This window comes from Diabrotica undecimpunctata, chromosome 7 (assembly GCF_040954645.1).
Source record: "Diabrotica undecimpunctata isolate CICGRU chromosome 7, icDiaUnde3, whole genome shotgun sequence".
Lineage (NCBI taxonomy): Eukaryota > Metazoa > Arthropoda > Insecta > Coleoptera > Chrysomelidae > Diabrotica > Diabrotica undecimpunctata.
Window position 1 is genome coordinate 22386211 of NC_092809.1, and position 121896 is coordinate 22508106.

At 33.8% G+C, this 121896-nt stretch overlaps 1 protein-coding gene across 2 annotated transcripts; it reads left to right on the top strand.

Annotated features, from left to right (window-relative positions):
* Positions 1-48081: 48081 nt before the first annotated feature.
* Osbp (oxysterol binding protein) lies at positions 48082-121029 on the top strand. Of its 2 annotated transcripts, XM_072536851.1 has the most exons (12): positions 48082-48427; positions 62883-62945; positions 79833-80021; positions 90520-90781; positions 96884-97052; positions 102543-102730; positions 106965-107248; positions 110825-111092; positions 112211-112328; positions 114996-115275; positions 116986-117191; positions 120607-121029. In XM_072536851.1, exons 1-12 carry the CDS (start codon positions 48279-48281, stop codon positions 120747-120749), a joined length of 2319 nt encoding a protein of 772 aa, XP_072392952.1. In that variant the 5' UTR covers positions 48082-48278; the 3' UTR covers positions 120750-121029. The 2 variants fall into 2 exon arrangements, with proteins under 2 accessions (XP_072392952.1, XP_072392953.1); XM_072536852.1 differs by lacking the exon at positions 62883-62945 and having other exon boundaries at positions 48091-48427.
* Positions 121030-121896: the final 867 nt, after the last annotated feature.

Consider the following 121896-nt stretch of genomic DNA (forward strand, 5'->3'; position numbering starts at 1 on the left):
AACCCTATTCAAAATATACTTAGAGAAAGCTTTGACTACATGGAAAAGAAAATGTGAAGGCATGGGAGTACCGGTACGCAACGAATGCCTATATACGTTAAGCTTTGCAGACGATCAAGTAGTAATGATCAAGACCCTCAGCTACATGATGAAGAAACTACAAGAAGAATATACCAAGGCTGACCTAGATATTAACCTCGCGAAAACAGAGTACCTATCTACAAGTGAAGAAGACATAGAAGATCTACAGATTGATGACAACGTAACAATCAAAGGAAAGGATAAATTCAAATACTTGGGGTTTATAATCACGAAAAAGGCAACAACAGAGGAAGAAATTACACAAAGATTAGGACAAACAAGAACAACAATCCGACAACTTAACTCAGTACGGTGGGATAGACACCTAAATATAAAGACAAAAACACAGATTTATAAAAAACTAGTGCGAAGTATTATGACATATGGGGCTGAAAATTGGATCATAAAGAAGAAAAACAGCAGTAAGATAGTAGCAACAGAGATGGAATGCCTGCGAAGATGCTGTAGAGTAACAAGAATGGATAGGAGAAGTAATGACGAAATAAAGCAAAGAACATCAATAGAAACAGACATACTAACATACATAGAACAAAAAAGACTAAAGTGGTATGGACATGTAAGAAGAACTAGTGACAGCAGATGGATAAAGAGAATAACCGAATGGAGCCCCATAGGAAGATAGATGTTACAAGAAAATGTTACAAGATAGAGGTTATATTGTGCATTGTTTGTAATTTGTTCAATAGAAGTTATCTTCAAAATACTGCATATTTGTATGGCCACATATAGAGTTGTAACGGTATAAAGGTGACATGTTTGTTATTTTTGTTCAAATAATTATTTTATTTCAATTTCTTTTTATTTTATCCATTTAGTAACTTTCTTTCTTGTTTTACTATTTTTCTTCTAAAAATAGTTGGCGCTCAACTCTTTTATCAAACTAAATATCCTATCTAATCTTTATTTTTCAATTTTAATTTCACTTATTATATTATATTTCCCGTATTTAGATCCCATATCTACTCTATTCTATTTTATGCCATAGACATATTGACAGTTGGCTAGTCTGGAGTTCTGTTTTCGCTTGAATATAAGAGAAGGTTTTTATGCATATCGTTCATCTATAAAAAGACATGTTCAGCTTCAAAATTCATTTATATATTTAAATCTCTTCTTTGGGACAAGTTGATTTCTGTATATTTAATATTTCACAAATATCCAGCCTCTTTTTACATTATTTTTTTTATCTTAAATATACATTTTTTATTTAAATATGTCCTGGTTATTTGACTAAGTTCCATTTCAGTCCAGGGGAAGTCAAACTTGCTCATTTGTTGAATGCAAGAAAAAATGTCCTTCTTCTTCAGCTATAAATGTAGGAGGATAAGCTGGTTCCTTCATATGTTTTTTCTTTAATTTTTTTCTAATGGTTTTCTGTGGTATATTGTAAGATTTCAGTTTTAATATCTTCTATCTAAACCTGCTTCTAAAATTTTTTGAGTGTAGTCGCCATACCTCCAAGAGCCTTTGGCTTTCATTTACACTCTTGGCATCTTCTTAAAATAATAAAATAAAATACTTTGCTTACGAAGATACTTTTCACTACTTTCATGGATCATAATTTGCACCATTACCCTGGCGCAAACTCTCCCTATGTCAATATGAAATGTGCATGAACAAATAAAAATAATTTGTTTGCAATAATTTTACTCAAATTGGTTTGTTGCAATGTCTACAAAGTTAAAATAGTAGTGATACATGCGAATAAGATTGTACTTACATGGTTATTAAGTGGGGTCTCCATACCATCAAGATTTTTCAACCAAACAAATAACACAGATTTTTAAGATTGTTGTGAAGATTAAACCTGTCTGCGTTTGGTTGATGGCCTTATTATATTGTTGATTATATTACCCTTTATCGAATAAAAATTATAATTGCTAAAAACTTTTATAGTGATATAAGTGATTTTACTGAATTACTGATTGATGAACAAAAGTCTACCTTCGAACAGCTATACTTTGTTATAGTTTATTTTTATGAACGAGAGAGTAATTAGCATAATTTTAACTGGTAGCTCCGACCACTCCATGGGCGTGCTCAAGATTTATTGAAGTAATTGAAAAATTACTTTGAATAATTGTAAAAAATAAATGAATTATTTCAGTGTTATAAAGTGTTATGTGTATGTAAACAAAAGTGACCTCTTTTATCACACACTATATTAGAACTGACTGGCCTACATTAAAAAGGGTTTTAAAAAATTCACATTTTTTTAAATTTTTAAAAATTACAAAAGAGAAAAAGAGTTTTTAAAACCGTCTAAGGTATGTTAAATAGATGAATAAAAATATTAATATAAAACTTACAGCTACTTGTTACAAATCCAAATCAGATTCAGAAGATGAACTTTCAGAACCAAGATTTATAATAACTGGCTCGATCATTTTATCAGTAATATTGTCCAGCTTCCATATTTTTTCCTCTTCTTTAATAGTGTGATTTACTGCCTTTTCCCAGTTTTCAGGTTTTACATTATTTACGGCCTCCAAAAACAACTGTTTAACATTATGAATTTTAAAAGTGGTATTTTTTCTTGAAACTTCACTCTTTATCTGTGCCCATACCAGTTCAATCGGGTTTAATTCACAATGATATGGTGGGGATCTAAGTACTGTCATTCCACGATTTTTGGCAATTTCATCAATTTCGTATTTTTTAAATTTTTCTTTATGAAGGGCACACAACGAATAAAGTTCCTTTCTTATAGATCCGGGATGGTACGTAATATTTTTTGAACTCAGCCAATTCTGCAAGTCTTTTTTTAACCACTTGGTTGTGGGCAGTCCTTCTATAAGTCTGGAGTGATAACTTGCATTATCCATTACTATTACACAGTTCTTAGGAAGAAGATCTATCATTTGTTCGAACCATTCTTGAAAGACATCAGCGTTCATGTCTTCATGGTAGTCACCGGTACGAGTTGATTCAAAAGTTAATAAACCACCTTCAACAAAACCGTCTGAACTGCCAATGTGTACTATTATCAGCCTGCGTCCCTTTCCTGATGGTGGGTTTAAACCAGTAGATAAGTTATTTACAAAAGCGTGCCTTTGACTTGTAACAGTTTCATCCTGCCAAAATTTATTTGGTGTATTACCCTCGTTGATCCATGTTTCATCAAGATAAAATATTTTTCTTCTTTGGTTTCTCATTTCCTTTATGGTTCTTAGAAAATGTCTTCTCCATATGACAATATCGCTTCTTTCTAATAAAATAGACTTTCTGGGATTCTTTTTCCAGCGGAAGCCTATTTCTTTTAAAAGTTTCCATAACGTACTTCGACTCATTTCTGGGTAATCCTTATCATCTCGAACTGAGACAAGAACTTTATCCAATGTTGGAAATTCTTGTCTAAAGAAGAATTCATGCACTTTCCGTCGAAGTCCTTCTTTAAAATGATATTCTATTTGAAATTTTGTTTTCCTTGGAGCATTACGTGGCATTTGAAAACTACCACATTTCTCTTCTTTAATAACTCTGTAAATCGTAGATTTATCAACACCAAGTGTACTGCTAACTAACTCAACGGTCTCATCAACACTTTCACATAAACGTTTGTCTGTAAATGATTTAAAACAATTAAATATTAATGTTTTTTCATTAACTGTTAGAGGACCAATTTTTCGGCGTTTACACGGCACTTCCAAATTTTCCATAACACTAGTATACACAATAAACTGCACCTTACAACTGAAGTACCTACTTTTAGTGAACTGTTAAGAATTTTGAATACGCCACTTGGACCTTCCTATATACAAAATGGAAAAACCCACTACCACAAGTTTAGAAGGTAATTATCTAGTCAATTACTGTCGTAGATTCCTGGAATTAAAGAATTAAATGTTTGATTGTTGAAACCCTTACTTCGTGGAATGCACTCATTTCAGATAAAATAAAACGTTTTATTTTATCTAAAGAATTAAACTTTATTTTGCAAATAGATAAAATAAAACGTTTTATTTTATCTAAAGAATTAAACTTTATTTTGCAAATAGGTAGGTACTTATTAAACTTTTATTGGTTATATATAACCAATAAAATAAACATCTTACATTTCTTGCAAATTCATTAGTACCTGTTAACCTCCATCACTCCGACACTGGCAACCTTATTTAGGGATTAGTAAGCCTCACAACTATTGTATTCTATTCTGCTCCAACCTTTATACCTGGTGGTCATACTCAATTTAAAATTGTTTTCCTATATACTTCTGTAAACTTGTTGACAAATATCTGTTTTTCATTGAGTCACCCGTATCAACAGTTTAGGGATTTGCATACATAATTTATTGTTTTATTACTCTCTCATACATAAAAATACACTATAATATGAAGTTTACGGTAATAATAAAAATCGAATCTCTTTGTTTTATTATCTTCATTTTATATCCAAACAGTTTTCTCGATAAAATTCAAATTTTATTCGCGAAAAACCATTTAAAAACATTCTTACTGACGTGTAATATGTGAACTTTCAGTTACGAATAACTCCAAAAATATTGACTTTTCGAAAAAACTTTAAAGAACATGTCGCATATCACCATGATACTATAGCAAACATAATATCATGGGATGTCACTAGCGTTCGGTCTGTTTTCAATATGGCGATATGGCCTGCGCTAAATGATGCCCGTATTTTTTCCCGCCTGTCGAGTGACCATACTATTATTTTTTATACTATGTTGACATTGAGTAAATTTGATCTTTGAGCTATTTTCTATCTATTTTCAAAATTTAAGCAAATCGATGCATGTAAAAAAAATCAGAGGTCTTTTGTACACATCCAACACTTTGTAGTTAACTTAAAAAAATACAGATATTGTCAAATTTAAAGAAAAATAGTTTTTGTGGGAGAAAACTTAAAAGAAAGACATTCAACGGGACCAAATTTCAATTCCAGTATCTTTTAAAAGGCTTTAGGTTATTTTGAAATTGTTAAAAAGGGAAGAGATTACAAACAATCCATTACTCAATCAGAAATTTTTTCTTATAATAATTAAATAAAATCAGCTCCCATTCCCTTTCTTTTTCTTTTTTTTTTTTCATGGTCTGTGCTATTCTATCTATTCATCCAGAGTAGTCTTGACGCTCAAAGGTATGTCCACAACTTCCTGAATAAAGATACAGTATTGCTGCTTCTTTGTGTTTTTTACAGTTATAAATCTTTACTTTAGTCATCTCTCTAGCACGTTTCAGGCATGATCAATCGGTTTCAAGTTCTAGGAAGTTGCAGGCTAATTAATGGTTGGTATTTCAGCTTAGTTTAAAAATTCCGTTACACAACATTCTACGTGTGGCCGAGCATTTCTTTTATACAGAGAAACTTAAGTCTAAATGCATCATCAATTTGGTGTGCTTTTTAAACGTAGAGCGCTTACACAATAATTAAGCCGACCCCAATGATCCTCATTTCAGTTGTGGTGTCTTAGAGAAATGGTAGTTAGATATCAGATGTTGTCTATTAAGGTTTGAAACTTTTGTCATCTACTTTATTCTTTAAGTCTTCTTCTTTACTCCTACTGTTACTTATCCTAGTTTCCCCACTTCGAGTGTTTGCACACATAAATGTAACAACTATGTTGATGCTTTTTTGCATCTCCCTTCTTTTCTCTGCATATATTCTCTAGTTTCCTTCTAACTTATAAATAAAACATGTAACATTTTAACCCTTTGAGTGACAAAACTTTTTTTTCTTTGTGTGTTAATTACAGCTCCTAATGTATATTCAATGTGACCTTAGATTTACGGAAAAAATATTTAAAAAATTCCGCGAATGATTTTTTCCCAAATTTACCTAAAAAATGACTGGTAAGTATAGCTACCAGGGTGTCTTTAGGATCACAACAAAGTGCGGAAGGATCACTGGTAAATATAGATACCGTTATATTTTTCTTATGTTTTATTACAAAAATTGAAATATGCAAGTATATAAACTTATTTATTACCTAACAATTGTAGAAATCAAAATATTAATTTTTGTGGTATGGTTTAAAACAAGTTTTGCATAAAGCAACATTACATTTTTTACAAATTATATTTGACCTAGCGTGTTTTTTATTTTGGCTACACCCTGTACATCTTCGGCAGGTTCCCTTTACGACAAGGTGTCCTGTATTGTCAAATTGGTTCGAATTTCTCTGGATTCCTGTGCGTTTTCGACACGTAAATGTAAATATAAGCGAATTTTCCAGATCACTTCTGAACTACAAATGAGACATGGGCTTCTGATTATTTTAGTTATTTCTTATATCTTTTTTGTATAAAATGTAGCTATTCACAATTGCCCCATCAAGCAGGTAATAAAAATTTTTCATCCATCATCTCCTGGACTTCCAAGATATTATATACGTGGAATGTAATTCGTAATCCTGTACTGCACTGGACTATCAGGGATAGATTGAAGCCAACAGGGTGGATCAGTTCCATGGTATGGAGCAAGTCTCTTGATATGAACTACGTTGAGATTACTTCTAGCTGAAAACTGGATGCAGTAGATTAGATCGTTTATTTTCTACAGGACGGTGTACGGGCCTTCCCAGTTTAGTTGAAGTTTCGGACAAAGTCCTTTCTTACGTGTGGGATTGTATAGTTGTTCCAGTAGCATACATGTCAAGCCTGGTCTTGAGTTTAAAATTGAAGCTCAAAGTGATAAAACGATCACTTTGCAGCTTCCAACTTTTACGAGAAAATTCGTAGACTTTTTTCAAATTTTCAATAAACATTAGGAATGAATATTCTTCTTCGCACGGAGGTAATCTTCCGAAAATAAAATTTTGAGGAAGCTTCATTTCTCTTTCGGTGATCATCATCGATGGAGAATAACCAGTTGCTTCATGTTCGGAACTTCTATAGGCTAACAGGAATAGGGGAATGAAAGTATCTCAATCAACAAACATTAAAAGGTATTGACATGTATTTCTACCATTCCAAGATTTTCATTAATTTTTGCCATAGTTCTGATTCAAAATTTCGTCCTTGATCAGAATGTTACTCTAAAGGAGCTCCATGTCTTGATACGATGTGTGTTATAAATGCTTTTGCTACTGTAGTCACTTCTTGATTAGGAAAGGGTACAATTTCAGGCTATTTTGAAAAATAATCCATTGCGACCATTAATTACTTGTTCCCTATCTCTGTCATAGGAATTGGATGTAGAATATGCACTGCAAATCGTTCAAAGGATCTCCGGAAAGATACTGGGTCATTTTACCACGACTTATTGTTCTAGTGTCTTTTCTACTGTTACATAAATCGCATTTCTTACACCAATCTTCTACATCTCGGCGAAAATTGTTCCAGTGGAAGCTGTCTCGAACATTGGCCAATGTTCTTTTGATTCCAAAATATCCTCCAGAAAGTTTGCTATGAAGTTCTTGCAACACACTTTTAATATGTGATTTTGGAAGTACCATTTGTTAAACTATACGTACTCCATCCGAACTTTCCCACTTCCCCATCAAAATTCCGTCACTAACGGGTTCCTCGCTTTCCATAATGCAAATGTAGGCCTTCAGGTTTATGACCCAGTCTCGCCAGGACGATGTTTTCAGAATTTTGAGGAATTTCTGCATCCTCACACGTTATAACTCTTACTTGAGCTATCGATTCTTTTAAATTAAGGAAAACTTTTTAGAACAATAATTCATTTTTAATAAACAAAATTTTATTTTGAAGATCTATGATAAATTTGTTCTGCATAATACCCATCCCAAGAACCCATTCATCTTTAATATAGGCTATAAAAAATAGGTGTTTTATTAAGGTGTAACCAATCTGTATGATTGCCGTTATCTCTCCATAAATTCGGATAGTGTCACCTGAAGCTGTTTCATGAACTAAGTTTGTTTTAGTTGGCTGTAATTTTCTATTCAGAAATCCAAACAAAGGAAATGTTGAACCAGTATCCCAATAAAGGTGCGTTTTTCATTGTCAACGTAGCCCTTAAGTATTAAATTTCCGGGGTCCGGACTTATCCATTTCTGTATCAAAATCTGTAGATCTTGTAATTACCATTAACACCTGCTAAATATTTATTTGATCCCACCATTGTCACCATTGTTACACTTCTTTAAAATCAACTTTATTCGGCATACTAACAATATTACAATACTTTAACTGACTGACAACTCATCATCATCATCACTGGCTCGACAACCCTTTTTGGGTCTTGGCCTGTTCCAGGATTTTTCTATTTGTTCTAAGTATCTCAGTTTCGGTCTTCCTCTTGTTCTTTTTCCTACTGGCATCTGTTTGAATATTTTGTTTGGTATTTCGCCTTCTTCCATTCTTTCTACATGTCCTATCCAACGCAGACGTCCTGACTGACAACTATAAACATCAAAACTCAATTACAACTACTAAACTGTCAAAACATCTGTTTATATAAATATTTTCTGACGTTTCAAACTTCACTAGAGATTTCATGAATTTTCCATGTCATCTTGAATGTTCTCGAATTACTTCATCTTTTTCGTCATGGGACTTTTTCTATGTGAGATAAATCTTACAGAACTTTCGTAACAATATTTATTCTGGTTACTATGGTTTTGTGATTCATTTTATTCTTTCTAGTTTTAGATCTAGAACAATGCTCTGATTAGTCTATGGTCGTTGCCTGTTTGAAAATTATTTATTGAAGTTATCCTTCTATAAGCGCGCTCCACGTTGGAAATTTGTATGAGAGTGAATCTGTGAAATCATTACATATGTAAGATAATGAGTAAGAGAGAGACAGAAGATATATTTTCTCTCTCTTCATCTCTCGAATATAAAAATGTTCCTTTTGTATATATATTTAATATTATATATATATATATATATATATATATATATATATATATATATATATATATATATATATATATTATATATATACACATATAATATATATATATATATATATATATATATATATATAATAAAATATTTATTAATATTATTATTTATGTGATATGTTTTGTATTATTTATTAAATGTTCATAATTATATTAGTCTTTTGTATTTCAAAATAATAATCTCAATAAATCACTGTATGACCCAGAACTGTCAATTTGAAATACGTTCGTGTCATGTCCTCGGTAGTATAGTAGTCAGTATCATAGCCTGTCACGCGGGAGACCGGGGTTCGATTCCCAGTCGGGGAGGACTTTTTTATTAATATTATTACATTATAAATTAAACATATGCGTAAGTAGAAAAGTTATGTATATTATTGTCATTTTTAAATACTTATGAATATTGCATTTTAATTTGTATTGTATTATATTGAATTATGTTGCACTGTATTGTAGTGTATTTTTTTATGTATATAATTGTCATTTTAAAATACTTAAGAATATTGCATTTTAAAGTGTATTGTATTATTATATTGAATTATGTTGCAGTGTATTGTATTGTATTTTTATATTAATAACAAAATAAACAATGAATTTTACTGCAGAGTATGTGTAAAAAAATGTTTGCATTCAACTCATTTCATACATATATGAAAATAAAAATATACATTTTCATCAAAATATTGATTCAATCCTACATTTACTATACTCCTATTACAGGTCAAATGTTGTTTATTAATTGTTAGTAAGTTGTTATTAATTCTGTTTCTCTTTCTGCTATGTCTTACCTATAGCATTACATATGTAATGATTGTGCAGATTGACTCCCAAATAAATTTGTAACGGCGAATGCGTGTATAGAAGTGTAACTTCTACCGGCAGTCCCACTGGACTGCCACACCCGTTTTTTTTTATTAAACTGACATCTATTATTGTAGCAATCTTGCTAGTTAGAATAAAGTCAATTTCATTCTTAGTGGTTCTATACTTTCTGTTCCATTTTTTCTTAAAGAAAAGAATGTATCTGTAATAGGCATGTTTTGGTAGTATGCAAACTGAACCAGTCTTTCTGCCCTTTCATTTTTCTCACTGAATCCATACTTTCCCATTACTTGTTCCTTGTCGATTCTTTTTCCCACTTAGCATTAAAGTCACCAATTAAATACTTGAAGTGACTTTTATTATTAATTTAATACTTCAGTTATATTACCGTAGAGTTCCTCTATTTATTCGTCAGTGTGAGTAATCTTTAGGCGTATATTTGTATATTGTTTCCCTTTGATAGTTGTAAGGTCAAGCTAGCTACTCTATCCGAGATACTAGATATTGCTACTACTCTTCGTTTCTATTTCTTGTTGATTAGGAATCCAATACCGCTTGTTCTGCCCGTTGATGTTCCTTGGTAGTAGAATGTGTTTTCTGACGCTGATCCCAATAGCTCTTCATCTTTCCGTTATACTTCGCTCATTCCTATGACATTCCATTTTATATTTTTTGTTTCAGTATCTTTTCCCAGTTCTACAAGTCTGGATTGCTTTGATAACGAGCGGCAGTTGTGGCAGTGCAGTTGCGGCATGTCGCTATATAAAGTGTTCCTGATATTATATATATATATATATATATATATATATATATATATATATATATATATATATATATATATATACACTTCTCCAAGAAATTAACGCACCACTTTGAAATATTAAAATATTTTATTAGCGTTAATAAAAATTTCCATTGTAATGTTATATTTTACAAGCCCCTTGTATATGCTATTCGTACACTCTATATTTATTGACTGTGTTTTATCGCTATAGTTTTTTTTGCAACAAAACAAAAAGAAGCAATAAATGTACTAATTCTATAAATATACTAATTTCCAAGTGTTCACGAATTTCATTCGGTTACTGTTTAATTGTTGATTATTGTTAATTGTGTTTATTATGGAGCGTCAATAACGTAATTTAACCCGAGAAGAATGTGCCCAAGCAGTGATACTGTCGGAAGAAGGTTGGAGTTACCGAAGAATTGGTCGTTGGTTTAACGTTTCCCACACATCCGTCTCACGGGTGTTAGAAAGATTTCTCGATACAGGGGATCATACTCGCAGACCAGTGCAAGGACGAAACCGGGTAACTACCCCTATTCAAGATCGAATTTGAAGAATTTCTGCTCTTCGACAACGTTTTGTAACACATCGAAGTCTACAAATTCAGCTTCGAGACGTGCATGCTATGCAAATTAGTACTGAAGCTGTTCGCCAGCGACTTAGGGAATACAACTTAACACCTAGGATTGCCGCCCGAGGTCCTGTATTAACTGCAGAGCATCAAAGGGGGAGACTGCATTTTGCCAGAGAACACGTTAATTGGTTAGAGGCTGATTGGGAACGAGTGCTATTTACTGACGAATCCCGATTTTGTTTGTACAATAACGACAGACGGGTTCGTGTATTGCGACGACCCAACGAACTATATGGTCAGTGTAACTTCTCACACACCACATTTTTTGGTGGAGGATCCGTTATGGTGTGAGGTGGTATTTCTTTGACCGCACGTACGGACCTAGTGGCCATATAAAATGGAACTGTTACAGCTGAAAGGTACATATTGGAGATCCTGGAGCAACATGTAGTACCATTCGCTCCTTATATCGGTGAAAATTTCTTACTAATGCAAGGTAATGTCAGAGCTCACGCTGCACAGATCGTCGGAAATTATCTAGAAGAGGTAGAAATTAACACTATGGAATGGGCAGCACAAAGTCCGGATTTAAATCCGATTAAAAATCTTTGGGATATCCTTGGTAGGCGATTAAGTGCGACACCGATCCAATCAAACAACTTACAGGAAGTGGGATAGAAGCTTATCCAGATTTAGAAAGAACTAGACCAAAATGAAATACGGCAATTAATTTTAAGTATGGGCCAACGATGTGAGGCTGTTATACGTAGTAGAGGTGGAAACACTCGTTATTAAGACTTTTTTCATATTTTTTTCATATTTTAGTTTACTTTTCTTATCATTATTTTTTTAGTATTTGCCGTTTTATTTTTTTTTTCTCCTGTACTTCAACATTTTTTGATGATTAGACAAATTGTTATAATTACTAGTAAAATATAGAATAAATCTGGTCAAGTTTTATTTTTTATTCTTTGCCTGTTTAAAAATAAAATTGATTTATTGAAGTGGTGCGTTAATTTCTTGGAGAAGTGTGTATATATATATATATATATATATATATATATATATATATATATATATATATATATATATATATATATAATATGTATTCTAACTGCGGTATGAAATAATGTATTGGATATAATCAATAAACAAAACGCGGATGATTACACGTTCTAGGAAAACCAAAAATCAGAAAATAATTAAAAATCTATTAATAGATCGGCAATCTTACATCATTATCAAATTATTGGTAGCAAAATAAAAAGTACTATCTAATAAAACCCGAATACTTGCTCAACCTTGACATTGAATTAATTATTAAGGTATTTCCCAGAAATATACGATATACACTTACTTGGAATTAAAGCAAACAACAATGTAATTATCAATTTCCTCCGAATTCTGGGAACTTAAATGAATTTGTATTGTTTCATGCCGCTTTTAATGCGGATCTCTAATTGAGGGGTGGGGACAAAGCGCAGTGACATCGATACTAATATCAGTGGCGGAATAAGACGTACATTATATAAAATTATTCGTAGTAAAATAAAAAATCCGATCTGAAACATTGGTATTTCCAGAAATTATACTTTTAGGACTTTTTTCAAGAGAACAATTAAATTATAGTTAAATAAATTTAACTTGAATTGGCCATTATATTGTGAACATAGGCATAATAATTATATTGTTTTTATAAATTGTTTATTTATTTATTTATTACTAATGATATTAAAATAATTTGTTAAGATACTTCAAATGTATTCTTCGTTCACAAATTGTTGAGAGCACGAAATATGCCTCAAACTCATAAAACGGTCGTAAATCATATGCGTTCCTAAGGTGTTTATTCATTAAATAATAATATAATGTTTTAATACTGTTATATATAATATTGATCATATTTTAATACTAATATATTTAGCAAAAAAACAATTAAAACTTTCACGACTAATGTTGGTTTTTATATTATATTAATAAAAATAAGAATTTAACCTTTAACAATTTTGTAAATAAGAATACCTTATCTCTTTGGATATTTCAATACTAATCTTCACGTTTAATCACTTTACTAGAAAACCTGGAATTCATATCCGAAGGTACTATTCGTTGCAAGATAATTAAGATGGAATTCCCCAGATTTTTAATAATATAATTATATTCGAAACTTAACTTGAAAGGGTGAAGGTCTCGAATATTTCTTTTGCAATTATATGCAGTGCGTGAGTGATTTTTTATTCCATATACCTACGAACATATACGTACCTTTCGCTCGTGCTCGTTTTGTTGGATTGTTTGTGATGGCTTCATCATCAAGTTTTACACCGGTACTGTTGCGTACAGTCAGTAAGTCTGTCTATTCACCAAGAGAGAAGACTATTGTCCTGCAAGTTCACAATGCTCTGGTTTCTCAGAATCCCACAAACACTGTTCGCAACATAGTCGAAAGTTGTGCCAACATGACTGGCGTAGGAGAGTCAACTTTATATAGGTTCCTATCGAAAAGAAAAAAACACGGTGTAGCTAACCCAAACACAAACGAAAACTTAAAGAGAGGGGAAAAGAATATTGAAATTGATGAATTTGCCAAAAATGGTATTCGAAGGAAAATTCATGGATTTTTTTTTTTCAAAAAAGAAATACCAAACCTAAACAAAATTTTACAAGAAGTTAGAGACGACCCGGATTTGCCTCATATCGGACGAACTAAATTGTGGCAAGTTTTAGAAGAATTAAATTTCCGGTGGGAGAAATCAGACCGAAAATCACTTTTGATTGACCGGGAGGAGAAGATGATGTTGGAGAAGAAATTATCTAAGATTCATACGAAAATTCCGGGCTGAAGAAAGGCCCATCTTCTACCAGGATGAAACGTGGGTAAACTCAGGTCATACTCTAAAAAAAATTTGGTCAGATAAAAATATATTAAGCTCCAGGCAAGCCTTTATGGAAAGTTGGTCGACTGGTATCTCCCCACCTTCCGGTAAAGGCAGTAGATTAATAATTTCTCATATTGGCAGTGAAAAAGGATTTGTTAAGCATGGTTTGTTGGAATTTCATTCCAAAAGCACAAAAGACCATCACGAGGAGATGATAGCTGATGTTTTCGAAGAGTATTTTGAGCAAATGATTGAACACATACCACCAAATTCAATTATAGTATTAGATAATGTACCTTATCATTCACGACTAGTAGAAAGACTTCTAACGAATGCGTGAAAGAAACAGGATATTCTTGACTGGCTGCGGAATAAGTATCTGCCTTACGAAGATGGAATGGTAAAAGCAGAACTTTTAAAAATTGCCCGGCAACACAAACCTATGTTCAAGAAATACGTAGTTGACAAAATGGCGGAAAGGTGAAACATCACAGTCTTTAGACTTCCACCCTACCACTGCGAAATAAATCCAATTGAACTCATTTGGGCACAAATGAAAAGTTATGTGGCTAGAAAAAATACGTCATATAAAATACAAGCTGTACGTGAATTGTTATACGAGTCTTTATAACATATTACAAAACAAAACTGGAAAGATGCAGTAAGACATGTAATAGAAGAAGAACAAAAAATGTGGGATCTTGATAACATAATTGATGCGACCGTAGAGATTATTAAACTAATTATTAACCCTCAAGACGACTCGGATTCCGAAGTTGATCCTATTTATTTTGAATTTGAATAGTTTTCTAATCGTAATTATATAAGGTAAGTAATAGTAGTTGTAATCGTAAGGTATTAAAGGGGAAAGGCGCAAAATGTCGCCTGTCAAAATGTTCAATGTGTTTTAAATGTATCCATTTTTTTTTTTCAAATCCTGAGAAAACTAAAAAGCATTTTTGAAAAATTTAAAGGTAGAATGAAATATTTTTTAGAATAAATAAAAAGTTTCTTTTGTATGCAATATTTTCAATTAAAAATTATATTATATTTTCTCTTTTATTTTCACCCCTGTTACATAACATATTAAAATAAACATTGTAGAAGTTTTCAGGTACTTTCTGCCCTGAGTAATAATGTAATCTTTCATTCTGCGTTTAAATTTTTCAAAAATATTTATTAGTTTTCTCCGGATTCGAAAATAATGGATACATTTAAAACACATTGGAAATTTTGCCAGGCGACATTTGGCGCCTTTTTCCTTAATTAAATAAATGTATCTTTTACAAATGGCAAGAAGCTTTTTATTTTTGAATAAAATAAATAAGTTTTATTAAAAAATACAATTTACATAAGTACAATTTAAAAAATATATTTATTTAGTTCAAATAAATGTTTCAATCATATACTCTACGACACTGGTCGTTCATCTCTAACCATTCAAAATACCCCCGTAATAGGATTATAAGGTATTGTATTCCTTCAGATATAAGGTGGGTTAGTCGAAAACGTCTTAAACCGTCAGTTTTAGGTTGGTTTTTACTATTATATCGTATTACATATCCTCTCTGTATTTCAGTTTTCTAATTAGGGTTAAACTTGTAGTGAGCTATCAACAAATTGTGAACCGACTATAGCTGTAATTCTGCACCAATATTTTAAAACCAAAACCAACATTTTACATTCTCTTTATTTGATAATGTTAAATTTTAGGGGAGACCTGGGAGATTTCTTACAGATTTTAGATATACTATCAAAACAATGATTAGAAAATTAATTTAAGTGCATACTATATTTTACCAAATACGATACATATTAACTAACGTCTAGGCAGTTTTTCATTGTGTTAAAATGATTACAGTCCTTGTGGGAGAGTATAAAGTGATTCTGTCCATAGTCTCCTTACCCTCAAGGATACTATGGCCAACCATAAAGGAGATAATGGACAATGCATTTCTCCAAAACAACCTTTATTTTTAAGAAAAACTAAAATTGTATTGTGATAAATCTGTATTAAAATAAATCATTCCCTCATATCTTACTCTATTATCTTCTTTTGGCGGGGGTAGAACTACTATAATGTCAGTAACACTTACTGTAGCTGTAGGCTCAAAAGTGAAACTGAATCTATTTGATGGCATATTTTTCTTTAAGAATCTGACCCCACAATCTGTTTGATCCACATTATCAACTACTGTCATAAAATTTCGAACACGTTTTTACCCAAAAACTTTGGTAAAAATGTAATCCCCCTTAGAAATTTCTGTATCTAGCCTTTCTTCTTCTAATTCGAAACTCATCTGACGAATTATCGTTGTATTCCGATATTATCGTTGTAGAGTCCGATGAATCCTCCTGTAGGATTTGCGACTATATTTTTTCCCTTCAAAGTTTTCTCGAGTAGATTTTTCTTCTAATAAAATTATTTGTAAAATGCGGTAGGCTTTCAGGGCCATCGTCTAACTTGTTAAACTGTTTGTTCGGGCTGTTAGGCCGTTGTCTTCTGAGATTAGTTCTCGACGTTTCGCCAACACTAGGGGTTGGTATCTTCTGGAGATGTTACTGGGTTACTGCTTCGGTTGTACGCTGAAACTTACGCCGCGTTGTACTGCGGAGGCCATATTTATATTTTCTACTCGCCTCCCCTCCACTGGTTTTGGCGTGATGGGGCGTGTCGTCGTTTGTAGTAGCTTTTTCTTTCTTCTTGTTTTGCGGGAAGGGTTTTTGTGGATTTTAATATTGGTATCCATGTTTTGTTGATTTTTAGTCCTTCTTGTAGCCTAACTATAATTTAAATAAAATGCTGTTTACACTTCTTCTTAAGGTTCCTTCTTCATTACGGAAGGGTGGCTATCACTACAGCAAATTGCTCCCTATCTTGAGCTGTTGTTAGTATTGAATGTGTGTCCATGCCTGTCCAGTCTCTTACATTCTTCAGCCATGAACATTTTCTTCTTCCTGGACCTCTTTTTCCTTCTACTTTCCCTTCCATTATGAGTCATAGAAAGTTTTATTTTTCTCCTCTGTAAATATGTCCTAGATAACTCGTTTTTCTGTTGTTTACAATAATTGGGATCTCTCTCAGTCCTCATTCTTCTCAGCACCTCGTTGTTGGTCACATGGTTTGTCCACGAAATCTTCAGCATCCTTTGAAAAACACACATTTCAAAGGCTTCTATACGCCTCATACTTGTAATTTCGGGAGTCCATGTTTCCACTCCGTATAGCAATAAGGAATAAATAAATGTTTTTACAAATTGATATCGGGTATCCAACGATAAGATAGAGTTTATTAGGAATGTTTAATACATTCATTAATGTTTACACTTACATTGAGTTATTGCATTTAAATTACTTAACTTTGGTTTATACTTAGTTATCCTTGGTTTGTTCTTGTAGCCATAGGATAGGTGGAATTAAATTAAATTAATTGTCTTTAAAATACCTAGTTTAAATTGACAACCCTTGATTTGTTAGTATTTATATTTTAATAACTTTCCTCTAGTTTAATAGTTTCGTACACTAGATTTTACTGTCAAAGAGTATGTGGGTTTAATTTTTTTTGTTTAAGTTTAAAACCCCCTAATGTTGTACCCTTCTTTGCACCCGTAGGGTATTTGGGTTTTAATACCTTCTCATTGGTTTAATATATCGCTCAAAATAATTATTGAGAAAATGGTTCCCTTACATGAGGCACAAATCATATCAATCGTAAAGGTGCGAAAATCTAAATCCTATATCAAATTCACTCCCCATAACCCCTCCCCCGACAAAGATTTCTGGGGATCAGCCAGTGAAAGGCGCAAAAATCTAAATCCTATATTAAAATCAGCCTCAAAACCCATGACCCCCCCCCCAAAAAGTTTCTGAATCAGCCACTGACTCGGTACATACGAAACTTTATTAACAACGATTCTTTTAGCAGTTCAGTGAAGTCGCTGATCATATTTTCGCGGTAAATTTAAACGTGTCCATCCCCTCCTTGTGTCCAAAGTCTCCCAGGCCTCCCCTATAATAAAATCCGTGATCGAAGCAGTAGCCACTTTCTGTTACTTGCTTTTGCATGAAGTCAATGTTCGACTTATTTCTTATGCTTTAAATGATGACGCATAGATAAAGAACCATGGACTCAACTGCAGTTTATATAATAATTAAATTTACTATCAAATGATATGTATTTACATTTTATTATTAATTTAATATTTCGTCTGAATTTGACAGGTCTGTCAGAAGTAAACAACGTATGTTTTGTTAATACGTTCACAGGTGGCGCTAGGATCAAACATTGTAATGTATTGAATTATTTTAATATAATATAATTTGTATAAAATATAAATAATAAATAAATAATAAAATTAGTTTATTCAATCTTAACAATATTATATTAAAAATATTATATTATATTTAAATTTAAAAAATACAGAAAATTTAGTATGGAACTTCGCGCTAGTCTACTCTACCGCCTACTGTACCGTCTTTTTTAGGATATTCTGACAATAAACAATATATCGACTCGATTAAATAACCGTTATTACTTTACCTCAACACTTTCTAAATTCCAGTTAAACTGTTTCAATGCTGATATCATCTTATGTGGTATTTTGAATGAAACGACTATGAGTAAGAGAGTAAAAGTATTGTAACGGAGTCACTGAATCTTTTGCATACTGAAGGAAAACCATAATTCATACACATACCTACCGCAAAACGAGGTCAGTGTCTGTTTATTAAATTATAATAAGACATCACTTTTAAGTCGGTATATACAGTGAGGACGTTGACGTTGGAATAAATTCAATGTTTTTGTGTCTAACCATATTATAACAAAATAATTTTTTAATTCCAAATGTGCATCTTATGCTACAATTGAATGTAATAATGACGTCACCACTTTCGTGTAAATGACCTCATCGTTTTTTAAAATGATACAACATATTTTTCTCTTCGTTTTTACATTTGAAAACAATAGACGATTACAAAAATGTTTAATACTTATAGTCTAAAATAATTGGTTTGTGAATTACTGACAGAATGTTATATCAGAAATTTTAAATCTACAATTTTATTGAAAGTACTGGACTAATAAACGTTTGATATCGTTTTTTTGACATGTATTGGTTTATTTACAATGGACAGTGGAAGTGTGACGTCACAACTGTCAATTACTTTCCAAACAAAAGTTGAAATCCCAATCTCAAGACTTTTTAATTTCTATAAAGTTAATAGTTTGCTTCCTCTGCTGCTTTTTCTTTTAAGTATAGTGTTTTTTACGATAATACCATCATAATTCAGTGTTCTATTTTTATGAAATATAGTTTAAAAGTTTAAATTAAAGACATTCTAACCTTACTTTATTGATACATGCATTTTATTGTTATTTTTATAAAATAACATGCTTTATTATTTACACAACCTTGTAAAATTATTGTAGTAACTATTAGAATACTTAGATATTGCAAAAAGCGGAAAGATTCTGTAAAAAAAATGAAAAAATAACGAAAAATACAAATTATCCACACTAAACAAGGTTTGTTTGAAAAGTGAAACTGACAGATGTCAATAAAATCTACGTCATCACTTCCACGGTCCATTCTAGTGTCAAACAATAAATACAGTCCATGTAATTTACTTACCGTTGCACGTCATTATCATTGACAGAGATCGAAGTTGACATAGTTGCCAAAGTATAAAAAAATCCTGAATCCATTTTAAATCAAATAGGTCACATAATTATTGCAAAAGTGGATTATACAACAAAACAAATTAATATTTAATGTAAATAAATAGAAACAAAACAAGAGTTAAAAAATAATCTTGTTAAAAACAATTTGAGCCGCTTGTATGCGTCGTATAAAGATGTAAAATGGAATACTTAAACAAAAACAACACTTTTTTCGTTACTTACTTACTTTGAAATGTTTGTTACAACTCAATTTTCAAATGCTTTATTCTTTTTTCTTCAGATTTATTTAAATTTCGATTTTCTGATCGATAGTGTAGATAGAGATCGATTATTCGATTTCGTTTCCATCCATCGTTTCTATCCTTTACAACGACTATTTAAATTCTACGTGACATTTTTTAAATAAAACACACTAATTTTATTCTAAAAAGAACAGATTTTATTAAGTAGGTAAAAATATAAAACAAGAGGTATTCACTTTAAAATTCAAAATAATAAAGTACAACACCGCAACTGTCAAATAAGTGTTACCAATTTATACCAAAATATCACCTTCGTTCGATTACAGTTACAGTGTGTTCCGAACAAATGTTCTTCATAAAAACGCTTTATAATATATTTATACAAATTAAATGAAACATATTATTGTGTATTTCTTTAAGTTAACATTAATAGAAATCTTTAAATATTATTTCTACGTGTATAAAATAAAATATGTCTAATGGCTGTAATGCCAGTGTACTCGGCAAAGGGATTTTAAAAAAGAACACACCTACCGCCTAAATATTTCGTGTTGGTATCATGTGACCTCACGGGCTATGACGCGGATGACGTGCAAGTAAAGTACGTAAGGTAAGTAAATTAGATGAAGTATACCGTAGTTTTGAACGTTCATAAATAATGGTACGATTTAATGAAAAAGAAAGAATTAAAATTTTAATGATGGTGGGTATGGCAACAAACGTCGACCCCAACAAGAAGTTTGTGATTTATGGAATAATAAGTATCCAGATCGTCCTATTTGTCGATATATTGTATTGAAAATAGAAACAAAATTAGAGAATTCGGTCACTTGAGAGATGACTTCAACGGTCGTTTTGCAATTGGTGATAATGAAAAATTGAATTTGTTACGAATTGTGCAAAAAAATCCTCGTATATCCAGTAGACAAATACTAACGAAAAATTCACTGAGTAAATTTATGATTTTAAAATATTTGAAAAGCAATAAGTTTCACCCGTATAGTTAATCTACTTCAGGAGCTCAATGAGGATGATTTTGATCGAAGGATTGAATTTAACAAAGTGATAATGGAGCGATGTAATAATGACACACAATAGTATTTTCAGACACAGCATCATTATATTAAAATCGAACTGTTAACAGGCAAAACTGTAGGTACTGGTCAGATACCAATCCTCATTGGATGACGGAGGCCCGTACTCAGTATCCTGAAAAAGTTAATATTTGGGTAGGCATTCTTGGCAACAATATTGTGGGTCCATTTTTTATTGAAGGAACGTTGACAACTCAAAAATATTTAGATATGCTACAAAATGACATTTTTCCAGCTATTGCCGCGTTATAACCAGATAACCAAAATCTACAAGTGCATAGTAATTTAATATGGTTTCAACAACACAGCGCATCACCACATTACGCACGGGAAGTGCATATTGAAAAAACAATAAACGGAGAGTTAATTGAAAATACAGTCTTGTAAAAGGTTTTCAACTCGAAGAAATTTTCAACTTCACAGTCTTCAATCAGTGGCATAGTCATTTTTTTCGTCAAGCTAGCGCAAAAAGTCTTCTTTAGTTTGTTATCTTTGGTACCATTATAGTATTTTCGTAATAAACAATCTAAGTAGCAAGAGAGGAGATATTGCAGAAAAAAAGCAAGTGGCTATTTGCACGCGCACATTTGGTTAATTTTGGTTGTTAAAATTATCCGGACACTCAGATTTTTCCTAACAACTGGCATTTAAAAAAATTTAAGATATTCCCAATTGAGTATTTAATAATGAACAAAATTTAAAAGTCAAATTTATTACAACTCATGAATGTTACACAGAAAAAACAATAAACAATTCAAAAAATTTGAAAATCTACAAAAAAAAATTGCTTGAGGGATTTGCTCCCATTCGTCACGAACTGCTTGCTCCAAATCATTCATGGTTTCAAACTCACCATTGATACGTCGAATAAGTCGTCCCAGAATATCCCATGCATGCTCTATTGGATTTAAGTCTGCACTCCTTGGTGGTGTGTTAAGAGAGTTGAGACAGGCGAACGAGCATTATCTTGCACCAGACGAAAGTTTTCTCCAACAAATGGGGCAAATGGACTACATGATCTTCCAAGCATTGCTGAATATACCGTTGAGCGTTCAAATTGCCTCTTTGAATTGTAAGAAGACAAAAAAAAAGACTGAGACAAATAGAGCGCCAAAAAGAAACATGGACAATGGAAGAAAGATGGAATACATACAGTGAAGTATTAAAGACAACAGCAACTGAAGTGTGTGGAATCAAAAAATATAATAAACAGTTAAAAAGGACAAGGTGGTGGAATAAAGAAGTGAAGACAGAAATAAAAAAGAAGAAAATAGCATGGAAAAAATACCTCGAAACGGGATTAGAAGAAGATAAAGAAAAATACTATAGGCAGAGACGATTGGCAAAAAAGACAGTCACACAAGCAAAAACAAAAACATGGAAAGAATTTGGAGAAGAACTTCAGGAAGAATATATAACAAATAATAGAAACTTTTGGACGACAATACGACACATAAGGCAGGGAAAACGAAAGGAAATAAACGCAGTAAGAGATACTTCAAACCAAATACAAATAAGCCCAGAACAAATAGCTAGGGTATGGAAAGAATATTATGAGAAAAAATTTGATACCGAAGTGATAAAGGAAGACAATATAATCAATGAAGGCGAAGAAAACACAGAGCCAGAGCAAATAAGTAAAGAAGAAGTAATAGAAGGATTATCAAATATAAAAATAGGCAAGGCAGGTGGAGATGATGAAATTGAACCGGAAATGGTAAAATACATGGGAGAAGAAGGAATAAACTGGCTATGGAAAATATATAAAGAGGCGTGGGAAAAACAAACAATCCCTAAAGACTGGCAGAACAATATCATCGTGCCAATATACAAAAAAGGAGAACATGTAAACTGCGACAACTATAGGGCAATATGTCTGTCATCGGTGTGCTTTAAAATATATACGAAAATAATAGAGAAGAGACTGAGACAAGAAGTAGAAATGGTATTGGGAGAAGAACAAATGGCATTTAGACCGGGAAGACAGACAAATGACAACATATATATCATTAGAAACCTAATAGAAAGAAGCATAGATACGGGAAAAAAACTAGTATTAGCATTCATAGACCTAAGAGCAGCATTTGACACGATAGAAAGACATATTATAGGGAAATGCTTGAGGAAAATTAACGTACCTAATGCATTGATAAAAATTATAGAAAGTACTTACAAAGAGGTAAAAGGAAGGGTACAAATAACAGGGGAAAGATCGGAAGCATTTAATTGGAAGAGAGGTATTAAACAAGGAGATAGTCTCAGCCCTTTGCTATTCATAATAGTAATGAACGAATTGATAAGAAACACTAGAGTCAGAACTAATCAACTACAGACAATAATAGGTTACCGCAGATTACAACCGGTAACAATAGAGTCCTTAATGTATGCAGACGACATAGTACTAATAGCAGATTCCGAGAATAAAATGCAGAAACTAATGGATATATGGGTAGAACAAATAGAAGAACTTAAAATGGAGATAAACGAGGAAAAAAGTAAGATAATGATAATCAGCGGCAAAGGAGATAAAGAAGATAATCAAATAAAGATAAAATGTAAAAACTCAGAATTGGAAATAGTAACAACTTACGAATACCTGGGAAGTATAATAACTAATGACGGAAAACTAGACTGGGAAATAACAAATAGAGCAAAGAAATCAAACAAGTTATATTATGCGTTAGCCCCAATAATGGGAAAAAGAGAACTTGCACGAGAAACAAGAATAAAAATATATACACAATAGTGATACCGACTGTGCTCTATGCAAGTGAAAACTGGACAATTCTGGAAAAACATAAGAGCAGGATAAACGCAATGGAGATGAGACATCTAAGAAGGATAGTTGAAGACCAAGAAAAAAATGGATACAGCAAGTAGTAGAGGCGGGAAAACTTAAACAAAACTCACTCGAGGAATTGAAAATAATGGCAGGAAACAGAAAAGAATGGAAGAGGTGGGTAAATGGAAATTAAAATAGCTAGCCCAAATCCGACACCCTGTTAGGGTAAAAGGAAGGGGAGAAAGAAAGAAAGAAAGAATTGTAAGAAGTTTTTTATGAGCCTCTAGGGAAATGAATGTCCACACGATTATACCACCTCCACCAAATTGAACTGTCGGAGTAAAACATCATTGCTAATAACGTTCACCAGCTCTTCTCCATATCCTAGGCCGCCCATCTGATGAGTATTGGTTAAATCTTGATTCATCCGTGAAAAGCACAGCACTCCAATCGTCAACACCACAATTAAGATCACACTACATAAGAGTACACTTCGCGAGCGAAGTGTAAACGTTGTCTCCGATGATCTGCTGGTAATAGAGGTCCCTTGACAGGTATTCTGAACCTTAATCCATATTCATTTAAGCGTCTTTGAATGGTATAAATGGAAACTGTGTTTCTATGAACATCATTTAATCGTTGAATAAGTACTGATGCTGATAATTTACGATCACGTAACGCTTATAACCTAAGAAAACGATCTTCACCTTGACTTGTCCTTCGTCTACCTTGACCTGGCCTCCTGGTGTATTGTCCTGTTTCCCGAAATCTTTTTTTTGTATTGCATCAAACACCGTACTTCGAGAAGTTTTAAAAAGGAGACAATATAAAAACCTACTTCTTCTTCTTCTTCTTAAGGTGCCGTGATTTCTGCGTAGGCGTCCACCGTACATCGTCTTGTCAGGTGAGATGTTAAATAGTCAGGATTAAATAATTCTGTTTTTAGCAGCATTGCGAAGCATTTCATAACTGTGGATTCCTGTCCATTGTCGAATATTGCGCAGCCATGACATTTTTTTACGTCCCAGACCTCTCCTACCCTCTATCTTCCCTTCGAGTATCAATTGCTGAAAAGTATATCTTTCTCCTCGTAATATGTGTCCCAAGTATGCAGTCTTCTTACTTTTTACATAAATAAAAAGTTCCCTATTCTGTAAGCCCGCTCTTCTGTGTACTTCCTCATTTCTGACCCTGTCCGTCCATGATATTCTAAGCATTCGACGCAGGCACCACATTTCAAACACTTCAAGTTTGTTAATGGAACTGGCCTTTAACGTCCATGCTTCCATTCCGTACAAGAAAACAGGCCTAAAAACCTACAGCCGAACTTATAATCAGGTACAGTACCACAATAAACTTAAATTAATACTAAGCCACTATTTCACATTAGTAACAAAACGTAAGTGTCGTTGTTCGCACAAAACAAAACATCTAAACAGGTTCTAACAAGAAAACAACGTTATCGCTATTAAGGCATAAAATATAATTCAAACAAATTAAACAAGTTTTGATCTAAACACCAACAAAAAACAAAAAAATCTGAGTGTCTAGTTACTTTTGCACCCCAGTGTAATTACCATTACCATTAACCATAAACAAATGAATATACGAGATCTAATGTACTCGTACCTGGTTGGCCAATAATAGTGTAAGTTTATTTGGTTGGTAACACAATGGTTAAACTGGTGGCTGGTTTCTGTTCTTTTAGTGGTTTTTAATGCGAAGAAGTTTAAGTTGTGTTAAAATTTAAATATCGTACGATTATTGTAACTATTTTTTGATCCCCATTTTCACCGATTTCTAATAATAAAACCCTAATGATCCAATTACATAATGATCATATAATTCTTTCAACTTTTACACCCTTGGGCTTCTTAAAATAATGAATGTAGTCATTCCACGACACGACAAGAACTGTTTTTTATTTTGTTTCTTTGGGTGGTCAACGTGCCGCGCAAACCAAAGAACTCGTGTAGACATGGATGTTATCGGCAGATGACGTTGTGCTGGTCTGTCGAAGGCGGTCCATTAAAAAACCGCGTGGTCCTGCGACCAACATTCGGATAATAATCTAATGGTGTTCGTGACACATGTAGAAAACATTTGGGAAGGTAATTGATAAGCGACCGGTTAGCGGGTCGGGTTCTTGATGTTTCCGATCGTTAGTATCCGTCTTTATCTTTGTGGGAACAAATAATGGTGGCGCCTTTCGTATAGGATCGTTATTAATTTTACATCATGTTACGTTCCAAATTTAAAGTAGAAAGTCCCACCTCTATTTTATCAAAATTTAAATAATTCAGGACGTGTAAGAGCGGTTGCCTATAATATATTATAAGCAAGGTGGCGAAAATAAAATTAGTAATTTTCAAATAGGGGTAATGTCTGGCAAATTGTGCTGAAGTTAAGGGAACACGTCCTCTTTTTTGTGAAGAAACTAATTTAGATCGTTCTTTCTAGAGTTATCTTGGAAGAATTGGGATCATAAAATTGAAATTTTTGAATCTCGGTACTATTCGGTGACCTCCGTGTGTCAAGTTGTCAAGTGTTCGGAAAGACGACGGAAAGAAAGTGATTCCAGATTTGACGGTGTTACTGAAAGGTTGGGCTAGATTAAAAACGGCATTTTGTTTTTTTGCTTTTGCTGCTGTTCCATGTGGGATCTGGACTAGTCCGAACCGTGTGGATATTCAAGGGGATTTGCTGCCTTCGTGGAAGGGTTTTTTTTGGAATATCCACAATTTCGCTAAAAAAAGCGGATCTACAGTACACGTGAATACCGGGAGTCGTATTTAGATCAAGAAATTAGCCTTAATCACGAGTCCAAATAGCCGGCTACGCTTCGGTCCAATTTGGGATATTTCAAACCCCTAATCTGGCTAAGAAGGGGTTGGTTGGTTTGTTTGTTTTTTTCTGCTTCTTCTTCTTCGTATTTTTCCGTCTGGCTGTAATTTTTAACTTTTCAACATTGTCACACAAGTCTATGTACAGCGACAAGCGTATGGGATTTTGGATTGAAGACACGCTGAACTATAACTGGAATTCCACGCGGTGAAGTATATGAAAATTCGAGGTATGGATCGATAATTAATTTTCAACGGAAGATTTAAGCGCCGTCTAATTTGGTTTGCGGAATACAATAGTTTTTTTAAAGATTATTTGCTGTTAGTTTTTATTTTCATATTTACAAATACTTTACAGATTTTTTTAAAGATAATTTGCGGTTTATTTTATTAATTCAATATTTACACATACCTATTTTAATTTTGTAAACTGCGTCTAAGGGGGGGTTATATATTTGAGATTTATTTTTTTTATATTATTTTCTGCGCACGCACTTGAGCTCACGTGGTGTCCTATTTGCGTTAATTATTTTTTTTGGTTGGTATTGAACCGCACACCCCTTAGCGTCCGGTACTTTTGATACGTCTTACCTTTCATTTTGTTCTGTTAAATAGAAATAACTTATGAATTTTTGTTAGGCAAGTAGAAGCCGCATTTTTATATTATTTTTTTTATTAAGCCTATGGTAAAGTTAAATAATATTGTAATATGTATTTACTTTCAACTATCTTGGGAATCTATTTATTAAAATTGACTAAATTCTAATCTGACAATTTCATTTATTTTTCTTTATTTATTCAGGTTGTATACTGTTACTTAGTATTTTAGTAGTAAACCTATTGGTAAGTTGGTGGTTTATTGAATAATAACGTAGGGAAGGCTGTGGGCCAATTTACCTGGCGCCCCTGATATAACTTCGGATTTTTTTTGTTTTGTGGACCGCACGACCATCTCCACTGTTTTGTCTAGCCGCGAGCCATTCCCAGACTGTCACCGTATAGTACTTTTCTTTCCGGGTGTACGTCTGATTTATATTTGGTACATTTTGTAATTTTTTTATATAGATTCGGTTTTGTACGCCACATATTTTGGCGCCCAACGTGGGGCCCTTAATTAATTAACCTTTTTTTGTCAACCCCTTGTGTAGATTCCTTTTAATTAGTTAACCTAACGTGTTTGGGCTTTAATTGACTAACTTTGATTTATTTACTTTACCACTGGTTTTGCACTTAGTAGTAGTCTTAGAACTTCGTGTTTAGTGGAAGTGTATGCCAAGAAGTGCTTACTAGTTTTTTTTTGTGTGACGTGAAGTTGGAAGAAGCCAAAAATGGAACTTAAAAGAAGATACTTTGAAGTGGTGTTGTGGAACTTAGAAGAATTATGGATATATTAGGACTTTGAAATATTTCTATTTCAGTTGGAGTTCAAATTTATTTTTTTGAGAAGTTGGACTTCGAAATTCTACATTGTGGTTTAACTTACTTATGTTAGGGAATGTAAAATCTTTTTTTGAGATTATGTTGTGACTTGTAATTTGTTCTGAAACAATGAAATTTTGAAAATCTTTTGTGAAATTTTATAGATTGAATAAAGCGACTATTACTTTTATTTTGCTTTTGGTTTGCTCCCATTAATAAAGTAAACTGTACCTGTGTGTTAATATTTTTACTTATATCTTGATTTTGTTTGAATATTTGCTCCTTTCGGTTGATACATTTTTTTTAAATTTTGAACTTTGTCAAGATGGTGCGAAAACTTGTACCCAACTACTTAAGGAAAGAGGAACTGGAATATGAACTCAAAATTCGTGGAGTGTCTACTGGCACTGTTGAGTCTATGAGGTCTAGTCTGTCTGATGCACTTAGTCGTGAGGCAGCAAATGAAAGCTTTAGATATCCTGAGCACCCATTCACCTTTTCACAGGATAAAACTGCAATCGAGACTAAACTTGCGGAGCTGAATACGGCTGTTGGAAAGTTTGCCGGAACTCCTACTTGTGCTGAGTCCTTGAGATTGCGGACACAGATTAACCATGTCTTGGGGAGAATTGATCTTATGGTATTGCCAACAGGTGACGATGCAGACGCAGCCCAGGTTGTTAAGTCAGACTTTCTTGCTGAGATTTTGAAGTTGTCACAGGATTTCCATGATAAGCAGCATCCAATCGGATCTGGTTCGGTACCAGTAGCGCTCGATGTGATTTCGGTTTTAAATCAGTCTTTTCAGGCAGGGGTAGGACAAGTTCATGCTTCTTCTCCTGGAGCGATGTCACAAGCTGGTAATAATGTTTTTTCAGGGTCTGTCTCTAGTTTTTCTTCTGGGATGATACTTCCTCATAAATGGGGAATAGAAAAGTTTTCAGGTTCTGCTAGGGGTATGTCTATTTCTGCATTTTTTGAGATGGTGAATGAATTGAGTCTCGCTCGTCATGTACCAGATAGTATACTTTTGGAATCAGGTATAGATTTATTTTCGGATAAAGCCTATCAGTTTTATAAAGATGTTCGTCTACGTGTAGGGAGTTGGGCTGAATTAGTTGAAGAGTTTCGTAGGGAGTACCTGTCAGCTCACCATGGGGAAGCGCTTTTTGAAGAGCTTCGGAGGAGAACTCAGCATTCGTCTGAGACTATTGGAGTTTACTTGGCAATAATGAATAGTTACTTCAATCGCTTGCGTTGTCATGTTCCAGAGGAAGTTAAATTGTCTATAGTTATTAGGAATTTGCATCCGTTCTATCAAGATAGATTACGTGATCCTTTGCCAGCTACCTTGGAGGAACTTCGTGTTCTATGTCGCAGTATGGAGGAAAGACGTGATTGTATTAGGAACTATGTTGAACCGAATAGTAGGAAAATGAATACTTTGGAAAAGGACCTAGCTTATATCAGTGTGGATGCTGAAAGTTGTAGTAGTGTTAGTGAGGGTCCTGTTGCTTCATCCGAATCGGAGTCAGCTAGAGGAAAGTTTAGGACTTTAGTCTGTTATCGTTGTAATCAGTCAGGCCATAAGGCAGTAGGGTGTTTAATGAAGAAGGAGGCTGTTCACTGTTTTAAGTGTAAGGAAGAAGGGTTTACAGTCAGAACTTGTCCTTCGTGTAATTCGGGAAACGGAAGGAAGCGCACCTAACTGGTCGAAGAGGTGTTGCCGACGTTGACTCGACCAACCTACGTCCTATTTTAGACTTTATTTTACATCATTCCGAAGGAGATGAACGTCCATATTTGAAAGTTAAAGTCTTAGGAAAGGAAATTTTGGGATTATTGGATTCTGGTGCTTCAAAGACCATTGTAGGAAGAACTGGTTGGAAATTTTTACAAAACTTGGGTTTAGAGTTGGATACTTCGAAGAAGACCGTTTGTAGAGTGGCGAATGGTCAGATGTGTGAATCGTTGGGGGAATGTTTAGTACCTTTCATGGTTAGGGATCGCTTGCGTGTCTTGCCAGTATTAGTTATTTTGGACGTACCGCACATTCTGATTTTAGGATCTGATTTTTGGCGTGTTATGGGTATCGTTCCAGATTTGAGGCATAACGAATGGTATTTTTCGGACGCTCCAGCAATGGTAGGTTCAGTGGATCATCTCCGAGGTCAAACTATTTTGACCGATGCAGAGAAGTCGCAATTGGAGGAAGTTATTAATAGAAGTCGTGAACTAATGGGCACTTCTCTTGGTTGTACTGATGTCACTGAGCATGTGATTGTTTGTAAATCTGCACCCATAAAACAACGTTACTATCCTGTATCCCCAGTAATCCAAAGCCATATTGATAAAGAGCTAGAAGATATGTTGGCGAAAGGAGTAGTGGAGCGATCGAATAGTGCTTGGTCGTCCCCGATTCTCTTGGTGAAAAAAAAGGTTCCAGAAGGTGAAGAACCAAAATGGAGGTTCTGCGTAGACTATCGAAAGCTTAATGCCGTAACAGAGAGGGATGGCTACCCATTACCGTACATCTCTAATATTTTAAATAAATTAAAGAACGCGCATTATCTTTCCACCATAGACATTAAGTCGGCGTATTGGCAGGTACCTGTTGCTAAGGCTTCCAGGCCTTATACTGCTTTTACGGTTCCTGGTCGAGGTCTTTTTCAGTTTTGCAGAATGCCTTTTGGATTACATAATGCCCCGGCTACATGGCAAAGGTTGATAGATCGTGTCCTCGGTCCGGAGTTGGAACCCTATGTTTTTACTTACTTGGATGACGTGGTCATCGTGACAAAGTCTATTGAAGAACATGTAAGGATCTTAGAGGAAGTCTTTAGACGCTTGAGAGAAGCTAAGTTAACCGTTAGCTGGGATAAATGTCAATTTTGTAGACCGGAACTAAAGTATTTGGGTCATGTGGTTGATAGGAATGGACTACATGTTGATGGTGATAAGGTCAAGGCTATGCTACGTATCCCAACACCCACATCCGTCAAGGAAGTTCGTAGCATCATAGGCACATTTTCCTGGTATCGAAGATTTATTCCTTCCTTTGCGACACTACTAGCTCCAATTACAGCGATATTGAAGAAAGGAAGAAAATTCAATTGGACCCCGAGTTGTGAAGAATCTTTTCAGAAAATAAAAGAATGTCTAGTTTCTGCTCCGATACTTAATTGTCCTGACTACAATTTGCCTTTTGTTGTCCAATGTGATGCCTCAGGATATGGAGTGGGCGCCGTGTTATTGCAGCCAGGCCCGGATGGTGACGAAGTAATTAGTTTCCTGAGCAGATCACTAACGCGTCAAGAAAGGAATTTTTCCACGACGGAACGGGAATGTTTAGCTGTGTTATGGGCAGTCGAAAAACTGCGTCCTTATTTGGAGGGTGTTCCGTTTACGGTCGTGACTGATCACGCATCCCTCGTATGGCTTCAAAATTTGAAGGATCCTACTGGAAGATTAGCTCGATGGGCGGTAAGATTGCAACAATATGACTTTAAGATTGTGCATCGGAAAGGAAAAGAACATGTTGTCCCCGATTTGTTATCTCGGTCAGTTCCCGTGCTTGATATGGTTGAAGAGGTTGTACCGCTTCCTAGTGGTGATAGTTGGTATGATAAACTTTGTAGAAAAATCGAGTCTAATCCCTTGAAGTATCCTCAGTGGAGAATGTCTGGTGGCAAACTTTATAAATACATCCGTCCCAGTCATGGATTTTTGGTCGAGGAAGTGGACAATTGGAAGGAAGTCGTTCCTAAGGGTCAACGATTGGAAGTGCTGAAGTTGTGTCATGATAGTCCTTTAGCAGGTCATATGGGGATCCTGAAAACTTATAAGCGTATTAACGAGAAGTATTTTTGGCCGAAACTGCGGAGTGATGTGTCTCGTTACGTTGGACGTTGCTCACTGTGTGCCATGCATAAGGTGGAACAAGGTAAGCCCAAAGGCTTTATGACTCCTCAACCTAAAGCTACTCAACCATGGGAGATAGTAGCAACCGATCTTATGGGACCTTTCCCAAGATCAACTCAAGGCTATAAGTTTATCTTAGTGGTAATGGATGTGTTTAGTAAATTTTCTTTGGTATTTCCGTTGCGATCCTCAAAAGCCGTGCATGTCGTTAAGAAAATAGAAGAAGAAGTTTTTCTCGTATTTGGAGTTCCACGTCTGTTACTATGTGATAATGGTGTCCAGTATACTTCGGGTATTTTCAAGAAAATGATGGAAACCTATGGTGTCTCAGTTCGTTATAATGCGTTGTATCATCCACAGTGCAATCCATCTGAACGCTATAACCGAACCCTTAAAACAATGATGGCAACTTATATAGCTGACAACCATAGGAAGTGGGATGAAAATTTGGCCAAACTAGCATGTGCTACGCGCACTGCATACCACGAGTCGACTGGTCAAGATCCCTACTTCATAAATTTCGGTCGGAAGATGGTAGTGGATGGACGAGATTTTTCCCGAAAGGACAAACTCGGAGACCCGGAGGACGAAGTAGCTAAAATGGGATATAATCGATCGCGTGGACTCCAGGAATTATTTGTTGATGTTAGAAAACGTTTAGATAAAGCTTCGGCTAAGTGTGAGAAGACCTATAATCTACGGAGACGTCCAGAGGAATTTCAGCCCCATCAGTCAGTATGGCGGAGAAATTTTGTGTTGTCAGATGCCGCTAAATATTTCACGAAAAAGTTAGCTCCTAGATGGATAGGACCCTACTTCGTGAAGAAGAAAGTTTCCCCCTGGACATATAGTTTAGAGGATGAAAATGGCAAGGATCAAGGTATTTGGAATATTAAGGATTTAAGGATTAGTAACCCGACTGGTGATCCCGATAGGATTTAGGTCGGAGTAGAACGGACTAGCAAAGTTTTGTCTAGTCTAAGTAAATTTAGTTAGTCTTCTGAAATTGGTTGTATTTATTTTTTTTTGTTGTGTCCGTGAAGGATGACTGAGTGTTGGCTATGATCGGTTCTTAGGATGTATTTGGATGGTCAACCGATTCGTTTTTTTTTGTGTTAGGTAGCCAATACGAAGTCGTAGGGTTGCGGTAGCCTTAATTTCTTTTGATTTATGGAATTGAATGTCACTTAGGTTTGGTCAGAAATATGTTGTCTTCGATGATATGGCGTTGGGATTTGTTTTGATGTTAGTAAGCCATTCTATTTAATTGGGATTTTTTCGAAGCCACATAATTATGTTTTGGTGAATCTTGTTGGATAATAGCTTAGTTTTGGATGATTCACTAAATTTCGTTGTATACGGATTTAAATTCTGAAAGACCTATCTCATTTTTATTTTAATGAACAATTGGAATTACACTACTGTTTCGGTAGATGTTTCTCGCAGTATCAGTAAGAGTCGAGTGGTGGAGAGTTTCTTATGGACTCATGTTATGCGAGGTATAGTGAAGTACTAGCGATGCCCCAGAGCTGGGAGGTCGCGAATAAGGGCAACATCCAGTAACCGACCAAATCAGTGTTGTCAGATTGACGTTGGAATTTGAAACTATTCTACTTGATCTCATACGATGAGAGATGACTGTTGTGTGGAAGTGGAGTAAGTGTTGTAAGTAAGTTGTTGCTTTGTGCGTGTGGTTTGAGGTTGGTATGTCTTTCGTTGTCCAAGTACTTGCGCATGGTGAAGACGGTGTGGATGATGATTGTGTGGATTGTGTGGACTTCGCTCAGAGTTTAGGTAGTGTGTCGCTAGCGCGAGGGAAAATTTTCTTCGTCTAGTTTTTCCTCGTAAATTTTCCTCTGGGAAAGGGAGGTGTTGTTACGTTCCAAATTTAAAGTAGAAAGTCCCACCTCTATTTTATCAAAATTTAAATAATTCAGGACGTGTAAGAGCGGTTGCCTATAATATATTATAAGCAAGGTGGCGAAAATAAAATTAGTAATTTTCAAATAGGGGTAATGTCTGGCAAATTGTGCTGAAGTTAAGGGAACACGTCCTCTTTTTTGTGAAGAAACTAATTTAGATCGTTCTTTCTAGAGTTATCTTGGAAGAATTGGGATCATAAAATTGAAATTTTTGAATCTCGGTACTATTCGGTGACCTCCGTGTGTCAAGTTGTCAAGTGTTCGGAAAGACGACGGAAAGAAAGTGATTCCAGATTTGACGGTGTTACTGAAAGGTTGGGCTAGATTAAAAACGGCATTTTGTTTTTTTGCTTTTGCTGCTGTTCCATGTGGGATCTGGACTAGTCCGAACCGTGTGGATATTCAAGGGGATTTGCTGCCTTCGTGGAAGGGTTTTTTTTGGAATATCCACAATTTCGCTAAAAAAAGCGGATCTACAGTACACGTGAATACCGGGAGTCGTATTTAGATCAAGAAATTAGCCTTAATCACGAGTCCAAATAGCCGGCTACGCTTCGGTCCAATTTGGGATATTTCAAACCCCTAATCTGGCTAAGAAGGGGTTGGTTGGTTTGTTTGTTTTTTTCTGCTTCTTCTTCTTCGTATTTTTCCGTCTGGCTGTAATTTTTAACTTTTCAACATTGTCACACAAGTCTATGTACAGCGACAAGCGTATGGGATTTTGGATTGAAGACACGCTGAACTATAACTGGAATTCCACGCGGTGAAGTATATGAAAATTCGAGGTATGGATCGATAATTAATTTTCAACGGAAGATTTAAGCGCCGTCTAATTTGGTTTGCGGAATACAATAGTTTTTTTAAAGATTATTTGCTGTTAGTTTTTATTTTCATATTTACAAATACTTTACAGATTTTTTTAAAGATAATTTGCGGTTTATTTTATTAATTCAATATTTACACATACCTATTTTAATTTTGTAAACTGCGTCTAAGGGGGGGTTATATATTTGAGATTTATTTTTTTTATATTATTTTCTGCGCACGCACTTGAGCTCACGTGGTGTCCTATTTGCGTTAATTATTTTTTTTGGTTGGTATTGAACCGCACACCCCTTAGCGTCCGGTACTTTTGATACGTCTTACCTTTCATTTTGTTCTGTTAAATAGAAATAACTTATGAATTTTTGTTAGGCAAGTAGAAGCCGCATTTTTATATTATTTTTTTTATTAAGCCTATGGTAAAGTTAAATAATATTGTAATATGTATTTACTTTCAACTATCTTGGGAATCTATTTATTAAAATTGACTAAATTCTAATCTGACAATTTCATTTATTTTTCTTTATTTATTCAGGTTGTATACTGTTACTTAGTATTTTAGTAGTAAACCTATTGGTAAGTTGGTGGTTTATTGAATAATAACGTAGGGAAGGCTGTGGGCCAATTTACCTGGCGCCCCTGATATAACTTCGGATTTTTTTTGTTTTGTGGACCGCACGACCATCTCCACTGTTTTGTCTAGCCGCGAGCCATTCCCAGACTGTCACCGTATAGTACTTTTCTTTCCGGGTGTACGTCTGATTTATATTTGGTACATTTTGTAATTTTTTTATATAGATTCGGTTTTGTACGCCACAATCAACTGATAAGATTATGATAAATATTTATATCCAATTTTAAATTAATTGTAGAACATATTAATATAGTGGATAAAAAACGTAATAACTATATTTTATCGTTGATTGAACAACCCGAATTTGGGTTATTCAATCAACGATTTTATAATAAATGTAGAGTTAAGTCGATCCAAGGTATTTATCATTAAGACACCATTCGATTTTAAAGGATTTATAAAAAATACTTTTTTAAAAAAATTATTATTACAGATAGCATGGGAACATCAAAGAGACAGACTTTACAATTAAATGCACTTGTACCTATCTTTAGTCGTGTAAGTGAAAATTCTAATAACATTGTACATTACTTTACATTTGTACATCTTGTAGCTTTTTTCTTTTATTGTATTTTAGAAATTCTTGGAAAAGGAAATAAAAAAATAAAATAAAAATAAACCATAAATCTTCAAAAAGATTAAACTTATAAATAAACAGATTACAGTTCTTGTAATATCCCAAATATTAATAAATCAAAATAACTAAAATGTAAGCTATAAGCTCTTAAAAAGCTTGCCAAAGGTAATTAATTTCCAGGCGAAAGAAGTGTATTTTTGTTCAAAATATTTATTCTATTGAGAAAATGATAACACTTTAACTAAATTATAGGTCAAAACCAATAAAATTCTAAGAGTGATTATGCAAAATCGCTTTCAAGTGGACTAAATTAAGAGAGAACCGTGCAAGTTTGCATGGGAAATTTGAATACTCTTACCCCAAATATAATTTATTACGAAAAGGGAACTTTTAAATACACACTTGACGTATTAGAATCCATAAAAAAAATAATCTCTAGACAGAGTTAACTGAAAATACAGTCTCGTAGAAACTATATCTCGATAGTCACGATAGTTCGATAGGCAATAGTCAGAAATACGTATATACGGTTGCCTTCCATCGATATACCTATTTTGTTTTTTGTTGTCCTGTTTTGCGAGATATGCCATTACATTTTACTTTTATCTATATACACTCAGATGCAAAAAAAGCAACGGAGAAAATTTAGGTCAAATTCAAAGTATTTCAATTTTTTTATTTTTAGCCCCATTTTGATGATTTTTTAGCACACTGTATAAATTTATAAATTTTAATTTGGTATAGTTAGTTTTTTGATAAAATTTTATATTTGACTTTATTGTACGGGGTTAATTAAAACGTGGTTTTATTATTCTAACTTTGAAACCTCCTGTGATATAATTTCGTTAGCGAATTTTCGTAAAACCTTATTTTTCGGTTGCAACCATGTCTCCTAAGCATTGTGTTTTTTGTTTCATGTCAAAATATGCCTTGGTTCATTTTTTAGAGCCAAATTAATTTGCCACCCACAATTTACGACTTTTTTAATTATGATTATTTTGGAGTCATTTTGTAATACAACGAGGTAGCTTTGGCGACTGTTATCATTATGTCACTTACATTTTGTTTACCTATAATTGATCATGGTTCTTAGTGCCGAAGATTGTGCGAAAGCCGTTGCTCTGGTTGAAGATGGGCGAAATTATGAATATGAGACTAGAGTACTAAACACTCATCACTTTACCATCCAAAGGGTAGTGGAACGTTTTATACGAACTGGAACAAACAAGCGTAAATCGGGAAGTGGCAGGAAGCACAAAACTACCGCTTTAGATAATCGTTTTATACGAGTAACGCTTTGCCGGATCGTCATTTAACAGCGGTGTAAACAAGAAATCAGCTTCAAGAGGTTCGAGGCAATAATGTAAGTGTATTTAGAGTTCGTCGAAGATTACATGAATTTGGTTTGCAAAGTTGCAGACCAGCAGCTGGGCCCAAATTACTTCCACGGCACAGAGTGGCTAGACCACAATTTGGTCCAGACCAGAAGTGACCAATTTGATCAGAAGTTTGTATTACTAAAATAAACTGGCCAGCGTGTTCGCCAGATGAACCCAATAGAACACGTTTGGCTCAAGAATTGAAATTCGCTTGGCTCTAGAAGAGGAATGGCAAAACATCCAGCAAGATGATATTCGCAACCTCATAGACAGAATGAGCCGACGTGTACAGGCAGTTATAGAGGCTAGGGGAGGTAATACAAAGTATTAAGTTATTTTTTAGTAGTTTTTCTTTGTTATTTGAGTACTTATAATAAGTTACATTTAAGTTGTTTTTTGTGTTTTGTTATTGTTATCATTGTTTATTAAATCCAAGATTATGTCGTTGCTTTTAATCATTATTTAAATACAATACGGTCTTACGAAAATCCGCTAACGGAATTATTCCACAGGATGTTTCAAAGTTAGGATAAAAAACCACCTTTCGATTAACCCCGTATAATAAGTCAAATAGGCCACAACCAAAGCTGTTCATTGCCGTTCTTGAGTATGCATTTAAAAGACTAACATGGCAACAGAAAGGAATATCCATCGATGGAGAAAGATTAAACCATCTACGTTTTGCGGACGATATCGTGCTTCTGTCAGATAATCTGGGAGAGATCAAAGACATGCTCCAAGAACTGAATGACATACTACAAGAAAGTGGGCTGGAGATAAATTTCGAGAAAACCAAAATGATGACCAATATGGTTCCCAGCGAAGAGATACAGATCAATAACAACAAGGTAGAATTAATCGATAAATACACATACTTGGGTCATGAAATTAGAATAACCGGAGACAACCAAACCTGCGAGCTAAATAGACGAATCACGTTGGGATGGGCGGCATATGGAAGGATGAGAGACATTTTTAAAACAAATACCCCAATTCACCTGAAAAGGAAGGCATTTAACCAATGCGTCTTACCAGTCTTCACCTACGGAGCAGAGACCCTAACTTTAACGAAAGCTACTGCCGAAAAACTGAGGGTAACACAAAGGCGAATGGAGAGATCAATGCTGGGCCTGACCTTGAAAGATCGCGTGAGAAATGAGGAGATACGCCGACGAACTGGCGTAGACGATATTATATTCCGAATCAATAAACAAAAGTTGAGGTGGGCTGGACATGTTGCTAGAATGGAAGACGGAAGATGGACGAAGAGATTATTGGAGTAGAGACCAAGAGCCGACAAGCGAAGTCGAGGCAGACCACTCACCCGATGGACCGACGACCTAAGGAGAATAGAAACAAACTGGATTGCAGCAGCTAGAGATAGAAAGAACTGGAGACCTTTGGAGGATGCCTATATCCAATAATGGATGTGAAAATGGGGCTGGATGATGATGATGATAAGTCAAATATAAAATTTTATTAAAAAACTCACTATACTAAATTAAAATTTAATAGTTTTTACACAGTGTGCTAAAAAAATCATCAAAATAGAGCTAAAAATAAAAAAAATGAAATACTTTAAATTTGACCAAAATGTTCTCCGTTGCTTTTTTTTCATCTGAGTGTAGTTTAATGTAATTAGTCATACAAACATTAAAAGCTTTTTGCATTTAAAAAAAATCATTATATGTTTTTCCTTGTATCTAACATAAATGAGTATAATCAATTATCTTCATAATTAACGCTAAACCTTGTCTTTTTGGGAACCGATAAACACAAGGTGTTTAAAAAAGTTTGCTCACTCGAATAGTTTTTTAACGCATTATTCAATAAGCATATAATTAGCGATAGAAACGTGATATCGTCGTAGTTCACAACTTTACCTTTCAGCTTTTATGTACTTAATTAGAAAATATCTTTAATTGTTCTCGAGGTAACAGAGTTCTTGTAGACGGCCATAATCGCATATCTGAACGCACTCTTCTCTGGGAAAAAACTAATTCGTGTGTGGTGAGTACGTACTAAAAGTATTATTGGTACTGGTACTACCAAAAAGGCATCACGTATCGAACGTTGACAACGAAACAAACGAAAAACAAAACACAAGGATCGATCGAGAATGGCTGGTTTGTCCGCCGCCAGGATCACAAAAAAGTTGAGAAATAATCGACAAACCGCTGTGTGAACTTTCATCGAGACATCCGAAAAGATGGTCGAGGAAATACAATAAGAAAAATGAAAGGTGCAGTTCGTTTTGTATATTATAACACAGTAATTACCTCTAAACATCGGGTAACAAAACTAACTAACGACGTCGTAAAAGAGATTACAAGTTGAGGCCAGTAATTATTTTATAAATCTAAAAGTAATACTTATTACTTACTAATACTTACAATAATAACGATGTATTAAAATGTATTTATTTTAAAAGTATTAAGCAATTATATTACTAAAGTCAATTTGTTTGTAAATGGCAGCTCATTACGAATGCAAATCTTCAGATAGAGTTACCGTCAAGGCCATAAACCATTGCCGTGCGGATGTTGTTTAAACAAATAAGGTTTTTTTGTTGAAAAATTACGCGTTATGCAATAATTTGTTTAGTTACAAACACTTTAAAAAGACTCCATACAATAATTAAAAACTCTTAACACTAATAATAAGAAAAAGCACGAATGTTCTCTCTTTTAATAATTGTACTATTTTTGGTTTTATAACGCATAGGGGAAGGTGGGGGAATATCGACCGCAGGCTAATATCGATCACTCTCAAATTTCATCTAATGAACAGCTGGAGTGTGGCGTCACAGCTGTCATATTGTTATTGTTACTTTCCAAACAAAAGTTGAAATGCCCAATCCCAAGACTTTTTAATTTCTATAAAGTTAACATTTTGCTTCCTCTGCTGCTTTTTCTTTTAATCAACCACTTAAGGGCGTCATGGTCGGTTCGGATTAAAAACTTCCTTCCATAGAGGTATTGATAGAAGTGCTCTACTGATTTCACTACTGCTAGAAGTTCTCTTCTCGTGACGCAATAATTCCGCTCAGGTTTTGAGAGAACTTTACTAAAATATCCAAGGACTCTTTCCTGTCCTCCTTGAATCTGAGGTAGCACTCCTCCAATTCCCACATTACTTGCATCTGTATCTAAGATAAACTCTTCTTCTGGCAGTGGATACCCTAAAATTGGTGCTGTGATTAAATGCTTTTTCAAGGTCTCAAATCATTTTGGCAGTCTGTATCCCAGCGGTAATCTCTTGGTTCCTCTGTCAGTCGCGTTAATGGCTTAGCGATATCTGCAAACTTCTTAATAAACCTCCGGTAGTAAGTACATAGTCCAAGAAAACTTCTCACTTGATGTTTGTCAGTTCATTCTGGTCATTCCTTAATGGAATCGATTTTTCCCTTATCCACGGCCACTCCTTCTTTACTGACTATATGACCCAGATAATTGACTTTACCTTGAAATAACTGGCACTTCTTGGGATTTAACATCAATTGGGCAGCTTTCAGTCGATTAAAAACGTTTTCTAAATTCTTCAGATATTATTCAAATATCTCCCCCAAGACGATTATGACATCTAGATAAACGAGGCATTTTTTCAAGATACCCCTCTCAACACATTTTTCACCAGGACCACCAGAGTGGTAATCATCGAGCTGTTTGACGAATTAGCTTAGAATTACCAGTATCAATTTTATGCTTATCAATGGTAGTCCATCCCGTCTTTTCTCCTTTCGGTACGGATCGGAGAGCCTACTAGAAAATACTCGTTAGAATAATAAAATGTTTACAGGTTAAATATGAGTCATATTTATCGTAACAGTAGTGTTTAAGTACTTCCTAATTATTCGAGTGTTGTGAACTAAGCAGCCGTCTTGATGAAACCAAACATTCTCCAGATTTACATCAGGAAGTTTGAGAATAGCGGGAAGAACATGGTTCTGTAACAAATCGAGGTAAATCTACTATTCAAGCTGCCCTCAATAAAAAATGAACCTATTATGTGGTCTCCTAAAATGCCAGTCCAGACGTTAACTTTTTGAGGACGTTGAGTTCGGTAAACAACACTTCTGTGCTGGTTTTCTCGCTACCAATACCTCGTAATGGAAGGATTGTGCCTCCCTACTAACGAAACAGAAGATTCATCAGTGAATAAAAATTGGTTCATCATTAGCCTTCGTTATAAGAGTTTCACAAAACTTCATTCTTCGACAGTAGTCGTCTGGATAAAGCTGCTGCGTTTTCAAATATTTAAAATTCTTGTAACCGTGCTTTTTCCATACTTTTGTTACAGTAACATTGCTAACATCTAACTCGCTAGTAACGCTTCTACTTGAACGTGTTAAATCTACCTCTATTGTTGCACACAGTTGTGTATCCCAGTATTCTCTTTCCTCAAATTTTTCTGGACACTTCTTGAGCGTGACATTTTCTAAAATTTTTAAGGCAATAACAACTCTCAAAATTTTTAACAATATTATGAATTGACTGTATGCAGGAAATTGGTCTCTCCTCAAAAAACACAGAAAAAAAATCTACACACTGTCCAGAATTGCCACCATAAAACCATTTTATTATTTGAACCATTTCTGCGGGCGCTGTTATTGTTTTAAACAACCACTGTATAATGAAAAATAATTGGGGATCAACGGAGGCTCGTAGAAAGTCGACACGGGCAGTGTTGCCATTTATAGAGTGTAAATCTAACTTAAAACTTAACGTACTGTATCAGTTAATTTTTGTAGAAACCGTGACAATACTGTAATTTACTGTAAGTCACAAACGAATTCTGCATTGCTCCTCTGGTTTGCTCACTGCTCACGTCTATTAATATCCTGAGCATAAATAACTTTAAAGTAAATTTACCTCGTAATATATTTTCTATAGAAAAGGTCTTATCTAAATTATTTGTTGTTTCCATGTACCTAAAATTTATTTTTATACAATTGATAATGATTTATATATGCGAATATTTACAAAACTCTAGTTTTCTCTAATTATTTCGAATTAATGAAATCCTTTGTTTATGGCGCAATACTAAATTAATGAACATTTTGTAAAGCTTAAAAGGCTGAAAACGAAACGAGATTTTTGATCATATTTCAGGAAATTGTAATACCGATTGAAAATTTTATTTTTAAATTTTGTAAAATATCTATATTTGCATCCAAAAAGTTTCATATTTACAATATTTAAATATATATATTTTAACCTAGATTGCACTAGTAAGTGAAAGACTGAAAGGTTTTATATTAACAACCGATATACGGAGAAATATTCTTTATTCCGTCTTACCAGCAGTTCTACCTGAAGAGCTAAAAGTAGCAAAGCACGTGTCATACAATGGCAGGTTTAACGGGCTGTGAATATTCCTTTTCGTATATATCGATGGCTTGGTTCCAAATGTGGCTTCAATTTTTCCATTTTTAAGCTATTTACACAGTAAACCGCATAATTATTTTAAGTTTTGTTCCACATGTGGCGAATTGCATTAATTTAAAAATTGACGCCAGAATATATAGAACCATTAGTATCTATGTACACAATGAACGTAGTTCGCAATTCCATATGTAGCTAGTAACACATAGCCATCTTTGAATGGACATCTTTCGATGTAGGTGAAGTTAGCGCCATTTGTTTTATTATAACCCATGGTACAATGAACATACCATAGGTATATTTACAACCTTAAAAATAACGAAAACAAAAGAAATGGTGTACTTTCGGCAACCGAACTAATAGAAACTGAGCAGAGAATAGTATTTTAAAATTGAATCCATTTATAGACGCGTCTGATTTAATAAGAGTTGGTGGACGACTGCGCAACGCAAATATTTCGTATAATCATAAATTTCCACTTCTTCCTACAAAATGCCAGATAGTTAGATCGAAGAAAGAGAACACATTCGCCTATTGCACACAGACCCTCAAAATACATTGTCAAACATTAGACTCACTTACTGGACTCTTGATGGACTGGGAGAAATCAAGAGGATCATATACAAATGTACGAACTGTTACAGATTTAACGCAAGGGCAGCTCATCAAATAATGGCCGATCTACCCAAGGACGGTTTCAGGTCTCTCGACCATTCCCAAATTCGGCATCGACTACGGGGGCCCATTTCTAATAAAATCTTGAAGACTGCGCCGTGCACCCATTTGTAAAGCTTATATAGCAGTATTTGTATGACTCGTTACTAAGGCAGTCCATATAGAACTAGTGTCCAGTCTTAGCACTAAAGCATTGCGAAGAGCTTTGCGACTTTTTGGATGTCCTACCTACCATAAAAGAATTTGCAGCCTGAATATTAATTGAGTGGAAGTTCATTGCACCTCGATCTCCACATCAGGGTGGAATTTGGGAAGCAGCTATAAAAAGCTGCAAGTATCATTTGGTAAGCTTGATGGGAAATAATATTTTTACATTCGAGGAATTAACCACTATTTTCGCTCAAATAGAAGCTGTTTTAAATTCACGACCCCTCTGTCCATTGTCAGATAGTCCAAATGATTTTTCGTTTCTAACCCCCGCTCATTTTCTCATTGGAAGCCGCATGACTTCCTATGCAGAGAAAGATATCTCAACAAGATCCGAAAATAGTTTATCACTGTGTCAGAAATGCAGCAAAATTCAGCAGCATTTCTAGAAATATTGGTCTAGGGATTATTTGAATCGCCTTCAAAATAAGCCCAATTGGTTTCTGCTCCAAGAAAACATTAAAGTCAATGAAGTTGTACTCCTAATAGATGACAACGCTCCCCTCTAAAATGGCCACTGGCAAGAGTAATCGAAACATTGCCAGGTAAAGACGACAGGGTTCGAACTGTAAAACTTTTAATTAAAGACGGAACATTTATAAGATCTATTGTTAAAGTGTGTCCTTTACCTCATACTCATTTAGATGTAGGTCACATCAACAGGGGACTACGTTGCGTAACAACATTTAATATTTTTACTTAATTTTGTATCATATCATCATATCACACTGTATATTAGTTTTAAGGTTTAGATTTGTAAAATTCTTTTGTACCATATATTATTCTGTACGGGTGCAGATTAAAAGAATTTTTTAGACATAAGCTTCTAAAGTCTTCAAAGAATCATAACAATGAAACGATGATTAGTAATTTCCAAATTATCTGTTTGAGTCATTCGAAAAATCCCAACAGTAAGGAAGGTTAAAAAATACCCTTCTCGGGTAGTTTTACCAATGAAAGGAGAGTTTGACGGTAATTTAAATGTAAACATATCCTTTATATACGTCGAAGGCCAGGGGGGCGATTTCTCAATTTGAAGAAACCGTTACGATCGGAGTCTCATACAAATGGGAGAGTTGACATCAGTTCGAATCCAGCATTAGATGAGCGCTAGGCTCTTGTTCGCGCTAGCCGCACCTCAGAAGGTTTAACAAAGTCGGTATATTAAAAATTTTACTCAGCTCGTGTCAATATTGCATTACTGACAAGTTATCTAGTTTGTTGTGCACATAAATTCAAGAAGACTAAATTTCGTAAATCAGCTGTCGTAAGAAAATTATCGGCGTACAAAAGACGTAGTAATTGTTTAAATGGATTTGTTAAAACGTTCTTTGCGAAACTTTCATTTATCCCAGTGTTCTGGGTGGTCATTCAAAAAAGTATAGAAAAGTGTATCTATTTCCCCAAGGACAAAACTTGTTCCCCAAGGAAAAAACCAGCGACCTATGACTGGTGCGCGAAACAAAGGCATCAGGACAAGGTGTAAGGACAAGCATCTTCGCTCAAAACCTACAACAAAAAAATTCCTACCATTCAGTATTAATAGCTGAAATATACTTACTATTGCAGACTTCATTCATTGAAAAAAGAAGAATTATTCTAAATAGTGGAAGTGTATACTAGACCCATAAAATTTTTCCTGTATATTTAAAATATAATATTTAAATTGTTACAATTTAACATATTGTAGTAAATATTTGCAGAGCTTTAATATCCCCCAAAAATACATCCGACTGGTAAAAACAACAATGGATTCGTCAATAGCAACTGTCAGAGTCCAAAATGAGCTCACTGAAAACTTTACGGTAGACCAAGGATTAAAGCAAGGAGACGGGCTGGCACCGACACTATTCAACCTGGCCTTGGAATATGTGATAAGACAGCTGAATATAGGAAGAGGTAATCTCCTAACAAATAAATCAATACAGATTGCTGCCTATGCCGATGATATCAGCATCATGTCTCGCAGAACAGAAGAGGCGGCAGAAATATATTCACAATTAAAATCAAAGGCAAAAGAGACCGGACTAGAAATAAATATTCAAAAGACAAAAAAGTTAACACAGGCAAGAGCTAGGGGAAACAGACGCACAGTTGAATTAGAGGACGATATTGAAACGGTAGAAAGTTTCACATATTTAGGAGTTGCATTAAAGACTGATGAAACAGGAGAACCAGAAATCCAAAGAAGGATAGTAAAGGGAAACAAAGCTTATTTTTCACTCGATCATGTGTTTCGCTCCAAAAACACACACTGGAGATCGAAAATCAGGATCTACAAAACTATTATCAGACCAATAGTATGTTATGCATGCGAGACATGGGTGATGACAGAAGAGACAAAAAGAAAACTGGAAGTCTTCGAAAGAAAAGTCCTAAGAAAGATATTTGGACCTATTAACGAAAACGGAATATGGAGATCCAGGTATAACCATGAACTCTACAAACTGTTCAAAGACACACCGATCTCAGAATTCGTTAAACTTCAGAGACTTCGCTGGGCTGGTCATGTAGTAAGAATGGAGACAGAAAAATTGCCGAAAAGAGCCCTAGATAGTAAAATGCAAGGCGCAAGACCAAAAGGAAGGCCACGGAAAAGATGGGAGGATGAAGTGGCAGCGAACGCGCCAAATTTGCTAGACGTGAGAACCTGGAGAAGATCGGTGCGGGACCGGCAAGGTTGGAGGCATAGTTTGGAGGAGGCCAAGGCCCGATTTGGGCTGTAGCGCCATTGGAGAGAGAGAGAGAGTGTAAATATTTGTATTATTTGCGTTGTTTATTTTAGTTAATAGGTATAGTTTTATTGTTCAATTATTTTTGTTTAGTTCTTTGTAGTTCTGTTTAGTTAATTAGTTAGTTCTACTTTGAATTTTATTATTATGGATAGTCAACGTTTTCCACTTGCTCCATCAGCTACTTAATGCGTTGGTAAGTTTTTCTTAAATAAATATGATAAAATATTATATTTTAATCTACTTTTTATCTACTTTAAAAGTTAATATTTTTAGATGAGTAAGGATGCTGCTAAATTATAAGGTAATGAAACTGCAAAAAGGTTTATTCAAAATGCCTACCATTTTTTTTAATTATTTGCCGAATGAAAACCCTGTTGAGGTAAGTTGATCATTAAAATGTATTTATCGAATTATGTAAATGTTACAAATGTTCTTAATAACAAAAAGATTTTAGTTAACATCCAAATGCCCGAAAGGCTCAGAAAAAAGTGTGCGTACATATAAAGTTGGGCATAATACAACCCTCACTTTAAAGAAGAAAAGTCGCAAAAGGAAATTAACGACTGACTTAAGTGATAGCGTCAAATATCACATTTGCTTAGAAATGTATCTCACATATGAAGAACATAAGTTTCTATTATGTATATATAAAAAATATATTTTATAAAAAAGTTAGACTTAGTTTATATCGTTAAGTTGCGCCAAAAGTAGGCAACCCACTTAAATTTTTTGGTAGCATTTAGCTTGAGTTTCTTGAGAATAGTTTCAATAAACGAATAAATTTTAATATTATCGTTCTATAATCGTTATTTTATAGTTATATTAAAGTTTTATATTATTAAAAGTGATGATAATAACACTGAATAAGCAATATTTTGAATTATATATAATCACAAAACGTTGTGTTATACACACTCAATATTGTGTTATATAATCCACACAATAAAGTAAGTTAAATAAAAAAGGTAAAATTTCTGATAGGAATAATAGAATATTAGTAGAAGTTTGCAAAAAAGGTCGACGAAATACTCTAATGAAATATGCTATGAGCACGTGCGCTTGGTTGTATAGTAATTTCTAGCCATTTCTAGTCTGTCAAAAAGTAATTAATTTCGCAAAAAATAATTACTAAATTCACTAGACATTCCGGACTGGGATTAGCGAATCGACTATATAAAAAAATATTTTATAAAAAAGTTAGTTATTATATATCGTTGAGTTGCGCCAAATATAGGCAACCAACTTAAAGTTTGGTAAGGTTCAGCTTGAGTTTCTTCAGAATATTTTCAATAAACGTTTAATATTTTTCAGTTAATTTATTATTTTTTGTGATGGTAATAATGCTGAAGGATGAATAAGCAATATTTCAAATGATATATAATCACAAAACGTACTCAATATTGTGTTATATAATCTACATAATAAAGTACTTTTGATAAAAAAGGTAAAATCCAGTGTCGTACAAAACTAGTTTCTAATAGGAATACTAGAATATTAGTATAAGTTTGCAGAAAAAGTTCGACGAAAGACTCTAACCAAATACGCTATGAGCACGTGTGCTTGGTTGTATAGTAATTTCCAGCCATTTCTAGTCTGTCAAAAAGTAACTTAGCAAAAAAATAATTACTAAATTCACTAGACAGTTCGGACTGGGATTAGCGAACCGGCTATACTGACTATAAATATGAGTACAGCATAGACACAAATTGTTTGTTCCTTATGCTATGGGCTAAGAAACCATTTCTATTCCGTCTTCCTGATTCACAATTGTTGGCTGTTGCAAGAATAAAGCCTGTAGATGTCGCCGTTTGCTGCACTGCTGATTTTTTTGTCACTGACATTGACATGTGATGTTTAGAATATTACCAAATATTACGTCACGTTGTAAATATGGACGACGTGTAACTTAACTGGTGTTCGTTTACTATTAACAACAAATAAGTAGTCAACAATACTGCTATGAAAATGAGTGACAGTATGAATATCAAGTCAAATTCGTCTCAGAATGAGCCTGCTATGAAGGGATGGCTATTTAAATGGACAAATTATCTTAAAGGATATCAAAGAAGATGGTTTGTACTACAAAGTGGTCATTTATCCTATTACAGGTTTGTAATAAATACCATATTATAATTATTGCTTTTGGTTTTTTTGCATGACGTCTAGTAGTGTTTTGTACGAATTGTTATCGTTTTTCGGAATGTAATATAGTGTGTTCTACAATTTCTGATTATAGATTTTAGTATAAAATTTTAAAAGGAATTAATAAATATGAAAAGTCATCCATGTATATACAAAAATTAATATTAATTTTTGTTCATTTAAAATTAATTGTTTAAAAAGTTTTTTTATTGTTGTTAACGTTTCGGCAGGTACTCCTTGCCTTTTTCAAAACATATCTAAAAATACATTAATTACTTTTATTATGTTTACAAAATTTTTACCATTTTTCAAAACATATCTAAAAATACATTAATTACTTTTATTATGTTTACAAAATTTTTACCATAAAATGTAAATTAAATCCATATATTACATTTAACACACATACACTCTTCAAAGCAATAATTCCTCATTTTTAAAAATTGTAGTTCTTGTTGATTGTCTATTATTATTACTGATTTGAGTACAAATGGGATGCTGTAGAAAGAGATGGGAGGTTTGGATGGGAAGTTAGAGATTATATGGTTGATGTTTTTACAGTTTTATGGTGTATAGGGTGGGTTACAACATGTTAAAGTATATTTTATTTAATAAATCTTCTCTTTTGTCATTGACAGTGTTTGGGCACTGTTTTATATGTATTGCCTCGTATATTTCTCTTTTTTTTTGTTTTTTTTTCTACTTTCAGTATTTTGTTTGTTCAAAATTGAAGGTGTGTTTTGTTTTTCATGTTTGGTGAGGGCTGTGGTGTTCCTTTTATCATATATATGTGAGTTTAAATCTAGAATGTAGGTGCTGACTTGTTTGACCAATATACACTCCTTGACACTCTTTGCATTGAATTTGATATACTATGTGTTATTTTGTGAATACTTTAGCAAACTTAAGAATAAAACTCACCTTTCAAAAAAAAACTTGCCAAAATATTGATTGACTGGAAAACTAAACTAAACATATGAATATATGCCTCTATATTTGTTGCTAAAACTAAAATAAACTAGTTTTTTTAATGTAATTTATTAAAGTCAATGTTTTAAAAACATTAAAATACTTACTTACTTGTATGTTACAAAAACCAAATTAGAATTAAATCAATACTGAATAATTTATATTTCTATGAAAAGTAGGAATTTTTTTGGATCAAATTCAGTGATTTACATTATAAACAGTATTCCATGAACTGTTCTAGAAGATAGTTTTTGTTAATAAAGATAAACTGTTGTCATTTTTTTATTATATTTTTTTTCTTTTTATTTCCCAAGGATTTTTGATTTCATTTTAACCCTTTCAGTCACTGTGTCGTCAATTGACGACACAAGAATTTTAACTTCGTTTAAGTAAATATTACAGTTAGTCACAATTTTGTCAATTAACAACATCAAAAACGGGCCCTATTTTATTAAAAAAAATGCTAATATTCCTACCAAAAGACATTACCTTACAAAAGAGTACCATAACTGGGAATAATTTGGAATTATTAACAAAATATATTTCATTACACTAAAAAAAAGCGTGACCGAAAGGGTTAACAAATAGGTTTCATGATATTGTGTTTTGTTATTTCTAAGTTGATTATTTTTTATGTAACTAGGAACATGATCAGAATTTGTGCTTGCACTCTATATGATCTTGGATCCATTATCTTTTACATGTTGCTTTTAGTAAATTTCATAAGGTCAATTTCATTTTCATTATGTCCTGATGACAATCTCCAAGTCACTGTGTTTTGTTGGTTTTGAACTTTTGTTGTTAGATTCATAGCATATTTTTGTAAATCAAATAATAAATCTTTGCTGGTAAATTAAAAATTTTTTTAAAAAATACCCAGTAGCTTGCAGGTTCAGAAATATAATCTAACATATCAAGTATAGTATGAGTAAGGCATATCACAAAAGAATTAATCACAAATGAGCAGTGTGTGCAGATGAGAGTGTGTTCTCAAGTTGCTAGCCGAAGATGCGGTATGGCTTTCTCTTTGTCTCCAAAATACAGTAAACAGTGCATTAGTTTTTGCTATATTCACATGCCATTCAAACGCTGATATAAATAATGAACAATGTTGTAAAGCAAACTCTTTTATTCGTAATAGTTATGTTTCTTAATTGTCTCAGTAATAGTTATTGTGTAAATATTCTCTTATTATTAATCTAGTAATTTGCCCATCACATGCAACACTAGATCCAATGAATTGTCATCTACAGTCAGTCAATAATTTTTTAAAATAATAAATGTTGTGCACTTCTAACCTGCCATAATGTTTTTTTACTATACCCTATATACATTATATTATGTAGTATATGTTTCATGTCATTTGATTTGATGTGTCATAATATGCTAGTATTAGGCTAGTTGTTTATTTTGTAATCAGACTTTTTCAGGTCAATACAGCAAATTTACCTTATATTTACCATATGATTTATATATAAAGAAAATATGTCTATTATTACCCATAGTGTAGTGCCCTTTTGGTAGCCTCTTTGTTTGTTTTTTCTATCTAAATATATTCGCTATATCTTCCCCTTTTTTTGCTATGTTGCATGTTAGGATTCCATCAGTTGTTTATTTTGTACTCAGCCTGAGGCTTTCTGTAAGTCAATAAATCAAAATTTGTCTTATGGTAAATCTATTTTTATCGATAGTGCCCTATGATATCTCGTATGTTGCTGTATGTTCATTCATAATGAAGATACTGTGTAGTGTCCTTTTAGTAGTCGCCTTGTTTATTTTTTCTATCTGAATATATTCGTTATATCCTCCCCTTTCATTTGCTATGTCACATGTTAGGATTCGATCAGTTGTTTATTTTGTATTCAGCCAGAGGCTTTCTTTAAGTCAATAAATCAAAATTTGTCTTTTAGTTAAACTATTTTTATCCCTATAACATCTCGTATGTAACTATACGTTCATTAATAATGAAGACACTGTATAGTGCCCTTTTGGTATTTGCCTTGTTTTTTTTTTCTACCTTTATATGGTCGTGATATCCTATCTTCGTTGTTATTGGCTCAATTACTACGTATGAAGCGGTAAATGAAAGAGGATGGGCTAATGAATATGTTATCACAAAAAACAAACGCAAAGACATCGCCAAAACGACAACCACGCTATATTAATATACTTAAAACGTAGTTTCAATGCTTAAAATCAGCTAACAGATATCTAACGCGATCTAACATATAGCAGACGTATACCTGACGCTATCTAACGCATATGAGACGTATAGCAGACGCGTTCTAACTCATATCAGACGTATAACAGACGCATATCAGACGTATATCAGACGTACATCAGACGTATATCAGACGTACATCAGACGTATAGCAGACTTACAGCAGACGCAATCTAACTCATAGCAGAAGCAATCTAACTCATATATAGATAATTTCGTACTGTGTTTTCTTTAAAAACAGTAATTCCAGCACCCGTGTCAATTAGAAGTTTAAAAGAATTAGTAGCATCATTAATGTAATATAAATTTTTAGAAGTCATTGTATGAAAGGGGCTTACAGGAATGTCTATTCGGGAATATTGAGATTCGGGGGGGAAGTTGTCCAAGTTGAGTGTTTGGATTTGTTCTTGTATTTCCGTAATATGTGTTGAATTCGGAAGATGGTTTAGATTGCGATAGAAAGAAAATTCTGATAATTTGCTGTATTGGGTGTATTATTGGCATCGTTATTATAACAATCGGTCTGCAGATTCTTTTCTGTATCATAATTATCTGTGTAATAATTGTTTGTATAGTAATTGTCGTCTGTATAATAGTTTTCTGGTATTTCGTCAGGGTATTCGCTTAAAACATGTGCCCTTTGAAAATTTGGATTTTTTTGAATAACACATAGATGATTTTGATTTTGTGATGAAAAAATGCGGCCACAATTTCTACATTTTGTAAATTGGGACGAGGGCCTTCCCATTGGTTGAGAGGGTTTAGGGATGATTGGTTTAGTATTTTATTTCTGAGTTTCGAAATATGATAATTGAAGTTCGCGTCGGATACGATTCTTCTTCTTAAAGTGCCTATCCGTTCCGGATATTGGCGATCATCACGGCTATCTTTACTTTGTTTATTGCAGCGCGGAACAGTTCAGTGGTAGTCGTGTTATACCACTTTCGTAAATTTTGAAGCCAGGAAATGCGTCTTCTTCCCGGTCCTCTCCTACCATTTACTTTCCCTTGGAGAATCAGCTGGAGAAGGCCGTAACGTTCTTGATTTCTCATTACATGTCCTAGATATTCCAACTTTTTAGTTTTGACGGTCATGAGAATTTCACATTCTTTCCCCATTCTAAGCAGGACCTCCACATTAGTAACTCTGTCAACCCAGGATATACGTAAGATGCGCCTATAACATCACATTTCGAAAGCTTCGAGCCGATTCATAGATGCAACAGTCAGTGTCCATGCTTCCATTCCGTAGAGCAGAACTGTGAATATGTAGCAGTTCAATAGACGGCATTTTGTTTTTAATGATATGTCTCGACTGTTGAAAATGGTTCTCATTCTAACGAATGCTGCTTTTGCTTTTATTATTCGCTGTTTAATTTCTGTTGAGTGGTCCCATTGGCTATTTAAATTGGTGCCTAGATGTATGTATATTGCTCGACTCTTTCGATATTCTGTTGGTTGATTGTAAGTTGAGCGTTTAGTATTGGTTTTTTACTAATTGTCATAAATTTGGTTTTCTTTATGTTAAGAGCTAGTCCGTATCTGTTGCTGACTTCTGTTATGCGATTTGTTAATATCTGTAAGTCATTCAGATTATCGGCAAAAACTATAGTGTCATCTGCATATCTAATGTTATTCAACCATTCACCGTTTATTAGTATTCCTTTCGCACAACCGTCTAAAGCTTCCTTAAATACCCATTCAGAATAAATATTGAACAACAATGGAGACAAAATATAGCCCTGTCGTACTCCACGTTCTATTGCAATTTTATCAGTTAACTGGTCTTCTATTTTGATTTTGGCCGTTTGATTGTAGTAAATGTTTCTGATAATTCTAAGATATTTGTTGTCAATTCCAATTTCTTGCATTAAAGTCATTAATTTGTCATGTTTTACTCTGTCAAATGCCTTCTGGTAATCTATAAAGCATACGTATATGTCACAATTCACATCCCTGCATCTCTGAAATAGCACCTGTACAGCAAAAAGGGCCTCCCGTGTTCCCAGAGCATCACGAAATCCGAATTGTGTTCTTGTTAGTTGTTCCTCACATTTTGTATATATTCTTTTGTGGACGACCTTTAGAAATGTTTTAAGTAAATGGCTCATAAGACTTATAATTCTATAGTCTTCGCACTTTCTCGCATTGGGTTTTTTTGGAAGATTTATAAAAGTTGACACTAACCACTCTTGGGGAACCACGCCCGTATCATATATACTATTAAATATATTTGTCAACCATTTTATGCAATCATAGTCCATAAGTTTTAAGAATTCTGAGTGAAAATTATCAGGGTCTAATGCTTTACCATCTTTGGTGCTTTTGATGGCATATTTTACTTCTTCGACTGTAAATGGTGGTCCAGATTCGCAATTGGTGTTTGTTGTAATACCAGTGTTACTTCGTATATCTTCAAAAGTTTTTTCCACGTATTTAATCCAAATATCTCTTTTATGCTCTATTTCCAGTACTATGTTTCCCTGATTATCTGTCAGGAATCCAGTGTTCTTGTGTTTATATAAGCCTGCCGCTTCTTTAATCTTTTTATGGAGGTTAAATGAATCATGTTTTTGTTGTAATGACTCTATCTCTGTACACTTCGAGCTAAACCAATTTTCTTTTGCTATTTTAATAGCCCTTTTTATTTCGTTATTTATGTTGTTGTAGTAATTCTTATTATCTTTAGCGTTTCTTCTGTCTTCCATCATACATAGAATCTCCTCCGTCATCCATTCCTTTTTATTTGTTCTTTCAGGTTTTAAGTATTTCTCTGTTATTTCTTGACTTACTTTGTGCAAATTTTCTAGTTCTACATCTGTGTTATCTGTTTCTGTACGGGCCCATGGTTTTTCTGTACGAGCCCACGTTTTTTCTTTTAGGCGTTTTTGTACCTTTTCCTTTACTGTTTTATTTTTCAGTTGGTTAATATCGTACTTCATATATTGGATACGATTGCTGGCTTCAATTAGATCAGGGGGATTGTTAGCCCTAATAATTTGTCCTAAACGAGGTTCTAAACTGGTTAGAAGTATGTTTAAAGCCATGGTATCAATTAATTCAAATTGGGCGGATTTTGATCTTGCGATTAGATCAAACTTGATTTTTGGATCGAGGCATGCATTTTTGCATTCAAAACTGTAATCGGTTAAAGAAGGTTAGAGGTGATTCGTTAGATAATTGTTTTAGTCGTTGTAAGTCTTGTATTAAGGAGGTCAGGTCTCTACTGTCTCCGAAATGAAGGTTTAATAATTGTTTTATTTCTGGATAAGAATATGGTTTTCTAGAATTTATAAGTTGAGCTGCTTTACCTCTAAGTCTATTTTTTTATGTGAATCGTTAATAGAACGCGTTGATCGCCTGTGGTCGTCTTAATAGTACAGTCGCACGCATCTAAGAATGTAGAAAGAGAAATTGGATCTCCTTCAAATTTAGGGATAAGTGAGAATATTTCTGAAAGCTTATAAGCTTCGATATCTTGTTGAGTTTGTGAACGTGTCTCGGGCATTTTGAGAGGGATTTTCAAATACGAATGAGATGAAATAGAAATGTAGAGAAATATAAAAATGTATGGATGATAAATCAGTATATATCAAGATAAAAATGTTATACCAATAAAATATATCAAAATAAATATATCAGTAAGATGTATCGATAAAAAGAAATATATCAATAATAATTCTTTAAAATATTAGATAATCAACTTTTTATGTATGTGATGTATATTTTTTTATATTATTTTGTTTAATTGACTTTCTGTATAATCAAAATCATAAGTTGTATTGAATAAAATATTAAAACGAGATGATTCAAAATCAACTTACATAAATAAGAACATCAGGATGTCTTGTTCTCTCTGCTCAGCTACCAGAGGTGTCACCAGGTGTTCCTTCCGTAGAATACAGGAGTTAGGACGTTCGTAGATTCTTTTTTCCGTTAAGGGATGAGAATCTGCCGTTACCAGTTAGTATACACGTGTTCTAGCAACGTTAACGGGATCCTACTGACTGCGCCAAATGTTATATCTCTAATTATTTGTTTAACTTTTTAAAAAAGAACTTTATTTGTTATAATTAAAATAGTACAATATTAAATTAATTTAAAATGACTACGAAACTGTAACAGCTAAGAGTGGTCTTCGTCGTTTAGGACGCTAATTTATAACCTACCTATAAAGCGCAGAGTTGCTGTTCCCAGGGCTGTGGGCTAATGGTCGGTCCAAGAGTTTTCTGCTAGTGAGCGGTTTCTATGGGAACTGCATGATGAAGAGTAAATTCGGCGAACTTCAGCTAGTTCAAGGTTAATATGTTCTCATAACATAATAATATAATAATAACGGATTTATTACGGCTGTCGCCGCTTCTCCGCCCCCAATTTCCATCTTTTTCTGTCATATGCAGTTGCCTCTTCTAAGTCTCTTGCCGCCATTGCTTCATCAATATCGTTGCGCCAACTTCTCCGTGGTCGTCCTCTCTTTCTTCTTTCAGGAGGGATCTATTCCAGTACTCTCCTAGGCCATCTGTACTCTGGCATTCTTTTAACATGTCCGAACCAGATTAATTGTTTTCTTTCTATGTCATCATTGATATTTCTCTCCATTTTCATTTCGTTTCTTATTTGTTCGTTTCTAACTCTCTCCAGTTTCGATCTACCGCAGCTTCGTCTCAGATAATCCATTTCTGTCGTCATAAGTTTGTTTCTATTAGCTTTGGTGACGTCCCATACTTCCGAACCGTAAAGTGTAATACTTTGAACTATACTACCGTAAATGTGTTTTTTGGTTTCTCGTCGAATTGTTTTTTGCCAGAGAAGAGAGTTTAAGGCACGGGTCGCTGCTCTGCCCTTGTTTATTCTTTCCCTGATTTCATCTGCGCTATTTCCCTTCTTGTTGAAAATGACCCCCAAATATTTGCAGGATTTGCAGGATGTGACTAGGTCACATATTTCATCTGTTCCCACTGAGAGATATTCACATTTTGTCATATTCATGTTTAGACCTGCCACCTCATATTCTTCTTGCAGTTTTCTTACCATATAGCTAAGATCGTAGCTGTCTTCGGCAATTACTACCTGGTCATCCGCAAAGAAAAGTGTATATAGCTTGTTTTCTTCCACCGTTATTCCCATGTTTCTACATTTTTTTACCCATTTCACTAAGGATCTGTCCAAATAGATTTTAAATAAGGTGGGTGACAGACAGCAGCCTTGTCGTAGTCCTTTTGTTGTTTGAAAAGGAGAGGTGATTTCTTGTCCCATTTTAATTCTCGCAAAGTTTTGTTCGTAATATTTTTGAGTGGCGTTAATAAGAATTGGGTTTATTTTCAAGTTACCCATTTCTATCCATAGTTGGGAGATCGGTACACTGTCATATGCTTTTTCCAAATCTATTAAAGCTATATGAGTTTCTCTATTTCGTGTCTCATAACATACATATATATATATATATATATATATATATATATATATATATATATATATATATATATTAAACCTAGAGCTAAGATTAATAGTGTTATAAAAATTAATATTAAACTCACCAGTCTTCCGGGTTGAACCGCGTCGATATCCATTTTGCCGAGCTTTCGACATCCTCTCTGATGTCTTCTTCAGGGCTTCCGAGGTCTCAGTCTCCCGAGTCCCCAGACACTACTACACTCACTAGTCACTTCTAGTTTACTCACTAGTTCACTACTGTACTGTGTCCACTATAAAAGTGTTTCATATATGGTTGAACTCGTATTGAAGTGAGGATTCCGATAATTATACAATATACGGTTGTATTTAAAAAACTAAAGTGACTAATGATATCAGAAAAATGGTAAATCTGGCAACATTGCGAACATCAAATATGAAATCTCCATAATGCAGAATAGACATGTTTTCCCGGTTTTGTACTCTGTATATAACCATTATACAAAACCGTAGCAAAAGCAGTTTGGAGTAAAGGTAAGCAAAAAAAACAAGAATGATACGATCATATCGTGATAATTGTGAACAGAGACAATTGGGGCGATTTACTAGTAAAATTCTGATCTTAAGAACGAAAAAAGGAAAAACATGAACATTTTTGTGCTTTTTTTTAATTTATTAACTTTATCTTTAGATATGTAATATGTTCTCTTTACTACATTAGACAATGTATACTTTTAATAGTTTTTTGTAATGTGCGTGTTCTTTTTAAAATAACTCTTCAATATATTGTTACTTTATGTTCTTATCTTTTACCCTTTTTTACTTATTGTAGCTGGATGACTAAGTTTATATTCCGGCTGGTTTTGTGTAGATTTGCTAAAACTAGTTCTGTATTTAGTCTTTGTTTTTAACAATATTTTCTTGTTAAAGCTTCTAATATAATTTGTAATGACATTTTACAATTTAGTGTGGACCTTCGAGTCAGAATGCAACATTGTTATATTTTCCAGTACTACTATTTAGAGTTAAAGCGTAGACTCAAGTCAAGCCATACATAAATCCTTGGACGCAGTTGAGATATGGGTATACAACACAACCGATTTATATAATAAAAAGACCAAATAGGCCATGAAAATAAGCAAAAAAGTACCCTTTTTTGACACTGAACCGTCCAGGCAAACGACTGTTGTTTTGGGTAGTATCGACTTCTGTAACAAAAACCTGTATGTTTCCTCTAGTAATTTTTTTTTGATTTTCCAGCTACATTTTTTATTGAAACATTTTTTTCTACGATGAATTTCCTTATCTAATGAAGAAGAAGAAACAGGTTAAAAATAGGGGAGACAATTAAGGAGTATGCCAATTTTTGCAACATTGTATCGTCAAAATCATACCCTTCACCTTGATCGAGTATTTGTAAACAAGGAAAATAATGAATAACGAAACTTACAAAACCGACCTCATTTGGTAAAACAGAAAGCAATACTTCATCAAGATAATGCACCTGAAATGATTGATTTCAAATTTATGGTTGAAAAAAATGAGAGTGGTCTTATTACCCAAGGAATGTCAAATTCTGACTGTGCTGTGTGTTTTTTGTTTTATACAGTGTGTAAAAGCCAAATGGAATAAATTCATTATTTAGGTTACTGTACATATTTATAAAAAATCCCGAAACACGTCAAATTTCAATTATAACTTGACATTCTTTAACGTGAAAATGCAACCCCTACCTTCAACCCCCTTAGAATGACAGGTACAACCCCCAATTTTTAAAATAGGAAGTATAGGCTTGTGATATATCGTTTGAAAGGTCTTTTCATTCTCCATTCAAAAATGTTGTCTCTGTTGTTCATAAAAGTTTATTAAGATTAATAAGGATAAAATAAATTAAAATCATGTGGTTACCGAAATTCGCTAAAATACAATCAAAAACTAAAATGTAATGCAAAACGTAATAAAATGTAGAACACGAAAAAGAACTATGAATGTTAATGAAGTAGATGTTCAAAATGTTCACCGCGAACGTCTTGGCAACATCCTAATCTCAAATAAATTTGTTTTCTAACATTATTTAACATAACAGGCGTGATCGATCTAATCGCAAGCGTTATTCGTTCTTTTAAGTCATTTAAATCAGAAGGTTTAGTTTTGTACACATGGCTCTTCACATATCCCCATAAAAAGAAATCTAATAATGTAAGATCAGGTGATCGCGCTGGCCATTCAATCGATCCTCGCCTCCCTATCCACCGATTGGGAAATATTGTATCGAGGTACTGCCGGACATTAAGTTGGTAATTTGGTGGTGCTCTATCCTGCTGAAACCATATCGTATTCGCTGGAACTTGAGGGTTTCCTGGATCAGGATATAAATTTGCCAACGTTGGAATGACATCATTTTGAAGTAGTGCCAAATAATTGTTGCCATTCAAGTTGTCCTCAATGAAAAAGGGACCAATGATATTGTTTCCTACATTCCCTGCCCAAACATTAACCTTTTGAGGGTATTGAGTGTGTTCTTCTCTCATCCAGTGAGGATTTTCAGTGGCCCAGTAGCGGCAATTTTGCCGATTAGCATGACCGTTAAGTGAAAAAGTACACTCATCATAAAACATAACGTCGTCTAATTGGATAATATTGTTATCCAACATGTCCATCATTTGCTCACAAAAAAAAGTTCTCCTATCAAAATCGTCTTCCATGAGCTCCTGAGTAGGTATCATCTTATAGGGATGCACTTTATTTTCTTTTAATATGTTTACTATCGATGTATGGCTAGCATTGAATGTAGTGGATGCCTGTCTACTCGATTTATGTGGATTTTCCTGAAACTCAAGCAACACATCTAATTTGAGTTCATCACTCAGTGCATTGGCACCTGCTTTTTTTTATCTGCCTTACATGACCAAACTCGCGAAACTGCTTCTCTATTTTACTTATTCTTCCTTGGGATATAGGCGGTAAATTAGGAAATTTCTCATGCAATAGGCGAGTTACTTCCTGTCGTGTTCGGGTGTTATCTCCGTAACCAATCATTTGTAAAACTGTTATTTTATGCATTTCCGTTAATCTAACCATTTTTCAGAATTGAACGAACTTTTTACTTAAATCAAAATACTGACAACTTAAATAAAACAATTTACTAATGCGTGTTAAAATAACGTTGCCACGGAAATTCTTTAAAGTTTTTAAATGGTTACCATCTAAAAACCACATTGCTATGGTTTTTGTTCACTTTCTCATTATCAAGACCTAAACGGGAAATAAGTTTTGAGTATATTTTAGCGAATTTCGGTAACTACATGATTTTAATTTATTTTATCTTAATTAATCTTAATAAACTTGAAAGTGACAACATTTTTGAATAGAGAATGAAAAGATCTTTCAAACGATATATCACAAGCCTATACTTCCTATTTTAAAAATTGCGGGTTGTACCTGTCATTCTAAGGGGGTTGTAGGTAGGGGTTGCATTTTCACGTAAAATAATGTCAAGTTATAATTTAAATTTGACGTGTTTCGGGATTTTTTATAAATATGTACAGTAACCTAAATAATGAATTTATTCCATTTGGCTTTTACACATTGTATGTTTGCGTTATATGTTGTTTTATATGTTATACGTAAGTTGTGTAACGTAGGTTTGTATTACATAGTTAGAGTTGTGTCTAACATTGTTAGATTGTCGTGTATTGTGTGTTGCATCTGTGTTGTGTATAAAATTGTATGTGATATTTCTCCGACTTTCTTTTACTTCGGTATTGTTGGTTATTCTTGTTATATCAAAAGCCTGCTACCTTCTGCTGATGGGTTTGCTACTTATTTTTCTCCGTTAAGTAGAATGAGAGCTGCTTCTCTGACTTTTCTCTTTTTCATGACTGTTTCTTTCATGATTATTGATACATTTTTCCATTGTACTCTGTGCTCGTTGTCTCAGGCACGTTTGCATATCTGGGATTTGTCGAAGTCTCTGTTCTTGATGTATGTTTCATGCTCGTTTGTCCTGACACTTAGTGGTCTTACGGTTTCTCCTTCGTAAAATTTGTTGAATTCACAGGGTATTTTATAGATGCAGTTTTTTTATCGTTCTTATGTGTTGTTTGGTTTGATTTTGGAGAGGATAGATCTCAGTGTGTTGGTTGGTTGGAATGTTATGATGTCGTACTTGTTTCCTTCTCGATCCTTTTCAATTTTTCTGATAAGTCCTTTACATTGTAAAATTCCTTGTTTATAAATGACAATGGGTAGTCATTTTTAGTCAATACCTTTTTTAGCAGGTTTTTTTCTTCCTGAAATGCATTTTCATTACAGCAGGTGCTTCGGGCTCTAGATAATGATTTGATATTTCCTTTTTTGATGTTTACGTTGCGGTTGGAGTGGTAATTTAAATATCTGTTGGTGTGGGTTGGTTTTCTATAGATTTTAATTGCATATCCTGCATCTTCTTTTACGATTAGGACATCCCGAAAAGGAAGTGAATTATTGTTTTCTTGTTCCATGGTGCATTTGATTGATTCTTCTTAATTGTTGATATCCATCAGAAATTTATTCAGTGTTTCTTGTCCTTGAAGCCAAATGGAGACATCATCTACATATTTTCACCAAACTGTGGGTTGTTTGTCTTATTTGTTTACAATGTTATGTTCAAAATCCTCTATGAATCTACTAATAATGGAGATACGGATGAGCCCATGGCTAATCCGAAATTTTGCTTATAGAAATCATTATCTATTTGAAAATAAGTGTTATCTGTGTAAAGTGTTAGTAGCTCCATGATAACTGATACATTCAGTTTGGTTTTTGTTGTCGATGTATCATCCCTCTCTAATTTGACTTATTTTTACAGTTTTCTCCTATGGCACATTGATGAAAAGGCTGGTGATATTGAAACTGACTAGCATATTCATCCTTATCATCAATGGCGCTATAACTCTTCGTGAGTCTTTGCCGCGTTTATTATTGCCTTCCATGTTTGTCGGTCATGTGCCAGTAATTCCTATTGTCGCACTCCCATTTTCTCTAGACCTTCTTTGACTGCATCTTTCCACCTTTTCTAGGCCGCCCTACAGACCTTCTTCCCTCTGGCCTTTCCCAGAACACATTATTTATAAGGCGATTGTCGTTACTGCGTATCACATGCCCTGCCCATCTGAGTCTATTGGCCTTTATTGACTAGCATATTGTTGGAATTGTAATATATTTCTGCTAGTTTTTGCAAGAATTGTTGTGAGTTTTTAATAAATGTTGTTGTGTTGTGTACTAAAGGTTGTACATATTATGTCTAGGAGGAACTTTGACAGCCTGCTGCCAGGAGAACCCATGCTGCTGCAAATTGGTCTAAGGGGTACATTCCCTTTGTAAATTTTTGAAATTCCGTATAGGTGTGGTATTCTGCTGTAGTATGATGTTAATATAAATGGGTAGTATTAAAAAAAATGAAATGGGTAGTATTATTTGCTATTGTCGTGTTTGATTTTATAAAGATCGGACTAAGAATAATTGTAGTAGACAATATATGCGAAATCAAAATACAAAAAAAAAATAGCAAACTGTAAGCCAAAGATAACAAATTTAAATAGCGTAAGATCATCGTTTTGAGAGTTAATACCATTACCATTAGTACTATTAAAGCCATTATTATTAAAAAAAATACTTTAATGCTAAATGGTAGAGGTCATTTAAAAATAACAGAAACTACGTTTTTCTCTACGACCGAAATTGTTTGTCATTACAATTATTGTATCAGAACTTCAACGATGTATGGACTAAATAATTTTCTTAACCTAAAATCATTTAACGAATTGCTATGTTGTGCAGGGCCGAAAATAATGGCGGTGTTCCTACATTGACAATAAGGAGACGAAGGAGGTTTCGACAAGGGTAAGTCAGAGACAAAAATAAGACCCTGCACAACATTATCCCTTTTATCGTTTTAGTAGTTTAGGGGTGTTGGATTTTTGTTTTCATGCTTAATCCTCGAATCATACATTTGTGTTTTCATACTGTAATACTATTGATGGTAATCGACAATTATGTAGAAAATTTATAGCGGTATTGGTAGATTGAAATAATCATATAAACACTAATTTTCAGTCGTTAAGGCAAAACTGATATTATATATATATATATATATATATATATATATATATATATATATATATATATATATATATATATATATATATATATATATATATATATATATATATATATATATATATATATATATATATATATATATATATATATATATATATATATATATATATATATATATAATATAATCAAAACCAAAATTGCCAAACTCAAATGGAGCTTCGCAGGTCACACTGCTAGACAGAAAGGCCAACGTTGGAACGACACAATACAATATTGGAGACCTTATGAAGTAGTAAAATTGAGAAATTGAAAAAAGAGCTAACTCGGGTTCTATGGATCGTAGGACATGGTATTTTTACATTTCGAATAAAAAAATTATCTTCCTATGTGTTGATGCATCTTAGTTATTCTGAATGTTTATAAGCATAAAATCACACTAATTTTGAAAACCCATTTTACAATATTTAATATAAATTTTTTAATCGTTGAATGATTTAACTTGATCAAATAAACCTTTTTCTTCAATCTGGTGCTTTCAGAATTCATGTAGACCCAGTAGTTTACGAGGAATAACGTTGTCGATAAAATATTTTTGAGATAAATAATTTCAATTTTGCAATAACTTTTAAGCGACAATTCTCGAAATTTTTAGAGCTGATTATTTGTGATATTGTCCTTATTCTCACGCTCAAAATTTTTTGTGCATCTTTACAAAAAGGTATTTATAATTTTTCAAAAAATTGACTTTTTAAACTATTTTAAAGAAAAATACCAGCAGATCCACAAAATCATAAGAACGAAAATTCGAGAAGCCAAAGAAAAATGGTTTTCCAACGAATGCAGGGAAATAGAACAATACGAACGAAAATACGACAGTTACAATATGCACAAAAAAATAAAATCAATGACAAACAAGAGGAAATTCAATAAGTCACCCAACAGCATAAAAGATGGCGATGGAAATCTTATCTCGGAGCCATCAACGATCTTAGAAACATGGAAATCATACATAGAAAAATTATTTGCATCTGACAGGACTGATGATCACCTATATGGAGAAGGAGAAACAGGACCTTCAATCCTTAAATCGGAGATAGAAGATGCCATTGCAGCACTAAAAAACAATAAGTCAGCAGGTCCGGACAATGTACCCTGCGAAATATTAAAGATCCTATGTAAATCAGACAAACAGTTCCTTGATAATCTAGTTGAACTTTTTAACAACATATATAATAGCGGTAAAATCCCGGAGAACTGGCTGCAGTCAACATTTATTACAATCCCGAAGAAACCAAATGCCCAGATCTGTGATGACTACCGGCTTATAAGCTTGATTAATCATGTCACTAAAGCGTTCACTAAGATCATTCATAGAAGAATATATGATAAATGTGAGTCAAATATTGATAGATCCCAGTTTGGCTTTCGGAAAGCACTTGGAACTAGAGAAGCAATTTTCGCTCTCCAGGTGCTTATACAGCGGTGTAGAGACGTTGATAAGGACGTGTATTTGTGCTTTGTGGATTTTAGAAAAGCATTTGACAATGTCAATCATGAACAATTGATAGATATTCTGCGAAAGACAGGTATTGACGATAAGGACATTCGAATTGTGGCAAACCTATACTGGGGTCAAACAGCAAGAGCAAAAATTGGCAACGAACTCACTAAAAGTGTGCAGATCAAAAGAGGTGTCCGTCAGGGTTGTATATTATCCCCACTCCTATTCAATATTTATTCCGAAGAAATATTTAATAAATGTATGGAAAATGCAAATGAGGGCATAAAAATAAACGGCGAGTTAACGAACAATATAAGATATGCCGACGACACGGTGATCCTTGCCAGTACCATAGACGAATTACAGCAGGTAATGGAAAGAGTTTATTCAGTTAGTGAGGAATACGGCCTGAGCCTCAACTTCAAGAAGACAAAGTGGATGCTGATAAGCAGGAAGCAACAGCCTGCTCGACAGTTACGGATAAGTAACATACTAATTGACCATGTAGAATCTTATGTGTACCTTGGCACCAACGTAAATGCAAAATGGGCACAGGACACAGAAATTAAGGCGAGAATAGAACGAGCTAGAGCAGCATTTAGCAATATGAAAAAGCTCCTCATAAGCAGGGATTTGTCTCTTCCCATAAAACTACGTCTAGTTAAATGCTACATTTTTCCGATCTTACTGTATGGTGTGGAGGCTTGGACGCTGGCGGAGACGCTCACGAGAAAACTAGAAGCATTCGAAATGTGGGTGTACCGACGCATTCTTCGTATATCCTGGACCGAACATGTCACCAACACAGAGGTAATCCAAAGAATCGGAAAGGAGAAAGAAATCGTGAATACAATTAAACAAGGAAAGCTTGAATATCTAGGCCACATATTGAGACACGATAAGTACCGTCTACTGCAATTGATTGTCCAGGGAAAAATAGACAGTAAGCGACGGCCAGGCAGGAGAAGACACTCGTGGCTCCAAAATCTGAGGAAGTGTTTCGGGCTCACATCGGTCAAACTATTCAGAAGCGCCGCAAATAAGATCAGAATTGCCATGTTAATAGCCAACGTTCGCAACGGACAGGGCACTTGAAGAAGAAGAAGAAGCTATTTTTCCAATAATTAAGCAACAAATTAACAAAAATAACTTTACGGCCTCCCATTAGGATGTTATATGCTTTTTGAATAAAATTGTGCCACTTTTCCATATAATTTACCGGTCTTCAGCCTATGTATTTAAAATCAAATACCGATCTTACATTGTTTATAAATTGTCTGTAAGTAAAAAATGACGATTAACCTTTTGCGTATTTTGTTCATTACATATTTTCATAACCAAATTTATGAAAGCAGTTGTTAGCTACTTGAATACTTCGGCCACCTGATGAGAGGACAAAAGTACACATTTCTACAAAATATAATGCAAGGATAAATCCAAGGACGCAGAAATCCAGGCTGTAGAAGAATGTCCTTGATGAGGAATTTAAGGAGTGGTTTGGCTGTACCACTAACGAATTATTCAAAACAGCAGTAAATAAAATTAGAATCGCCCTAATGATATCCAATCTCCGATAGGAAAGACACTCAAAGAAGAAGAAGATCAACGAGTGTCATGAGAAAACCCTTAATTAATTGTCTATATGCTCTCCCGTTTTGGCATCAATTGGTGCCATCCCTAGTTTTCTCCTAATAGATTAATTTTTAATTGTATTATTTTTTGTCACTCCACTCATCCATCTAAACTATCTCATTTCTGTAAACTAATTTTCAAAACCAAATTCAGAAATAACATCTTTATCAACGTCTGTTTTGCCTTGCAATTCTTAGAAGGCACAGATTAAAGCAAAATTCTGAATTTGGTTTCGAAAATTAGTTTACGGATTTTAATATCAGATGTCGCTATTCCTAAGACAGAAAAGATTTATTTTCACGTTCAGAGCGACTGTGAAAGCCGTTCTGAAGAGGCTTATTAGGCCGAAATACGTATAAGCGGATGCACAGGCGCCCTGTACGTGAAATCAAATCTTAACTGTTTTTTTCTTTTTATCCCATTTCTGTAAACTAATTTTCGAAACCAAATTCAGATTTTTGCTTTAAGCTGTGCCTTCTAAGAATTACAAGGCAAAACAGACGTTGATAAAGATGTTAATAGAGACATGGGGAATCTAAAAACTGCATTCCACGACATGTCTCCTCAACTAAGCAAAAATCCTTAGCGAATTTGGTTTCTTACAGAGTATATCGGAATAAAACGAAAAGACAGTTAAGATTTGATTTCACGTACAGTGCGTCTGTACGTATTTCACCCTAATAGGGATCATCAGAGATGACTATTCACAGTCGCTCTGAAAGTGAAAATAAATCTTTTCTGTCTTAGGAAGCAACTCTAACATGGCTTCGTATAGACGCAAATAGCGACATCTGATATTAAAATCAGTAAACTAATTTTCGAAACCAAATTCAGATTTTTGCTTTAATCTGTGCCTTCTAAGAATTGCAAGGCAAAACAGACGTTGATAAAGATGTTAATTTTGACAATATTTTCTTATCCTTTAAATATTAATAATTAGAATTGATTTGTATAAGTCCACAATGAAATAGGAGTGTTAAACAAAATTATACTTTTATACGGACAAAATTACTTACAGTTAATCTTCCTTTCTATATTTTTAGACTTCTTCAGCAAACGTACACCAAACACTTTTACTCAACCCGTTTTTAATTTTTTCCAAGACATTATCTTTTTTTCGTTCTCCTATCTTTTTTTGGCATTTCTAATTGTCTCTCTCAAAACTACGTATCTCTTCTTCTTCTTCTAATGGCGCTACAACCCTTTGTGAGTCTTGGCCGGCTTAACAATGTTCTTCCATTTTGCCCTGTCGGATACTTTCCTTCGCCACTGCCTGATGTTCATGGTTTTAAGATCCCTCTCTACGTCGTCTATCCATCTTTTACGGGGCCTTCCTCTTGTTCTGTTTCCTTGGGGCTTCCATCTCTGGACTACTTTTACAGCTCGATTATCTGGCATTCTTTCTAAAACTACGTATCTACATATAGAATAAACATTTTGTTTTTTTTTTTTAATTAATATATCTAATGCACTGAAGCACTCAGACTATTTTTGAATCATGATAGCACCCCGCCATTTGATGAACTAACAATTTGCCTCACGCAACAAATTGTGTGAATCAAATATTCTATTTAATTTGCTCATTATCCTAGAGGTATAAATGACTTTATTTGCAACACAATTAAAACACCTTCAAAACTAATAACAAAAGAAGTCCCCGTCTATGATCATGTTTCTTTTTAATCTATCCAATTTATTCATAATATTTGTAGATGTCCTGGATATTAAAAATGCCCAGTGGCGCACCTAGAATTTGCCTCGGGGGGGGGTTTGGTTGGTCACCGAAATTTTTTTTATGATGTTACCTCTATTTTGAGTCCTTAAATGTGTGACTAACATTGTCGGAATAGGGTCCTGGGGGGGGGGTTTTAACCCCCAAAACCCCCCCTGGGTGCGCCACTGAAAATGCCACAAACCTTTCCTGTTTTGATTTGTTCCAACACATAACTGTTAACCCCATTTTCTGTTTAAACGGCCTTCGAAAACCGGAAAAAGTTTGGCACATAGGTTACTCGTGAGATTGGACATTCGTAAAGCTCTCACCATTACCTTTCCCCCGCCTGAAATTTCATTTGGTATTCGTTTTCAATTACCTTGGTATTCGTTTTCTATTTCTTTCCTGTCTCTGCCCCTTGCAGACATTATTTCTCTTATGATATAAATAGGAGTTTCTTTTGTGACCGTCTTTGGCATGTAATTTAAATAATTTTCAATTTCTGTCAGTTTTCTCTCCCATTGCTTGTGTTGTCCATCTGTTGCAATTCTAAGAAATTTTGTATCTTGGATAAACCTTTCAGAAGGATTAGTTTGAGGATGTCGAATGCTGACTTATTTCGTGTCAATTTCTCTTTCCCGCAGTTTTCCTTTAAAACGTTCATTCCTGAAATATGTGGCATTATCCAAAAGAATGTTCCTAGGTGTTCCCACTGTCATCAATTTTTCGCAAAATTTCCACGCCTTTCGTAGTCCTGCAACATTATAAACGCACGTATTTCGAGAAAATGTCGACCATAGCTAGAATGTGCTTATTACGTTGTGGCGTAACGATCAGATCGCTCAGCATATCTATCACTACAATATCCAGTTTTGCTCTAGAGACCACACTTTTTGTCAAATTGTGATTTTTAACGTTTTGACTTTGGTATCTCTGCATTTCTACACAGGGACTGCATTTTCTAGTCATATTTTTGGCTATTCGATAATCTCGTTTACAGATATAATTTTCTATAAAAACCAACCAGACTTTTCTGCTGCCAATATGTCCATTAATGTTATGTAAACTTTCCATCACCTTTTCTGCTAATGTCCCTGTAATCAAATATAACTACTTGCCTTCAATCCTTTTGAAATAGATCTCATTTTCTCTTTTCGCTCTTTCTAACCTTTCCTGATCTTGACGTATTTCATTCAAAGAAAATAAACCGTCCTCATCATGCAGTATATTCAATCCTATGTGTAATTTTAGAGCGTCTGTCTTTCCAAAATCCTCATCTCGGGTGAGAACATTATGTTGTCCTTTTAAATACTTGAATTCAAAATCGTATGACTCGATTTTTCATAATATACACTAAAGCTGAGTGATCTGTTTGTATTGTGATTTTAGCTCCAAGAAGATAAAATCGTAATTTGCTAACACAAAATAAAACACTCGCAAATTCTAATTCCGTTACACTTTTTTTTTCATGCGTTTTCGTGACCATTGATATGAAATAAACTTCTTGGTCATTTTGTATTTGCGATAGTACCCCAGCAAATTTCTGAAATGGTGCATATGTACGAAGTATAAAAGCACATGGTACATCGGATGGTATACTTTAACTCCCATGGAAAATTCTTACTTCAAATTTACCCTTCCTGTTCCTCTTTCCAATTCCATTTAGTTGCTTTCTTCAACAATTTAATTAATGGTATTTTTTTTGGCTAATGTCCGGAATCAATTTTTTGAAATAGTTGACCATGCCGAGAAAACCTGATAATGTTTTTAAATTTTCCGGTCGATGATTATTATTTATAACCCGAAACCTGTTCTCTGCAAGGCCGACTCCATTAGTATCGAGTTTAAATCCCAAATACTTTTACTTCGACATGCATCTACGATTCACCTTTGAAAAATACTATATATACTTTACTTTTTACTATACTTTTTCGGTCTTTACGTAGAGAAAGACGTTTAAATGAAATTTGCTATCAGAGAGAGGTCTCTGGACTTCTTGTTACTTCGTATAGATGTCGCTGCTAGCGTACCTGGTTGTTATTTTGGTTATAATGACCAAATACTAGACTGCATTTCATTTCAGTTGAACTTCCACAAATGTTCCTGATGATGAGTTGAATAACTCAAAACACGTGTAGAGCAATGGTGGAGTTCCGATTGAAATGAAATGCAATCTTTTACTTTCATATATATATATATATATATATATATATATATATATATATATATATATATATATATATATATACATATATATATATATATATATATACATATATATATATATATATATATATATATATATATATATATATATATATATATATATACGTATGAATATATGAAAATTACTAAGTTCTCGGGAAGAACTGCGTTGAGAATTTAATATGTACTCGACGTTTTGGAGCCATTATCAAGAGGGATATGGTTCTGTTCCGGTTCGGGGTCTCAATATGCCTACTCCTCGGTGTCGAGTTCTAAAATTTACATTCACAGCAGAATTTAGCTTGTTCGTATGAGGTTCAGTGACATTTTCGTCCCTTACGTCTGGAATATTACTGCAGATTGAAAAACTGGGCTATTCATAAATTGATCAACAATTTGGAAATCTTGATTTTACAGGTCTGAATCCTTCCAAAGCATACTATATAGTTTCTTGCTGCCACATTAGTTAAGGACTTTACTGCTGATATCATGATTTTTCAGTATCATAACTTATAAATATCGGGATTTTACTAATTGTAATTTTTGAAAGATTTTAGGTTATTGCAAGGTAATCGGATAAAGCAAGGTATGATAATTTTCCACATAATTTTCGTTACAGCTTTTAACTCCATATTTTTTTGATGGGTGTACAAACATCCTGCGCATTATATACTCTGCTATTTTCCAATTTATATCCGATTATATAGGTACCAAATAAATGTTTTATAAATGGAACTGTTATCGTGAATGATGCTTTTGCTGTTTATAGTGCATAGTTCTTTGCAACTACCATTTATTATGTTTTAATATGTCCTTCACCAATGCAATATCATCATTTAACATGACAAATCAATAAAATTAAATGAAATCACTGGTTTAATGGAAGTTCTATACAATATAAAATACAAAATACTGTTTCATAAGCTAAATTATTCGTTGTCCATTCAAATAATTATTGTTGTTTTTACTCAATTGTTTACAGAAATGTACTATTTATCTACTCTCCAAATGACTAATACTATTTTTGTGGCAGACTTATTTTTTAATGATAAAGATTTACATCAGTTTTGCAGTTAACATATATTTTGATTATTTGCCACTCATTGGTTACTATAGAGTTAATAGACTTAAAAATGATTTAAACTTTAATATTTATTTCTTTTATGAAAACAATAATTGTTAAAAATAGGAATCCAGTGTGTGCATTTTAATTTTTTAATAAAATTGAAGTACAATAATTATTAAAGTATTGAAATGTAGTAGAATCTGATGTCGATATTGAAAAAAAGCTAAAAGTTGGATTTACAAAATCTTTCCTAAATGGAAACAATGGAATGACTTGATTTCCACTTCGCATGTGCCGCTGGTAAATAATCAAACTCCGTGTGAAAAACTGACTTTATTTGAAGTAACAGAATACATGAATATATGAACGCTAATAAGTATTATGTCCGCTTGCTCTGAATTCTGTATTACCGATCTCGTCCCGTATTTGAGTGCTGTCGTCTTGAGATGTTTTTAGGGACTCTTCCTGGCTTCACATATGGCATAATATCTACATACGCTGCTATGTTGCGGGATCGGAAAAAATTCATGAAATAAACTTAAAATAGATAGTGGCGTGAACATACCAGCGGTAGATGCTAAGTGCAAATCAAGTCATTCCATGGTCCTTCGAGCCGGATCGGAACAAATTCATGAAATAAACTTAAAATAGATAGTGGCGTGAACAAACAATATCATGAGTTTTTTTCTTGCTTTTCTTCATTATTTTTCATCGGATATTAACTTGCTACCGTGTTGAATATTATGAAATGTGTGTTATTGGTGATGACCAATAACATAGTATCACTTGTCCGATAAAGATTATTGTGTTGAAGTTGATTTCATGTAATCAAATGTACCCAGCGCTGCATCCAAATTTTATTAATTTGGGCGAACAAACAATTCATAAACTTTTAAATCAAAAACTACCAAGAAAGCACTGAAATTAGTATTTCCACTACCAGAGAAAAAACCCAGTACCTTCTACTCGATTACATATACAGGCAAAATAACAACAAAAATAGCCAAACACATAAAAAAGAGAGGAATAACACCAGCTTTCAGAACAAATAACAACTTAGGCAAATTATATTAAAAACAAGAGCACAACAAGAGGCACTTACACAGTGGTGTACACAAACTTAAATGTGGCGACTGCCCAAAAACTTACATTGGTCAAACTGTTAGAACTTTGAACAAACGTATAGCAGAACATAAAAGGGCTTTTAATAATAGGAAAACAGATTCTACATACGCACTTCAACTAAATTATCTACTATTATCAACATTATCATATAATTATCAACTAGATCATTATTTTAATGACGAATTTCAAATTCTTCATATCCAAAATAAAGGCCTTAAGCTATCTTTATTAGAATCTATGAAAATTAACAAATTAAAAAATACAGACATAATTCTGAATGACCAACTTGAGACAAACAGTTCTCCTTTCCTCAACCTTGTAGCATTTGCAAATTCTTTGGTGTATATTGAAATCCCCTGTGTGTCGTTTGCACAGTATCGTTTATTTTGCTTGCCCTATCTCCACCCCAGTAACTTCTGTCCCAATTTTCAAACCCCTATAATTATACTCTACGTGGTAGGCAAAATATTTCGTTACAATTTGGCGCCCCACGTTGGGCGCCAAATTGTTACGTATATTTTGCCTATCACATAGGGTATTATTATGGGGGTTGAAAGTTGGGGACAGAAACTATTGGGCTGGAGATAGGGCAAGCAAAATAAACGAAACTGTGAGAACGGCACTCAGGGTTTATTTGGAGAGCTGGGTCGTGGATAAGTGAATGGCACAGGAGGTTGGATTGGGGCAACTACAAAAAATGAAACAAAGGGGTACTTACATAAGTCTCTTGGAACAAATGGACAGACAAAATGACAGGAAGGACCTCTAGCAATTTAAAATGGACGCCGCTTCGAGGTGCCAAATTATAACGATTACAATAACTAGTTGTAACTATTGAAATAATTATTAGAAATACAAAATATATCTTTTTAAATGAAACTCAAAAAAGATGTTATAAACTTTTTTTTAAATAAATAAAAAAATGGTTTAGAGAAATAAATCAAACATTTATTGTTGTGTTACCACCAACGGTTACAAAAATACAGATGGCACAAAAAATACTATATTAGTAGTTACAGAGATTTATACCAAAATAAATGAAGAATAGAATGTCATGGCTGCGCAACCTGAGAGATTGGTACGGATGTACATCAAATGAACTTTTCAGAGCAGCCGTCTCAAAAGTCCGAATAGCTATGATGATTGCCGACCTCCGCCGCGGAGATGGCACTTGAAGAAGAAGATACCAAACTAATAAAGAAGAAAAAACTTACATATGTCCTATTCATTTACAAACTCTGTTGCTACAAAACTTACAAATATTACTGGGCTATAAATTGTGGCAAATAAAAAATTATTGCAAATAAAAAAATTATCTTTTTAAATAATGAAAGAAAATAGAGAGTTTTTGTGCAAGCAAATACGTATACGTAACGTATCTTTTTGACATATAGGCATGCGCATTAATGGTTGAACTAACGTATCTAGATACGTATTACCTAACGTAACAGGCTGGTACGTTACGTTCATACGCATCCCTATCGAGTCAAATGTAACCGAATGCACAAGGGGATCTTACCCGATTACCAAAATTTCAACATCCACATTTCATAAGCACACGTGGTACGTGTTTTTCACATTTGTGGTTAGGTATATTTGTTTTGATTTTTATAAATAATGGAAAGTAGTAGAAAACGACTTCACTTCAGCAATGAAGATGATTTGTTCTTGTTGAAGGAAGTCGTAGGCAAGAACCCTTAAGACCATCCAGAAAGGTGGAATTTAATCCAAATGCAAAAAATATTTTTACATTTTATATCAGACATGGTATCAAAATTAAAGCGGCCGTATAGTCGTGCAAGATGTGGAGAAGAAGGGCATCTTCTATGTCTTCGTCTTCTTTATCATCAACAAATACACCTACATTAAATATCGCGTCCATCTCAAGAATTAAAAATTGTTCAAAAAAATATTTGTTATTTATTTTGAATATCAAAAATAGGGTTAAATGACAAGGACAAGACTGGCACTGACAATTTATTAGTTAATCACTAATTCGATGAGGGCAACACCATCGTTACGTTGCGTGCAGAACTTTAACTCTAACGTTCATCTTCTTCGATACGTTAGTTCTTTACGTATAGGGAGATACGTTAGGTAGTTACAAAAACTCGCTATTATTATTATTATAAAAAGGTCTGTATTTACTTTAAGATTTAATCACAGAAAAAGTTACCTAATTTCACCAAAATGCACTTTTACTTGTAAACCAGACCTCACTGGACCTTAGAATTTCTGGGAGAACTGGACTGCATCAATGGTCTGAAATGAGACCACAAACAAAGGTTGAAATGGCACTATGGCTTGGCTTCTTACAAAACAGGAATAGGTACAACTGGATACAATGGCAACATGTCAAAGCTCACTTTAACTGTAACTATTAATTGAACTGCTACTCATTTTCCCATAAAAAAAGGACGAAGGAATTACAAATTTTGAAGAAAAATTTGGACAAACGCTAAAGTCAACCGCTCATGACAACAACCTTAGCGAGAGTGATCTAATTATCTTTTCGGCAAAACCTTCTCAGCCTCTAAATGGATGTTTATTTCAAACGCAGTATCGAGCAGCTTTCGATTAAAGAAAAATATCAACGAATTACGCGTCCGTGGTATAAACAAACTCTAAAAATGTGTTTACATTAACTCGCGACGCAAAAAGGATTGAAAATACATTTTGGGTATTTTAACTGAAAAGTACGAAAGTAAAAAGAAATACACCGAAATTATTCTTCGATACTTTAGCAAATACGAGGGGATTTCAATATATATTTCAAAAAGTTTGCAAATGCTACAACCTAATTCGTTAAAAACTTGTAAAAACATTCAAAAATAGATCACTTCAAAATCACAAAAATAGATCTCACAGAGAAAGGCACTCTACCAAAACAGCTGTAGTGATAAAATATTATAATAAATTTTGTGGAAGTTTTAAAAACAAAGTTTTCAGTGTTTTATTGTTATAAAAAACAAAATGTCCTACCATCCTTAAAACCCGAGTTAACACTTTTTTTTTCAAAAAAGAACCATTTGAAAGATAGATAGAAAGAGTTCAAGTTTAGCCAAAAAAGAATTACAAAACTTTACAATTGAGCCGTCCACAATGCGGCAAAGATAAATGGTTTAAAAGCGAAGCGCTTTTACTATTTCAAAAACTGAATTCATAAATTCAAATTTATAAAAGTCGCAATATCTTCGGTTGTAATCAAAATTGTTAGTCAAAATTTTAAATTGTTTGAACAAATTACTTGGTTAAATAAATAGTTTAACAGACAAATTAACCAATTACATTTTTATAATCTATGATATATGCAAAGTGAGAACTCCAAATTAAAAAAAAAAACATAAATTTTCGTTTATTAGAAGAGGAGATCTTGCGACTATTTTAAATTTAGATTTACGAATTCAGTATTTTAAATAGTAAAATCGAGAAATAGAAAAGGGCTAACTCGGGTTCTAAGAATCGAAGAACATTGTATTTTGTTAAATTGTGCAAAAATGACAACATTTCCAATAAAAAAATTAACTTCCTATATATGTTGACGCGTTGTGAGTAATTTTACAATATTTAGTATAAATGTTTTAAACGTTAAATTATTTAATTTGATAAAATAAGCTTTTCTCTTCAATTTGATGCTTTTAGAATTCATTAGACCTAATTGATTACGCATAATAACGTTGTAGATAAAAGCTTTCTGGGATACTTACTTACTTACTTAGTCCTAAGCCTTTCTACCGTTAGGTGTAAGCCTGGTGGAGTTAAGTTTTGCACTGTTGTCTCCATGCTTTCCGGTCTTGTGTTAGATTTCGTGCACTTTCCCATGTCAATCCTTTCTTCTCAACTTCTTTTCTGATTTCGTCTACCCACCTAACTCTTGGTTTTCCTCGTTTGTTTTACCCTTGCACTCTCGTTTCAAACACTTGTTTTGTTAATCTTTCATTCGACATTCTACACACGTGCCCGAACCATCTTAGTTACCCCTCTACTATTTTTTCGTTTATTGGTTCTAGTTTTAGGTTTTGTCTGATTGTTTCGTTTCGTATTTTGTCTGTCCTCTTTCTGTTTGCTATTTTCCTCAAGAACCTCATTTCCATAGCATTGACTCGAGATTTTTGTCTCCCAGTCAATGTCCATGACTCGCTATTATACATGATTGTAGGTCCAAATACTGATTTAACGACTGTCGTTTTTACCTTCTCCGATATTTCTTTTTTCCCCAAAATGTTGTTTTCATAGTGTTAAAAAATAAGCTTCCTCTTGGTCCCATTCTCTCATTTATTTCCGTGTCTTGTTTACCGTTTGATTTAATTATTACTCCTAGGTATTTAAAATGTTCCACTTGTTCTAGTTGTTTTCCGTTTAATTGTGTTGCGTGTGTCTTTCTCTTATTTGAAATTATCATTGTTTTCTCTGTATTTATTTTCATATTTATGTTTGACAGTTCTTCTTCTAGGATTTCAAGCTTGTTCTGTAGGTCTTCTCTGTTTTCTGCTATCAAAACCATGCCTTCTGCAAATAGAAGCTCTGATAGTTGAGTCTGTTTAATTTGCCAGTATCCTAGTGTTAGTTTCTCATTCTTCTCTTGGCTTTCTTTATTGCTTCATCCAGTACCACTAAGAACAGCAGTGGGTTCAACACGCATCCCTGTTTGACGCCTTGAATTGTAGTAAATTCTTCGGATTCCTCGTTGTTGGTTCTCACCGTATTTGTATTATTATTGTACATATCCTTTATTACATCAATTGTTATCCTGTCAACTCCTCTTTCCTTTAATGTCCTCCATACGTCCTTTCTTTGTATTTTGTCAAACGCTTTTTTCAGGTCAATAAAGCATATATATATTTCTCTATTTTTATTTATTACTTTCTCACTTATTTGTCTTATTGTAAATATGTGGTGTTGCGTGCTTCTGTCCTTCCTGAATCCACATTGTGTATCTTCCATAGTTGGTTCTATTTGGGTTTTTATTCTTGTTTCTATTATTCTTGCGAATACCTTCCCAGGAATACTTGATATAGTAATACCTCGGTAATTATTACAGTTTCTCTTGTCGCCCTTTTTGTGTATTGGTAGTATAATGTCTTTCTTCCAGTCCTGTGGTATTTCTGCTCTCTTTATGATATCATTCATTAGTTCTTTCATGCTGTCCACTCCCCCTATTAACATTAATTTTATCATTTCCGGGGTGATATGATCCTTGCCTGGTGCTTTGCCTAATTTAACTCTTTCAATTGCCTTTTCTAGTTCCTCTGGTTTTATGGGTTCTACTTTTTGTTCTTCATTTATTTCTTGTATCTCCACTATGTTGTCTACGTCTGTATGAGTTAGCTCCATGAAATGTTCTCTCCATCTTTCCATTATGTGGTTTTCTTCTGTTATTACCTTTCCATTCTTGTCTTTTATATTTGGCATCATGTATTCTTTCTTTTGTCTGAGCTGTTTTAATGCGCCATAGAAGAGTTTTTGATTTTCTCTAGAATTATTTGTCATTTTTAGTCCAAACTTTTCCCATGACCTTTCTTTTTCTGCTTTCACAGCTATTTTAACCTCTTTTCTTTTTTCTTTATATGCCTCATAATCTTCAGGGCGCTTTGTACCTATATATCTCTTCCATTTTTCTTTTTTATTCTTTACTTTCCTTCGTATTTCGTCCGTCCACCATTCAGTTCTCCTCATGCTATTATTTGCTATTTTTGTCTTCCCACAAGTTTCCTCAGCAGCTATGATTAAGTTGGTCTTGAGATTTTCCCACTTTTCTTCTATACTTGCAGTTTTTGACATACCTTTCACAATATTGTCTAATTTTTCTTGGAATACCTTCTTATCTTTCTTCTTTTAATTTGTAGCTTTTTACTTTTTCATTTACTACCTTTCTCCTCTTTTCTCCCTTTTCTTTTGCTGTTCTCATTCTCATTATTACTAGATGATGATCACTGCCAATCTCTGAGCCTCTTTTCACTTTCGTGTCTTGTACTCTTTTCCATTTGTTGCTACTTACCAAAAAGTAATCTATGATTGATTTTTCATTTCTGCTTTCTTGTACTCTCGTGTATTTGTGTACTTTTTTATGTTTAAATTTTGTATTTGTTATAACAAGTTTATTCTCCATACATATTTCCATTATTCTTTCACCATTTTTGTTTAGTATTTCTTCTCCTTCTTTTCTCATGCATTCCTCAATTCCATTGTTATTATTTCCGACTCTACCGTTTAGATCTTCCATTACAATTATATTTTCTTCCCCATTGTCAATTTGCATTTGGAGCTCCTCGATAAATTTATCCTTCTCTTCCTTTTTTGCATCTTCATTTACTCCGTAGACTGTTATTATTTTCCATATTTCCTCGTCTATCAGTTTCATTTTCATCGATAATATTCTCTGGTTAACATATGTTTCTTCTATAACGTATTGTAGTCTATTCAGTGCAATTATTATCCCTACGCCTTCTTTTGCTCTCTCCTTTGCATCAGCTCCTACCCAAAATAACCAATATCCTTTGTGTATCTTCTTAAAACCCCTTCCTTTCATTTTCGTTTCCGTTATTCCTAATATTTCTATTTTTTGTCTGATCATTTCTTCTACAAGTTCTATCTCTTTTCCATTGATGCTTCTTACGTTCCATGTTTTCATTTTTATCTCTATATCTTTCATCTTCTTCCTATTTTCATCCTTGTTTACCTTTGCATCGTGTTTTTTCCTATCGTTATTCCTATTCATCGCCCTGGTCACATTGTCAGATCCTTTCCGTTGCTTTGGTCGTTATCAATATTCCTCTTTCTGGGATAAATAATTTTATATTTTGCAATAACTGTTAAGTGAAACTTCTTGAAATTTTTATAGCTGAATACATGTGATGTTATCCCTAGTATAACGCGGAATTAAAACTTTTTGTGCATTTTTAGAAAAGCTAATATTTTTCAAAAAATCTACTTTTGAAGATATTAATTAAAAAAAAATTAACAAAAAGAACTAAAGCTCTTATTTTAAAGGATTTTCTATGCCTTTTCAGTAAAATTGTGTCACTTTTCCATATAATTTACCGATCTTCACCTTATGTATATAAAATCAATACATTGTTTATATATTATTTATAAGTAAAAATAACGTTTAATCTTTTGCATATTTTGTTTATTGTTATCACCAAATTTATCAAAAGCAGTTATTAGATACCTGAATCAAAGAGTGTCACGAAAAAGGCTTTTTATTTGCTAATTTCTCTTATCTATAACAAATAGAGAGTTTGTTTTATAATTTTTATAATTTCAAAAAAAAACTACAAATGAGCTGAATTGGAATAATATACACAACATATATTAAACAATTACCAAAACAAAAAATCTTTTATTTGGGGTCAAACAATTCATATTAGACCAAACTTTTTTACAGTTTCAAAGGTTCATAGTATACCAAGATTACTTTTTCAGGAATCAAGCTGAAATGGCTCACACTTGTCGTGGTAGTATATCCCTTCATGGTGCCTTGATATACACAGTTGATGCTTGTACTTTTGTTATTTCAAACGGAGGAACTCAAACATTTCACATAAAGGCTGCTTCAGAGGTAGAAAGACAACAGTGGGTGACTGCATTGGAATTAGCTAAAGCCAAAGCTATGTAAGTAATGCTTTTATCTTGTTTTTATCTAATATTGTTAATAATGTTTTATATTGATGTAAATTTCTTGAGATAGGATTCCCAATTATAAAATTATTATAAATTTATCATTAGCCTCCTTTGCTGGGCAATTTCGCGTAAAAAAAAACGTTCCAAACCTACTTTTAATTGACTAAATTGTATATAGTTTCTTTATATGTAGTATTTATTTAATTATTTTCTAAAAGTAATATCACTTTTAAAACTCAATGGTTGCGACTGTTAGAATACAAGCCCATGGGAGATTTTTATTGTGTCATTTGACCGAGCATGAATCACATATTAAACAATACTACAATATGTACTAACATCTTTAGAAATTATGGCGATTCCTATCGGTACAGGTGAGTCACAGGTAAGATAAACTTACCACTCGAAGTTGGGGGGGGGGGGGACTTTTTGGCCAAACGTATTTTTACGGCATTTATAATTTAGGTAGATAATACAAAAATAATGTCCTGCGACCTAATGCAATTTGACACAGTACAGCATTCATACAGAAAGGGGCTAGGGCTGAAGTAGTATCGGAATGTCTTACAGATATAGAATGTTCGTAAATACGTTTATGGATTCGTCGGTTTGTCTGTCCTATGTATGTACGTGGGCAACTGGAACAAGGTATCTCGTAGACACCATAGTCTCCATTGGAGATTTGTTCTTTTACGGATCTGACGAGGTTGGGCAATTTTGTCTCCTCGGGGGAACAAATAAGGGTCTAACCACCTTCTGTTATCTCCGGGTGCTCTGTAGAGGGCGTCGAATATCCCAGTCGGGAGCTCCTCTACCCAAGTCCATTTACTGGGTATGGACTTGTAAATATTTATCTTCTGATGGCTTGTCTTGAAAAAGACAAGATATTTCTTCATCATCCAGCCCCGTTTTCACATCCATTGTTGGATATAGATATTTCTTACATGACAAAAATATAGGTCGAAATAAAACATCAGATTGTAGTTGAATAATATCTCAGCCACAGAGTATGGAAATTAAATGCAGGAAGCAAAGCCCCAAGAGCACTAAGCTCTCGGAGAGCCCGTGAGGGACTGACTTGGCTGACCGATTCATTGTAGCGTTGGTTTTTTGTGGATTGTGTGTATATCTTGTGTATTGGATGTATCAGCTGTCCTGTTTTAGGCTTGTGCCTCTTCAGGACGTGTCTCCTTTGTGATGGGTGTGGCACTGGGATTTTTGATGTGTCCACTGGTGTTGCGGTGTTTGTTGGTGGTTGTTGCTGCTCTAACTAGTCCTGGACAATCGGGGGCGAAAGGGATACAAGTGAACGGTTCCTTTCAGAATTTATTTGGTCTAAAACAAAATTAGTAAATATATGAAAATTATATGTTTATTAATTAACAAAATCTATTGAATTATTGAATGAATGTCGCGACGCGTGAGGGCAGCTGTACTGGTACCTCAAAAATCGACGGGGTATCATTGTGCAATGGGATCGGAAAACCACAGAAAACCGATTCCCCCCCCCCCCCCCCCCGTCGGTGTCAGTTCGAAGTGAACATTTAGTATTATAATAAGCGACGGTAATAGAGGGGAGTTGCCTCCTGGAATGTCAATGTATTCATCAGGGAGTTCGTTGCTAGCGAGTTCCAGCAGAATAGCGGGTAGGAATGGGAGTTTGGGTTTAGGTCGTCTTCTGAATACATGACTTGGCTGACCTGAAAATCGCCAATATTTATATGTGCCGTTCTAGCGATAAATAGGGATTTCCTGGTCAAGAGCCAATGGAAAAATTCGAGGCGGGGCGATGCGCATCGAAATGCGCACTAGTCCACAGACTATGACATTCGATGACAATTTGGAGTGAGTAGTGAGGATGGTCAGTGACACCTTTAATAAAAGGTAGAAATAATTTGGGATGATCCGGCGGCAAGGTTTCTTTTTTGGATGAACTGGGGGTAAAATTACATATTTAACTAAAAAAAAAATCGAAACACACTAGATCGCTCCCGATGTCAAAAAACCATTTTATATATTAGTTCGAAGACCGAAGACCGTATACTAGTTCGCTCCCATGGTTAAACGGATTAAGTATTTATCTACTAAGTTCTGGGAAAATTAATATCGGCATAATTGGTACTGTGACTTTTGTATTTTATATAGAAATTATATAAAATATTTGTTGTTACATATTTCAGTGGAATTAGATTATATTCACTTCATTTTTGTCCCTATTGTGAAAAATGTGATTGATTTAGAAATTTTATTAGCAATTTTGATACCGTTTAGGAATTTTTTAGCTATTGTGATATTAATTCTGTTTTTAAATTGTTAATTCGGAAATATATGAGACAAAGCAATACAAGGGTAAAAACATCCGGGATATCATCTACCTTTACAAAACTAAACAAATATAAATAAAAACAAGGCATTTATTTTTACATATGAAAAAATCAAATCTACTAATTTTATTTTGCTTTAATTACGATATTTTGTGATCAACAATTTTTTGACGCTCTTGAAGTACTTTTTAGTACACTTTTTTGGTTTCACAGAACTTCGTATTGTTATATAAATGTCAATTTGAATAACTTTTAAAACTTCTAAAAATTGAAATAAAAATAACGAATTAAATTTAAAATGGAAACTCTCACAGGCGTTGTTTGTACGTTCAAGTGTTGAACTGTTTTCCGCCCACATCTCAGGAGGGAAGTCTCCTTCTTTAGAAATATAGTTGTCCGCCAAGTAGTCAACAAATTGTTGTTCGGCTTGGTGTTGTGCTGGTAATATCTCACTAAAGTCTAAAGCAAAACACTCACCTACGTCTAATGGATCTAGGAAAGGTAGATCAAACATATATCTAAGGTATTGCCGAATGTTATTGTACTTTGAATAATCTGAGATGAAATCTACATCCTTTTATTTTCGCAGATGGAAACAGCTGCATGGTTATCACTACATTCAACTACTTACACTGTTATAAATATTTAGAGTTTTAACAAATGCTTTGCAACTTCTTTCTACACACTGCCAACGTTTGATATTATTAGCAAGCATTTTATGGAAGTTATACTTGTAATTGTCTATAACTAGCATAGACTTGCCCTTTTAACTTAATATTTCACTTATTTCAAAATTTTTCCATGATGGACTAAAGATATCCAAACTGGATGGACTAAAAATGTATCGAAGTACCTGCTTTATAAAGACAACATTTTCTAATTATGCTGACTCTGGCTATTCATTATTATTCAGTGTATACCTACTAAAGGTATTTTTAAACTATCTTTTCTAGGGTATATATGGCCGGAGCGGTTTTACCTGTGACCCTTTTCTGTAGAGTATTAAAATCTGACCTCCGGAGCGAACTAGTATATGAGCAAAAAAATTGAAACAGGCATAAAAAAGAGAAAAATCAAATAATGGGGAAACGACCAGAGAGAGAGAGAGAGAGAGAGAGAGAGAGAGACAGAGAGAGCATCTACATTACAGAACGAAGTATAACCGGAAGGCATGCCTATGAGTTAATAAATACGTGATTAAAGCAAACTTTCAGTTTATTAATCATTTATAATTAAGCCAATACTGTTTACATTTATCGCTATTTTATCAAGATTTATATTTGAAATAATACTGAAAAATAATAAAGTACTAATTAGTTAAATCGATGTCTTTATCTTAAACAGAATTATCAGTACTATTTTTAGAATATAAATAAATATTTCTCAATATTAACCATAACTATTAATCCAGTCGTCGGAGATTTGACGTAGTATGGTTCGATTTCATTCGATTCTGTTCGATCCGATTCCATTCGATTCAATTCGATTTTGATTCCAGTCAATTCCATTGAATTCGATTCGCTTAGTTTCCATTCCCGTGTCCGGTCTCAGCTTTCGTGGAGGAGGAGCTCTGAACTGAGTAGGGGGCTCTTGTGTACTTCTCGGAAGACAGACTGGGCGGGGGATGTCCTCAACCTCGACACGGCTCGTCCCATATGGCTGATAGGGAAAGTTCCTGCAGATATGCAGGACAGGTACGAATAAGGCATTGTCAAATAAGTACCCGCGGATGAACTGAGGATATGACATTAGGCAGCAGTAATGTCATTACTGGATTAAGGCTGTGGGAAGTAAAAATCCTGTCGGCTTAATTCCAGATACTCACAGGCGTCACTCACATTATGAGTTAAGCGGCTGTGATACTGCGATGGGGAAGGCAACGGGAAACCACCCCAATATGGTCCCTAGTAAAGTTATCATGGAATCAATGAGTGTAACGAATATTACTGATCATGGGCTGCGGAACTCAAGATCCGGCAGGGGAAGGAATACACAATGGACCACAGGGCTTCCCAGGTCGCTAGCCAGCGAAATCCCTGTGAGCAAAACATCACTAGACATACGATGAAAATGAAGAATCCATATAAAGTGGCCACATGGAATGTAACAACTTTATATGAAGCTGGTAAGCTGAGAAATCTACTCTCTGAAATGGACAGACTAAACATTACTATCATGGGAGCGAGTGAAACAAGATGGCCAAACAAAGGGAATTTCATTGCAAATGGTTACGCCGTTTATTTTTCTGGAAATCAAAACCATATGCATCGAAATGGAGTAGCAATAATTATCAAACAACATATTAATAAGTATGTCAATAACTTCATCCCAATATCAGACAGAGTAATTTTAGTACAGCTGAATGCTTAACCTGTAAATATAAATATCATCCAAGTTTATGCTCCCACTGCTGACGCAGATGAACAGAATATTGAAGAATTCTACCATCACATAGAAGAAGTGCTAAAAATAACAAAGAAACACGAAGCAATAATAATTATGGGTGACTTTAACGCTAAAGTTGGACAGAAGATTACGCAGGGCATCACCGGAAAGTTTGGCTTGGGAGAGAGAAATCAAAGAGGTGAACGTCTAATAGAATTCTGCCAAGAAAATGACTTCGCCATTACAAATACCTGGTTTCAACTTCCAGAAAGGCGTCTTTACACGTGGAAATCCCCTCAAGATGGACATCAAGGCAGAATAGTACGGAACCAAATAGACTACATCCCAATAAACCACCGATTTCGAAACAATATTAAAGATGTAAAAACTTACCCCGGCGCTGACATAACTCAAATCACAATTTACTCTGCTCCAAAATACAAATTAAATTAAAGAAATTAACAAAGCCAACTAAGCCTTGTAAGATATATCTCGACCCCCTGAAAAACCCTCAAACGCGCGAACACATATCACAGCAGATAAATAGTAAAGTACACAGAATATCAAATATACCAAACGAAAACAGAACCATTAACGAATGCTGGTATGATATTCAAAACTCGATTTTAGAGAACGCACAAGAGTCTTTGAAAACACCTACCATGTTGACAAAAAATGAGTGGATGACACAAGAAATTCTAGACCTGATGGAAGTTCGACGACAACACAAAAATAGAAATATTATCGAATACCGTGAAATCAATAAACGCATAAAAAGAAAAATTAAGCAAGCCAAAGAATCCTGGCTTGAGAATTTGTGTAAAGAAATAGAAGACCTCCAAAAAAAGCATGACAGTTTCAACCTCCACAAGAAACTTAAATATACTGCCGGAATTAGAAAACAGAAAAACCCTTGTTTGGGTTTCGGACACTTCCAATGAAGATGTTCTTCAAATGATCAATTCAGAACGTCTGCTCAGAAACACCATAAAGAGGAGAAAAACAGAATACTTCGGCCATATAATTAGAGGACCTAAATACCATCTACTTCGCCTTATAATACAAGGAAAAGTGGAAGGAAAGAGATGGGTTGGTCGAAAGAAACTTTCATGGCTGCGTAATATTAGACAATGGTGTGGTTCCTTCTTCTTAACATGCCATACACCAAAGTGCGTAGGCGACTATCTCATTACTAGAATTCTGTTCTTGGCGGCGTGACACACCTCGCCTGTATTGTGTATTCCTGCCCATTCTTTAATATTCCTTAACCAGGATAATTGTTTGCGGCCGGCTCCTCTCCTACCTTAGATCTTCCCTTGTAGGATTAACTGTGGTATTTCATATTTTGCTCCTCTCAATATGTGCCCAAGGTAACCAATCTTGCGTTTTTTAATTAATTCAAAGAGTTCTCTTTCCACGCCGGCTCTCTTAAGGACGTCATCGTTTCGAACTCTATCCACCCAAGGTATGCGCATCATTCTTCTCAATGACCACATTTCAAATGCTTCAAGTTTGTTGGTGTGGTTCCACAGTAGAAGAATTATTTCACGCAGCAGCCGACAGAGAAAGGTTTCAGGAAATTGTAAACACGATGACGGCCAACGTCTGAATACGGACACGGCACCCAAAGAAGAAGAAGAAGTTTCCATTCGATTCGATTATATTCCGTTCGATTCGATTCATTTTATTTTATTCTATTTTAATTTATTTTATTTTATTAAGAAATATGCATGAGACTGCGTTTACTTACTCCACGTAGTCTGTGGTGGCACGATCTATCGTTTCATTACTTCATCGCGTTTCTTTTGTTTTTACTTTTTGACACCTCTTCACGATCCATTTCACCGATCAATGCATTCCTTCCGTAGCCCGCGATAAGAAAGCTATGCTAATAAAAAAGTCCACCAAATTTCATTAAAATCGATTTAATAAATTTTGCCTAATAATTTTGCACTCTATTTTTTTTTTAATTGAAATTGTTTAAAATCTTGCACAATAAAATCTTAGACCTTATAAATGAAGTTTGCCTCATTTTTTTACATATAAAAAAGCACTCCACCTATCAATATACTTTATAGAATTGAAATCGGATTATTTGGACGGTCTCAGAAATGTTTTCAAATTATAAACAATCAGAAAACGGCGTTGGAAAAGACTCGGCAAGGCGCTTCTTTTGAAAGAAAAAAAGTAAAATTACCGGCAGTGGTTCCTGAGATACGGCCGGTCAAAGTTGACTGATAGGCTGCTAATCTTTGAAACATTACCTTTTTTCTTTCGGAGCTCTTTCCCGTTAAAAATTTTCATATCTTCAAGATATTCATAATATATATTAATAATAACAAAAACGATCGGTATTGCACGTGGAAAATATCAAAACAACTAGGTTAAAGAAAATTTAACTTCGAAGTTTAAAATCGGTATTCTTCATTTTTTTTTAATCCAACGTAACTTGAATAATTTAATAACTAATTAACTAAATAACGCATTCTAACTGCTCTGAGGGTTTCCCAAAATGAGTGGCCCGCTGAATTCTGAATTTGATCGCACCACCTGGTTTATGATAAATTAATTAATTTTTAATGTTATACTCCATTCGCTTAGCTCGGACATATTTTGACAGTTTCATTGTCGGAAACCTACAACACAACAATTAATATTTCAAGTATCCTACTATTGCAGACTTCCTTCTTTAAAAAAAGAAGAATTATTCTAAATAGTGGCAGTGTATACTAAATTCATCAAATTTTGGATAGTATATATTTAAAAGATAGAAAAAATGAAACTGAAATAATAGGAAAAATTGGAGAAGACCAAGCAGGGTTCACAGTAGGAAAATCATGCCTAGATCATACGTACACATTAGAACAACTGATAGAGAAGAAAATGGCAAAAGGTAGACCGGTCCATCTGGCCTTTGTTGATCTAAAGAAAGCATATGACTCAATACCTAGAGTCAAATTATGGGAAGCAATGAATGATCTCGGAATCCGACAAACACTAATAAAAGCAGTTAAAGCACTATACAAAGAAAACAAAGTAGCTATTAAATGTGGAAATAAAGCCTACAATCCATTTAAGACGACAAAAGGACTTCTACAAGGCTGTGCTACGTCCCCTACTCTGTTTAAAATATTCTTGGAAAAGACACTCAAACCATGGAGGAGAAAGTGCAAAGGAATGGGCATACCAGTAAGAGACGAATACCTATACACCTTAAGTTTTGCCGACGATCAAGTATTCATCGCACAAGATGAAGAAGATCTCAGCTTTATGCTCAGAAAACTAGAAGAAGAATATAAAAACAACGGAATGGAAATAAACTTAGAGAAAACCGAATACCTAACAACAGAAAACAAGGATATGAGAAACCTAGAGATAGACGAGGGAAGACAAATAAATGGAACAGATAAATTCAAGTATTTAGGAACCATAATATCGAACCAGGGAACAACAGAAGAAGATATAAACAACAGACTGAGACAAACAAGAAACTGTATAAGACAACTAAACTCAGTGTTGTGGGATAAGAACATTACGATAAAGACAAAAAAGAGAATATATAATACCCTGACAAGAAGTATCCTGACATATGGGTCCGAAAACTGGACAATAAACAAGAGAAATAGAGGTAGAATAAGAGCAGTAGAAATGGAGTTCCTGAGGAGAAGCTGTAGACTTACAAAAAGAGACAGAATTGAAAACGCAGAGATTAAGCGGAGAATGGGAGTGCAATCAGACATAATCGACTATATAGAGGAGAAGAGACTATCCTGGTACGGCCACGTCAGAAGAGCGGACAGAGGACGCTGGATAAACAAAATCACAGAATGGAGCCCGATTGGAAGAAGAAAGAGAGGAAGACCCCGAAGGTCATTCAGAGATGAAATCGACGAGGCTATGGAGAAAAGAACCCTGCGAGATGGAGACTGGAATGACAGGGAAAATTGGAGAAAACGGTTGAGTGAAGGAAGACAGTGAAAACTGTGGAAATCCTTAGTAGTAGTATATATTTAAAAGATATATTTTAGTTGTTATAATTTAACATAACTATTTATTATATATGGTGCAAATAAATAAATATTGATTGTCGGTAATTTGCAAAGTTCTATTTTATATAGGTACTATTTAGTTTGTTTACTATTAATATTGGCTATAAGGACGTGTGCTTGGTCGTATAGTAATTTCCAGCCACTTCGAGTCTGTCAAAAAGTAACTAACTTCGCAAAAAAATAATTACTAAATTCACTAGACAGTTCGGACTGGAGATAGCGAACCGAGTATAATAAAAACTATTTAATTAAACAATTATTTTTTTAATTAACCAATTCATGTCAATCTGTATGTATAATTCTCTATAATTCTGAGTGGCTATCTTTATAAGCTAGTAAAGATGTGAGTGCTCCAGTGTGGTATAGGGTTCGGATATTCCATGTTTCTAATCTCAATTACATTTTTCGTTTGCAGAGTCGTCGTCGTAAGTTCCGTCCATCTAATAGTTCCTGAGGTTCCATAACATATGACTTTTTACAGAAAGAGGTTGTTGGCCTTTAGCTCAAACTCTCAACCTGGAGAACCAGAGACTCTTTTGTTAGGGTTGCCATACCTTAGTCTGTTTTGGTTCGCGGGTGGTATTTTATTTCTTTCTTACCCGCTGGTACCAGGACCGGTTAAGGTATTCCCTGATTTACCACCTGGAGATGCATCCGATAGGAGACAAACAACTTCATACGGACTATATTTCCCATGCACCAGTTTTTAATTTTAATAATTTTGTACTTATTGGCCGTACCGAACAAGTAATCTTTCCTTCAATCTCCGCTGCAGGATGGTTAAATGCTATGTATTGTCCATATTGTTATACGGCATGGAAACATGGATGTTAAGAGTACCTTCCATTAATAAGTTGCCTTCGAAATGTGGACGTTGCGGAGAATGTTCCGCATACCATGGACAGATAGGATGAGAAACGAGGAAGTTTTAAGAAAGGCAAATACTGAGAGAGAATTACTCAATTTGATCAAGGTACGAAAAATTGGATACCTCGACCATATTCTGAGATAAAAAAATACGCAATCCCTCAACTAATCATCCAGGGAAAGATTGAAGGCAAGAGAGGAGTAGGTCACAAACAAATGTCGTGGCTACGAAACATAAAGAACTGGACAGGCATAAATAACACTGGCGTTCTTTTGCATGCCGCAAAAGACAGACGTCTGGCCTTAAGATAATTCGCCAACGCACTATAGGTGCACGGCACTATAAGAAGAAGAACTTGTTGGATTAATATCTACTAATTAATATTAACTAATTCAACGCATATAATAGTTTCAATAAATACCTTGTTTTGATAACGTCAGGTTTAGTTGTTTTTTATTCATACTTTCTGGTCGTTATAGAATGCAGTATATTTTGAAAATAAAACTATAAATAAGAGCTAAATAAATCGCTAGAATCATAGTAAGGAATTGACCAATGTTAAGTTGGCACGTTTAATTTAGGTTGTCATTCCAACTCTTAAAATATGTTATGTCAAATCGACATACAGTATCGTATATAATTTGCAATATTTTAGAGATTGTGGACACCTTCACAATATATCAAGACCATCACAAGCACCGTCACTCAAGAATATCTATGTAGCTTTTTTATGAATGTAATTTGTCCTTGTTTAAACTTAAAAACATACTTTTATTTGCATTGATATATTAGGATTTGTGTTTCGAGTTTCATGAAATTAAAAATAAAAACAATTTTGATGCAATGTTTGTTTTTGTTCGTAGTAGAAGTATGGAATCCGAGGAAGACGAGGAAATTGATGAATCTGGTGATTTTGAAGACTGGTCTGGTGTAGTTAGAAAATTAGAATCACAATTGAATGATTTACAAACGTGTGGTGATGTATTAGTTAAGCATTGGAAGCATTTAGCAAAATCTTTGGGTGAAATGGAAACGAATTCTGACCATGAATTGTTACAAGGGAAGAATAAAGAAGTTTGTGAAAGAGCTACTTTGTTCAGAATTGCTTCCAATGCGATGGTCAACGTAAGTATTTTTGCTCAATTTTACTATTCAATGCATGATGTCGTCTTGTATTAACTCAAAAGTTGAAATTGCTACTTATTAAATGTATTTCGCATATTTTATTTCACTGTTCCATGTTAGTTGTTCCTTTAAAAGGGCTATTTTAAAAAGTACCTTCGGGAGCAATAGAACTTACGTAATCATAGGTGTTGAGGATCATATGGAAAATGGATCAGTAACAATGTGGCCACAAAGATATACAGATATATAGATTTTGACGGGATCAAGAATAATACTTAAACATAAGACACTAATGTCAACTCACTACCACAATCTCTTAAATTTTCTTCTAGTTTGATCTATGCTGATGATTTTAAGCTTTTTAAGACTATACATACTTCAAATGATTGTCAGTTACTACAGGAGGACCTGACCTCAGTTGTGGAATGGTTTAGGGACAACAATATGATCTTGAATATTAAGAAGTGTAGAGTCATATCTTTTACTCGCAAAATCGACTACATTCAAAATAATTATAGAATTGACAATTGTGTAGTACCTAGGAAAACCAAATGTAAAGATCTGGGAATATACTTACAGGCTAACATGAAATTTAATGAACACTATATAAATATTGTTAATAAGGCCTACAAAATATTGAGATTTGTAATAAGAAATTCCAAACACTTTAGTATAAACACAACCATTAGACTATATAACGCTTTAGTCAGACCAAACTTGGAATATGCATCAGTGGTATGGACTCCTGAAGCCAAAGTTCATATTAATCTTATAGAAAAGGTACAAAAAAGATTTCTAAGGTATTTATACCTTAAGAAATACAATGTGTATACTCACCTTACGCCATCAAAAGAGTTGCTTCAAATATTTGGCTTGCAGTCATTAGAGCAAAGAAGAAACATGCATTGTGTTGTGTTTATTCATAATATCATTAACAATGTTAAATATAAGACATGTGGTTTGATTAACTTTATTAGGTTTCATGTGCCAAAGGTCAACCTAAGGGTAAACAGTAATGACCTATTTTCTTGTAGTCCATATAATTCTTGTGCAATAATAAACTATATGCAATATCAGTGTAATGAGTTAATAAAGATCTGTGATATAGACCTCTTTACCTGTAGTGTAAGGGATATTAAAAAATGTTATGAATAGATAAGTAATGGACTGAATTTTAAAATTTTATTAACTTGTGTCTTTTTTTTTAATGTGTTTTACTTTCTGTGTTTTTATTTTGTACTTGTGTGTATATTGTAGTTTTTGTGTGTATATTTTTATACCAAGTAATGAGCACTCTTACATGTAATTACTACCTAGGTGGTGTTTGTAAGTTTTAATAAATAAATAAATAATATTGCAAATTCAAGTCTAACAATATAAGAAACTAAACACCCTTCTAAAATCCTTAAAGAAGGGTAATCGTGAACTCCTGGAAAATTATTGCCTTCAAAATTTATTAAGTCGTTTTAAGTATGGCTATTTGAAAGGAAATCAATCGAGACTGCTCTTTACCATTTCTAGAGAATATTGTTGCTGTTTTTGAAAATAGAGATCTTACACTAGGTTTTTTTAAATTTGTAAAACATGAGAAAACAAAACTAAGACGAATAACCGCACTGTACCAGAGAATATTCAGATATATGAGCAGGAAGTGTTCTTAGTACATAACATCAAATTTTTGGACATATATATCAATCTGAACACCTGTACATGATTGTGACGAATTTAACATTATTTGTTAAAAAAGTCTAATTTTTTTATTTTAATTGGTATCTGATTTTTTCTTCGTAGAATAGGTAGGATAGGTAGGTAGTTCTTCGAAGAATGAACAAAGAACGGGAGCTGTTGATCACCATCAAGAGAAGAAAGTTGGAATATCTTGGTCATCTGATGAGAGGGAAATAGTATCGATTGCTCCAGTTAATTATCCAAGGAAAGATTCAGGGCAAACGAAGCGTGGGGAAACGACGTATATCTTGGCTGTGCAATTTAAGAGACTGGTTCCAGTGCACATCTAACCAATTATTTAGAGCAACAGCTTCAAAGATACGAATAGCAATGGTGATTGCCAAACTCCGTAGCGGAGAGGGCACTTGAAGAAGATCTGATTTTTTGTGTTTGAAAAATTATTTTGTAAATCAGTATGTCCATTATTAATAATCATTAAGTATTCCAACTTCCAAACGAACTCGTCAACACGCACTAGCCAAGCGTGGCGTTTTAACGGCTTAAAACCTCAAAAATTATTTTCTACGAAAGACGAAACTACTGAACGGCCCTCAGTCTCCAGCGGCTACAACACCCCCAACCAAGGTAGCGGTTGAAACAGGTTTAGAACAGAGGGTGCTAAGAATTCCCGGAAAAAATCAGGCTACTACAAAGAGCGACAAATGCCTATTACTTCATACAATGTTAGAACTCTTATATTAGATCAGAAGATGATAAAACTGGAGGAAGAGCTGAAAAGAATAAAATGGGACATCATCGGCTTCAGCTAAATACGACGAAGAGGAGAAGTCCAAATTACTTTTAAATCAGGACACGTATTTCATTTTACGAGGTGAAAGAGACACTTCAAATGGTGGAGTAGGATTCATTATACATAGAAAGCACACACAAAATATAGTTGAAATTGTCAGCATAAGCCCCAGGATTGTATATCTTATCTTCAAACTAAATGCAAGATATAATGTTAAGGTAATGCAGACCACAGATTAATAGCTAAGATACTATTAAATGTCAAATTGGAAAGAACAATGAGGATCCTAAAAACAAGAAAAAAGAAATGTATTCCTCTAGAAAACAACGACCTGTATGAAGATACATTAACCAGACATATACAAGACTTACAAGATGAAATAGAAGATGTAGATCAAGCAAATGATGGCATAACGAAGGCTCTAAAAAAAAACAGAAAAAATTCATTTGATTTGAACGTACTCAAAATTTTGGGGGAATTTAGGGCTGCACACCCCCTTAAAATTTTTCTGTGCGCTTAGATTTTGTTGTTTCTTTTTTATGAAAAATGCTTTCAGAACAAGAAAGTAACGTATCCATTTTTATTACAAAATGTCAAGTAGTTCGGGAGATAATGTAAAAAAACAATTTTTATTTTGTAACTTCAAAGGGCTGTAACTTTTTTTGTGTACACTTTTTTACTAAGGTCAGTTGGATTCAATCAATTTATTTTTGTCCCTGGAATGCGTCATTTAATTTATAACATACCTTTTTGAAACATCCAATATTATGATATAGCTAATGTATCCTAACTTGTATATAAAGAGATTGCATACAGTATGGTGGAAACGAAAGGAATAAATTCGTTATTTCGTAAACCGGAGACTTTAAGGAAAAATCCTGAAACCCGTCGATTTTTATTTTTAAATAAGCTATTCGTAAGAATACATTTTTATTTTTGACGTCATCTATGTGAGCGTGATGACGTCATTGCTAAAATTTTTGAATAGAAAGGGGGGTATTGTAATACATCATTTGAAAGGTCTTTTAAATACCTATTCAGCTATATCAATATGTCTAAGTAATTAAAGATTGTACTTGTTTAAAAAAATAATTAAATTTTTATCATTACAATAAATATTTATTAAGTATTATTCAATAAATACAACGAAACCTGAAGTAGAACAACTCGATATCGATGACAATCAAAAAATAAATCCATGCAACGAATATAAATACCTGGGCGTCATCTTCGACCGTAGTGGAAAAGACGAACGAGAAATAGAACATCGAATTGTACAAGCACGAAGAGCTATAGCATGTTTGAACGGAATTCTATGGAGTAAAGAAATATCAAAGAAAAGAAAATGGAACATCTATGAGACAATGGTTAAAACTAGCCTACTTTATGGAGCTGAGACATGGAGAATAACCGAAAAATATAAGAAAAAGGTCGAAGCCACGGAAATGGATGCCATCAGAAGATCGATGAGAATATCAAGAGCCGACAGAATACGGAATGAAGTGATAAAACAACAAATGGGTATAGAGGGCACTATAGTTGAGGATATTGAGAGAAAACACCTCATATGGTATGGGCATATGAGCCGAATGGGGGACGAAAGATTGCCTAAAAAAACGATGATGTGGCAACCCCCAGAGAAGAGGAAACGAGGAAGACCACCACAGAGCTGGAACCTGGGAGTTAGGAAAGCGATTAGCGCTCGAAATCTGGACGAAAACCTAACTCAAGACAGAATACAGTGGCGTTTGGGAGTCGGACAACGTCGTAAGACGTTATAAAAAACCGAATATATATATATATATATATATATATATATATATATATATATACAACGAAACCTAAATTAAGTGCTCAAATTGTTTACCTTCAGCTAAAATACAATGAGTAAGGCGTGCCGCGAACTCTTCTCTAACATTCTCTAAAACTTCCGGAGTTATTTGAACAACCTCATTACGTATTCTTTCTTTCAGTTCATTAATATTTTGTGGTCAATTTGGATACACCTTACTTTTTAAATATACCCATAAAAAGAAATCAAGAGGAGTCAAATCAGGTGACCTAGGCGGCCATTCTATTGTTCCTCTTCGACCTATCCACCGATTTGGAAAGACGTTGTTTAAGTAGTTGCGTACCAAGACAGCATAGTGTGGAGGCGCGCCATCTTGCTGTAGCCATAAATAATTTCTGTTTGGAAACAACCGGTTCAATTCTGGAAGCAAGAAATTTTGAAGAAATTCTAAATATCGAGGACCTGTTAAGTTTTCTTCGAAAAAGTATGGTCCAATACACCTATTATCTATTATTCCCACCCAAACATTAATTTTCTCTGGGTATTGAGTACGGTACTCTTGCATCCAGTGTGGATTTTCCGTAGCCCAGTACCGATAAGTTTGACGATTGACATGACCGTTTAGTAGAAATGTAGCTTAATCAGAGAAAATAATCTTTTTTAAACATATCGGATCTCTGTTATTTCGTTCCATTATAATGTCACAAAATTCAATTCGTTTATCAAAATCATCTTCCATAAGTTCTTGTACTAAACTTACTTTGTAGGGATGCCACTTTTCCTTCTTTAGCTGTTTAAGAACTGTTGAATGGTCCATGTCATTATCTAATGCTACTTGCCATGAACTGTTATGAGGATTATCTTCAAAAGCTAACAGAACGTCTACTTGTTGGTTTTCAGATATTGGTTTTCTACTACCTTTAGGAAGGTCTTTAACATGACCCGTTTCTCTAAATTTTTTCTCAATTTTGCTTACAGTGGATTGTGAAATTGGTTCTCGACGGGGGTATTTATTATTAAATAACGCACATACTTCTTTCTGCGTACGTGTTTTATCTCCATAACCAATCATTATCAGAATTTCGATTCTTTGCGTTTCAGTTAGCTTCATTTTCAAAGATACAAAGACTTTTTGAATACATTTACTACAATAATACTATTAATCACTTGACAGAAAGATTTGAATGTCCAACTATCAATGTTCATATTGATAAGGTAACTAGTTTTTTTAAAAAAGTAAAAAGTAGATAAAAAAGACATTTCATTACCAGTGATGGCCTTTATAAAATTTATTTTTGGGTGTCAATAATACATCATATCAATACTTAATAAATATTTATTGTAATAATAAATATTTAATAATTTTTTTAAACAATTACAAACATCAAATACTCAGACATATTGATATGGCTGAATAGGTATTTAAAAGACATTTCAAATGATGTATTACAATACTCCCCTTTCTATTCTTACGAATAGCTTTTATTCTTACGAATAGCTTATTTAAAAATAAAAATCGACGGCTTTCAGGATTTTTCCGTAAAGTCTCCGGTTTACGAAATAACGAATTTATTCCTTTCATTTTCACCATACTGTATGTATGTAAACGTAAACATATTGTAATAAACTTTGTACCAGTGTCAATGGCCCATACTTGCCGAGACACTTAAATTTAAATAATAAAAAAAAAACTATTAAGATTTTATATTTTTGTGACATTTTTATCTGATACTGTTCAATTTAATTCGAGACAATTTTTATTGTCAACGATTATTGTGAGTAAAGCTATTTCTATTCTGTTCTAATAATGTTTTATGATTTATTTTTCTAGTCATGTAATGATTATTTAAAGTTCGCTCAAAACCATGGTCATAAGCTTATAAGAGCCCTGCAACATGAAAAGGAACAAAGAGGTCGCTTGCAAGAGATGGTCGAAACTCTTGCTCAACAACATTCTAAATTAGAACGAGCAGCTAATGCACATTCACAACTTCCAGCAAGTAAGTTATAATTTATTATTTGAGTAAATTCATTAACGCACATTCATATTATTAATGATACAGAACTACTAAAGTACGAGTATGAGACATCTTCAGGGTTACAGCAGGTATCACATTTTTTACTTTAATAATAATTTTATTTTATTCGTTTCTATCATGTGTATTTCTGTATTGACTATGGACTTTTCCTTGGTTTACCAATAAATTAGTGTTACAATAAATATTTAACCTCTCTACAACAAACATTTAGTTCTTTGAAAATTTGTTTGTATGTGTAAAAATAGTAGGAAAACTAAGTTATGTTAAGTGTAGTACTGTGCATATACATATTGTTCTGAAGCTATTTTCTTGTGGCATGTTAAAGTAATTACTATTTAAATGGGAATAAGCCACAATTAAAGGTTAAAGTAAGTTTATTGACGTTTCAATTTCCACTTCGGAAATCGTTCTCAAAATACAAACATCACTAAAGTTTACTCTTCGAACAACTGTAAAGTCTGTCTCAATGTTTATCGTCTTGAATTTTACCTGATCATATCTCCATCTAGGTATTTTATGACAGGGCATCAGAGGCGGACTCCAAGTAAAAATAATAATATAGCAATTTCTTTTCGAGGCATATATTTTATTGTAAAGAAAATTACATTTATTTAATAGTATTTTAAAACTTATATTCAATACTGAGTGCTAACAATAAGATATTTAAACTACACTGTAAAAGTTAAAAATTAAGTAATGATTAGATTCTAAGATCAATTCTGTTTCACTGTTGGAGTCATCATTTAGATTAATCACAATAGGCTGTATATTAAAACTTTGCGTTGACAAATAAGAATGTTCAACTTTTACAATATGCTGTACTGAATTTTTCCAGCTTTCAACCGATATATTATTTATAACAGTTTTAAACAACTCTATGACAGACGTAACACAGTGTGTCCCATCTGTTCTACTAAGTTGTCACATACATATTGCTTTTTAATAGCAAAAGTATTTAACACTTCCAGTAGTTGCTCTTTCTTGTAACTAAATTCAAAATAAATATCATTTTCTATCAAATACTCCTGAATTTCACTTTTAGTACTTGCTCTGTTTGGAGCTTTTTGAAGCTGACGACTGTGATAGCTTGCGTTATCCATTACAATGACACTATTGTTAGGGATATTTTTTAAAAGATAATTTTGAAACCAGTTTTCAAAAAGTTCTCCACTTGTATCTTGATGGTAGTCCAAGCTAGAGTCTTTGATATTCTTCGCAGATAACAGCAAGCAGTTTGGGACCCATCCGCCTTCCGAACCAACGTGAATTATTGTTATGCGTTTTCCGTTATTTGAAGGTGCTTTCGTCTGGCAGTTTCTACTAGAATCGATCCATCCTCTTTGTACTGTATTGTGTGAATCGAACCATGTTTCATCCAGGTACATGATAGATCTGTTTTCTAATCTATATTTCCTAATGTCAGAGAGATAACTATATCTCCAAGTACGCAATCTTTGTGATTCCATTAAAACTTGTTTTTTTTTCTATCTTACGATATTTAAAATCCATTGTAGAAATGACTCTATGGAGAGTGGCACGGCTAATATGTATATTTGTTTCATCTTCTTCTAACTTCAATTTAAGTTTAGATGATTTAAGATGTTAAGTTTAATGTTTTGTGAATTTCGAAATTTAATGGATTAACCTCATGTTGTAAGTTTTTGTGCTTGTTTTATACAATGTTTTTTTAATTTTAATTTCATTGTATTTACTGATAAAATTATTATAAGCATATTTTAGCATATCCTGAAGAAGCAAATAAATTTTGCGAAAGCTAGATAAAAGAACAAAGAGTTTTACTTATCCTGTCCTATTAATGCCTGCAACCTCAAAATAATACTTTAGTTTGCATAACATGTCAGTCAATAATACCTGTATAATGTATATATACTGAGGTCGCGAGCCGCCACTGATATCTCTTTTATTTTTTGGATGGCCCTGTACTCCATAAATTAATAGCAGTTAAAATTCACGAATGTGTAATAGTAGCCGTAGCCACTACCTTTATTGACAACTTATTTTAAAGGGTACGTTGACTGTTGACGTCATACGTCAATGTCAATGCCACAGTTTACTCGTTTAATTTAATGTTTAAAAAAGAGAATTAATGCTATGAATTTTCTCACCCACCGATTCTTTTGTAACTTGTTGATGTTCGTATTCGTATGTGTCCTTGTCTAAAACTATTCCACTACCCATGTCGTCTTCTCAGACTCAAATGATGTATTATTATTATTATAACCTATGTTCTCAAAAGATAGACTGTAATTTAATTGGTAAACAATTACTATCATTGTCCTGTTGTGGGGTCACAATATGGAATATTAATTGACCTTGGCTAGGTGATGAATAGCATAAAAAAAAATCAGTATGGATTGTATTTAAGAGAAAAAAGTACATTCAATAACATTTATAGTTTACAAATTCAATATTAGAATAAATCGAAACCAGGTGAAATCGCATCTTATATTATATTGGACATATGACATCAATAGGAAATGTATCGTTATTAAGAAAACTACAATTTATTCTTATTGGTAAATCGGCTGTCCATATCTACGATTTTAAAAATTTAATTTTTTACCTTTATATTTACGTGTATACATATATAATTAGAAAATAACATGAAAAACTATTTGAAGCGTAGCAACAATCGACAAAAAAGTAAGTTTTATTTTATGTCTTTTATACATTTTATAGATGTCTGAAAAAGTAAATAACATCCTAACCTCAAATTATGAATATTGGTTAATTTTTTAGATCGGTTCCTAGTGCAATTATAAAACAATGACATTATGTTGCCAAAAATATAAAATAAGTATTTTAGGTTAATATCATTTCTATAGAGGATATGATATAGTTTCATTTAAAAAAGACAGGTGTCCATATCTTTTACAGTTTTGAATTTTTGCAAAACAAAACAAGAACAACAAGAAATTGATTCTCAAAATAGTGGAAAAAGGTCAAGGAAACAAAAATCAAGCCCTAAATTATGGAAAACAAACATTGCAAAGGCAAAAAGAATAAAAGGAGAAGAATATGATGGATTTAAAGAAAATGTAAAAGCTGCTAAAGTAATGGGTATAACTTGCAATGTGAAAGTCGATGTGAATAACAAAAATATTGAAACGTTATGTTTTTGAATACATTGTCAATACCTGAAAAGGTTGTCCGTGGAGCAGTAATAAAGAAACTGTAATCTCCAGGAGGTTTATTTTTAGGTTTTAGTGAGCCAGTATCAATACGAAAATTAGATGAAGAAAAGAAGCATATTGTTATGGAACATATTAATCTGTTTCAAAGAGTAGAAAGTCATTACAGTCATAGCCATTCTAAGAGATAATATCTGAGTCATGCATTAAACATTGCTGTGATGAACAGATTATTCACTGATTGTTGTAATGAAGAACTCATAGCTACCGAACTTGGATACATGTGATATGTGTGATAAAATTACATGTAGTTTACAAAACGAAAATGATGAGAATCTAAGAGCACAGATTGAAAAATACATTTAGATGATGCAGAAACTTGCTATGGTTTAAAGCGAGTAGATAAATAGAAAGCTAACAAGAAAGGCTCAAGTGAACGGGTTTGAGTAATGATTGACTTATAAAATTGCTTACCAACCCTATTATTAACTAATGCTAAAACATTCTGTCTTCGACAGCTATAGACAGTTAATTTTACTATTCACGACAACACTGCTGGAGAAAATCATTGCATAATATGAAATGAGACAATAGAGGTGGGAATCAAATAGCATCGTGTTTATTTAAGTGGATTCAAACTCTTCCAAATAATATAAAAGATATTACCCTTTAGTATGTTGTCGAAAAATTTCGTCATCTTGTGATAAACTACAGATTTTTGTTGACAGATATGCGCATATATGGAAGTAAATGCAGTTCATGCTATAATTTGGAAGAAAAGGAAAAGGCTTTCTACAATGTCCATTCTAGAGAATGGCCACAGTTTATATGTACTTGTCTATACAGTAACAAGCTATAGGAAGTACACGAAATGTTCTCAAATGAATTTTTCAACTGGGCTAATTTTTATTCTGCTCATGGAAAATTAATTGTTCATAAAGTAAACACAGATAGAGAACCTTTTTTTTGTTCTAATATTGTTTATTTGCGCATATGATCAGATAAACCACCTGGTAAATTACTATATAATATGCAGAGTTGGGTCAGATACTGAAAAAAAGTATCCGGATACCGGATATGGATACTCAAAATGTATCTGGATACTTTTTAAAAAAGTACGAATACTTTCATTTAAAAATGTATTCGGATACAAGTATCCGGATATTTTTTTTGGATACTTCCTACGATACTTTGAAGGATACTTTTTTTAAGAAGGACATAAATTATTAGAATTAGAACTATGTGATGTGCATGTAGGTACACTAAAATAAAATTATAAATATTAAGATGTACTTTATTATAATCCGAAAAATAATTTCTTCTAATTATACAGGGTACAAAAAGGGGTTCTTGAAAAGAGAGATATACAAAATATAAAAATTAAATGTAATTAATTAAACAACGTACTTAGGAAGATTTATAACTGATTAGGTAAATACAAAGCTCCATTAGCTATATAATAATATATTATAACGGTGACGAGTATGAAAAATGGGATTTAACATACTAGACACATCTGGATTGAAGGAATGACAGTGTTGTGCCCACGTTAGGTGCATTATCGGCGGATGCCGGATACTTTAAAATTTGATCACGGATACAGATACCGGATACAAAATTTAAAAAGTATCCGGATACAGCTTTTGTACCCAGCTCTCATAAAATGGAATTTAACACAGCCTTTAAAGAAGTAGATATTAATAGAAACAAAAGAATGAATTTAAGTTTCTCAAATAATTGATTAAAGTCAATGGGGATACATAGTTTAATTTCTATTAATAAAAAGAAATATGTCAATCTTATGGTTCTTCTACAATGGGTGAATGAGCAGCATAAAGATTATTATATAAACCTCATACGTTAAACAAATCTAGATTCTGATGAAGACAACCAAAATTAAAATTTTTCATAAACTAAATAAAATGTTTTGTTTTGTTGAGTTTTGTTATACTTTGAAAATAAAATTGTTCCTTTTGTAAGAACATTATTTATTTAAAATTCAGGTGTCCATAAGAATTAATTGTGAACCAGTTCATTAAAAAAGGCGGTTGTCCCTTTATTTTATATTATTTATAATATTTCTAGCATACAAACTGTTTCAAACATATTCCAATATTAACTTTTACAAATATATTGATGATGTTGCATTGAGTAATAAGCTTATAAACTACAAGCAAAGATGGTTACCACGTGGCCAAATATAAACAATGGCTGATTACTTAAGTTTACATTTTGTGACATCCACTCTTTTTATTCTAAGCCACAGAATGATTGTTGGTTATTTAATTTTTTCTTTCAGTTGGTGCAAATGATAATGAAGATGAGGATGATAATGAGTTTTATGATGCATTAGCTGAGGAGGGTGGTACTTCAGGACAAGTTACAGATGGAGATAAACATTTTACTTTAAATATTAGAACCGGTACAGGACATAGACGAAATAGTTCAGATAGTTCAAGTGAAACAGAGGAAACCCAGACAAAACAAGTAAGTTTTATAAGTTATATGTATTGTTCAATGTTTATGTAGTGAAAATATAGAAATGTTAGTCACACTTCAAGTTAATTACCTTAAACTATTACTAACAGAATAAGACTGATAGTAATAATATTTAATGGTTTCTTTTTTCCTTCCTTATTGCCTCATTTTTTCAGAATCTGCTGAATCTAGATCGCCTGGGTGCTTCTACCACATTTCTCCTCCCTCCTTTGATTCTGACTTTCTCTTTGACATTTTTGTAACCTCTGTTATTAACTCTTCCAGTATCTCATTCTGGGCAAGATGTAGTGTTTCACCACTTAAGGCAAAATATATATTGTTTCTAGGGACTGGATTTGACCATGTGTATCTTATTTTGAATCATTTTTTACTCATCATCTGGTCTAATGTTAATTTTATAGTAACTATTTTTGGGATCGAAAGGTGTTAGTAGGTTTTCTTATTGAATTAAACTATGTCAGTAATGATTGGTTCTTCAGTCATCAGAATGCTGATCAATTGTATCTCTAGTGGTTGTAGTCTCATCAGGTGGATTATTCCTAGCAATATGACTTTAATAGTTTCTTGAAAGAAGTTTTCTGTAACTATGGTTTTTCCGCAATAATATATGTACACTGGGATTGTACATTTCCTGAACACATCATGTGGTCACTTTTTCCACTGCATGATGTGAACCATTTGTTAAAATAATACTGAGTATAAATGTCACAACATAATCTTAATTTGAGATCAGCTCGATATTAAAGGTTGTATAAGAATTTTCTAGTGTAGGAATTTATTAAATAATAGATTGGGTAACATGTCTTCCAGTTATTCCAATAATTAAGATATTTGTTCACATACTTGTTGCAAGGTAGAAAATGGTTGGACAGAAAGAAAAATGTTGGCTGACAAACTTAAGGGTTCAAAATACTAGAAGCTGCACAGAGAAACATATCATAACATGATGTTCGCCAACCTTCAGTAGACGACGGCATATAAAGAAGATTTGTTGCTGATCATTTTCTCTTGTCTTGTTCAAATTTGAGATAATCATATTTTCAGTGATTTAAATTATATTTGAGAATATTTTAAATTTATCATTTAGTGTGATTATGGGTTATATATTATGTGATTGTTTTAGTTCTCTTGAAGGAAACAGATATCATATCGCTAGTGATAAAAAAACTGATTAGAAATTAATTTTAATATTTTATATTGTTGATAAAAATAATATGGACATTGATACAAAGCTCACATAGACATACCTTTATTTTTTACATACTTATTATATCAGGCTGTTCAAAGAGAAACGATACCTACACACTTGCGAAACATAGTAAAACATTCAAATGTCAATAAAAATTCTTTAAAATAGGGGAGAAATGCCGAGAAACAAACTACCTTTTTAATTGTAAACTATAAAAATTTACTAACTTTCTAAAATATTAGCTATTTCATATTTACACATATGGGCCTCTTTACTTTCTTCTCTGAACCTCAAGGACTGTCTGACAAACTGTCAAGGACTGACCATAATTCAAAACTAACTGACTAACCTAGAAGCATTTTCTGTAGCTATGAAAATTGTAGTAGCTTTTTGAGGCCGGTCGGCGGTCGTTTATCTACAAATTTTGAAAACCCAATTTGGTTTTAGACAAGTTCAAAAACCTTAATTTATTACACTAATTAAGATATTAAAATATCTGCTCCAGTTAGTGCAAGTATATGTTTGTATCCTATGTAACCTAGTACACAGAGAGAGAGAGAGAGAGAGAGAGAGAGAGAGAGAGATACTTTATTGATACAAGTACCAAAGGCCATTGACCAAAGTCCTTTAACCAATTTACAAAATTATTATGAATACATTAAATTATTTTTTAAAACTAAACATTATTTAAAAAAAAGGGGTAATTACAATATAGTCAGACTATTAAGTTACAACCATGAAAAGAAAGACACTAAAAGAAAGTTGTTTATTATTTTGATATGTAGAAGATTTCTTCACAGTGAGTGTTTTCAGGTATCTTCATAATATGAGGCTCAATGAATTGCATGTTTTTTCCCTTAATAGAGAAAAAGTTAAACAAATTAATGAGTCACACATTAATAGGTTCTATTCCAGTTTTATTGTAAAGTGTTCTATTTGATGAATTAAGGGGGTTATCAGGATGATGCATTTTAGTAATTTGTCTAAGGCTGGCTGTTTCACCCACTTTTATGTTTTTCGGCAGGACCTTTACAATTATAGAAAATTGTAGTTGTATTCCATTGTGGGTCTGCAAATCATTTTATAAATGTTTGCAGCAGTTTCAATCATAATGCCCTCATTCTTATATGTTTTGCTCTAGTTATAATTATTTATAATTGTCAAAGAGTGGTTTTGGATTCTATGGTTAAATAATATTAGTTGTGTTTTAGAGGGATTTATTATTAGTCTTCGACTGTAAAGACGCTTTACGACGAGGAGGTGGGAGGGTATTAAAAAGTCCAAATTTTTTTATGACATAGTTTATAGATGTTCCCATATTGTGTCATCCACTGCCTTTGTAATGTGTTAATTGTACTTATTAAATTTTTACCAAAAGATATCACTGCTGTGTCATCCTCAAATTGTAACAAATAACTATTGGTTGGTTTTTTTTGTTCAGTTTGTTAAATTGTGATTTTAATTCGTATGCATCATTAATTTGGATATGCCTAAGTAACTGTCTCTTTAATTTAATTAGAGATGAAATGAAGGGTGGAAGATTGGAATTAAAAGGTGATTGCTTTTGCTTGAGTGAGTTTTCTATTATTAATTTAGGCAAAATAGTGTTGAAATGTGTTTTTAATGTAATTTGGACAAATGTCATGTCTTATATTTAAAAATTCTTTCACTCTACTATTTACATTTTGTACATTACATTTTGCTATATTTTGCTCTTTGAATAAAACACCTTACTTAATGAGCCATTTTCTTGAAATATTGTGAGACCTTCCTATGACATAGTTGGTGAGTTATTGGCCGGTTTTTCCATATCGAACAAGAGTATAAATAGTTGATTTTCGTTAAATACAGGGTAGTGTCAATATTATATAGATGTAAAAGTCTCTTGTTTAGTTTAATTATTATTTCTTGTCGATCGCAGTTTTTAGCATTATTTAATTTGTTAGTATACGTTTCTATAATATGATCATATGTCATTGATGAGTGTATTCTACTGGCACCAGTAATTTCTGATGGAATTTCATAGGATTCTTTATTCATTAACTTAATGCATGCATTAGGAATTCCTTAGATAGGTTTAGTTGGTATGTTAGGATATTTAGGTGAGAATGCATGGTGGTCTTCGGAATTGCATGACAAACATTTCTTCGGAGTACACATTTGTGTTGATGTTTTCCTTGGCATTTCCTACAGCTTATTAACGTAGTGCATCTGTAGTGTGGGTATATAATAAACATTTGGAAATAGGAGAAGGTTCAGGCAGATGGCTGGGGTAAACAGGATAGTGGTAGTTTTTAAAGAATACTCAGTCACTTAATAGTTTTTGAGATGATGAGAAATCTCCTGTAATTATTCTAATCAGAGGTGTAAGTTTTCTAGTTTTTCTTGGTGTAATTGTTTTGCAGTGTCTGTGGTTTATTCCGTTATTTGCAAGGTGGTATTTTATATGTGTGTCTTCAATATCCAATTCTACTGATGATAGGTCACAGGTGAAAGTTGTGTTGTGTGATTTATTTGGTGTTGATTGATTTTGTTTTTTTTTGTATTCTTTGATCACTTTTGACTATATTAATGAATTCAGCTGTGTTTTAATGTGATTCTTATCTTGATTGCTTTTTAAAATAAAGCAACTAGTTTTTTATTATTACTTTAGATGAGTTTGGATTTCTTGCATTCCAAAAATTAGCAAATTATATTCTTGATAATTCTTAATGTTATAAAAAAACATTTGTTTAGTTTTGATTCATGATGCTTTTTATTTGTAGTGAATAGTTGTGTATGTTGTTATTACATTTTTTTTTGATGGCTTTGAATGTTAACGTTTTTTTGTGAATTTAGTTGGGATTGGCTTATGGGGTTTCCAGAAGAATGTGGAGCTAATATTATGTTTTGAATTTGTTTTTGGGCTAGTTGTGTACCTTTTTTGTGTTGTAGCAAGGTTTATTTGTCTAAATGAAAAAGAAGATATATTTGAGTATTTAAAAAATTTACATGCACTCCACATTTTTGACTAATTGTCACATTTTATTGCAGGTGGTTGTAGTAACTGGTAAACACAACAACGTACGACGACCAGAAACACCTAGTGGTTCATCTGCTAATGCGTCTCCAAAATCCAATGGTGCAAAACGCCAACGGCGTACTCGGGTGCCGGACAAACCTAATTATCCCCTTAATTTGTGGAGTATTATGAAAAATTGCATAGGAAAGGATCTTTCGAAGATACCCATGCCTGTTAATTTTAATGAACCACTTTCTATGATGCAGCGCATAACAGAAGACCTTGAATATGCTGATGTTCTGGATGTAGCTGCAAAGTAAGTATCTTTTAATATATACTAAAAGCTTTACACAATTACTCCAAGTTCTGGTCTAGGAAGATTGTGTAGATATATCTGTTCAGTATATTTTTACTTTTAATTTGTAATACACCTGACAACATTGTAATAGCAACGCCGCCATAAGTCAAGGTGTATAACAGTTGCCCTTAGCGGGCACTTAGTAAATCATTGACGAAGTAAACAACAATAAAGTTATATCGAGTATCAATCGAGTTCCATTTCTTCTCAGACTACATTATAATCTGAAACAAGATTTACCAGCACACACAATTCTAATCAATATCTAGTAAAAGTTTTCATGTTTTAATAGTAATAATATGTAACACTTTCTTCAAGTCAAAACGCTATCCAGAAATTTTTAAACTTAGTTCAAAATCCAAATTGTACGAGGCATGTTTTTTAAGTAAGTACCGTTTTGCGATTCCGCCGCCGCAGCGCTACGGTCGGCGTTCCGCGCATGAGCGCTGGTTACCTACATCTCTTGTCTACGCACTGACGCCATTACAGTCTGATTCTTCATTGTATACTTGTTTACTCCAGTGTTTAAGATGCCTCCAACAATCGTGAGTCACGCTGATTGTGAAGTACGGGCTGTTACATGATTTCTTAGTGCTAAAGGCGTAAAACCGATCGATATTCATCGTGAGATCGTTGAAGTTTACGGACAAAACATTATGAGTGATGGAATGGTAAGGAAATGGGTGAGAGCATTTAAAGATGGCCGCACAAATGTGCATGATGAAGAACGGAGTGGGCGTCCTTCGGTCGTTAATGAAAATTTGGTGCAGAAAGTGGACGAAAACGTGAGAGAAAACAGACGCTTTACAATTTCATCATTGTCCGACTGCTTTCCTCAGTATTCTCGTAGTGTTTTGTATCGCATTGTTACCGAGAACTTGAATTACCGGAAATTGTGTTCACGTTGGGTTCCAAAAATGTTGACGGATTTGCACAAAACCCAACGTTTAGGCAGTGCATTGACTTTCCTTGAGCGGTACCACAGTGAAGGTGAAGATTTTTTAGACCAAATTGTTACTGGTGACGAAACGGGTGGCCTACGTCACACCAGAATCGAAACAATCCATGGAATGGCGACATTCATCATCACCCAAAAGAGTAAAGGTTAAGCAAACAATTTCTTCCCGGAAAATCATGTGCACAGTTTTTTGGGACAGAAAAGGAGTATTGCTAGTGGAGTTTCTGCCTCGTAAAGAGACAATCAATGCAGCGTCTTCTTGTGACACATTGAAAATTCTGCGTCGTGCAATCCAGAACAAAAGACGTGGCAAGTTGAGTAAGGGTATCGTTTTGCTGCATGACAGTGCCCGTCCACATGTGGCTAATCAGACCAAAGATCTCATCAAATCATTTAAATGGGAAACTCTAGATCATCCTCCATACAGCCCTGATCTGGCGCCCAGCGACTACCATTTGTTCCAGCACTTGAAGAAATACCTGGGCGGTCAGCGTCTTCAAGACGATAACGAAGTCAAAACATTTGTAATGCAGTGGTTAACAAGTCAGGCGGCAGAATTTTATCAGGAGGGTATTCAAAAACTGGTGCCACGTTATGACAAGTGCCTCAATATTCACGGAAATTATGTAGAAAAGTAGATTAAGGTACAGGCTTTCATGTAAAAATAAAATTATTGCCATATCTTTGCACGTCTTTTTTTAATTCCAAAACGGTACTTACTTAAAAAACACGCCTCGTAAATCGAATCGGTCAATAGATGAGTAGTAGAATAAGAAGTTTGGTGTTACGGTTCGGTGGCGCTCATTAATTGTTACATACAGGAAGATGTAAGCTTTTTCATGAAAATGAAAAAGCTTTTTGTTACCCGGTATTGTTCAATGAATCTTAAGTTGTAACGATTTAATTTGTCTACCACGTTGGGTGTCACTTGTAACAATATATAATTGCTTATAAGAGGCTTAAAGTGGGGACTGAGCAATTACTGGGCTGGGGATAGGGTAAGCAAATAAACTGAAACGTTTGCGAACGGTTACTCTTGTTTTGTTTGAAGACCTGGGGTCGTGGATAAGGTTTCTTTATTTGAGGGACTGGAAGGGGTAACTACAAAGAAAGTAACTAAACTGTTTAAATTGAACGTCGTTTAAAAGAATCCTCTTGCTGGATGGAAAGAAAGGCTTTTCTTTACTAAGGAATATTAAAAGGTGAAAATCTTTTTAAAGGAAATAATTCTATAACTGCTGGTTTAGAGAAAAACATTACATATTTATTATTACTTCACATCAACAAAAGTTATTACAAATAATATTAACTAAATTTATCAACAAACCTTACAATAGCGCTATTTGTAGCAATTTAAACAATTATTATAAATCAAAATATCCTAATTTATAATAATTGTTTAAATTCACCTCTTAACACATGAAATCAAGCAAAAAATTGCAGGTTTAAAAAAACTACCTGTCGAGAGCTTATCTCTTCCGAATCCAAACTGCTTCTCTCTAAACTGCTGCTACACTTCACTATTTTTCGATGACAAAAAACGAATAACCATAACGAATTTTAACAAAATCCGGACCCAAAACAATGAAACCGACTCATTTTGGCAGCGGATCCACCGAGAGTGTTATCATCCTCTCAAAATCGGTCTCTTGTCAGCACACATTTTCTCACCAACCTAAGTGGAAATGTTTATATTTATTTGACGTGCAATATTAGGCGGAATCAATATCAAAAGAAATACCAATCTGTGGTTTATAAACAAGACTAAAAATGTTCATATTATCAATCTTCTTCTTATGGTGCCTATCCGTTACGGATGTTGGACACTAACATGACTATTCTGACTTTGTTGAGTGCTGCCCTGAAAAGTCCGGTAGTGGTTAAGTTAAACCATTTACGCAGGTTATGCAGCCAGGATATTCTTCTTCGTCCTGGACCTCTTTTCCCATGCACTTTACCTTGGAGTATGGCGATGAGAGCGATGAGAATTGTAACGTTACTTCTGTTACTATTTTGTTGGGAGGGTTGTTTAAAATGATTAGAGTTAGCTGTGCGATAATTATCTGAATGAAAAATGTGATTAGCTGGAGATTGATTCGTGTTCTCTGCATAAGAATTTTGATGCAGCAGAGAGTGATGCTTTCTGGAGCATATCGAACAGATGCGAGAGGGACAATCGGCATGGTTGTGTCTTGTACCCAGACAAATATAGTTGACCCAGTTCTAGGTACAAAATAATGAGGGATTATTAGGGATTTGTTAAGACTTTAACAGTCAGAAATAAGTATTTACGGTTACCTTCCATCTTATATACCATTGTTTTTCTTTCCTTGTTGCGAGCTTTGCCGGTATATATATATATATATATATATATATATATATATATATATATATATATATATATATATATATGTATATATATATATATATATAAATTTCTTTATTTGCAATACCATCTATATATGTTTAGATAATATTTCTTCTGAAATTAAATATTAGTAGTGGTTTTTTTTTAATCTGAGCATAAATTTGTTAATTATTTCAATTTTAGATTTACTTAATCAATTTTGTTACAGATGTACCGATCCTTGTGAACAATTGGCATATATAGCTGCTTTCACAATTTCTTCGTATGCATCCACAAGCATTAGAACTGGTAAACCATTTAATCCATTATTAGGGGAAACATATGAATTGGATAGAACTGATGACTTGGGTTGGCGTGTGATTAATGAACAAGTATCACATCATCCTCCAATGGTAGCACAATATTGCGAAGGTAGATCTTGGGTATGTTTTCAGGAATTTACCATGACATCTAAATTTAGAGGGAAATATTTACAAGTAAGTATGTGACTTCCGTAAATTTATTTTTATGTAGAAAAACTGACTAATTCGTTTTTTTTAAAGACACATTTTTAAAATTTTTGACTCTTGTATTCGTTAACATATTATACCAATGTGTAATACTTTTTGGGTGCAGCTAAAAAGGTCACCAATTGATGTTATTATCCAGATTTAGCCATACGGCTCTTATTCTAAGGGAAAAATTCACTCATCCCAAATACCTACGGTATCAAAACGATTGAGCTCTGGTGGGGCTCTTTCCGTTTTATCGAGTCCTAAGTGACTTGGTACGTCGGTGTATCTCCCAAAAATTTTCGCACTCATCTAGACCCATATTATGTTTTCCTTGCTGATAATCATTAGCTTGGTTTTGCTGGTGTTTATATCCAGTCCATATGTTCTACTTGTTTCCGTTATTTAGTTCATTAAGTTTTCCAGCCCTTCTATGGTACTGGAAAACACTATTATATCATCTGCATACTGCAGATGCTTGAGCTTAACTCCATTTATTGAGATGCCTTCATCAATATCTTTTAGAGCCTCTTCAAAAATGTGCTCTGAGTATAGATTGAATATCAGTGGTGAAATTATGCACCGCAAATTAATTCCAATACAGGTTAGCTATTATTTTTAGGTCTCTTCAGTCAATCCTCTTCAGCACTTCCATCATTTGTTCATGCCTGACTCGGTAGACTCGTACTATATTTAATATAAAATTAGTATTTCTTGGGTTTAGGTTCAATAAGATATTATTACATGTGGAACTAGATTTTATTTTCCATAGCAATCAACGTTTCGGCAGGAAACCCTTGCCTTTGTCAAGATTCAAAACGTAAAACGGGACACAGACATTAATGAACTCTAATGAGACACTCTAGGCACTAATGAGTTCATTAATGTCTGTGTCCCGTTTTACGTTTTGAATCTTGACAAAGGCAAGGATTTCCTGCCTAAACGTTGATTGCTAGTGTAATGGTAGTAATGTAATAGTATCTTATTGAACCTAAACCCAAGAAATACTAATTTTATATTATATATATATATATATATATATATATATATAAATAAATAAATAAATAAATAAATATATATTAATTTGTTATCTTATGTTGTAGATTATTCCATTAGGATATGCACAAGTAGAATTCAAAAATGGAAACAAATATTCTTGGAGAAAAGTAACTACAACTATACATAATATTATTGTAGGAAAATTGTGGGTAGATCAACACGGTAAGCATAACTGGAACTGCTATAAAGTTCTATGTTTATTACTAATTTCAAAGATAAAATTTTTTAAATTTACTTTAAAAATGGTATTTTTTACTTTAAAAATTAAAAATTAAAAATTGTTTTGTTTTCTATTTATACATCTAATTTCTAAGATAGCTCGAGAATTCTTTGGCCACCACGTATCATAATCATTTTTCTGATTTAGCATCAAACTGTTACTTAGGTGTCACATTATTTAAATGATTTTTCGGAGTTTGGTAAATATATACTGCTACCCTTCATTCCAGAATGTTTTTGGCATATTAGCTTCTATCATTAAGGTCGATTCAAACACATCAGTCCCGTCACAGTCCCGGCGCCAAACCGGTTCCGGCTGGTCACAGAACTATTCGTTCGTCTATTCGCACACACCCGAAATGCATCAGTCTTCGGCGACCAATATGTTGAAAAGATGGAAAGTTTCTCGGATGAAGAATTATTTTATTTTGTTCACTTGTACCGCCCGTCAGGTTCCCGGCAAAACCAAAAAATTCGTCGCTGAGATTATAAAATCGGCCGGGCGATAGACGTGTCGAAACCTGACTGCTGGGAAACTGTTCGTCAACTGATGAATGTGAATGCCGGCGGCATATTTCTAATAAAGAATATTTTGTATGACGGATTGTTCGGTTCGGCGCCGGGACTGTGACGAGACGTGACTGATGTGTTTGAATCGACCTTTACTCTTGCTTTGTCCATTGAACTCCTACTGAATCTTTCTGTTTTTTCATTATGTTTTAGGGTATAGGGTGTGGTTCAAAGTCGCTATTGTATAATTTTTTCAACCTCAATTTCCCTTAATTAACATACTTAAAAACAAACATGACTTCTTCATATTTCATAAACCTACCCATCCTGACACGACTATACACAATTCATCATCTCATCCCACATAACATAAACCGGCAGCCTATCATAGTATGTTACGTAGATTAACAGAAATTCCGATGTCAAAATACAACTTCGAGACAGAATTAAATGTCATTAAGCAAATAGCAGTAAACAATGGATACAACGAACAAACAATTAATAAAATTTTCAATCAAAAACTACACAAGAAAGCCCTGAAATTAGTATTTCCACCACCAGAGAAAAAACCCAGTACCTTCTGCTCGATTACATATACAGGCAAAATATCAACAAAAATAGCCAAACACATAAAAAAGAAAGGAATAACACCAGCTTTCAGAACAAATAACAACTTAGGCAAATATATTAAAAACAACAAAAGCCATAATAAAAAGCATTCACACGGTGGTGTATACAAACTTAAATGTGGCGACTGTCCAAAAACTTACATCGGTCAAACTGGTAGAAATTTTAATAAACGAATAGCGGAACATAAAAGGGCTTTCAATAATAGAAAAACAGATTCTACATACGCACTTCACCTTCTAGATCATAATCATTCTTTTAATGACGAATTTAAAATTCTTCACATTCAAAATAAAGGCCTTAAGCTATCTTTGTTAGAATCTATGGAAATTAACATATATAAAAAACTCAAATATAATTCTGAATGACCAACTTGAGACAAACAGTTCTCCCCTCCTCAACCTATTTTATTAAAGACTATAAAGTGTAAACGCATGCCAAAAATAGATCACTTGAGAAAGGCAATCAGTCGAAACAGCTGTAGTGATAAGAGTTTATAATAAATTTTGTGGAAGTTTTTGAAAACAAAGTTTTCAGTGTTTTATTGTTACATAAAATGAATTTCCATCAAGTAACTGTCGAATCCATCAATTATTTAAAACTTTAATGTTTCTTACACCTATTTGCATATTACTAGTAGAGTAAATTAAACCGGCTTTCTATTTTGTTCGCAGCTTTTTTACAATTTGTTAGTCACTAGCGGATAGTAAAAAAGTTCGATGACACGGTTCTACTTTACAAGCTACAATCCAGTGAGTTCGCTAACATCTTGCAAACTCGCCTCGTAATACGGGGCGCTTAAGGACGAAAAGGACCAAAATCGTTTTTCGAATATTTATGATTAAACTTATATGTACTTAAATCTTTTATTGAATCATCGAATTTCCTGAAATATCAGGTGGTTTTAATGCTAAATATTATTTTATAACTAAAATTAATATTGGTAATACTTCCCAAATGAATATCCGTAATCCAGAGCACAACCACTTCACTAAATGTGTAGACAGTTTTCCTACCTGGCGAAACTGAATTCAAATTTTTACCACTGTGCCTTCTAAAACTTTCAAAGCAGCTTGATCAATTACTCGGCAAGGGAATCTAAAATATGCATTCCACCTGCCGTTCATCACGCTCAAAATTCGTAGTGAATTCAGTTTCTGGTACTCCAAACAGAGTAAAGAAATAAAACATAATGACGGTATTAGATTCTTGTTTTGATACAGGGCAACGGCAAACCGCTTATACGTATTTCGACCTCTTTAGGTCTCATCAGAGCGGTATATGCCCCTGCTCTGAATCGAAACAAAATCTATCCCGTCGTAGACCAATAATTATCGAAATATCTGTTTACAGAAATGTTACACTTTACAGATCCTAGTGGTCATTGCACAATAACTAGCGGTAGTAATTCTGGTTGGACCCTAATGGATGCCTTTCTATTGGGCATAATAAAAAAAACAATTGTTATTTTAGGTGATATGGAAATTGTGGGAAAAGGTCCTACGGAGGGCATAAAATGTGTACTAAAATATATTCCTTATTCCTATTTTACTCGAGATTCTCAAAGACGAGTCAAAGGTGTGGTAATGGATGCAGAAGGCAATGTAAAATGGATCATTAATGGTACATGGGACGATCAAGTGGAGATAGCACCAGTTACTGGTAATACAGGTACCAATGGAAATGCTGTTTATGAAACAGGTTCATCAGTTGTTGCTTGGAAACGACGACCACCACCGCAGGACTCTGAAAAGTTAGTAATAATAACACGGTATTTATGTCATTCATAAAATACATGATTTATTTAAAAGTTTGAGCATAGATAGATGTCTTTAAAAATATTTTCAAATATACAGTAATTTCATATATTGGTAGGGTGGAATAAACTTATCTTTTTTTTAATAGAACACCCTGTATATTTTTACATTTTTGGACTCTTCTTGTTTAAATTCAAATATGGTTGTGTAAATTAATCGATACATTTGTCCTCCCTGTATCCCTACGACTCCTCTATCTCCCTTGCACCTATGGGGGAATGGACCACTCGCGATCGTCGATAAGATGGAACAGACGCAACTCGAAAGTGAACCAATGTACACTTATTAAATTCGTTTTGTTCGTTGTTTCGTAAAATGGTGTAAACCGTGGTAATCAACTTCAATTACCGGTAAGTTCTACCTAGTTTTACCTGAACCTATACATTGTTTTGATTGTTTATTGCAACCATTCATTGTTCATTCATCTCTCCAGGCTATCAAAGGTCTATAGACCTTTCTATCAAAAAGATATATTTGATGTTAATTTAATTATTATTAATTATCTCATAATAGTTCATTGTTTATTTAATTCGCCACAGTTCTCGATGTTCCGGTTTTTAAAATATAAGATTCTGCAATGTTTTACGAGGTACTTTAAAATATAATTACGTTTTTTTTTTAATTTCGTAACAACATGAACACCCTGTAGAATTATAGAGTTTGAATAAAATAATGTTTAATTTTATTCCTAAGCCAAATTTTATTCCCATAAACCAAATTAATATTAGATTAAAAAAAAGTAAATTTTTAGTCCTTATAATGTTAACCATACCTTGGTATTCTCATCGGTAAATAAACTAATACATTAGATAGATAATATACTGTTATTTCTTCTTCTTAATTCAATATGGCATCATTCTTCTTCTTCTCGTAGCACTACAACTCGGGGTGGGTCTTAGCTGACTGCACAACCCTGTTTCATCTCGAACGGTCTTGTTCCCGTTGTTCTTAAATCTGACCATATGTTATCTCTCCACCGCATTCGTGGACGTCTCAAGTGCCTTCTCCCTGTCGGTGCTTCCCCGAGATTAACTTGGAAAGGCGGTTCTTAGGGAGCATATGGATGTTGAAAGGGCATCTTAGATGTTGTGATTTAATCTCTTGGACGACGTCGCTAGCCGTATATATCTGTTTGATCTCAGCAATTGTTCCTATTCGGTTAGTATTCGGGTCGTGATCAGATCCGAAGATCCTTTTAAGGATTTTTTCTCAAAACATCTCAGTATTCTTTTCATTGCTTTGTGTTGTGGGGGCTATATATACATCTGTTAATATGGCATCAAGCTGCGTCCTAATATTTTAGTGTTTTGTTAAACACGAATGAAAATGATGATTTCCTATTAATTTCCACATTGTTTAGATTTTGAGTGGGTTTTGCTCACCTTAGATTTTTTATGAATAGATTACTAGTTATGTATTCGATCTATTTGTCCTCGGCGTCATTGTTTTATTACTGTCATGATTTATGTGTATAATATGTACGTCGTTATTTGCCACACTTTTTGTAATTATGTTTTTTTTCTCGAAAATATGTCTGATAGAATATATTTTAGGTTAATTTTTGTTTTCCTATTTTGCTGTACATTTAATGTTAACGTATAAAATTTCTTTTGAACAATGGTTTATTTGCCTTTTCTTTTACTTAGGTTTTACAATTTTACACTTTTGGCTGCCCAGCTTAATGAACCGGAAGAAGGTGTAGCTCCAACTGACTCCAGATTGAGGCCTGATCAGAGGTTAATGGAGGAAGGCTTGTGGGAAGAATCAAATAAAGAGAAAATTCGTCTGGAAGAGAAACAGAGAGCTTCCAGAAGACAGCGAGAGGCAGAAGCTGAAAAAGCTGCTGCCGAAGGTAATATCTCAAATTTATAATAGATTTTAAAAGGTTCTCAAATTATTTTCTTTTGGCATGTCTTAGTTAAATATTGTTACGACTGATAATCGAGTGGCAGCTGTGGGTATTTGGAATCACCCTTAAACTAGAAGTGTCATAGGATGACATTTTAGATGGAATGTACGCGAGGACATTGGAGGAGCGAGGGTTTTGTCAAATTATTTAATTTTTGAATATCGGTTAGTTATTTCAGTATTTTATACGTTTTTAATAATGAGTTCGTAATCCACGTGTTTCAAGAAAACCACGGTACAAATTGGTGTCAGAAGTGGGATGTCTTAGTGGCCAAGCTCAGACGATTATTAGTTGAAAATGACGAAAACTAGAGGTCAAAGCGATTTGCCGACGGATTCTGGAGATATTTCAGAGTCCCTTCCTCCTACTAAGATCCTTCATTACTAGCCATGTTGCAGGGTCTGATGACTACATTGCAAGAAAATTTAACAATTAAGATAACCGAAAAACACAGCTACAATCACGGAACAGTTAGATGGTCTTAAAGAAGACATGTTCGTCAAATTGGCAGGGCTCAAGACGACGATACAGGAAACTAATTCAGAACTTCATGCGGAACTGCTTGGTACTACTACACAACTGCGTACAGAGATACAAGAAGCCGCTACTGAGACCACAACGACAGAGATACAAGAGGTTGTGAATGAGAATACCTCGCAACTACGAACGGAGATGCAGGAATTGGACCGCAAGTTGAGAGATGATGTAGTCTAAATAATGACTCAGTCAAATGTTGCACCTATTCCTCAATTTGCACGTCATTCCAGCGCAGCTTAAGTCAAACCACCAACATTCGATGGCACGACTAGTTGTTCAATTTATCTGAAACAGTTTCTTGCAGCTGCACAAGCCATTTCGTGGTCAGATTAAGAAAAGGCCCGAATAATTAATCACAACAATTACGCTGTTCGATTAAAGAAAGAAAGGAATTTCAATGGGTACTGTCGAGGGTGTAACTAATATCAGAAATTATATTGTACGACCACAAAAATTACCAATAGCTTCAAAATTAACAGCACCGCTTCAACTCCTATACCAGAAGTCTAGTGAACATCTCGACAAAAATCAGAAGGACAAACTTTACGAACTGCTGCAAACGACCCGAACTACAGGCGAACGAAGGTAACCCAACATCGAATAAACACTGGAAATGCTGCTCCAATCAAACAAACTCCTAGAAGAGTCCCGTTTGCAAAACGAGAAGAAGTCGAGACAATGTTAAAGGACATGCAGGACTAAGGTGTAATAGAACCATCACAAAGTCCATGGAGTTCCACAGTTGTCTTGGTGAAAAAGAAGGATGGCTTTACTAGATTCTGTGTGGATTACAGGAGATTAAAGGATGTTATGGTCAGGATTTGGAAATACATCCATTTTCACATATTGATGACACCTTGGTTGCTGTGACTGGAGCGAAATGGTTTTCAACATTTGAAAAGTGAATATTGGCAAGTGGGAATGGGTCCAGCAGACACAGCCAAGACAGCGTTTTCGACTGGCCAAGGTCTATAGAATTTCACTGTCTTGCCCTTTGGTCTTTGTAATGCCCCAGCCACCTTTGAATTTTTGATGGAGGTCGTGTTGAGAGAATTACATTGGAAGATTTGTCTCATCTACTTAGACTAAGTAATCGTTTATAGCCAAACTTTTGACGAACATCTCCACAACCTTACCAGTGTTTTTAAAGAATTGAGAAGTGCGAATCTAAAATTGTATCCAAGAAATGTCAGTTATTCCAAAAGCAAGTGGCCTTCTTTGGACATGTGATTTCATCTGAGAGAGTGACCACCGATCCTGAGAAAATATAAACCGTTAAGAGCTGGCCAGTCCCTGTAGACAAGCATCAATTGAGATCCTTTTTGGGGTTGTGTTTGGAGGATTTGCTGGCATTACAAAACCTTTACATAAGCTAACGGAAACAGACGAACAGTTTAACTGGAATGTACAGTGCTAAAAGGATTTTGATAGACTGAAAGACTCCCTCACCACTACTGACTGCACCAATACTATCATCACCACATTCCAAGGCAAGTTTCATAGTCGACACTGATGCTAGCAACGTGGGTCTTGGTGGCGATCTTTCACAAAATAATCGATGGGACAGAACAATATGGTCGCTAAAAAATGTTCGGAAGACCATTAGGCGAGGCAATGAAGCAATAAACCTATCAAATTTTTGCAGTTGAATGGATCTCAATGAAACTTTTTGCATTATTCAACAAGGAAAATGCGTTTTCCAAAGTGTATTTCAAAATCATGAAAAATAATAAATTTTGACCTGGCCTCGTCTTTAGGAGTTTTGTGAAAATTTGATACAAATCTCAGGGGTTTTTTGAGTCGCCGAAAACTAATATAATGACGGCGATGGTGTGCGAGGGAAATACTGCCCAGGTCGGGCATCGTTTCCTAGAGTTTTGTGGATATACGATACAAATCAATGCAAACTCGTTAGTCGGGGATTTTTTGGGTTGCTGGACACGGGGATTTTGGACTCGCTGAACCCTAATATCATATCGACAATAGTGTTACGACGACCTCAACTCCTTTAGTTTTGTGTGAATTCGATACAAAATCAGTGTAAACTCGTTACTCATGGGTTTTGGAATCTGGAACACTAATATCATGTCGGCGATGGTTTCCGAGGTACTTGGTGCCAAGGATGGGCCTCGTCTGCTGGAGTTTGTGCATCGGAGACTCATTGTGTATGGAATTTTCCCAAAACTCTAGATAACAAGGCTCGTCCTGGGCAGCAGTTGCCTCGACAACCATCATCGACATAATATTAGTGTTCAACGACCCCAAAAATGCCTCAGCTGTTGCCTCGCACACCATCATCGACATAATATTAGTGTTCAACGACCCCAAAAACGCTTAAGTAACGAGCTTTACTGATTTTGTGTCAAATTTCCACAAAACTCCAGTAGGCAAGGTCCAGTTGCACCTGGTGCCTCGGAGACCATCGTCCTATTCATATTCGTATTCAGTGACACCAAAAACCCCCGAGTAGTAATATTGAACTCATTTCCGTCAATTCTGTCCGAATTATAAATTTATCAATTTTCATTTCCGCATCATCATTTTTGTTCACAAAAATGCCTTAATTCTTACTAATCGAATGCAATAAGTTTCATTGAGATCCATCCAACTGCAAAACTTTGGTAGGTTTTGGGCTTTTAACTGCTTCATTGCTTCGCCTACTGTATATTTAAATAATTCCGTTTTGATTTACACTTCGATCTCGTCAATCTCCTGAATAGGAGAGAGATATATTTTATTTCTGTAAAATTTGAATTAAACTTGTGCGTTTGGTAGTAATTATTGACCTATCAATTTATCGTATTCTATCTATTTATTGTAGGTCGTCCATATCCCCCATATAAACCATTGTGGTTTGAACAAATGCGAGAAGATGACTCGGACGTTATTCATCATGTTTATAGAGGAACCTACTGGGAATGTAAAACTAAGCAAGACTGGTCACAGTGTCCTGATATATTTTAGTAGAAGCTACATTACTATTTAAATTTTGAACAGGTTTCTTACTGTTGTTCCCTATCAAATATTTTTAGTATATACTTCTATGGAAATGTACAGGTAATGGATATAATCAAGTATAAAGTTTTTTGTTAACAAGATCTACTAATTACTGAATTATGTATTTTCATGTAAATATACTTGTATGGTTTTTGTAAATATTGAGAATAATTTAAACAATCATAATATTCAGGTTTACAGCTTTTTCTTAATATGTGATAATGTAAATATATTTGCTTATGCAATTTATCCGCCTTTTATTTACTTGCGACTAAAGGAGTGAGACATCTTTATCTTAGTAAATAGTCTAGGGGCAAGGGGGGTTTCTCGGCCGATTGAGGTCGATGAGATTTTACAACTGATTTTTATCTTCAACATCCGCATTTTTTGACAGGAATTTCTTATATTGCTATTTAATTGTTTAAATCCTTGTAAATAATAAACAAACCAAATAAACTACGAAAAATTAAAATTGGTCCACCATTAGATGCCGAGATATTACAAATTTGTTATTAAAAAATAAAAAATTATCGACCATATCAGACATTTTTGCTTATAACTTTGCTTTTGCCCAACTTAAAAATATTTAAAGCACCTCATTTTAAAGCTATGATTATAAGCTTTTAAATGAATTTCGAAAAATTAAACTTTATCAATTTTGACGAAGTTATAAAGTTTATAGTATACAATTTAGGTGTAAAAAAACAATCGAATGCTTATAACGATTTTTCGGTGGTATGAGATCAAAAACTGTAGAATCATGTTAATGAGGACTATAGATAGTACAATGGAAAACGAACATTTTGACCTTTTTTTTTAATTGGCATAGACTAGGTGTCAATGTAAAGATGTTTGGATGTAAACCAAGACATCTATGTAGGTTTCATAGATTTTGAGAAGGCTTTCGATAAAGTCAGACACCAAAAGCTGTATGAAATCCTAAGAAGCAAAAACATCGACAGTCGCGACATTAACATCATATCCAGGTTGTACTGAGGACAAACAGCAAAAATCAAAGTTGATAAAGACTCGTCGAGGTGTGCGTCAGGGTTGTGTGCTTTCTCCACTATTATTCAATATATATAGCGAAACAATATGTCAGGAAGCGCTCCTA

Bases quoted from the DNA above. Each gene is read 5' to 3' on its own strand.
- Osbp (XM_072536851.1), top strand. From the start codon at position 48,279: ATGAAAATGAGTGACAGTATGAATATCAAGTCAAATTCGTCTCAGAAT. The intron at 62,946-79,832 runs GTAAGTCAGAGA...TTACTTTTTCAG, and splicing joins CGAAGGAGGTTTCGACAAGG to GAATCAAGCTGAAATGGCTC. The intron at 97,053-102,542 runs GTAAGTTATAAT...TTTTTCTTTCAG, and splicing joins ACATTCACAACTTCCAGCAA to TTGGTGCAAATGATAATGAA.